General features: G+C 42.1%; 1 protein-coding gene, 1 long non-coding RNA gene and 1 pseudogene across 4 annotated transcripts; 1 reads left to right on the top strand and 2 right to left on the bottom strand.

Annotated features, from left to right (window-relative positions):
• Positions 1-28671: 28671 nt before the first annotated feature.
• LOC132351759 (peroxiredoxin-1-like) lies at positions 28672-29264 on the bottom strand (annotated as a pseudogene).
• Positions 29265-56102: 26838 nt separating this feature from the next.
• On the bottom strand, positions 56103-80316 carry OPRK1 (opioid receptor kappa 1). Of its 2 annotated transcripts, none has more exons than XM_059901513.1 (4): positions 80157-80316; positions 79535-79837; positions 64489-64841; positions 56103-59783 (listed from the first exon to the last, which is right to left on the bottom strand). In XM_059901513.1, exons 2-4 carry the CDS (start codon positions 79789-79791, stop codon positions 59251-59253), a joined length of 1143 nt encoding a protein of 380 aa, XP_059757496.1. In that variant the 5' UTR covers positions 79792-79837; positions 80157-80316; the 3' UTR covers positions 56103-59250. The 2 variants fall into 2 exon arrangements, with proteins under 2 accessions (XP_059757496.1, XP_059757497.1); XM_059901514.1 differs by lacking the exon at positions 80157-80316 and adding an exon at positions 75827-75882 and having other exon boundaries at positions 79535-79573.
• A 141-nt stretch (positions 80317-80457) lies between these two features.
• LOC132351818 (uncharacterized) lies at positions 80458-112281 on the top strand. Of its 2 annotated transcripts, XR_009498472.1 has the most exons (4): positions 80458-80594; positions 81237-81463; positions 91545-92865; positions 112147-112281. It is a non-coding gene; the product is annotated as an uncharacterized LOC132351818 (long non-coding RNA). The 2 variants fall into 2 exon arrangements; XR_009498471.1 differs by lacking the exon at positions 91545-92865.
• The last annotated feature ends 31898 nt before the right edge of the window (positions 112282-144179 follow it).

Raw genomic sequence — 144179 nt, 5'->3', positions numbered from 1 at the left:
TGGTAAACTTTCTTCTTTTGTGATCCCCAGAATATAAATTCCCTTGAATATCTCCTCCAAGAGGGCTCCTCTGATTCTCCGCAGTGATCTCTATATGCATTATTTCATATGCACTTCTGTGCCCACCAGATTTATTTGCTGGCTCATTGGGTGAGGGAGTAAAAAACCTAGCTTGTGAACAATTCTGGTTAATTATGTATCAATCCTCATAGCCCCATGTGGTTTCCCATTTCATATTCTCCCTCAGAATAAAGAATGGGAGGGCAGAGCTTTATTTACACCTATGAGCCACTATATTTTTTAATGGTCCATAAGGAAGAGATCTATTGTCCTCTCTGAACATCAGGAATGGCAAACGACTATCTAGCTATGCAGCCTAACCAGAGCTGCAATAGAGTTTTGTTGATCTAGTTAGCACTGGTGTCAACTCTAACTGCTAGAATGAAATTTTATATCAGGGCAGTGAGAAATGCCTATTTCTTGAGGCACAAATCAGTTATGTGGTGCTGGTTAATTGTTGTTTTAAAGTGTTTTATTTTGTGTGTTTGGTTTACAGTTTTCGCTTAAAGAATGAACGAGGGCACTCTGACGTCCACAAAGTTCCACGTGGCTTCGATCCCTTAAAGCTATTTTTCCCAACTGGTAAATCCTGGAAATACAGCTTAAACGGTTTAGAATTTTTCCGTGATGAAGCGAGCATTGGAATGAAAATCGCGAGGTCACTTTGAGTCTGGACTCTGCCACTAACCAGTTTTTTCTGCAAGTTGTTTGCACCCTGTGTGTCAGCATCAGTGTGAAGAGGGGGCGGGGTACACACTGATTGCCATGAGCTGCTCTACTCTCCAGAGTCTGTGATTCTATGGCATGCACCCGATTATATGGTCTGTTTTAGTACTTACTTTCTGATTTTTTTTGGTAGTGTAGATTTTGAGAGTCCTTGGTGGTAGACTGAAATGTTCTCAGAGCATGGATCCCATCTCTTTCTTGTACTTTATCGTTTAGTAAAGCACAATGCAGTTCTGGGCACAGAGTTGTGGCTCATAAGTATCTGTTGACTAAATGGGTTTGGAGAACTTAAACTATCAAAAAAAGCTAAGTGTCATTAGCACCCGAGAGTTACGTGGTTGTAGAAGTGACTTCCTTTAAGAAATCTATAGAGGGGCCGTCTAACCCCTGTGAGGTGTCCCACTGCCACCGGGAATCCAGATTGAGATTTTCATGAGCTCAGCGATTTCTCTCAAGCCTCAAACTCCCTCCATCTCTCTTCTTATGTACAAGGATATATTCTCTTTCTTACAGTCATGAGAATCTCAATTTAAATGTGCCTTTTTTGGTATACTGATCTTGGCCTAATTAAAATTAGAAGAAAATTGGGCTTCCCTGGTGGCGCAGTGGTTAAGAATCCACCTGCCATCGCAGGGTCATGGGTTCGAGCCCTGGGCCGGGAAGATCCCACATGCCGCGGAGCAACTAAGCCCGTGTGCCACAACTACTGAGCCTGCGCTCTAGAGCCCGCGAGCCACAACTACTGAGCCCGCATGCTGCAACTACTGAAGCCCACGTGCCTAGAGCCCGTGCTCCACAACAAGAGAAGCCGCCACAGTGAGAAGCCCGTGCACCGCAACAAAGAGTAGCCCCCACTCACCACAACTAGAGAAAACCCGCGCACAGCAACGAAGACCCAACACAGCCAAAAATAAAATAAATAAATTTTAATAAGAAGAATGATAAAAATAATTTTAAAATAAAATTAGAAGAAAACTAAGTTGGAAAGACAAATTTTATTTATTTTACTTTATTTTTTATTTTTTTGGCTGTGCTGCTGTTGCTGAAATATCAGCTTCCCTGGGCACCGAGGCCGAACAGAAATATGGAGACAGGGATTTTGGAGGAAGAGAGAGATGGCTTTATTCTTCTGCCAGGCAGCAGGGAAGACACAGCCGGCTAGCGCCTCAAGAACTGGGCCCACCCCCTCCTTGGGAATCAGAGAAGATTTTATACGTGGGGCCCGCAGTCCAGGGTATATGATAAAGATCAAAGCAGTGATCCAGAGCCTTGCATTCCTCCTTTCCTTTGTGTTATTTCAAAACAGTCAGAGGTGGCGCCAGGCCGCCCGGTAATTGGGGTCCGGCAGTCTGGTAATTGTGTCCTTTGCCTCTGGTTTATCCTCCCGTGACCTTGTTTCTGAAATGCAAAGACTATAGGGGGTGATTTGTTACGAGGGGCGTATAGAATGTAAGTGCTGGGGACATAATAAGGCTAAGGAGTGAGAGGCACAGGATGTAACTCACACAGAGTTAGGGGTGATAGGTGCCGAATGTAAATTACATAGTGTCAGGGAGTGAGGTTAGCTTTGTAAAGTACAAATCTAGTTACTACAAATTAGTGACAAAGTAAAACAAGGAGTGATTAACTCTTTCAGGCCAGGTTATGTTTCTTCTCTAGCCTGTTCACTGTTTCCTTTGTTTTCCTTGTTCTCAGGGGAGGGAAAACTTCATTTTTATTTTTGCTGCAACACCGCACGGCTTGCAGGATCTTAGTTCCCCAACCAGGGACTGAACCCGGGCCTCAGCAGTGAAAGCACCGAGTCCTTACCACTGGGCCGCCAGGGAACAGCTGAGAAATTTTTTTAAAGATAAATCTGGTGAATGGCAGAGCAAAAGTAGAGGGTTTTTCTAAATTTGGCTTTGGGGAAGAAGGAGGTAAAATTTGAATTGTGTTCTCCATGCATTAGAGAGGAAGGAGGGACTGAGAGTTTCTGGGGGTTTATGTCCAAGTCCTCTGGCACAAATGGGTCAAAGATGGAGCCGGGGAGGAATGTACTGGGAGGGGGCAGAGGAGAGGTTTATCCCCCTGGGACTCGGTGGTGTTTGTTAAATAAAAAGGACCCAAAGTTCCAGCCTTCTCACTCAAGTTATCGTGCATCCTTGGACTCACAGGGAGATTTGGAAAGTGGAAGTCGACAGCTGAGTCGTGATGCTTTAACGCACTCGATTGACAGTCAAGGACGTTCTTAGTGTTCCTGTTGTCTGCCTCCAGGTGACCCTCTGGGGACCAGTGATCCTTCAAATTTCTAATTAACAAGAGAAGGTCAGTGGAAATTAACTACACTGCATCCATCATTATTGTTTTCAAAGGTGCAAAATGCTGTTGATGTCCTTTTTGTCCCGTGTGTTGCATTTATCGCTTTGCCTCGTTTCTTACATCCACTTGAGGCTTATTTTTCCCCAAACCACTAATTCTCCTCCTATAGTGGTGATTTTTATGTTAAGTTTTCAGGAGTATAGATCTTACAGTTACCAAGGGAATGCAGTGTCCTTGTGGCTTATAAATGCCTATTATTATTACTATAATGATCATTATTTTCTCTTTGGCCGCTCAGCGCACCATGTGGGGTCTTAGTTCCCTGACCAGGGATGGAGCTCTGCAGTGGAAGTGCAGAGCCTTAACCACTGGACCGCCAGGGAAATCCCTTATAAATGCCTATTATTTCTGAAGTAAGTAGCCTAAACTCTGAGTGTCAGTTGCTTTCCTCCTGACGGCTGAAGGTAAGTGGAATACTTCTACAAGCTTTCTTGTCCTTGAAACATAATCTTCTGCCCACACCCAGGAGGAATCTGGGCTAGTTCCTGGTGGGCTCTTGACTTCCCACAGTTCTGGAACTTGCAAGCAGCTCAGTGACTTGTGGAAATCCTCAACTGAATCTGGTCTTCCTTGTTTACTCTAAAACTGGAATGCCAGATACAAAATGCTGATTTCACTGAAGGGAAGAGACTAAGGAACTCAGATTAATGGTGCATGCATGCCGTAAATTCCATGGTGCAACTACCACGAGAAGCACATAAGAGGTATTTGTACTGATGTGGCCTCCTTCCTCACAACCATCCGATGGGACGTCACCATTTAGAACTGAGGACAGGAGAATTGTTGGCCTGAGATACTTTAAAATGTTCAGGCTCTTGGCGTGTGCAATATCACAGTAGAGATGTTTTATCAGGCAACACTGGATGTGAGTCATAGATAATTAAGCGGACTGAGCCACCTTGGCTTATGGGTGGGCAGATAATTTGAATTGGAAAATTTAGTTCTCCCTGAATTTGCTACTGATTAGCAGGAAAATCAATCTGAATTTCAAGATCAGACACAACTGATACACCTAGAATCTCTTAGTTGTCCATTAAATACACAAATGGATAAACACATATTATACATTGTGGCTGTCATGAAATCATCAAATGTTAATTAAGACAGGAAGGGCCTTCGGAATATTCTGGTTAAGTTCCCTCATTGCTGCCAGGAGTGTGACTTGCCTGAGGTCATCTACTAGGTGATGGAGAAGGAGGATGAGGGCCTGTGTCTTATTATGGCACACCTCTGCCTTTTAAGTGACCAGGAAAAATTAACGGCAGAAACATTATAAAAAGGCGAGAATTTGTTTCATCTTTTTGTTATTTTATCTGTATAATGCAAATAATGGATATCTCAATTTTGTAATATGTTTTTGTTTTTAAGTGGCATTTCTGCTTCGCACTTTTAAAATCATATAATTATGACAGGCCAACAATAGGTTCCACTCAGACGGTAGCCTAGCAGGTGATTTAGAGCAGGGGACACTGATGGACGCAAAGGCGACTTCCGGCAGCCACGTGGTACAGCGAGGGTCTGGTTCCTGTTTTGCCTTTCCCACGCCTGGGGGCGAGCAGAGCACGCGTGAGCCTCCGGGCCCACGCTCTGGTCAGTGTCACCACTTGCTGAGGTCTGTTGTACAGATAGGTGGCTCTTTGCTGTACAGAGGCTGAGCGTGGTTTCTAGACCATCCTGGGGTCTCCCCTGGCGCTCCCACACCAGTGCCTCTGGACCGCAGCCGACAAGCACTCTCCACGCTGCCCGTGGCTGGCGGGGGCTTCGCTGAGCTGCTTCTCCATCTCCTTCTGGACGCTTAGAATAAGGACATGGTCTGAGGGCCACCCATAGGACCCTCCTTCCTGACAAAACCACTGGACCAAAAGGTGCTAACTTTCTAATCAACTCCCATTTTTGAAATGATCTTTCTAAATGGAAAAGCATTACAGGCAAGTACTCAACCAAAGCTCCAGGACATTGGTTTCCTGAGTTGGGAGAGACATGTGATAATAGGATTAAACTCGAGAACAATCTAATGCACATTTCTGAGCATATTCACACTTGCTGGAAAGAGTGATTGATAGCGACTTAAAGTAATAGAGGAAATGGTAATTATAAGACTATGGCACTGAGGAGCCATAGACCAGGAAAGAATTTTATGAGCTGAAAGCTGCTGTAGAATTGATCCAGACGTTGACTATACTAAGGTACTTATACTTCGCATAAAAATAGTCTTATACATCTATGTTTAATATTGTTTAATCAAGTAGTTGTTAATAAACCGAAAATTCTAAGAGGGTTATAGAGAACAAAGAATACACTTTTTCGCCTAGTATTATTCCACGGCAATTAGAAATAAACGTCCCATTTTATAATGAATTTTATTTCATAGCAAATAGGTCCTTTTAGACTTTGACCATTAGCACATTTTTTCATTTCTCAATATTTAGAAAAGTCTTGAAAGGCTTCTGTTTTAATTACATTATTTATCCTCTCTCTATGCCAGAGTAAAATTCACAGATTGTCCCAAGTTAAATCCTTGATTCTAATTGATTGGTAAAGATTGAAAGCCCTATAATACAAACCATATATTTATAACTAACTATTCAATACAATAATAAGTAGGATACTGTTGATGTTAGCAACAAAAACTATTAATTAACTAAAAATGCTCAATAATTTAATGGGGACTTTGTTTTTGTTTTGTTTAATTTTATTTATTTATTCTTTATACAGCAGATTCTTATTAGTTATCTATTTGATACATATTAGTGTATATATGTCAATCCCAATCTCCCAATTCATCCCATTTTTAAAATTTTTAAAAATTTAATTTTACCCATGAAAAATTAAATGCTATAGAACTTGCCTTCTGTCCACAAACAACTAGAAAACCATTCAAAAACTATCAAATAAGTGCTTCCGGACTTCGGACAAGAGGCTGCACAGAACGGAGAAAAGGGAAGCAAGCAAGGCAAGGCTGAGATGCTCCCGATTCCTGCCTGGGGGCAGCTTTCAGGCCTCCGTGCCTGGGGAGGAAACCCAGGCAGAGCCGGAGGTCTTAGCATTGAGGAGAAAGAGACCAGCGTTGAAAGAGGCTGAGGCAGCTAGACTTTGAGGGGAACAGCCTGGGGTGGGGGGAGGCTCTGAAAGCTGCAGACGGGCCCCCCCGAGTCTTTGGCAAGTATCGCAGGAACCACCCAATACTGACAGTCGGAGAGCACGCGGAGCTCACGCTGGACTGGACGTAGTTCATGTTCACACCAGCTACAGGGAATAAACTTTGTAAAACATGGGCACTGATCAGAATGCTCGGGTGTTCCCTTAGTCGATGAGTTAGCTCACGCTGCGTAACAAATACCGGAGATCCGGCGGCCTCAACAACAGAAATGAATATTCTCACAACTCCAGAGGCTGGGAGTCCGAGATCAAGACTTGACAAGGCCTGGCTTCTGGTGAGAGCTCTCTTCCTGGCTCACAGATGGTCACCTTCTTGCTGTGGCCTCACATGGCCTTTCCATAGCCAGGAACAACTTTCTCCCGTGCAGTGACCAGGGGCTCAGCCGCTCCCCAGACAGGTAGAAGGGGAAAAAGCGGGGGAGCACAGAAAGAAGAATCTTCTGGGCCACCATTAGAGTTTGCACACATTCCTTGAGGTCACAGTACAATACACAGAACGCAGTCACTGGACCATGTTTAACTGCAGAACTATTTGTGTGGCTTTTGGTGAGCAGCTAATGGTTTCCACTCCAGAGATCCCCCAATATCCATCACGCCTGCCACTGCACATATGTGAAACCCTCACCCTCCTCTGTAAGAGACAACTCAATTCCCATCCGACTACTGCACTCAGCTCAACTCTGGATCTCTGTGCCGTCTTCTTTGTTAGGTCCTGATGTAGTTTCCCATAGCCTGGCACTTATGAACTAAAAGGCAGGTTGTCTGTGCTCCACCTGCCATCCCACATCCCATAATATATGATGGTAGAGCAAGGACAAGATAAGTGAAGCAAAAACTCTATGCAGTAAAAGGACAAATAGTATCACAGGGCAGTCCCAGGTTCACAGCAGTAACGGGATTCTCCTGGGTGGGTGTCAGGACACTCCTGTGCCCTGGCTGGGGTCTGCTCTCTGGGGTAAATTATCTTGTCTAATGTGTCCCCTGGGTCCAGCCTCTGGGAAGTTCTTCCTTCTCCATCATCTTCCTTGGTCACGTCTGAAGTGGACATTCACTAAGAACAAGAGTTATGATACTAGAACTTGTTAAATCAAATATCCATGTTAAATGTTAAGGGTATCAATGATAGATACAGAAATATAGTTTATAACTCCCAAATCACAGGGGTAGGAGTAGGACTAGGAAAAATTTGATCAAGCCAATTAAAAGGAGTTAGTGCATGCTAAGTGGAAAACACAAACTAAAATGGTAGAAAAAAATCAGAATACATCTCTAAGTACACTAATGTAAAGAGATAAAACTAACTAAATAAAAGAGATTCTCATATTGGATAAATTGGAGAATCCAGCTATATACTTTTTACAAGAAAATCACACAAAACGTAATTACACAGAAAAGATGAAAGTAAAGGGATGGCAAATACTACATGTTCATTGTGACATCATTTGCAATTGTTCAAAATTAGAAATAATATACATGCCCATCAAGAGGGAAATGGATAAACAAATATAGTCATTGCATTTGGTGTGAATGTGCTAGATTTACTCTTATCAACATGTATGAATCTTAAAAACATAATATTATGTGAATAAAACTTAGTAATGCAAGGATGCACAGTCTGACACCAATTATTTAGAAAAATGTAAGGTGTATACAATATGAATATATATAAATATAGTACAAAGGTTTAAAAACATACATAAAAAAGATACAAACTAACTTTAGGATAGTGGTAAACTATAGGTAGGGAGAGGAAAGAGATATAGGGTTGGGATTTGATTATTTAGATATTATTTATATCTTAAAAATTGAAGTCAAATATGGTAAAATGTTAAGTCTGGGTGTGTATAATTTAATATATTATATTATATTTCTATATATCTGAAAAGTATACTACTAATAAAATAAATGTTTGGGCTCATGCCCAAACACTAAATCATCCAACATCATTATACCTTTCCCTCCTGCAAAACTTCCTAGTTAATATTTCCTTCATTCCAAGCTTCAATAAGTGCTTATTCCAGTTAGAAGTTAATAGATTCTTCCTTTTAATATGCACACTTAAATCCAAAACCCCTTTGTGTTTCTGTTCTCTGTCCCAAGGGAGATGAGGAGAGTGGTGGGTCTAGGTAAGAGTGATGAATTTGAAGCACCTGTTCACTAGAATAGAAAAGCCCTGGGAGAATTCTAAGAGATAAGTTTAGGAATTTCCCTGCTGGCACAATGGTTAAGAATCTGCCTGCCAATGCAGGGCACACGGGTTCAAGCCCTGGTCTGGGAAGATCCCACATGCCACAGAGCAACTAAGCCCGTGCACCACAACTACTGAGCCTGCGCTCTAGAGCCTGTGAGCCACAGCTACTGAGCCCACGTGCCTAAAGCCTGGGTTCCACAACAAAGAGAAGCCACCGCAATGAGAAGCCCACGCACCGCAAGGAAGAGTAGTCCCCTCCCTCGCCGCAACTAGAGAAACCCCGCGCACAGCAACGAAGACCCAACGCAGCCAAAAATAAATAAATAAATAAATTTATTAAAAAAGATAAGTTTAATAGTTGGGGGCATAGAGAAGTAGGTTTAGAAGAGAAAGAATATTTCAGGGAAGAGGTAATTTTGTTATTATTTTTGTTGGTGTTGTTGTTAAGCAAAATTATTTGGGTGAATTGATGACTCATCTTGATGTAATAGATCAGAGCAAAACAAGACCTAAATATCTCCGATTTTCAGTGCTTGAATTTTGACCATTAGACTGTAATTCTTATAAGTATGGAACATTTTAGATATTTCTTAATGACTAAATGTTTAAAAGCAGTGAATTCATTGCTTTGCAGAATGAATTAGAGTTAAGATCATTATCTAAAAATGGTTTTTCCACAAAAGTGGAAATTTACAGCTTACTTTAAGAATTTATTGAAAAAGCTCTTTTTGAACAACGTCAGAGAAAAAAATTTTATTCTGTGTCCTTCTCCTTTTACTGTATGTAGCATTTAATAAATTAGTATTTGAACATTTCAATGCAAGATATATAATACGTTCACATGCATTATTCAGATCTTCTTTTCAATTTATCAGTTTGTAAAATTGATATTTATACAGCATTTAAACATATTTTAGTTTGAAAGATCATCTTTCTGGAGTTGGCTCTCATCCCAACCAAGGTTGCTGTGAGGCTTTCTCTCAGATGGGTTAATAAATACACGGGGAGGAAAAAACTTTAAGACAGGGTAATTTCCGTGTCAGGACATGCTGGCTGGCATAGCATAAAACATTAAAATAAATATGAAAGCAGTAAAATATATTTAGATGTCAGGATTTTAGTCAATAAATATTTTCAGAATAGCATAAGAAAACTCCTGTTTTTCGATGCACACAAATCTGCTTGATAAATATACTGAAGGATTCAATTTTAAAATTCAAAGGAAAAATAATAAATTTTTAAAAATAATCAAGCCGAACAATGATCTTACGAACTTGAAACCTAGGGAAAAATTAATTCTTATATGATTAGAATGTGCGGGGGAAGAAAAGCTTTTTCCTTTTACCCTCCTAGGTTCTTCAGCCGGGGCCCTGCAAATCAGACTGACAAAAGACACTTTAATCAGAGAGAAGCAAACAGAAGTTTATTAACATGTGCAGCGTGCATACGTACAGGTGAGTGATCAGTAACTCAAAAGGGTGGTTAGAACTTGAGCTTCTATCTATAGCATCTAACCAAAGACCTATAAATTTGTAGAGAAGGGACAAGACAAAGGAAAAGGTTTTAGGCTTCCAAGGGTGGCAAACTGTGGGTAGATAAACATGGGGGAAATTACAGAGTAAAGTATGTTTGTGCAGGTGCATCTCTGTACCTAATCTGTCCTCAATTTGGCTATAAAAAAAAAAAAAATCCCTGTAGAGGGGATTTATGGCAGTCCTGATTTCTCAGAGGTTTCTGCTTTTGGTCGAATAAGGGAAGCTCAAAAAATGTATCTTTCTGCATCTATTGACTCTCAAATGTCTTCAGCTAAAAATACTCCTTATGCCAAAGTGGTGTATTTTGGGGTGGCATATTTTGATTTCATAAAAATGCATTTAAATTAGTTTGGACCCTAACATTGATCATAATACCTACCCTTAGCCTAACATTAATCCTAACTCTATGAAATGACATTTACCTATTATTATGCTTCCTTTCGTGTTTGCTTACTTTCCTATTTCTCCCCAGAGGTGAAGAAATGCCTTTATGTAGGGGGCATCTTAAAATTTTATGAAAAATACTTATTCAACCAAAAGAGCTTAAGAATAGAAGTACTCTACAATAACGTGTGGCTTACAAAATCTTCTGGCGTTACATCCTCCAAATGCTGCAGCCACGCTTGTGGTCAAGTACACATTCATTGGAAGGAGTTTTGGTACTCTGGTATAAAGGGTAGACATTTGAGGGAATTGAGACTTTTCACAATGCTCCAAAAATGTTTCTTCTCCACGTGTTCCTCCCGCTGCCCCTCAGGCACCGGCATGTACTGCAAAATACGTCAGTGTAGCCCTGCCCTCAGTTTCAGTGGGGTTTCAGCAGGTAGAGAGGGTACTTCCCTGCAAGAGAGGCCCGGCGAGGCAGAGAACTTTTAGGAGGACTGCTCAAATTATGCCACAGTTGTCACCTTCCCACTTTGCCCTTGAATATTGTTTGCAGAATGAACACGTTCTTTTTTGGAACACAAAATTTACCTCTCAAGAGGTGATTTGACAAGTCCCAGACAGAAGTAATAGTTTTCTCTCTTGGTTATTTATCTGAGGATCGACATTTCAAAGCCCTGACCCACAGATACTAGAATATTTTCAAGTAATGCTTTTACATGCGATCAATAGAAGTGCTTTTTCCTTGGAACTGAAGCTTCAGTGGCGCTTGGTGGTCTTTTATCATGAATTGCCGGTGATGGCTGTTGGTCTCTCACCAGGCACTCTGCCCAACTTGCCCGCCATCTACACAAGTAATTGTACTTTACTTGTGCTGGAAGCTGCCAGCTAAGTGAAGCCAGCTAGTTTCCCAAATAATTGGCCTAAAACATACTGCATTTTCACTCTGCATTGCATTTCATAGAAGTAAATCCCCCTTTCTGTGCACCACAAAAGACTTTTATTTTTGTCTCTATTATAGCATTGCTGTCATTCTATCTTAAATCATATCAATCTGTTTTCAGACCTACCTCACCATTAGACTATTAATTCCTCAAATGTAGCTATGTTTCTTATTCATTATTATATTTCTGACACCTAGAATATGGTACCTGGTATATATCAAATGTTGTTGAAATATTGTAAATGAAGTAACTTTCACCTTATGGTAGGGTAGGATAATTTGAGGGGCTCGTGTGTGCACGTGGTGTTATATGGAGATGTATTTAAAATTTCACGTGTTGTAAGAATAAAAGTAAAGGATGCCTCCAGATGAGAAAAAGGATTTGAGTGAGAGGAGCTGCCAGTGGCAAGCAAGGGAAAGACTTGTCTGCTTATTCCTTACTCTGGAAATGAACAAGTGCTGGAAACATTCCAGCAAGAGTATCTTAGTGGTGGCCCAGACAGAGCTGCTTTCAAAGCAGAAAGAAGGTTTTTCTCTGTTAGGTTCAGCTGAGCCTCCTTGAAGAGCTCTAGGTAGCAAGACCTCTGAGATCACTTCTACGCCCCCCTTTTAAGGGCAAGAGTCTACCTTGTAATAGGGACCTTGCTGAGCGCCCTCCATAATTAGACACTGCTGGCCTTCGCAGCGGCTAAGTCAGCAGCGCAGGGCAGGGGTTAGGGTGAGGCTTCCTGCAGAGAACCGTAGAGACTGCTAGGAGGGAGAGGGGTTGCCAGGACAACCTCAAAGCCAAGGAAGTTGGGGTTCTCTAGTGAGTTAAGTGCATGCACTTTGTTTGCAGTCAGATCTAGGTTGCATCTCATTCTACCACTCGGCAGATTTTGACCTGAAGCAAGTTAAGTAAGTCTTCCTTTCTTCATCCGGAAAGTGAGGATGATTCAAAGGATGGCACAAAGTCAGCACTACATACTTGATGTTATTATTTTTACGTTACTTTTATTACTGGAGTGGCGAGAGCTAGGCTAAAGAGAACAAAAAGTTTCCAGGACAGAAGAGCAAAACAGCCAGGAGCCCAGAGGGACAGCTAGTTTATCCACAACTAAAGATAAACCGATTCAGGAAGGGTCAAGGATTCCACTTGGTTTTAAGATGTTATTAGCTCAGACTCAAAGTTCGAATCAATTTAAACTGAAAGATAGTAGCTCAGCTCAGCCAGATAGTGTTGAGGAAAAGATAATAAGGGCTGTGTTCTCCACCTGCTCTGCCGTCCCAATTGCCTGTACTGTACAAACACGTCCATGTCTTTGCACTCATGGAATTTTATTCATTTTCCTTTGCTTACATTTTATTCATTTTCTTTGCTTTCCTTGCTTACATTTTATTCATTTCCTTTGCTTACATTTTATTCATTTTCCTTTGCTTACATTTGGAAAATGCTAATCTCATGGGAACAGAGGGTCTAGAGAAGCTTCATAACCCAGGGAGTAGACAGGGCCGAGCAGGAGTGAGCTCACAGGAGGGCAAGGTTGTTTTTCCCTCTCAGGCTCCTCTCCAAACCAGAAAGAAAGAACTGCTGAGGGACACGTGATCTGGGCTGCCTTGTGCACGTCCTGAGTGATAACAGACCCAGTCTTACTGAGTTAATATGAGTTGGCTTTTTAAATATCTTTTACCAACATATATTATTGTAAATAAATACCTGGTTGTGTCAGCTTTTAAACTTTTGTGGATAAGTGAAAATTTACTCTGTTAGAAGATATTTTCTTAGTCCCATACTGTAGATTTCATACACATTTAGCAGATGGAAAGGAGAAAAGTTTCAAAATGTTGGGTTGTATATATATATATATATATATATATATATATATATTTTTTTTTTTTTTTTTTTTTTGGCTGCGTTGGGTCTTCGTTGCTGTGCGCGGGCTTTCTCTAGTTGCGGCGAGTGGGGGCTACTCTTCGTTGCGGTGCACGGGCTTCTCTTGTTGCGGAGCTCAGGCTCTAGTCAGGTGGGCTTCAGTAGTTGTGGCACGTGGGCTCAGTAGTTGTGGCTCGCGGGCTCTAGAGCACAGGCTTCAGTAGTTGTGGCACACGGGCTCAGTAGTTGTGGCTCATGGGCTCTAGAGCGCAGGCTCAGTAGTTGTGGCGCACGGGCTTAGTTGCTCCGCGGCACATGGGATCTTCCCGGACCAGGGCTCGAACCCATGTCCTCTGCATTGACAGGCGGATTCTTAACCACTGCACCACCAAGGAAACCCACTGGGTTGTATTTGACAAAAGCTTTTTAAAAGCTTTAAATGTTACTTTAAATCCAGTTCTTTATCACCCTTTTCCATTTTCATAATATCTCACTTCCTTCCTGATGAGTGGGATGCTTTTCTACATTTGCCTGGGATGGAAAACTCAGCTTACAGCCTCGTGGGAACGCTGCGCTCTGGCAAGTGCAAGGTCAAGATGTTAAGAGGGCTTTGCTCTCAGTCTTTTTCCCTCCAATTAACCTGCTGTTCAAGGAAAAATCCCAAAGACCGTAGACAGCTTCTCCTTCTTTCCTTTCAAATCGACTGCATGACTGCTTGCAAATAACATTTGTTTTGCAAACTGGCTGCAGAATCTTTACGTGCAAATCATTATAAGCCCAACCTGGATCTCTCGGGGCTGATTTTCGACTCTTAGTTTTACATCTTGCTCTGAAATTGGATGAACCGGAAGCAGCACAAGAAAACTGTTGAAAAAGCTCTTGCTGGGGGAGGTTTCATGACTTATGGTTACAGAAGGGATCTCTCTGGAGCCCAGAGGTGGTTTCGTCAAAGATAAACAAAGCGGACGTTCGTTAAGGTGGTGAGAATACTTTATTGTCACTACGGACAGTTGGGAGAGTGGAGCCCCATTCTGATTTGTGCTGAGTGACTGGATATTTTAAAGGGAGGGTGAGGGAGTGAGAGGGGCAAGCAGGCCCTCAGCAGAGCCAGGGAAGGAAAAAACCACAAAGTCCTGGTCAGTGTAAATGCAGCCGGGCAGCTGTGTCTGCTGGCTGACAGCTAAGAAAGTTAGGATTTTATTCTCCCACAGAGACTGGAAGACAGAGGCCCTATCCTTCCTGAGTCTTTCAAAGAGTGGCTTTCAGGTCCTTGAGAAAGGCACTCCTGAGTTGTAGGAGATACATACACATCTCAAGGGCACAGAGGAAGGATTCACGATGGTAAACCCTTTTTTTTTAAAAAAAGCTTTCTACAGTATTGTAAATCTAAGCTCCTTATTTTTGAATGGCATGAATGCCCTTGAGTTACCTTGATATTGTCAACAATATCAAAATAAGCACAATTTGCATCTGTTTATTTGAATACTTCACGTATTACTTCTGAGAAAAGTATTTGATTAGAACCCATGAACTCAGGGGAAAGGCAGAAGGAAAGAGTATGTTTCGTCCAAGTTTGCACCCACTTCAGTTACATTTGCTTTCTATGAATAGTGATCAAAGTGTTGACTTAATATGTAAGGGTTCATCTTTTTTCCTAATTTCAATTTCTTAAAATTTACAGCTCATATACCACTGTTTCATTATACTCTTTTAAACCACCCTTTAAAATTATTCTTCTGTCTTATGATTTATGTTAACCCAGAATAGATTTTTAAACACTCCTTGATTAGTTCTGTAGAAAATCAATCGCCTCTGAAGTCAACTCAGCCCTTAACCCAATACGTCAAAATTATTTATTATTCAATTAAAGCGTTCTGAAACAAATGTAAATGGCTCCAGAATTTTAAAATATGTTGATGATAATGGCTCCCCATGAGGCAAGCTGTCAAAGAAATGACTGCCACCTAAAATAAATGTTTCCCCACGAGGGCTTCAAATCGCTAGGCTGAGGCAGTGCATTTCAGACTCTGACTATTCCGAAGTGCAATGTTTTGGAAAAGCAAGCTTCCTTTTCAGACAGCCAGAAGCTCCACAAAATTTTCAGAAGAGCCATGTTTTAGGGCACTGTTAATAACCTTTAAAAGCCCATTTGCAAGCACAGAAGGCAACAAATGACATTTATCTTGTAAACTAGCAAGATGATGCATGTGTGAATGTGACTGTGTGTGTGCACGTGTGTGTCGAGGATGAGAGAGACGGAGGCAGAGAGAAGAAGAAGGCAGGGAAAGCAGGAGGAGAAGCAGCAGAGACAAGGCGTGAAGGTGCGAACCCCTCCCCCTTCCGGAATGTCCTTCACTGGTCCCTGCAGATCCACTTTCCATCCCCCTGGACATTGTTCTGTAACCCAGGCGTTAACCTGAACTGCTCTGACTGGCTGTCAGCTGAGTCAGCCAGTGTCCAGCATTGATGGATTGGAGGTGCTGGAAGAGACATAACAGAGCCTCTATGGCCTGGCTCCTTCCCTGCTTGGATACGGATGGGCCAGCACCCACTGAGTGGTCCTCTCCTACTGCTTCACAGTTCCTCCCTCCGGGAAAGTTTCCTAGGACCGATTAATGGCAAGGAACATGCCTATCTCTGGCTGAATCGACCCCATATACTGGCCCCAGCCAGAAGGGCATCTCCATCTTTTTACGGCACCTGAAACGTGGCTCTGATAGGAAGTCATGACAGTGGGCAGAGCTTTGGGCAGAACATCTGGTTGGCCAGTCTAACGTGAAAGAGATGGTCTGTGGTATGGACCTACGTGATTTATGGACAGCGGCTGATGAGGTGCCCAGTTAAGAAAGGGAGTTACCTTCTTTGTCTACAGCACTATTAGTGAACTTACAGAGGGCCGTTGTTCTCAACATATCTCAGTCAAAATTGCCTCAGATCACATCATCTTCTTCTTTTTTATTTTTTGGAAAAGGGGTCATGCCCACAGAATTAACATATCTTATCCATCACCCAGAAGTAGCTGGCTGGATAGGATGGGAAAACTGCCAGTAGAGGGTTCAGTTATTTTATCATCGGGGACATGACACTGGGGAGTTTGGGACACTGTTTATAGGATGAACTGTGTGCCTTAAATCCAAGGCTAATCCATGGTTTCATCCCTCCGACAGCCAGAATACTCTGGTCTGAGAACCAAGGCAGGGAGGAAATGACAGTGGCCTCTATTGCCATTTTACCCAATAGCCTATGTAAGAAAATTTTGTTTTCTTTCCCCACTGGTTTCCATTAAGTAGGTTTGAAGGTTCAAATATCCAAGAAGGAACGCTTCCACCAGGAAACGCAATCCCGGCTCAGTTAAGCTGGAAGCTGAGACTGCTTCTTAGTTCTCGGGAGCTCTTCCTGCTGTGCAACCGAAGTGCACAGGCATTTTGATCCCAGTTACCTGCACAGGAAAGTGCATTGCCGCAGCAAAACAATGAAAGGCTAACTATATAAGGAATCCAGAGGATTCTCAGGGGTGCCTCTTGGGCAGTCCCTTGTCAAAGAATTATATTCAATAAAAACTGTGGTGACGCTGTAAAAACAGTACCTCTACGGACTCAGACCCACATGCGTAAAGGTTTGGGTCACCTCAGTAACTAAAGAACTCTTCAGCCGAGGTGCCGGCAGAGAGTAACAGGAAGATAAAATGAGCTGTGGAAAATGGCAGTCATGCTGGCGAGTTCAGATCTCGTGACCAACTACAAAACCAGGGACTAGAGCAGTAAAATCTTATGTCAATGGACTATTTTCTCCCTTCTCTCCGCCTTATATAGTGAACGTCATTAGTGGCTGTGGACGTCTTAGGTTTCAGAAGGGAGTATGACTGAATTGACGTCACCCCACGACAGTACTTCAGATGACATGGACCCCCGTGCTGGGGACACAGTTGTTTTTATCCATATAAAGCACTCTGGGCACCCATCCTAAAGACAAGAGTGACCACTGAGATACAAAGGAGTGGACTGTCCTGAATGTTCTGTTTGGCCATCCCCTATTTACTGACCACCATTCTGCATCTGTCTCTGCTCCTCTAGAAGTTCCCTGAACTACATCACTTGGAGTCCTTGCCTTCTGGCTCCTGGTTGGGTTTTGTCAATGGGAGGCACTAGTAGTCAGAGGTCAGAAGTGGAGAACCATCGAGGTGTTTGCTCTCCTGGTGCCTTCCCGCTGGTGGTGGTTTGGGGGTGACTGTCCCTACCCTGGAGGCCACGGGTCCTCTCCGGTGGACCAGAGCAGCTGCTGCAGCTCTCTCTTCAGCCACTGCTTGCCCCTCCCACAGCTGAAGCCCTCCCAGGGACGACAGCCTCCCAGGATTGCTCGCTTGCTTCCCTCGAGTCTGCTCTCTGAAGAGTCCCCTTCAGTCATCATGTTTGTCTGCTATTTATTTCCACTAACAAATTCCCACTTCCATAGACTCCCTCTTGTGGGGAAGCATACAAATACATCTATTCTAAAGGCTCCTGCATGGAGTTTGCCAATATAAAAGAAAAAAAATTAAGAGCTAGATTTATAACAACAGAAATACTTGTGAACTCCACATAAAATGTCAAACTCCTACCTACAAGACGTGACCAGTTTCCCATCCACAACGTCTCCTTGCTTGGCCCTTCTCCATGTGCCGTGCATGGAGTCACATTATAAAATCAGTCAATGTGGCAAGTACTCACCTGTGCAAGTCAGTGTAGAAAATACAAAAGTAGTGCAGTTACTCCATCTGCATGAGGGGTGACCAACACTGAGGTCACTGACAGTCCTCAGTCATGGAGGTTGTCAGTCAACCAAAAACATTTTTGAAGTTTGATATAAACCATCCATTTGCCATGACAAGTCTGTGGGGAAGTGATGTGACAACATACAGAAGACATTTTTGAACACAAAATTCACTTTTGAATTTGTTTAAAGGTGTGACTTATAGTACTCTAGGAATATTAAAATTATGAATGCATATCAGTGCGTATTATTATAATGCCTTATGACAAATGTCTTGCTTTTTTCTACTATTCATTTCTTCCCAAAGCAGCAATCCTGGTAACATTTAGTTTTAAGTAGATTGTTATTGATTATCAAAAGAAAGGCTTATTAAACCTCGTTGTTAGGTGGTGACACTGTCTATACAGCATAGAATAAAGAGAGTTAATTAAATATCCAGGAAATTAAAGTTGACAATAATATCTCATTCACTTTGTTTCTAAAATTCTGTATTGAAATCTAAATTAGCTGCGTTAATAAAACTGGTCAACTCATTTTTAACACCAAGACTGACCTCTTTCTAGCTTCTAAGAAACTATCCTTGCCTTGGAAATCTCACCCTCACCTGCAGCTTCTCTCTTCTGCCTGCATTCTCCACACCAGCGGTCCCCAATCTTTTTGGCACCAGGGACCGGTTTCGTGGAAGAGAATTTTTCCAGGGACTGGGGGTGGGTGGAGGGGATGGCTCAGGCGGTAATGCAAGTGATGGGGAGCGATGGGGAGCGGCAGATGAGGCTTCACTCGCTCGCCTGCCGCTCACCTCCTGCTGTGCGGCCCGGTTCCTAACAGGTCGCAGGACTGGTACCAGTCCGTGGCCTGGGGGCTGGCGACCCCTGCTGTACACCCTTCATGGCATCAGAGCCCACTTCCTCCAACACAGACTATTCTTGTTAGGGTCTTTTGTGCAGATTCATGGCTCTCTTACTGCACTTCTCCTTTGACCCTTGGATAATTTGTTTAGTGACCTTTTTTCTGGGCTCTCTTTACCAGACTAAGTGACAAATTCTTTAGAAGTCTAAAGACTCATGATTCCAATGTAGGTTCCAACAGGCACTCACCATAGAAAATGCTCAATAAATGTTTGTGATAATTTTTGAACGAGTAAACGGCTTTGTTCCCTAGTCTTCCGAGACATTTTTCCAACGAAGGCATACAGATGGCCAATAGGTACATGAAAAGATGCTCAACATTGCTAACCATCAGGGAAATGCAAATCAAAACCACAATTAGATATCACCTGTTAGAATGGCTATTGTCAAAAAGACAAGAGATAGCAAGTGTTAATGGAGATGTGAGTAGAAGGAAGGAGGTGCAGTTTGAGAGGAGCCTCTTCATTTTCTCTGGAACAGACACGAGCTTGCTAGGGGAGAATGAAGATGTCCCAAACTGAGCTCCCTTTCCTCACTGTGACAGGGAGCAGCCCTTTCCTCATTATGGAAAACCAGAATCATTTGCATTAGTGCTGCTACCCATCTGTGGTCCTGAGAACTGCGTGGCAGTTATTTGCAGCAGCAGCAAGATTGTGCACAAAGACAGAACACGCAGCCGCAATGGGCCTGCTTCATATCCAGGTGCCAGAGGGAGCTGGATAAAGATAAGGACAGAGAGAGGGAGAGACCGGCTATGGCAGCAGGACAGTGGACCAAGTGGTGCCACCAGAGCACAGCATCAGGCTTAGTGCTCCAAGGAGCTCTGGGGGCTGTTGTGACTGTACTGGTGTCTCATGTCGGTGGCCAGCACACCCACCCCCCTCAGCAGCCCATCCTCAACACAGGACGATCAGACATCCCATGGATGGGGCTCATGAACTACCAGCAGCTAAGCTGGTGAGGGCTTAATAGAGACGGCTGCCTTTCTTATCATTTCTGCATGACTCTGCTACCTCAGCTACCTGTGGTCTAGCAAACCCTGTCACAAACATGGCCTCAACTATCCTGTCATGGCAAGTTGATACAGAAACCTCTGACTCCAATTCCCATGAACTAGAATTTATTAAGTTTTTAGTTCCATAATATTAACTGAATTTATCCTGTTGACACTGCCGCCCCTTCCCCCGCAACACACACACACCTAGCTGTTTCTCTATATCTTCCTGTCTCTGGCAACTGTAGCATCATTATTCTAGGTACCTAGGCTCAAAACATAGGGTCATCTCTGAACGATCCCTGTTCAGCCCCTATATCCAAGCAGTCAGAAAGGTCTCCCGATACCTCCTCAGTCTTGTCTATTTCCAGTGTTATCATTTACCATAAAATAAACACTTAAATTGAATAAATAAATGTAATGCATAGAAATAAACAATTTAATTATTTAAAGTAATTACCTTATAACTTCATATTGGAAATCTCTCTCACTCTAATCTGATTTCTCCTTAAATATCTCTTTTGTCATGGAACTCATCCACTTGGAAACTTTCTTTGGGTCTCTATTTCTCAACAGAGTCTCTCTGATTTAGCTCAAGTCTACAATCTCATATTAAGGAGACAGATTCAAACCTTAGCTTCACCACTGACTATTTTTGTAGCCTTGAACTCATTACTTAACCTCTTTGGGTCTCCATATAACATTGTTCATAAAGGTGAACAATTCCTACCCTGTAACATCATAGTGAAGATTAAAGGCTCATCTAAATTTTACCCATATTCCAAGGCTCAAGTCAAATCTTACACCTGCTACTCTAGTCCTCAGTTAGCAGCCTGTTCTCTGAATTCAATAAATACACTCGTCTGATCCAGACAATTATATAATAGTTGACAATGTGTACTAATCATCTCAAATTTGTTGCTTTTGTGTCCTCAACTAGATTATAAGTAGCTTATTTAAAAAATTCCTCTGTACCCCTTATAAAAGGCTTGGAAAAGGCTTGGAAGAGTGATTATTCCAAAGTGGATTCAATCAATGCTTGCTGATTGACTAATTGAGCAATTTATTAAAATGAGACTCACCTTCATCTAATCTGTTGTTCTCATAACTGAACACTTACAAAATTCTTGTACTTCCCCCCACCCCCAAATGGCTACATGATTAAAAAAAGAACATGTTTCTTTTAGAAATTAAGATGTATTCATTTAACAAATATTTCTCACATGCCTACTACGTGCCAGGTATTTTTTTCTAGAAACTAAGATACATCATGAGGCAAAAAATGAATAATTCATATTTTTGCAGAGCTTACATTCTAGTAGAGGAAGAAAGAAAATAAACCTAATAGAGTCGCTAGCATATAAGACAGTGATAAATGCTAGGTGAAAATACAGGGCTCAGTAAGCGGACTCATGTGCGGACGGATGGAGCTGACAGATGGGGGGCCAGCAGTGGAGTGAGCCTCTCTAAGAAGATGGTACCAGAGGTAGGGGATGAAACATGAGGTTGAGGTAGAAAATAGGCAGGTTATAGAGATAATACCTAATAAACACTAATGGAGGATAGACTAAAAACCTCAAAAGCCTAACCTTCCAAATCAATGAATTAAACATCATTCATATTACAAAATTTACCTTATAAATATACCCATTGCAATGCAGAATTCCTTTAAATGCAGCCCCCCCCCCCCGTGCCTTTCTTTTTCTTTCTTTTTTCTTTCCTTTTCAATCTGTAGTTGATTATGAATTACTTGACATGGAATGTCAGGAATTTGGGCAAAAAAATGAAAACTTCAGCATAAACACCTCCAGCTAATTGAAGACATATAATCGTGTACAGTTTCTCTGAAACATAACGTAATATCATAGGGAGATAGAATTCACATTACAAGAATTAAATAAACAGGCGGCTTTTAGGGAATTAATAGCTGAACCCTGGCAAGAAACCCACCCGTTCACATTAACATGGGGACACAGAAAGGAGGATATGTTAGACCTAAAACATGATTATACAAGTTATTAATCTAAGTTATTGAGTTAAGCCTTTTTTGGCAAAATTTTTGACCAGAGTCATAGAAGAGATCACAAAAACCCAGAGAGGCGGTTGGAACCTAAGGTCACAGGAGCCAATGGCTCTGCAAAGTCCAACACTCATTATAAACCATGTGGCAATTTTTAGGGGAATAATTTTTTCTGGGAATTCCCAGGACCCTTTACGGTCACTCATCTGAAGACTGAGGGAGATTTTGAAGACTGTACAGAAATTTTGAGAGCAATTATTTTCTCAAATACCAGGTAAAGCATTTTCTCACTACTTATTCATTCATCATTTCTTTCAGTCAGTAAATATTTACTAATTTCCATGCTCGCGTGTAATTCGCAGATCAGTGCGGGAGATAGTAAATAAATAAACACATTATTTGATATATAATGAAAAATAGATGTAAATTTTGTATGAGAAAAGATGTCGGGACAGGTTATCAGGTATCAGAAAAGTCTTCAGGGAAGAAACGATACTTAGGTGAAATCTAAAGGATAATAAACCGCAGGAGGTAAACGGAACTCAGCCAAAGACAAAGCACTCTCTCTAATCTTCCTCCTCACCGCTAACTTAAAACGCCCTCAACTTGGCATGTTGTGTGAGCGAAATAACGGTGTGTCTTTGAACACATGGTCCCGTCGTCATGGCGTGATGCATCCTCGCTTGTGAATCGGGATTTTCGCTCTTTCTTCTCCAAAACCGCTGTTCTTGTGCTCGTGAAAGATCTTCCAGGACTCCTGCATTGTGCTCTCTGCAGAACGGCTCTGATTACATCAATGGAATTACATTGCTTTTTCCAGGAAAACCTGGCTTCCGAGTTACCTGATTTCTTTTTTCTTTGCTTCATATGGCTTCGCTATAACTCACCTTCGTAGTGACTAAGAAACACAGCCGTCCAGAGTCCTACCATGTAATGTACTCAGGAATGCAGACATGGTAGCCAAAAAGTCAGATTTTTCTTACTTTCATAACTTCACTCGGCAAAGAGCACTGAAGCATTTTCCAGTGATCTTATTTCTGATGTGGCTTTTCGTGCAATAATAATCCTGATTGAGGTTAACATGATTGTTGGCTTTCAAAAATTATTTTCTCATTATTATTTATGTTACCTATGCTCATTTTACAAAATGCTACCCTGTTGTCTAGCTTGTCCGAGTCACATTAACAAGCTAAGCTGTAGGAAGGAAGCAACCTTTCCTGCCCTCCGATCAGGCACACTGAGGTCTGAAAAGACCGTGTAATTGCTCAGCCCTCTGCACCCCAGGCTAGCCCAGGACAGGAGGCAAACACACAGAGGACCGCAGGCTGCTATGCTCCTGAGAGGGGGTCAGGTTCTGCTGGGAAAGGGAAGCAGAAAATCGAAGTCTTTAACCAGGTGACGTAGGGACAAAAACACGCTTTCAAAGCAACATTCAAGAGGATCCGAAGGCCACAGCCTGAGGCCTAATAGCAGAGTTCCAGACAACTGGACGGAGATTCTTCAAACCAGCTGCCCACTGATGAGATTGATGGAAGAACCGAATATTCGCCCTTTTAACCTTTCACGCTTTGTATTTTTCATAGCTCTGAGAGACAGGTGAAAATTATCTTGAGAGCCCCTACCAGATAGAAATACTTCCCATTATTTTTGCCACTGCTCTCTGAAGAGGAGAAATAACCAGGATGGAAAACTCGAAGCAAAACTACTTATAATTGGTTTGACTTCTTCAAATTGGCATGTATACCACCCGGGACTCCTAGCTCACTGCCAGTTCTAGCCTTTACTTTTTATCTTAGTGATTAGACGTTGATCACAAAAGTAGAGGACAGATACAGGAAAAAAACAAAACAAAAGGAGAAACCTAAGTTTTCCATTAAGTATCAAAGTAGTTCGGGTGAAAGTGGTTTGGTTTTATTTTATAGTTTTACTTGCACAGGTACTTTTGAATTTTCTAGAGTTGAGCTTTTCAAGAGTGTGATTGTAAATGTGTTTATATTTCACACGTCTATAAATCACACACACAGAATCTTGGAAAAGCTGACTGCTTTATGCTGGCAATGGCAAAGTGTCCTGGAAAGACTTCAGGTAGAGCTGGTGCTGATGGGACCTCACTGGGCAGCTCTCCAATCTCAGAGACACTGAGCTGCCCTGGAGATGAAACGCGCTCCTGACTCACTGAGGATCTGGCATCAAATTAGATTATTTTAAGGCAATCCTATTTTAAAGAAAACACATTTTGTTTATAGATGTTCTCACAAGATTACAGTCTCTCATTTGTGGAGAAAATGCAAACTCAAACCAGAAGACTCTGCTTTGTATCATATTATTACTTGAATCACTTTTGAGAATTGTCTTATTTTTTAAGTGGATGATGGTGGATTTGTTTATGGAGGAGAATAGATTGAGGGCCTCTAAGGGTCCCTCAGAGGGCCCTTTGGGTATCACAGGAAGAGATGAAGGCAGTGGCCACATCGGACCATGGCCATTTAGAGAATCGCAGAAGGAGGACAGTGTGGGGAGGACTCCCTGGTGGCGCAGTGGTTGAGAATCTGCCTGCCCATGCAGGGGACACGGGTTCAAGCCCTGGTCCGGGAAGATCCCACATGCCGCGGAGCAACTAAGCCCGTGCACCACAACTACTGAGCCTGCACTCTAGAGCCCGTGAGCCACAACTACTGAGCCCATGTGCCACAACTACGGAAGCCAGCGCACCTAGAGCCCGTGCTCCACAACAAGAGAAGCCACTGCAATGAGAAGCCCGCGCACCGCAACGAAGAGTAGCCCCCGCTTGCCGCAACTAGAGAAAGCCCGCGCGCAGCAACGAAGACCCAACACAGCCAAAAAAAAATTAATTAATTAATTAATAAAAAAAAAAGAAGGAGGAGGATGGGGTAGCATTGAGTAATTGAGAAGCTGGCGATGTGAAGTGGGTTGTGTTTTAGTAGAGATAAGATTGATTTGAGTTAGGTATCCATTTATTCATTTAGTTCTTTGTTAAGATAGATGCTTGCAGAGTATATTTTCAGTGCTTGGCACGTGCTCGGAGTTGGGGTTCTATCGGAGTTTTGACGGAGTTCCTGTTCTTGTCCGCTTTACAGTCTAATGGGACTGGGTTGGGCAACAAGAGCCAACAGAACTTCCACTGGAAGGTGACGTGTTATGACAGGGTTACTGCAGAGTGTAAGGGGCACAAGACCCGGGAAATTCAACAAATAAGAAGAAATAGATGCTGGCGGCATTTGAGGAGGGCAATCTCAGAGAAGAACTGTGAGAAAGATAGTATGTGACAGGATTCACTTTTCCTGAGTCAGGCTCATTTTCCCTTCTTTCCTTGGTTTTCCCCATAGAGATACTTAGATTCGGGTGCTTGCATACATCCCAAAGGAAAGCAGTCTTAAAAACTAATAAGCTCTTGGTGTCTCTGTGTTCTACAGTTCTCCTGTTTGCTTCCCGTACTTCAACCAAAACAACATATTGCTGCAGACAGAACAGTCGTTAAAGAGACTGGCATGAATGCAAAACAGTGCCTCTCTTTTTACTAATTTTTTTTTTGTTTTGGAAAAAGAGGTTTTTTTCTTAAAAAAATATATCATTTATGTTATCATGTAATGAATTTATTGTTATTTTAAAACAAATTAACAAATATTTTTAAGAGTCTCACTTTCCCTAATATGGTAAATATCAAGAGATATAATTCACATGAATAAAAGCTCTTTGGAGTTCTTGATCGTTTTTAATAATGTAAAGGGGTCTTGAGATCAAAATGGTTTGAGAACCACTGTTGTTACCAGAACAGCAGGGTTTGAATCCTTGTACAACCTGCTGGAAACATAGCCTTGGGCCAATTATTTAACATCTCAGAATCTCGATTTGCTCATCTGTAACCTGGGCATTTAAGATAGCTAGCTTTTTACAGTGTCATTGTGAGAATTCAGGAAAATGTCTTTGTAAATTACCTAGACAATACTTCATAAATACTATCTGCAGGAAAAATTCAGATCTGGGTAGCATGAACTTTCTGGCCACAAGTTCATTCTGTGATGAGATAAGCATCATTCACCATACTCTTTCCATGCCCTGAATGGACAAATCTTTAAGACAATCCCATTCTTTTTGCTCTATATTCTTGCCCATTTAGCACTCTTAGATAATAAATTCAGTTTCCCAACTATTCAAGGAAAGGAAGTGTCTTAGATAGTGGATAAGAGCCTCTGTATCTAACAACTGTAAGTTAATAACATTCATTCTTATTTATTCTTATTTATGCATCAATCTTTCATGAATTTGGGTGCCTCATAGTAATAATAAAACCCACACCTGAGCACATAGTCTCTGTGCTAAGGCCATGGAAGTAAGTCCCGAAAGCATTTTCAAACTGATCAAATTAAGTTTAGGACCTGAGAATTTAGGCAAAAATGTCGTGACAAAAAATGTAGTGACCTCTCCCCAACACTCCCCAGGTACACCACCATATGAAAAAGGCCCCTTCCCTCCAGGGTATTTCTACATATTTCTTCCTGCCCATTATGTAACCCTGGATAAATACAGCACCTTACCATTAGAGGCAAGATATTGCTCTTAATGTTTCAGAAAGTTCTTTTTATTCAGTTAACAGTTTTCTCTTGTGAAATCAAATTATGCTCATAAATTAGAAATTGTTTTCTTAAAACATCTTAAAATATTTCTGAGCAAATGTTTTATATATATATATATATATATATATATATATATATATGTATGTGTATATATATATATATATATATATATATATAGTACTTTCTAGGAGAATATTACTGTCAGTTTAAAAATATTTATTCTTCAAAACAAAGAAATTAGAAATTGTGGACTCTCTAACCACCCACCTGATATCTTAATTTTTATGCCAGTTAAGAAATTAGAATTTTATGAAGCACTGATTCTTCCCTCCTGTGCTGTTTTTAGTGTCTTTTGGGGAATAAATTTATGTGGAAAATGCAAGTCAAAAATTTTGTCTTAGTACTTTTAATATAATCACCAAGGCTGTTGTATTTTTCCCAAATAGTGCTCATTATAGCAACATATTACCTATCAAAGAAACTGAAGCAATTAGTCCAATAAAACTTTAGAATGATTTCTTACTTCAGTAAATATATACAAGAGGTGAATAATCTACTTTAAAAACAGCAGTAAAATTGAAGCCTACTTTACATAACGATTGAGGTTATAGTAGCTCACCTGGGATGCATTCCTGCATTTCTATCCCAGAAGTAAACACTAGAAATTGTATCTTCTGTACCTGTCCTCCTGCAAGCTGCATTTTTTACGCTATGTTTTTGGAGAATTATCCATATTGATATTTGTAGTTTGGGTTTGTTGATTTTAATTTCTGATGAGTATGTCAGTGAATGAATATTTATCCATTCTCCTGTTTGTGGACATTTAGGTTGTTTTGAAGTATTACAAACAGTGCTGCAATGCACACTTTTGTACAAGTATCCTTGACACGTGCCAGAGTTTCTCTTGAAAATGTGCCCAGACTTAGAATGACTGGGTCTTAGGACATATATGCACCCTAGAACACGGTTAATACCTAAGTGTTGGGAGTTTCCATTCTTTTACATACTCTTCAATGTTTGAGACTATCGGACTTTAAAAAATGTTTGTCAAAAAGATGCATGTCAATTGTTATTTCATTGAGGTTTACATTTGTATTTCCCTAAACTGCATTTTTTCCACAGGTTTATTGGCTGTTTGAGTTTTTTCTTCTATTCATTTTCTTAGTTTATTTTTATATTGATTTGCAAAAGTGCTTCAGATGTATACGCAGCGACCATTGTGTTTGTTGAAAATATTTTCTCAATATGAGCTTGTGTTTTCGCCTTTATTGTAAAGTCTTTTGTTGTATAGAAATTTAACGTTTTAATAATCTAACTTTTTCATGTTTTACTTTATTATTTGGCCTTTTTGTGTCTTGCTTAAGAAAGCCTGCCTCACTCTAACTTCATAAAGAGATTCTCCTATATTTTCTTCCAAAAGTTTTAAAGTTTTACTTTTTCCATTTAGAACTATAATCCATCTACAATGCTTCTATGTAGGTGTGGTTCATTGACTTGTAATTCCTCCTCCATCCTAGATCAAGTTTCCCGATATGGGCCTCTTTCTGTTTCTGTGGTTTGCAACGTTGATTATTTGTGTATCTTTGCACTGATACTGCACTATCCCAACAACTTTTACAGCAACATTAGTAGGGTCTGGCTATCGGGTAAGGCGAGCCTTTGTTATTATTCTTGTTGTTGTTGTTTCAATTCTCTTGACTTTTCTTAACCCTTTGATCTTCCATATTGTTCTGTAAACAATTATCACTTTCTACAAGAAATTTGTTGAAATTTTGATTGGTATTGTATGGGATTTATAGCTTAATTTTGGGAAAACTGACTGACTTACGATAGGTAGTTTTGTGATTTCCAGATTTATTGGTGTCAGGTATATCGGTCTAACTTTCTTGTACATCTTTGTTAGATTTGTTCTGTGCATTTTGTAGTTTAAATTACTTTTTTCTTTTTTCTTTTTTTTTTGTCTCAGCTCAAGTTTAATAAAACTACAAAAGACCAAAAGTGATACCCTACTACTATACACATCAGTCTGCCTGCCCCATAATACTGCTCAGGCCATTCCCTCCAGAGGAAGCAAGGCTGGCCGCCCCAATCCCTGCCGGAAAGGCCTGTCCTGTCCCACAGCACATCTTGGCTGAGTGTAAGGTCTTGTGTTTGAAGCATGACAGTGGTACAGAAGAGGTTTTGTTCTCATGGCCACCTACCGCAGCCTGGCCCTAAAATGGCCCAGCGCTCCCTTCTGCTTAGAGAAACATTCTTTGCTCTTCTGGACATCAGGCTTGATGGTATCACTGCCAGGCTTCCAGCCAGCTGGGCACACTTCCACATGTTTGTCAGTAGACTGGAAGGCCTGAACTAGTCTCAGTGTCTCATTCACAGAACGGCCAACAGGAAGGTCATTTACGGTGATCTGTCGAAGGATACCTTTACCATCAATAATAAAAAGGCCCCCGAATGAGATGCCTTCATCGGCCTTTAAGACCCCATGGTCCTGAGCAATGGTGCGCTTGGGGTCTGATATCAACGGAATGTTCTTGGGTCCCAGTCCTCCTTGTTTCTTGGGTGTGTTGATCTATGCCAGGTGACAGAAGTGCGAATCCACAGAGGCACCAGTCACTTGGCAGTTGAGTTTCTTAAGTTCCTCTGCCTCATCACTGAAAGCAATGATCTCCGTGGGGCACACAAAGGTGAAGTCAAGAGGGTAAAAGAAGAACACAACATATTTTCCTTTGTAGTCAGATAGGCTGATATCTTTGAACTGACCATCTGACATTACAGCAGTTGCTTTGAACTAGGGGGTACGGTGCCCAATTTTGGCATTTCCTGAAGACATATTGCTATCAGCAGTTCTCACAGACAAACCACAGAGGACAGTCAGGAAGGAGACACGCTAAATTACTTTTGTGATTGATATAATTCTTCTTGTTAGTATAGAATGACAAGTCAAGGATTACAAGTTGTTAGTATGTATGGAAATATATTATTTTTAGTATTCAACAATCTAGTTAAATCCTTTTATGATAACGTATAGATCTCTTGGAAAAAGTTAAATCTGGATACCTATTTCTAGTTTTATAGTTTTTTAAACTACTCTTTCTTGTCTTTTATATTGACAAGAGCTATCACTAAGCACAGAAAATGGGTAAACAGCCTTGAGTTATAGACGACGTTGTCATCAGGACAAAACTTCATTAAAGAGGCAGAACGTACTGTTTTCAAAATATTTCAGGCCTCTGCATGAAGTTCCGGAAATCTGGCCAGAGAACAAAGGAACAAAGTGACAGGAAAGGAGCTAGTCAGTCATCCATACTATTGTGATTAAGGAGTCTCATTTGTATTTGCGCTCCATTTTCCAATGCCTCTTTGGAACTCAAAGAGTGAGCAGCTGAGAAAGCAAACATTCTCTGTGTATCAGATAGGAATTGAAACATAATAGCTGGCATTACCTGCTATAGGATTCTTATGGGTTGAATTGTCTCCCTCATAAAGACAACTGGAAGTCCTAACCCCCAGGACTTAACAACGGGACCTTCTTTGGAAATAGAGTTTCTACAGAGGTAGATAAGTTAAAATAAGGTCATTAAGGTCGGCCCTAATTCAATATGACTGATGTCCTTATAAAAAGGGGAAATTTGATCACAGAGACAGGCATATAGGGAGAACCGTGTGAAGATTAGAGTTATGTTGTCACAAGCCAAGAAAAGCCTGGGGCTACCAGAAGCTGGAAGAGGCAAGAAAATATCCTTCCCTCACAGTTTCAGAGGGAGCAAGGCCCTGCCGCCAGCTTGATTTCAGACTTCTAGCCTCCAGAACCATGAGACAACAAGCTTCTGTTGTTTTAAGCCACACAGCTTTGTACAGCAGAACTAGGAAATTAATACAAGGATCTTCCTAAAGAAATCAGTTTAGTGCAGTCATTAAGAGGGTGGGCTTCAAAGTCAGTCATTCCTTCAACCAATGTTTTCTGACTTGGCTGCTTTAGGCGCTGAGAACTTGGGGACAATGAAGAGAGGCAGGGTCCAGCTTCCTTGGAGCTCACGTCCAGGCAGAGGAAGACAGAAAAATGAACAAGCAGACACACGCATAAAGTGAGCTCAGAGTTGGTAAATGCTACAAACAAACAAGTAGGACAATGGGTAATGTAGTAAAATGTGGGAGGGAGAATGGTAATTAGAGAAGCCAAGACATTGAGTAGATTGGACTTTAAATAGTGTCTGCCCACTGTAACAGAAGAGAAAGCAGAACATAATGGGCCCATAGGCAGACACCTCAAGAAGATTCACTTGGGATCAAATCTTGACTCCATCATTGAGCTAGATGGCCTTGAGAATATTACTTAATCTCTGTTTTATTTTTCTTACTTGTGAAATAGGAATAATAATATTTATCACCATCAATTTGCTATGAAGCATGCATGAGGTTTCACATGAAAATTTTTAGCAAAAGAGCTGATCCCTTATAAGCAGCAAATACATAATAATAATAATACCTATAGTAATGCATATGTAATAATAAACTTATACACCAGGCCAGGCCAAGTATACAGAAACGTGAGGACAAATATAGACATACCTTTGGTGTCTAGTAAAGTTGTTTAATTTGCAGTTTATATATCCATAAAGCCAAAGGGACCTGTCAAGATAAACACCTTTTTAAAGTCTTTCTTCAGCAAAAATATTTTTGGAGGTTTTTTGTTCAAAAAGTCTTTTTTTGGTGTTCACATCAGGGTAAAACACTTTGCTCTTACAGAAACTATGAGCAATCTGGAAAAGATGATGGGCTTGTTTCATACTTTCAGTTCCAGGAAAATTCAACTTCACTTAAAAATGGAAAGGTTTTGAGAGAGTCTGAGAACATGTTTTTTATTGTAGAGCGTTTGTAGAGAGTCTGAAAATCAATGTATTTTATTGCCTTTCCTTATTTTCTCTTTATTGATCATGTAGTTTAGACAGAGCCCTTATCAAAAGTTTTTACCAGATTGTAATGAGTTTTTTCCATCAATATGCAATGATTAACTGAGGAGGGGGGCTTCATGAGAACATACTGCCTATTAGTCCACAAGACTAAGATTTGTATCTACTAGTAAAACTTCCTTTGTTGGATATGCTAATAAATTGCCTACCAATTCCTTCTAAGGGAAGGCTCTACACTTAGGCTTGCTGAATGGACTTTCAGAAAGCTGTGGAACAGTGATTCTGCTTCCCTTGTCCATGGCAGGCATGTGTGTGTGTCTATTCCCATAGACTTGTTTTGCCTGTGTTTTGATATTCATAATATGGAATAATCCAATACATACTCTTTGTGTGGAACTCATTTTTTCACTCCACAGAATATTTTAAAAATTAATCCATATCACTTCTGGAATCTGCAGTCTATTCCTTTTTATTGCGTATTAGCTTATTTGAATATTTTTCTTTGGTGGAGTGAATTCTTAAGGCTTTTTTCATTTATTTTGTTGGGTCATTTGTCTTTTTACTGTTAATTTATAGGCATTGTTTACACATTTTGGACATAAACCGTTTATCAGATAGAAGCATTCTGAATATATTTTCACCATCAGTAGCCTGTGTATTCATTATCCTGATGGCATATTTTGATAACCACAAATTTTAAATTTTTATGAAGCCCAACTTATCAATTATTTCTTATATTATTAGTGCATTCAATTGGTGTAAATAATCTTTGTCTACTCTGAGGCAAAGAAGATGTTCTCTGTGATTTTTCTAGAAGCTGTATGGTTCTAATTTTTACCATTAAATCTATGATACATCTCAATTTTTATGAATGGAATAAAGCCAGGCTCAAGGTATATACATACTTAAATCAGATTTATTGAGGTATAATTTACATGCAATAAAATTCACCTTTATCAAGTGCACTTGACGAGTTTTAACAAATGCATATAATCACTTAACCTCTGCCACAATTGAGGTGCAGAACATATTTATCAACTCAAAGTTTTCTAGACCCCCTTTCCAGTGAACTCTTTCCCTTCCTCTTACCCTGAACCCCTGGCAACTGCTGATACTTTTTCTGTCCTTTTAGCTATACGCTTTCTAGAATGTCATATAAATGGAATCATGCAGCGTACAGTCTTTCCTGTCTGAATTCTTTTACAAAGCACCATACTTTGGACATTCATCCATATTTTAGCATGTATCAGCAGTTCATTCTTTTCACTGCTGATTAGAATTTGAATGCATGGATTTACTAAAGTCTGTTTATTCATTCACCAGTTGATGGACACTTATTTGGGGTGTTTCCAATTTGGGGCTAATAAAGCATCTATGAACATTTGTGTACCGGTATTTGTGTGGATATATGTATCCATTTCTATAGATGTGGAATTGAATCATATGGAAACTGTAAGTTTAAATTAATAAGAAACTGTCAGTCTGTTTTCCAAAAGTGACTGTATCATTTTGCCTTCCCACCAGCACTGTATGGGAGGGTTTGATTGCTCACAGCATCCCCAGTACTTGGTATTTTCCGTCTTTTTAAATTTAGGCCATTGTAATGGGTATGTAGTGATGTCTCATTGTGGCTGTAATTTGCATTTCCATGATGACTAATGACAATGAAAATCTTCTCATGTGTTTTTGGTTACTTAGATATCTCCTTTAGTGAAATCTTTGTACAATATTATTTTTTAAATTAAATTGAATTGTTTGTCTTCCTGTTTTTGAGTCATAAGAATTCTTTACATAATATGGACATGTCAAAAAAAAATGGACACGTCTTTTAGCAGTTATGTGTTTTGCAAATATTTTCTTCCAATCTGTATGTGTGTTATTATGAATGCATGTTGAAGTCTGTCAAATGCTTTTATGCATTTATTAAAATCATTTTATTGTTTTCCATTTATAACCTGCTGAAATGATAATTTATCTTGTTTGATTTTTTCATATTAAGCAAATTTTGAATTCCTGGGATAAACCTCACTTGATAATTATGTATTGCCTTTGCATATTGCTGGAATCTCTTTGCTAGAATTTTGATAAATATTTTTACATCTATGTCCATGATGGCTATTGGTCTGTAGTTTTTTTTCTTGTACAGTTTTTTTTCTGGTTTTGATATCAACATATGTTACCTTCATAAAATAATTTTGGAGGTATTCATTTCTGTTCTCTTTTCTGGAAGAGTTTGTGTAGGATTGGTATTATTTCCTCCTAAAAAGTTTGATAAAATTCATCAACAAAACCTTCTGGGCAGGAGTGTTTTTTGTATGTGTAAGTATGTTTATAATTATGAATTAAATTTCTTTAATAGTAATGGCTATTCGGGTTACTTATTTTTTCACAATGAATAAACTTTAGTACCTTGTGCCTTTCAAAATATGTATCCTTTGGACTTCCCTGGTGGCGCAGTGGTTAAGAACCTGCCTGCCAATGCAGGAGACACGGGTTCGAGCCCTGGGCTGGGAAGATCCCACATGCCACGGAACAACTAAGCCCGTGTGCCACAGCTACTGAGCCTGCGCTCTAGAGCCTGCACGCCACAACTACTGAGCCCCCATGCCACAACTACTGAAGCCTGCGTGCCTAGAGTCTGTGCTCCGCAACAACAGAAGCCACTGCAATGAGAAACCCATGCACCACAACGAAGAGTAGCCCTGGCTCGCTGCAACTAGAGAAAGCCTGCACGCAGCAACGAAGACCCAATGCAGCCAAAAAAAAAAAAAAAGGTATCCTTTTCATCTAAGCTATAGAATATATTGACATAAAGTTGTTCATAAGATTCCTTTATTATCTTTTTAGTGTTTACAGGATCTGAAGTCAGGTTTCTTCCTTCTACATATGGTAATTTGATTCTTTTCTCTTTCTTGTTGGCTAGAGGTTTACAATTTTATTGATCACTTCAAATAAACATTTTATCTTATTGATTTTCTTTTTTACTTTTCTATTTCACTTTTTTTTTTTTTTTTTTTTTTTTTCTATTTCACTTTTTATTTCCCCTCTTTTCTGCTTACTTTAATTTGCTCATTTTTTTCTAGTTTCTTAAGGCAATAGCGTAGGTCAGAGGTTGGCAAATTACAGCTCATGCCTACTTTTATACAGCCTCTGAGCTAAGAATGGTTTTTATATTTTAAAGTGTTGTAAAAAACCAAAATACATTCAACAGAGACCGTATATGATCCACATAGCCCAAAATGTTTACTATCTGGTCATTTATTTTTAAAGTTTACCAATTCCTGGCTTAGATCATTGATGTGAGATTTTTTTGGCCTTTTTAAATATGAGCACTTAAAGCTAAAAAATTCCCTTAAATCACTGCTTTAGTAGCGTCCCACAACTTTGTTACATTAAGTTTTCTTCTTCATTCAGACAAAAGTGTTTTCTAATTCAACTTGTGTTTTCTTCTTTGCTCTCTGGATTATTAATTGTTGCTGAATTTCTAAATGTTTATAGATATCCCCTCTCCACTTTTTGATTATTGATTTCTATCTAGTTAAATCCTGCCATGGTCAGAAAACATGTTTTATACAGTTTTAATCCTTTTAAGCTCATTGAGAGGTAAAGATCTAGAATAAAGATTATCCTGGTAAATAGTCCATTTACACTTGAAAATAATTTGTATGCTGTTGTCTTTGGGGGTTTTATATATGTCAATTGTGGAGGTTCTTTTCTCAATACAGATATCTGGGTTTTCAGCACCTTTTGTTAAAAAATACTTGTTGAAGAATATGCTCTTTTTGCCCATTTAATAGACAGAGTGCCTTGGCTAAACTTCAATCGACCGAGTATCTGTGGGTTATATACTGAACTCTCTAATCGGTTCCATTAATCTATTTTTCTATCTTTACGCCAGACGCACATTCTTTACTGTAGCAGCCATTGATATCAGGTAGTGTATGTTCTTCAAGTTTGTACTGCTGAAAAAAATTTGAGTCTTCTAGATTATCTGCATTTTCATATTTATTTTAGAAAAACTTGTCTATTTCTCCAGAATACCTGCTTAGAATTTGTTTGGCATTACATTGAATCTGTAGATCAATTTTGGAGGGAAAAATGTCTTCACATTGAACCTTTCAATCCATGAATGTGATATAATTAGGCTTTCTACAATTTCTCTCAAAAATATTTTACGGTTTTCATTTTAAAAATAGCAGCTAATAGGAATTATGCATTGCTTATAAAAGCATGTATTTTGCCCTTCTGGCTGTATTAAAACGTCTTTTTTCAAACTTTCAAGATCAATTTTTTTCAAACTGTAGAAATGGTAAGAATCTCTTGAGCATTCACCTCTTGCAATATGAGAGTCTTTTAGCAAAGAAAATGTCCTACAATTTCCTTTGAATGTTGTTATCAAATTTGACAGTAGTATCTACTCCAGTGACTTCAGTGGGAATTCTTTAAAACAACTGGAAGTATATCATAATGTCATTATTGTGAATAGAGAGATGAATAAGTTAAGTAGAAATGAAGATGATTCTAAAACTGAACAATTTCTGAAGCTTCAAAGCATAAGAGTTGAGTTGATATAGTTTTGATTTTTCAGTACTCCACTCGTCCTCTTTATTTTCCTATTTGCAGACAATATGATTGCTGTAGAGGCGACATTATAAGAATCTCATCTTGTATACTTTTAATCTGAATGAAATTATGAAAAAGGTTATTGAAGAAGAGCCTAAAGAAAGCCAAACTACTAATAATCTAGAATCATCAGAGATGTAGTCTTGCTTGAGAGTGTGTTTGATGCGAACAGATTAATTTGTGACTATTCAATGTCACAGCACAGTTTCCTTTCTTCCGCATCCAAAGTGAGTGATGGGTTCTTCATTCAAATAGGTTTTTAAGACAAAAAGTAGCATATTTACTTGATCTGATTAATATCAAAATTGGAATTCCAGAAAGATACTTTCCCAAATGACTATATCAACTGAGATGTGAAGTCTAATAGTTAATGTTGTAAGTAAATGACTTTAGCTTTAGAAACCTAATTAAAGCAGGACATGGAGATGACCTTCTAAATTAAGGTCCAGAGAGCCACGGGCTCAGAGCTGCATTGTCCAGGGCCCACGCTTTGGTCCTCTGTGGCATTGGTCTCATGTTTTACAGTGCAGTGAGCAAGGTATTTCCTTTCCAAGTCTACACCACACTTAACCAGAATGTGCAGGTATGTTGGATGCTCTGTTAAGTAGCGTTTGCAGAGTCCTGGTCTCAGACCTGACAGCAGCAAGACAATGCCACCCTACTTAGGAAGCACCTCCTGCTGGTACAAGATACTTTCCTTCTTTGTCACCAACCTTGAACAGAGCAAGAAAAATGTGCTGTTACCTCAACTAGAAAATCCAAATGTAATTAGCAACTATGTTTTTCTCTACATTATTTAAACGTTCACTGGTATCAGTGAGTTTTTCAAATATGAGTTCCAGTACTGTTGGAACATTTCCCATAATAATTAGCAGCCCTAGCAAAAGAGTGACATAGACAGATGTTAGGAGTAATCCTACATCTATTATAACTGTGAGGAATAAAGAATCTAAGGAAATGATGTTACTGGAAGATTTGTAAGCAAATGGCTCAGGAAAGTTTTTATAACTAAACATTCATATCTGAAAATTGAGGCTTTTTTTTTTTAACCAAAAAAGATAACTTCTCATACGCAAAATGATTTGAAGGGAAATCCACTCCACTGAAAACTGGTGACATATTTATAGAAGTAATATATACTTCCTTTATAAATAGGTACAAATGTAAACTAACAAAGAGATCTTTTCCTTGTTTATCTGGCAATTTTGAAGTATTATTATTAACCTTGTAGAGTATCTGCATTTATTAATTATGGCTTAGTAAAGAGGAGATATTGAAATAATTGATGTAAATAGATGGCTTATTTAGAACTAATTTGATCATAAACTTTCAACTTGAACAGCCATCTCACCATGTTCTAAAGAAAACTGTATTTCAGTGGAGATATTTGCAAGTGCCTGTAATTTTTCAGGGTTACAGACTTTGGGACAATTATTTTTATCATCATCATATATAAATATTTAGTGTGCAGCATTCACTTTGTTTGGCCCAGGCAAATTTTAATGAAGCATTACTCCAATATAATATATAACTTTCTACAAATTATTTCAAGATAATGCAAGTTGTTATAAACGTTTTCCCATGAAAAGATTTCTAAGTAACTACAAAAACACTAATTTCTTTTTTGTTTTTTTGGGGGGCAGGGGCACGCCATGCAGCATGCGGGCTAAGTGTGGAGTCTTAGCCACGGGACTTGCAGGCAAGTCCCCTAAACCCTAGATTTTAAAAGACCCTCAAAATAAAAAGGAAGGGAGTTCGTATTGTGCAAAGAGCATTGGATTTGGAAACAGATGATCCAGGCTTAAATCCTGGCTTTTGGGTCAAGGTGCTTAGGAAGTTATTCCGCTCACTCTCTGTCTGCACTCTCGATTCTCTGTCTGCCTCCGAGGTGTAATGCTAAGAGCTGCGTGGTCTGGGCGCACCTCTGAGGGTCCCACAGGATGCTGTTCACGGTGGAAGCATGGCTGTGCCTTCCAGCCTTCCTTCCTGCATCACCCCTCCCACCTGGTGATGGTCTCTCTCCATGGTACCTCTGCTGGAGGGTTTTTTTCTGAACTTCAGCCTCGCCTACTGGCTTTACTTTATTCCAGTCTGTTTTGAGGTTCAACCCTCTGAGCTTAATGTTATAGTTTCTATAGCTCTGTTCTCAAATTCAGTGATTTTATTCCTTCTGCAGCGTTGAATATGTTAACCTCGCCCAGTGATTATTTTATTTCATATATTCCATATTTTATTTCTAGAAGTTTCATTTATACACACGTACACATATCCTCAGTACGTTGGTGTTTCACCATAAATCCTTGAGCACATCTGTAAGATGTATAATTGCAGTTTAGAAGTTCTTGCCGGATACTTCCATCATTTCTGACTAATTTTCTTACTGCTTATGGATCATAATTTGCTGATTCTTTGCATGCCTAGTATTTTTTTGATTGGATGCCAGATGTTGTGTATGTTACACGGTTAAATGTTCAGATTTTGTAATTTTGCTTTAAAAATGTTAGTTTTCTTTGGGGACATCAAGTAAGTTTCCTCTGGATTGTGTTGATACTTTGGGGGATTATTTTAAAGCTTTGTTAGGGCAGTCCTGCCGTATCCTTATCTCTAGAGCTATTTTAGCCCTTTTAATATCTACTGATTTCCCCGAGTTTTCAACAAGTTCTTTATACTCTGCTGGACAGAATTCAAATGACTGTGTGAGCTGTAGGAATTTTTCCGCTCATAGCTCATGGCACTTGCTCTTTGCGTGGATGTGTAGAGTTTCACTTTTCACGTCAGAGGATTAACTTTCTGCCAGAGGCTGAAGGGGCCATCACAGCGAGTTTCTGGACCTCGTCCGCTGGTTTTACCTGATCGTTCCAGGCACATCCATCTCCCGGAGCTCCATCTGTCTCCTCGAATCAGCCCAGTGCCTGTGCTTCCTTGGGATTCCCCTCCTCATCCGTGGTCCAGACGTTTGCAGGAATCACCCATTGCAGGGCTCACCCCATTGGTCTCTCTCCTCTCAGGGGTCACAGTCCGGTGCTGCCTGCTTTCCCATGTCCTGAAATCATTGTTTCCCATATTTTGGCCAGGTTTCTAGTTATCTGTAGTGGAGAGAGAAATCTAGTCCCAGTCACTCTAGAAGAAGTTGAAGTTTAGGAATATTTGAAAGCCAGAATCAGCATTATTTCCTGATGGATGTAACGCACGAGAGAAAAAGAAGAGCAAGTATGTCACTTACAGTTGTATGCTGAGAAGCTAGAGGGATGCAGATATCCCCAACTGAGGGGAGTTTGTGGGAGAAGAAGGTTTGGTGGGGGGGGAATCTCATTTTGGATATGTTAATTATGACACATCTATACCTAGTCAAATGGAGATGTTGAGTAGGCAGTTAGATGTATATTCTCTGGGGTTCAGGTGAGAGGTCTGGGCTGAAGATATAATCAGGGGCTCCCGGTATATATGGTAGTAATGTACTCGACAGAACTCTGTGATCCCTGGGGGACCAGAGTAGAGAGAAAAGGGAGGAAGCCCAATGGAAGGGCCCAAGATGCTCCGTCATGGAAAAGGAATGTGGCCCTGGGGGCGCCCTGGCCGGAGGGGCGACCAGGTGTGGAGAAGATAGGTGGCCTGTGGTGGGCGCGTGGCCAGGCGGGGGCTGCAGCCAGGGTGGCAGAGCTGCCAGGCCTTCACGGTGAAGGATTTGGGGGCTCCGCTCTCTCCTCCGTGTTGTTGGTGGTTTGGCGGGACGTGATGGCCGACAGTGTCAGTCTCTCTCCAGGACCTGCCAAGGGGACCAGAGGCTCCGTGTGGGGCGTGTGGACCATCTCAGCGCTGGATGCTTGGATCCAGGGACAAGGGGACGAGCAGCACTGAAGAAGGGCAAGCCGTGTCCTGGCGCGGTAGGCAGAGCGGGGTACGCGGAGCAGAGGCCGGCGGAGTACAAGGCTCACGTCGTCCCCGGAACGTTCCAGAGCTGCCCGGGAGTGGCAGAGCAATCTGTTCAGTCTCCTCGTGCTTCATCGAGTGTCTGTTCCTGAGCTCCAGGCAGTGACCGCACGCGGTACTGGTGACCCATCGCTACGTGGAGACGTTTGGTCGCAGCTGGGACTCCTCCTTACATCAGTTTTCAGGGCTCATTGGAGGCTCCGCAGCTTAGCAAAGTCATCAGTGCCCTTTGCTTTCAGGACGCAGCCGACCTGGCATTTCAGGAATCCGGGAGGAGCTGCATTCCATCCTTGGTGTCAGCAAAAAATTGCTCACACGCTTTTCATCTGTTTGCTGCGGCCGCTTTGCTTCGCCCAGGGGACGTGGTAAGTGTCCTTCCCCCCACCTCGCTGGCCAGCTGCTGAGGCTTCTGCACGGGTCCCTCCCCACTCACTGCGCTGCTTCGAATGTCGCTGGCTCAATAAAGGAATCGAAGCGCGCCAGCGGTTGCCAGACGTACAAGGACTGGCCTTGCCGGCTCGGGCTGGATCGCCCTTGGCTTTCCTCACTCGGTGCAGTCCTCATTCACCAGCCCTGTCTCCTCTCCTTTGCGCACACCAGCTGAATGGGCAGCAAAGAGCCGCGCCTCTTCTCCTGGTGGCCTCCTGACGTAGCAGACGCCTCCCCAGGCCGGCTGCCTGCAGACGGTCCTGAGGGTTCAGCCTCCTCAGAGGGGACCCCTTCGCCGCATCCGTCCCTGCGAGCTGAGGGCTGAGGGCAGGGGTGGGACTGGAAAGACCCCGGGGCCGCTCTTAGCCCCCATTCACCTCCCCACCCGGGAGGCGGGACCCACTCCCGCCAAGGGCCCTCTGCATATTCCCTCCTCTCTGAGGAGCTGGGAGTTTTGTCTCTGGTGCAGGTAAGGCAGAATCTTCCCGAAACCAGGATGTGGGGTTTCAACTCCGATGAGACTGCAAGGACCAGAGGTTTCCCTGCAGCTGCTCCCCAGCATTTGCCAGCCCCCCTTCCTGGACGGACTTGATGCTTTGTTTTTCTCCCTGTGCCGTTGACCTTCTCGCCTCCTCCTCCCACTGCCCTCCACCACCCTTGGATGGATGGATTTTGTAGTTCTAGCTGTCCTGTTGTGTAGGTGTGTCAGGTTTGTTGTTCTTCTGTGAAGCACATACACTGGATGTTGGGGGTGAAGGAGTATCTCCGTGGCTTCTGGTGACTCCCGGCACCGCCCCGTCCTGTGCTGACTCGTCTGCAAGGCCTCCACTATCTGGTATCTCGTAACTCAGGTTGGATTATAGTCTCTTTTGCCCCACTGGGCGGGGCGGGCGTGGGGACGAACCAAACAGCTCAAAGAGATGAGACAGGAAGAAAGAAAGACCTCACAGACAGGTTGTTGGCTTTTGAGGAGTGATTTTCTCTCTTCTCCTTGAAGGAGAAAAAGCTTTTATCACTGGTACATTTAAAGTTCCCCATCTCAGGGGAGGTACCAGTTCTGGACAAGAGTCACTGCAACACAGGATCCTAAGAAAACCTGAACTTTTCCAACTGGAGATGGGAAATTTATTGTTGGCCACTGCCGGGTCTGTCTGGTATTTCAAAGGAATATTGCGTGCTGCAAATAGGAGCTGGAAGTAAATTATTAAACCCCAAATCTCTGATTGTTAGGCGCTTTTGTCATTTTAAGAGACTAAACATGGGGCCGGAAGATGCAGAGCTCAAAACAATTGTACAATTTAAAATGTCACAATTAAACGTGGGAGCTACTCTCCCTCCCCTGCCTCCACCAAGAAAGTGAGTCTGCCACTAATTAGCAATGTAACCCCTGGTAATTCACTTTATCTCTGTGTCTCAGATGCTTCATGGGTAAAACAAAGCAGGTGAACTGATAATATCTAAGATCTCTTTTAGCTTTGAAATTCTCTTCTACCTTTTCCACCTATACAGGCCATTGCAATCAGACAGAAAACTTAAATTTTAAGTTCCAAAGTCTTCCAATAACGTTCAATGCAGGGAATTTAAATAAAATAAGATACAGTAAAAACACATGTAAAACTGAATGGCTCTGAGATTTCAAGGTCGACTTCACTAATTGCTGGAAGAAAGTTACAGTGAAAAATAAAGAAGCAAAGATCAAGGCTAAAAAAGAAAAAAGAGTAGGTGGCAGAGTATATAATTGTACAGAAGGTTTGAGAATATGCAGACTAAAGAACAAGTTTAATATGAAAATGTCCAAAGAAAGAGTCTGAAAGGGGCAATTGAAGGTCCAGAGTAAGCCAGAGAACCTCCAACTGAAGAAGCCATAAATATACAGAACAGGAAGAAATATGGGGCATATAAATCCGTTAAAATGCTTATTTAAACAAATGAAGGCTATAAAACTTGAGATAACTAAAGAAGGAGTAAGGGAAATAATTAGCATTTACTGAATACCTATTACTTGTCAAGCGTGGGCCAGGCAGTTTATAGCCTATGTAATTTACAAGTTCATTGGAGAATTAAAAGAAACGAGGACCACCATGAATAATGACTGTCTATTATGCACAGGCATTGAGCATCCAAAGTCATCTCAGGTGGTGGTCTGAACTCGGTAGGGTTTCAGCACAACCTAGTCATCTGTATTTTGAACGCTCTCAGGTGACTTCCTTGCACAGCCAGTCTGGAAGATCGCTGATCTCAGGCACACCCTTTCCCTTGGGAAGTTTACGTTCCGTTGGTGAAACGATGCATTGCTGTAACTGTGCACAAGACAGGGAAGGCTGTGGAGATGTGGGGAGACCCCTGGAAGAGCTAGAAAACAGAAAGGAGAGGAGAGACAAAAGCAGTCCCGGGGCTGGACCAGACCTGGCCTGCCCAGGAAACCAGGCTAGACAGTGTGGATTTTAATTAGGATAAGACTAGAGAGGAAGATAACATCATAATAGACTGGTTTAACTACTGGTCAGGGTCATATCAGAATTGGAGCCAGAGGGTTTAAGGGTCTTCGGAGAGTCACCCTACAAGCAAGTTACAATAGGCCAAACGCTGCATCCAGGTGTGGTCCACGCGTCTACCAGGTGTGAGAGCAGGCGGCACGCAGGTACTGCAGCAGCTGGGCAGTGCAGGGCAGTTCTGAGGTGTGTGTCGGCGGGAGGAGAAGATATGCAAGTGACAATCAGGCCAGCCAACAGGTCCCGGTCGAGAGGGCGCGGTCCAGAACTCAGCGGCTCTCACAGTTTTTTGCGCCTACGTGGGCTCAGGGCCTCCTCGGAAGGGAAGGGCAGTGAGGTGGAGGGAAGCCGAGGTCTAGTAGCACACCCAGGGGTCCACACAGGACCCCAGGCCCCAGGCCACTCTTGGGTGACCTATCCTGATGGGAATCAAAATAATAGCATCGCCATAGCAGCACTATTTGCAATAGCCAAGACATGGAAGCAACCTACATGTCCATCGACAGATGAATGGATAAAGAAGATGGGGTCCATATATACAGTGGAATATTACTCAGCCATAAAAAGAATGAAATAATGCCATCTGCAGCAACATGGATGGACCTAGAGATTATCATACTAAGCAAAGTAAGTCAGACAGAAAAAGACAACTATCATATGATATCACTTACACGTGGAATCTAAAATATGATACAAATGAACTTATTTACAAAAAGGAAACGGACTCACAGACATAGAAAACAAGCTTATGGTCACCAAAGGGGAAAGGGGGGCGGAGAGGGATAAATTAGGAGTTTGGAATTAACAGATACACACTACCATATATGAAATAGATAATCAACAAGGTCCTACTGTATAGCACAGAGAACTATACTCAATAACTCGTAATAAACTATGATGGAAAAGAATTTTTAAAAAATGATAGTGTCTACCTCATAGGGCTTTTTTAGGACTCACAGGTAAGGTGTTTGTACCTATAACGAAGAAGTGCTCAGAGGGCTTAGAAGAGGCTCCGAAGGACTAACTTTGTTGTTGTTACCCTGAGCTGGAGATGAAGACTAGCCTGGCCGAGGATGGAGAATTATTTTTAAGGGAGGAGGGCAGGAGAGACGCAAGGTGAGACAGGAAACGAGACCTGGAACTGCAGGGAAGAAGGGAGAGAGGACCGCAGGTCACACAGCAGAGCACAGGCAAGTGGGTGCTGGGGACGGGCTGTGGAAGTTGCCCAGAGGGACCAAGGTCTCCAGCCGGGACAGCTGTGGAAACAAGGACACAAGGGGGAGGGGAAGGAGGGGGGAAGAGGAGTCAGAGATGCTGGGATTTGGAGCTAAAATGAGAGACGGGGTCAGCCCCCCAGGTGGAGCTTTGGGATCAAACAAGAAGAGTGAGAGAGAGGATGGGGTCATGGGGGAGCAGCGAGGGGGAAGGGCCGGGTGGGGAGGGGAGGGGAGAGACAGCAAGCGGGGGGCGCCCAGAGGGCTGGGGGGCCAGGGGAGGGACAAAGGGCAGCGCTATCCAGAGGCTAAGAAGGCGGCTGGAAGGGTTCCCACGTGGTAGGCGGGCGCCCAGGAGCTGATGGCGCCCCGCGCCCGGCGTGTGCGAAGGCAAGAGCCCCTGAGCTCTGAACTCTCCTCCTTGGTGAACAGAGGGTTGACAGGTGATGGATTTCTCAGGCCCTCTGCTCCTGTGAAAAGCCGTGCAGAATCAGAGAGGTAGGGCGGAAACCAGGCTGGGGAATTAAAGGCAATTTTAAAAGGAGACAGTGAGCGAAGAACACGGTGTTTTTCAGAATATTTAAGGTGAAAGGAATTTGTGTAACAGCGTCAAGGACTAGCAAAATCACAGAAAGGTGATCCCTAACCACAGGTAGTGGGAAAACAGAGCAGCCTAAGGCAACGGGCATGAGAGAGCAGAATTAGCAGAGGAAGACGATGGATGGACGATGGATGGACGAGGGGTCCTTTCCCTCAGGTGTCTCTGCGGGAAACGTTCTGCTTCTTAGAAACGGAGCTGAATCCACCAAAGCCAGAGAGGTCCGAGAGCCAGGACCCTGGGCGCCATGGAAACCAAGGGAGTCCTTTTTGGAGAGTATAAATATACATTTAAATATCTTGGGGATTTTGGTTAACTGCTTGTGACTTCCCATGGACTGGCCACAAAATTACACTCTCACGTCCATGTATTAACCTTGCACTTTACTCGTTCAGTTTGCTCCTCACTCTGAGGGGCCTGGTGTGCAACTGTTCCCATATGCGAAGTGCACTTGAGTCTCCATATTCAGGGAGCTTAGGAAAAATGAAGTTTAACTGAGCAAAAAAAAAAAAAAAAAAAAAGCCTGGAACGGTTGTGGTGTGTTGGCAGTGATCAAAATTCACCGTTTCATTATTTTCAGGATCTACTTCACTGAGAAATTTCTCCAGGCAAAACTGAGCTTCGTCTAAGGGCCCGGCAATTTATGGAAGCACATTTAAAGGACAACGTTTAGAAAAATCTCTCCGCAGATAATCATTCAGATCATTTAGTGGGCTTGGGCCTTTCACAACGAACAGAAAATTTCTCCAAAGAAAGCTTTCTCAGGAAAAGATAATTGCTTTTTCATGGATGATGGTGGTACTAACAAAATGTTTTGTGTTCAAGAATGAAAACCTTGGACTTAACAAAAACCCTTTGGATTCTAGCCCAGAAAGTCTGACTGCATTTTGATGGAACATTTACCGAGCATATCTGACCCACAGAGCTGGCCAGACATAGCTCAATATCATAGAGTTTCTGAATTTGCTTCTTCCCTTAGGTCACACAGACTTCAGTTTAAGCTTAGTTTCCATCCAAAAGGCAATAGCTGGCCCTAGGCAGACTCCTTCTTTCACTATAAAACAAAGGCAATAGGGAGTCTGAATTTTGGAACCCAGGAAAGTTTCTTGGCTGCGAACCAAGATCATTATTTCGTATGATAACCATTTTTGTACAGAGCTTGATCACTTACAAATCATTTCAATAGAAGTCATGTCTTCACCCCTTTCGAATCATCCAGAGAGGGAGTTATTACCCTCATTTTCTAGGTGAGAAAAACATGGCTAACATAAGGTTGTTCAATTAGCGAGTGATTCAGAATACAAGTGTACTGCTGCCACGGCGCAATGCGTTTTCCACGCCTCATAATTCATTCACTTGTCCATTCATTTATTCCACAGACGTTTGTGGAGTGCGAAAAAGGGGAATGCTAAAAGGCATGTCTTGACCACAACTATATGAGCTCCTTCCATATAAGGAGTTTGAATTTTCTTGGTCATAGCCCTCCAAAAGTGACCCCTCCCATCGCCAGCAAAATAAATGATAGCCTGTTAACAGTGGCAGGATAATTCCAGGGCTGGTTTACTAAGAAACAGAATGGAAATAAATACAGTCTATGCTATGTAATATTTTCTGGGTTTCTAAGGTGATTTAGGGTAGATGATGGAATCAAAAAGTCGCAGGGACTGAGAAATTTGTAGGGAAGAGAGCATGAAGGGAAAGGCAGGAGACGGGCTGGCAGAGAGAATCTAAAGCTCTGTGGTTTCACTGTGATTTTTTTTCTGCCTGGATCTATGTCTGGTCAGGAAAAGAGTGAGCACCTTCTCTGAATCTATAAAATTGATAACTAATCTGAAGTTTAAAATGGAGACCATCACGGAAATATTCAGGACACGTGGTTGACATAGACTTGTGGTCGACTCTCCAGAGCTGAATTAAACATTGAACCCGTGGACTTCTTTTTGGACAGACCTTTAGAAGTTCTCCACGGTCTTTAGACTCATGGGAATTAATATAATGAAGACTGTGATTTTAATATGTTTAGAATTAAAACCATGCTAATGGTCTACAAGAACTGTGGGTTCTCAAAATTTTCGTGTGCATTCTCCATACTACAATGATTGTAATAAGAACCACTCCATTTTATTCTGTTCGTTTAATTATTAGACAAGTCTTTTTTAAGCACCTGCTAAGTGTAAGACGCTTTGCCAGGTTTTATGGAGAAAATAAAAATGAAAATGACCTCAACTGTGGTTTGTGAACCCTGAAAATATAAATGTGACGTACTTGTGTAACACAGGACTTTTAATTGAAATTACTTGAGCATTTAGATTTCTGTACCTGATATTTGATGTATTCCTTAGGGCAAAGTAAGGACATTTAATACTCAAGCCACAGTGTTTAACATCTCAGTTCAACAAACAGTTGTGGCCCGAATTCGATGGTTTCCATACTATGCTAGTCCTTGAGGATAGCAGGTAAGTAAATCCTCCCTTTGTCATTAAGCTCATTGAGACCCAGATCCCTGGCTGTTAACACCAACCAAATTCCAGACTTTTCTGTGGTCCTTTAGAAATGCAAGGACCTTCCACTGCGCCCCTCCCTCAGTGCTGATTCTGGACAGGTCTTGGTATCCAATATTTTTTGTGGCCAAACTTCAAAGTTTGTGAAGAGCCATTCTCTATTCCAAGTCCTTGCAGGTCCCTGCATTCAGGGCACAAATGAGCAACGTAGCGTGACTCTGCTTTATTTCCAGAGACTTCCGGTTTCTGGTCTGACATGTGACGAGCTCAGAAGTGATCACTCCCCACCTCACAACAAGAAAAAGACGGAGGAAAACTGAGAACCAATGGCTTTTTGGGATCCATCAGAGAACTGAGGTCACAGGGCAGACTACCAGCCTGAAAGCTGAAGAGGGGGGAACAGGGAACCAGAGCTTGCTGGAGCCGAAGCTGCAGCTGGCGGGAACAATGGAAGGAGAAGTGACTAATTCCTGTGAGCTGAGTGTGGACCAGCTAGAGAGAAAACCAACACCCCTGTGGGCCCAGTCTTGGCGGGGGCGGGGGCACATTTGTGTGAGTTTTTTCCCTCAGGAACCCCACCAGGCTCTCAAGATGAAGATCAGGGAATAATCCATGCTTGCTTCAAGCCGGAGGAGGGGAAAGTAACCATTCTGAAATATACCCAGAACATCTGCTCTCATTAACAGAGGCCTGCCATCAGAGGAAACTATTTCACCAGAGCCTAACCAGCTTGGGTTTTACCAGAGTCTAGTCAACAACAGGGAAAGGAAACACCCAACTTCAGCGCCTCTAGTCTTCTTATCCCACCAAAGAGGGTGAAAAACAGCTGAAAGGCACCTGTGAAGGTCAGAGCCCAAGGACATGGGCTGATACTTCATGTAGGAATATGGAATGGCTCTCCCTCCCCCAGTTTACCACTCTAGCAAAGATTCCTTTGTGATAACAGAGGATTACAGCTGAAAAGAACTGCACGGCTCAGACTCTATTTTAGGCTCTCCAAGAAAACCCTGAAGACAGCAGGGGAGACAAAACTAGGATAGGTCACAGGAGGAAATGTTGGTCTCTGATGCCTACAGCTGAGCAGGTAGTAAACACAGCCTAACTCCCAGCCAGATCAACATCAAGCCTCACCCTGAAAGCACATTCACCTTAGCTCTTCTCACCCAGTACATCATGTGTGGCTTTCAACAACAACAGCAAAATCCAAGGCTAAAAAGCAAAAAGCACAGACCAGATAGGAAACCAAGTACCCGAACCAGACTCAGATAGGCCAGAGGTTTTGGAATTGTCCGACCAGGAATTTAAAATAACTATGAATGATATGCTAAGCGGACAGAAAAACAGAAGAGTGGACAAAAAGCAAGAATAGATGGGTAGTGTAAGCAGAGAGATGGAAACTCTAAGAAAAAAATCAAAAGGAAATGCTAGAAACAGAAGTACTATAATGGAAATGAAGAATGTCCTTAGTGGGTGGACACAGCGAAGGGGTAAACAATCAGTGAACTTTAAGGCACACCAAAAGACACTTCCCAAACCACGAAGAAAAGAGAAAAAACAATGGGGGAAAAAACCATAACTGAATATGCAAGAACAGTGAAGGGATTCTTATTTTTTTAAATAGACTTTATTTTTTAGGACACATTTAGATTTACAGTAAAATTGAGAAGATAGTACACACCATACCTCCTGTCATCAAGTTTGCAATCTAGCACTAAAAGATCACACATATACATTGTGTATATATGAAAGTTTTTGGTAACTACCAGAAGGGTATGTGTGCACAATGTTATTGAGAGAAAGAAGTCACTTCTGGACAGAGGCCACCTGGATGTCTCATTCTTAATAGGCAACAGTTTAAAGATACCTCATTATATAGAGAGTAGTAGATCTTAATTGTTCTCACCACAAAAAAAAGTGATAATTATGGAATATGATGGAGGTGTTAGCTAACACCACAGTGGCAATAATATCGCAATATATGTAACACTTGCACACCTTAAAGTTATACGTTGTTATATGTCATTACATCTCAATAAAATTGCAAAAAAATGAAGACCCTATGTTGAAAAGAAACCTAATGAAATTTGTAATTTTCCAGAAGTCCCTCAGTTTGATTGTCTAGTCTTGTTCCTAATTAAATTCTAATTAAAGGGTGCTGTCTACAAGTTAAATGTTTTGAGATCTATTATGTAGAATTAGTTTGCTAGGGCAGCCATAACAAAGTACCACGGATTGAGTGGCTTAAACAACAGAAATTTATTTTCTCACAATTTTGCAGGCTAGAAGTCCGAGATCAGGTGTCACCAGAGTTGGCTGTCTCCTTGGCTTGCAGATCGCCACCTTCTCCCTGTGTCCTCACTTGGTCTTTCCTCTGTGTGTGTCTGTGTCCTAATCTCTTTTTATAAGGATACTAGTTCCATTGGATTAAGACCCACCCTAATGACTTCATTTTAACTCGAATACCTCTTTAAAGGCCTTATCCCCAAATACAGTCATATCCTGAAGTTCTGGGGGCTAGGACTTCACCATATGAACTTTTGGGGGGGACACAGTTTAGCTCATAATATGTGCGTTAATATTTTACTCTCAATTTTCAAATTAACATTTATCACGGGGCTTCCCTGGTGGCGCCGTGGTTGAGAATCTGCCTGCCGATGCAGGGGACACGGGTTCGAGCCCTGGTCTGGGAAGATCCCACATGCCGCGGAGCAACTAGGCCCGTGAGCCACAACTACTGAGCCTGCGCGTCTGGAGCCTGTGCTCCGCAACAAGAGAGGCCGCGATAGTGAGAGGCCCGCGCACCGCGATGAAGAGTGGCCCCCACTTGCCACAACTAGAGAAAGCCCTCGCACAGAAACGAAGACCCAACACAGCCAAAAATAAATAAATAATTAATTGATTAATTTTAAAAATGAATATCTGCTTATAAAAAAAAAAGAATCACTCATCTATAGTTTCTTAAAAAAAAAACATTTATCACAAATTCAGTATAGGCCATACACAGGAGTGAAGGAGAAAAGCTTCATAAAAAAAAAGTAACTCTCAGGAGATGATTTTTTTTTTTAAGAAAGCACTCAGAAGGGCCCAGCAGGACAACCACCATTTCTCCCAATCAAGGCCGAAACACCATTTCCTGCTGCACCATTTTCAGCTAAGCTTTGGAGTGACAAACATACCTGTTATCATGAGGACTAATGCCTCAAGGAGAAACCCTTTCATGACGACCCTTCTTTCTCCCCGCTGCCCTTCAACACCCCCTACACCCAACCAACTTGGTCACAGTAAATCCGACAGGAATGAAGTTAGAGGCAAGGATTAGGCTTACTCACAGAATAAAATATTTGTGACTTCTGTTCACACCTTCTTGTTTACAGTGGAAATTAAGAGCTTTGGAAGGTAAGACAAGGATACACAGCTAGTTAACATCAGAGCCCAGGGTTCCAAGTTCCTAATTTAAGATCATTGCATACTGTTCAGGATTCTGTAGCTTATATGTAGAAAATGGAAACATTTACACATCTGTTCCAGATACTTAGTTGATCTTACCATATACAAAGCACTGTGCTAGCCTCTGAGGACATACAAATTACCTGTAAGATTCTGCAGCTGGATTCAGAGAGCTTGTAGCTGTTTGGAGGTGGCTGATGGGAAGGGGATTGGGACATGTTCCCAAATGTTTCTAAAAGAGGACAGTTTAAGATCAGCATCATATGAATGGATAAAGCAGATGTGGCACATGTATACAATGGAATATTACTCAGCCATAAAAAGAAATGAAATTGAGTTATTTGTAGTGAGGGGGATGGACCTAGAGTCTGTCATACAGAGTGAAGTAAGTCAGAAAGAGAAAAACAAAGGACCTTGAGAGGGTCATCTTATCACAGTTTGTTCATGTAAGCAGAACTCAAAAATGAAAACAGGCTACGGAAAAAAAAATATTTTAGTTTACAAAAAAAGAAGTCAGCACTAAAAAAAAAAACCAATTCAGTATTTATTGGTGCATTATTCCTCAAATTATCTCAGAATACAAATACTCTTAATTTTCAGTCAAATGGAAACATGCTCCAGCTGGCATGTGTCACAGTTTTGCGTGCAGTTACAGGAAGAATGGCAGAGCCCTCTTCTCTGGATACTGATGGAAAACACATCATTTTATGAATTTTCCCCCCACTGTGCCTGTATCATAATCTCTTCTCCATGGCAATGTAATACCTGGCTCCATCCTCCTTGAAATGATGTCTCATTTAGACCTGATAATTGCAGGATAAACGTAAGTATAAATAGCCACCATATGACAAAGTGTCATCTTTATGGAAGATATGAAAAGTTGTAAGACACGGAAGGTGTGGCAGGTGCAAGAAAGCATTAATTTAGTCGGCAGTGATAAGCAACTGTACACCATGTTCTGTATTAGCAGTGCCATTTTTAGTGTTATTCCAACATCTGAAAATATTAATTTTTTTCCTAACAAATGTCACTTTGTATTATTTATAAAATAATGTCAGTGTTAGAACTCTTCAAAAGTATTAATTGTTCTGTGGCTTATGTGCTAAATTTTACTTACTAATTTTAAGAATACCCTATTCTATTTTATTAATCCAAAATTTGTAAACTTGAATACTAATTGCTATTAACACTCAGGAATATAAATATTTTTAGTGTGGGTTTTCTTCTTGGTTAACCATAAATCCGGAACCCAGCTCTCAGAACAGAAGGAGAGAAGTGAGGTAGTTTGTCGGAGTGCCATGTCCCTGGATCCTGTGGTATATACTATACCCCTGGACTATACTGCTGCTCTCCACCTGCAGATACCTTTTACAGGTACATTCCTTTCAAAGCTGCTTTCTCCATTTTTCTCTTCCCACCAGTTTCTTCCCCTTTCTTCCTGTAGAGCCCTTGAGGAAAGGGCGAAAGTTTGACCAGATGGATACACTGGTGGATAGCTGTTGTATTTCTCTTCCCAGGGTCCATTTCCTGTCTCTGGTAATAGATTCCTCCTTCTAATGGAAATCCACTCTCTGAGGTTCAAGGCAAGCTACCCTTCCCCAGCTCCTCCCTGCTAGTACACACATGGGGCTGGATGGGGGGGGGCACATAAACGAGGTCTGGCCAGCTGGAGTATTGCATCCCCCGGTAACAGTGATTGATGCAGGGATGGGGCAGTTGGAATCCCTTCCTCGGATGTGCAGGTGCTGGAAAAGAGAGGGTCCCTCTGTTCCTTGGGTATCATGAGCGATAAGGACCATGTGAGCCTGGAGGTGCCAGTACCACAGAGAGAGATTTCCCGAAAATGAAGGCAACACGGAAGAACAAAGATATGAGGAGCAAAACAAAGCCCTGACATCATCATTTGAGCGTTGAATCCATTCATGTCTATCATCTGAGACACTCAGCATCCCTGAGCTACATGGCAAACAAAGCCCCCTGTGCCTTATGCACCAGCTGCGGTGGTCCCTTCAGGTTAGAAAGTAACCAGGTCAGTCCTTTCCTGTTCCCAGTACAAACCCTCACTTACAGGAGGGATCAACCAATGAGGATAAGGCAGTTCGTTTCTCAGGAATGAATACCTTCTAAGTTTGGAGAAGGAAACAAAGCCCTTGGACCGGGCCTCTCGTGATGCTGGAAGACAAAGCCCTGTTTTCATCATGCTGGAATACTCAGACCCCTTCCCAGGACATAGTTGTGTCCATGTTTTATTTTGCAACGACTGATGGGAAGGAGGTGACAGTAGATGTGAGTCGTGTCCTCACTACCTGCTAGATACCACGTGTCCAGATTTGTCACGTGGTGATGTGATGCAGCCCATGGGGATCTCAGAGTTGTACGACATTAGAATTGGAAGAAACCATAGAAATAATGGAATACAATGTGTTTGCAGTGAAGCTAACGGAGAATAATAATTATTATATTAACTAACACTTGTTGAGTATTGACTGTAGTATTGTATGAGCCCAATAATTCCAGGTGGTAGATATTCTTTTTGTCAATGTCTTACAGAGGATGCTGCAGTGCAGAAAAGATAATATCTTGCCCAAGACCACACAAATCTCACCTGGAGCTGGGATTTAAAGCCAGGCAATCCAATTCCCAAGTCTGTACTAGTTTTTATCCTCCCACTTGCCTCTGTTGCAACTTACCAACCTCCCGTGAACTCTGACCCTAAAAGAGCCCATCGCTTTGCATGTAATAATCACATTTTTTCCCACCTCTGCCACTTACTAACATGTGACATTGGCAAATTTTCATGACATCTCTGTTTCACACAACTAACTCATAGGCTTGTTGAGAGTATTAACTCAGGACCTGTAAAGCACTTAGTATAGCAAAAAATGTAAGGTTTTATAATGATTAATACTATATATTGACATAGAAGCATTGTTCTTTTTAAATCAAAAATTAACTGATATTTTCCTTTAGTAACTCTCAGGCTTTTTTTTTTTTTGACACGAAGCTTGTAGGATCTTAGCTCCCTGACCAGGGATGAAACCCCGGCAGTGAAAGCGCCACTACCACTGGACCGCCAGGGAATTCCCCGTATCTCAGGCTTAAACTGCATATTTTTAGCCTGAATTTCAGGTTGAGGTGCGTTACGCCATAGAAATATCAAGTTTTATTGGTAATTTCAAGAATATAGGAAATCTACAACTTTGATAGAGAGAGAGCTGAGACTTCAGTGTGCTTCCCTGGTCCTTCTTTTTACATCAGATGTGGACTCTCTTCCCCTAAATAATATTATTACTTAGATCACCTCGAACAGCATGGAAAGTGTATAAATTATGAAACATATCCATTTTATACCCCACCCCAAACCATAAACCTATAGATTATAGGTTTATTCCAAGTAATCCTCTAGCCAGGGACATCCTGCTAAGGGCATTCTGTACATAAGGTCTCTTCCACGGAGCAAAAATCATTAGTTAGCAGAGGTCCAGAGGTCCCACTGAGAAGAAGGACATTAGGCAGTCACCTGGCTTCATTCTCCCCACCCCCTCCGCATGGGCAGTGAATTGATTGCAGACCAGCTATTTCAACTCTGTACTCTCCAGTTCCACTAAAGATATTAAAAGCAACTACATTAGACCCTGTAGTTTGGTCTGTGTTTTATACACATCTTTATAGCATACCTCATAATTATCAACGTCTCATCCTCTGGTATAATCCCAAGACTATATTGTTCCTAAATTATTTGATTTCCAACATATTGGCTTCCTTGACTATTTGAAACTCAAATAAGTCACATATTATTTAGTAGTTGCCATGTTAGTTATCTCCAATTATTGGAATACTGTTATTTTAAAATTTCTAATTGTTTTAAGTGTAGCATAAAGACATGGATAGAGCAATTTAAAAAATACATCTAGGTTGACGGATAGATAGACTTTTCAGAATAGGCTACATTCCACTAATTTGTGCCTCCAGTGCAATACATCATGATTAATTCTTTAGCTGCTTGTTTTTCTTAGACTGTAAGCCTCAAAAGTGTATCTGTTTTGTTTACCTGTCTATCCAGAATCTAATATGACTCCTGGCATAAATCTGAATGAACATCCTTTCAAGCACCAGTTATTGAAAAAAATTAATTATAATGTTCATTTGTTATTGTTATCGCTAGTTTCCACAAACGTGGACACTGTCTGCTAAAATGTGTTTTGCTGTAAATTAATTACTGAGAGGAAAAGATGTCATAATGCCTACAACTTGCTGCATATTGAGTTTTCCCTCCAGTCAAGTATATTAGCAATTTCCTTTAAAAATAAATTTCTAATCATGTTCAGCATATTCCAACATTTTTACAACCAAATATATAGCATCCAGCCCACGGAAAGGACCTTGTTTCAAATGAAAAACTATTTGCTTCCTTAGACTTTTTCCAATTCTACTTGGAAGGATCCACCAAAAATGGAATCTTATAACATACTTGAGCTCCAATCACTAATGAAAAATTGAGTTAGCAATTAAAGATAAATAGTAGTAAGAAATTTGAAGTTTTAAATGAGAATAGGACTTGCTAGTGTGTTCTCCCCAATTAGTAAAAGGAGTTCCCCTTTTCACTTCCCTTTCCTAAGTTTTTGTTTTTATTTACAAAAAATCTTTCTTTTGTCAAGATACTGATTTTTAAATTGTTCTATGTGTGTTCAAATACCCTGAGGTTTAGGAACAATTCATGTCAGTGATGTGGTTGTATTTTATTGGGAGCAGGGCGGAAGGCTGCTTGTGTTTCCAGAAGAGTTTGATTTTTTCATATTTTTATTGGTGGGACAGTTTGATTTTGAATTTCGCATATTTTTAATAGTGAAAAAGTGGCTTTTCATAGGGAAGGCAGTATGTACCATTGATTCTGGGATCTTGGTAGCATTACTCTGGAAACAAGTGCATTTTCCTAAGTGATTGATAGGTTTGGGAATTTAAATCATACACGGTTTAGATTCCTACATGTTCCGTTCCTTTCCATTAATCATCTACAACATTGTCGTGGATGGAAAATTAAAGCAACGGTTTATATATATATATATATATATTTTTTTTTAATTTATTTATTTTATTTTTATGGCTGTGTTTGGTCTTCGTTTCTGTGCGAGGGCTTTCTCTAGTTGCGGCAAGTGGGGGCCACTCTTCATCGTGGTGCGCGGGCCTCTCACTATCGCGGCCTCTCTTGTTGCGAGGCACAGGCTCCAGACGCGCAGGCTCAGTAGTTGTGGCTCACGGGCCCAGTTGCTCCGCAGCATGTGGGATCTTCCCAGACCAGGGCTCGAACCCGTGTCCCCTGCACTGGCAGGCAGATTCTCAACCACTGCACCACCAGGGAAGCCCCGGTTTATATTTTTGAGAAACAGTGAACATCATTCTTGCCGAAGTGCGGCATCACCGAAGCCATTAAAGAATAAATGACTGATTGAGCACAGTAATGGACTGATGTGATTTTAGGTACAGTTTTTATTTTGTTGCAAGGCACACAATCATATATACAATGCATAATTATCACCTTCTAAGTACAAGATATAAAGAATATACATTAAAGTAAAGACTATATGGATATGCTTCTGTTTCAGAGAAGAAAACTGCCTTAGGGCAAGCAGGTTCATGCCCTTTTGGGAAGAGATTTTCATATTTATGCTGAATCTTCCAGGCAGCTCTTGCTTAGAAAATAAATCTCACTGAATGGACATATAATCTTGTCACAGTTTTCTCCTTAAAAAGCTCTAATTTAAAGCCAGCCAATGTATTCCTTTTATTCCAGTTATTCTTCTTATGTCCCAGTACTAGATGAAACACCTATAAATTGCCTGATAACAGGTATACAGATTTAAGAACTTTATTTCTCAGTAATGCATCATAGAATGAAACCATTTTCTTAAGACTTGTGTGAATTTTTCTTGATTTTTTCAAAACTATCTTTCCAAACTATGCTTCCTTTTTAGTATTAAGCCTGGAGTTTCGACTTAAACTCTGCATAGGGGATGCATCCACATTCATAAGGGTAATACAAGACGCCAACGGTGGTTCTACTCTTCTTCCAGTCGGAATTATGGTGTTTCATCCTCATTGCCGCCTCCTGCACAGTTTTATTTCTCTGCATTTTTCTGACCCCTCACTAGGTCCTGTCTTCCAGTTCTTGCCAGGGAGGGGAGAAGGGGCTCATGGAGGAAGCTGAATTCAAGGTTAGATACGTGCAGTTCTGGTCCCAAAGAGACACAGTGGACAGTACACTCCTTGCTGTGATTGGAGAACAGGAACATGACGAGATGGGACACAGGCACAAACTCTCACACACTGTGCATGCACACAGTATCCACACACGCACACATACACAATGCGCACGCACACATACACTCAACTCTCACACACACCTTTGACAAAGAAATATATTTGTGTAAGAGAGATTTTTCCTAACATACATGATTCACTTTAACATCCTATAAAGTACTGCCCTAAAATAACCCTAAAATGCCATAGCCATCCTCTCCTCTTCTGGTTTGGGGACTCTGGTGCTTCCAACAATGGAGAAGCTTGGAGCACCATGGCCTCACGGGCACTGAGAGCTGCTTCTCTCTCTCCTGGGGCTGCAAACTTAGACACCAAGAGATGCAGGATGCTCAGGCTAACCTTTAGACTGCAGTAATGGCAAGATGCTATGAGGGCATGTGGAGTGTGAATTTAAAGAGATTGTCATATTTCCCACATCAGCAGGGTTTGTTCCTGGAACCCTCCATTTAAATACCCCTCCCGTATGATGGCCAAAATTTTTAACCATGGGGTGAACGTCAACCAGTATTTAAGCCATTCCTATGTACTTTTAGTTATAAGAATACAAGGACACCTAAGAAAATCAATGAAATGTAAGAAATGCTCAAAAGAGCACTTCATTTTCATCAGGGAAAGCCTTGCCCCACTGCCTTCACTCAGCTGTGCTAGGTGCCATGAAAATCTGCAAAGTAGACAGACATTGTCACAGTAAAATTCTGAAACCACGTACAAACTCTTCCATGCAAGGTATGTTTCCAAAAGGAGAGAGTACACACACAAGAGAGAATCACTGAACAGAACTTATCGATGTAGTGATGTCGGTAGCTATATAGTCTATACATTTGATTTTCCTATAAATTCCACAGGATGCTGCCCTAATAACATACAGGCTTAAAGAAGAGATGGGTGTTATTTCTAAATTAGCCCTTTCTTCTGCCCAGGCAAATTGCAGAAAAAGCCATTACCTTGAAACCATACGTTTCAGGGGAAAGAAAGAGGAATTTATATGTCATCTGGAAGTTTTAGCAAAATTACCCTAAATGTGCTGCCCGTTGGCATTATCCTCAGCAGGTGTGCTCCTCATGCAACATGGTGCCAGGTATGCCCAAGCACCGCGAGCGACATGATGTCCTCATTCAGCCCACAATTAGGATCCATTTTACTTGTCGCTGAAAGCCACAAAATAGTACCTCAAGATTTACATGAGCAAGACGTCCTCCTTCCATGAATACAGAGAATCTGGTAACAGCGATATATTCATAAAGAGATGCTGCTTATAAGCTAGATTCTGCCAAGGCTACAACCTGGGAGCGAGTTAAATATTTCCTGATTCATTAACACATGAGTTCTGGGCTCAGAACACCCATTACAGGGCTAACGGGCGCTCAGGGAGTCATGGCGCCGTGACTGATTCCCAGACAGAAGCTTCTGCAGCAGCAAAATATCTCGGCATCAACCCTGAACGACTTGGGATCTCATCAGCGTGCCCTCGGGAAACCACTTGGCGGGGAGGCAAGCCCATTCCTTATTTGTACGTACACTATTATTTACAGATGAAACTATATGTATAGTTGGTGGTATTTAAACCACTTTGTGTCTCTTGACATCAGGACATGCTTTATCATGAGGTTATTTATCTGAATAGCATGCTACAAACAAACAAACCATAGTTTTCAAGAGGTTAGACGACAACCACCCTTTGCAGGTTTAAATGACTTTGTAAACATCAGGACAATTTTCTACTACACGTGAACAGCAGACACCCCGGGTGTGGGTGTCTTAAGCCGAACTCCTCACCACGCAGCCACAGGAGATACGTGTCCACATGGCGTTAAGCGAGCTGGGCACGGGCCCTGGACACGGTTTTCCTTCTTAATGAGGTTGCTGCAGTCAGTGTTGTGTCTGGATTGGGTGCCCGCCAAGCTCTGAAACCACTTTATTTTTCTTTTCTTTTTTCCTAAACAGAACTTTTGACACCACGTTGCATAGGAAGGTCACAGCAGATGGGTCCTGAACTAAATCTAGGCAACCAGAAGGAAAAGGCTCGTTTCTCTGTCCCTCAAAGGAACTGGGAGTCAGCCTCGCTTCCCCTCCCTGGACAGGGGCTGCATCTGCTCGCTCAGACCTCCTGCGCTCTGTCCCCACAGCCTTGACGTCTCCACTGACCTGGGTCGCTAATGCAGCCTGCATCTCACCACCTCGGACCATGAGATTTCTAAAAGTTTGTTACAACTGCTGCCCTTCCATCTCAGACTGCAGTAGAAATCTGAGTTAAACCTAGATCGTTGAACTCCTCTCTACCTGGAGAACTACAGGAAGACATCTCCACGACTAGTCATACTGGTTTATTTACCCCATCAGCATCCCTCAGGTGAGCGGGATCCTGAACGGTATTTCTGACTCTGTCAGTGTTCTGGCGCTCCATCCTCATCTTAATTGGAAAGCAGAAGTCCCTGAAACAGCGCTTGAAGTTTTCATCGAGAAAGGCATAGAGAATGGGGTTCAGGCTGCTGTTGGTGTAGCCTAAGGCGATACAGAAGTAATAGCTGGAGAGCGCCGCCGTGCTGTAGGAGCTGCTCCCCAGAGCCTCCACAAGGATGAAAATGTGGATGGGGGTCCAGCAGATGACGAAGACCGCCACCACCACCAGGACAAGCCTGGTGATGCGACGGAGGTTGCGGTCTTTCTCTCGGGAGCCGGAAAGAAGCCGGACGCTTTTTAAGCGCAGGATCATGAGGGTGTAGCAGACGATGATGATGAGGACGGGGATCACAAAGGCAAAGACGAAGACACAGATCTTCATGAAGAGGTCCCACCAGGAGTAGTCGTCGTCTGGGAACTGCAAGGAGCACTCGACGACATCCATGTCTGGAGGAGGTGACAAAGCAAAACCACAAAAGCAACAACAATCGTTAGCGCTGTGGCTGCCAAGGGTTTTAAATATGTGAGTTTTAATGCCTTCGGTTGCAAAGGTCCAATTATGGTGAGACGCTATTACCTGAAGCAGATCACCACTTAGGAATGAATGCCATGCATATTAACCATGCTATCTTTGCACATAGAACAAAGGGTCACCATTCACTGCTAACAAACACAATGCTACAGAATAAATACGATTAGCCAGCGATACGAATTATCTCGTTGTGGAATGGTTTGACGCAGATGATTTTGACACGGATGATTTTCAGAAGAGCTAACTGTTCATTTATAGCATGAGTACTTATTTGCATTTCCATACATTAACAATTCTCCCAGATCAAAGGCTCTGACAATAAAAGCTAGTATCTATTTGTAATAGATGATTAAATATTTCAAATCTAGCCATTCAATTTAACAAAAGCCAACTTGTCCAAAAAACATTAAGTGGTTTACAAGAAATCACTATGTGGGTCGATAAAAATTTAAACAAAATTTGTCTAAATATGACCCAGCTGTTGTGATTTAATGGAACCGATGGTGGTCATTGTGACTGAGAGCATTGTTGAAACATGAGTAAACTTTTGAAGAAGAAAGAGAAGGAGGAGGACGAAAAGGAGGAGAAGAGAATAGAAGAGGGGGGGAGGGAAAGGAGGAAGAGAATCACCGTCATCGTCATCATCAAGGAAATTCATAAATCAGACACATTTTTTACTTTTGCCAACATTGACTATGTAACAGGTAAAACGACTATGTTTATAGGATTACTTAGAAAATGGCTTTATTTGCTCTGCTTCTCTTTGCTGGACAGTATTCTCTTTGGAGTGACCATAATATTAGAAAGAGCAGAGACCCAGGATGAGAACATTTTATAATACAGAACTTCCACTGGGGACCCGCTCACCACTCCCAGGCTCCCTTTTCCCCAAGCATCAGCCACTGAGCACAGAGCAGGCTAAATTCTCTTTGTCCTGATTCTTCTTTACAGGTAAAGGAATCAGGAACAATACTAAGTTATAATTTTTAGAATGAAAATATTTTCTTCTGACACTGGAAAATCCGCTTCAAAAATAGTATAAGAATATTTTTCAAATAGTGAAACAGCTCTATTAGTAGTGTTTTCTAAAACATCTTCATGTGCCCTTAATCATATATCCCTTAGTAAAACAAAATCTTAGAATTTCGATTAGATATACTTTAAAACACAAAGAGTATAATCATTTTGGCCAATTAATAGAGATGACTATCTTAGAGTCATTTCCTATCAACTAAATACCATATCAAACCTTTCAATAGTAAATGAAAGCTCCCAGAATAACTTGTAATTTTTGATTCCCTAAAAAAGCCATTGTCCAAAGTACCATTACTAGGAAGATTCCAAGAAACAAACAAGCATCTCTCTTATTTTTTGCTTTAGTGTTTATGGAAATAAGACCACTAGACAGAAACCAGACAGAAGCTCTTCTGTAATAATGTGTTGCCTTTCCTAACGTTTTTCTCTCCATCCAGAATGTAAACTACCTTAGGGTAGGTACCCAATCCACCTTGAATAATATTCAGTCCCTGCCACATAGGGAGGCAGGAATATATGGTGTTTGAGGAGAATAATTTGCTAAATAAACAAATTAATACCACAAGGAAACCCTTGAAAATATGGACTCAGTACAGTAGTTATTATGGAAGAGTAACCTGTTAAGATAAGCAAGGCAATGTAAGGGCTGATGTTTATAATTTGGAGACATCTTTTAACTCTGAGGATCAACTTCCTCTTGCATGTAGTAGGAGCTCAAAAAACGTTAAATGAATGGGTGAAATAATCAACTACAAGACTTTTACAAGACTTTAGAAAACATCCAGTGATAGAGTTGTAAATATCCTCGGGAATGTCCATGAAGCTGAACGCTTCCCTACAAGGGGAAAGGAGAGTACTGAGGCAACCACCAAGGAAATCCAAGTCCAAGCACCCATTTTTATTAAATGTTTGATTTCAGGAAAAAGAGCGCATCTTTATCTTTAAAGACATATATAGGCTGAAAGTGACGGGACATAAAAAGATATTCAGTGAAAATGGAAACCAAAAGAGAGCAGGAGTAGCTAGCTATACTTACATCAGACAAAACAGACTTTGAGTTAAAAGCTGTCACAAGAGGCGATTTTATATAATGATAAAAGGGTCAACTCATCAAGAGGATAAACAATTGTAAATATATATGCACCCAACATTTGAGCACCTAAATATATAAAGTATATATAAACAGAACTGAAGGGAAGCATAGACAGCAATACAATAATAGTAGGGGACTACAATATCCCACTTTCAACAACGGGTAGATTATCCACACAGAAAATCAGTAAAGAAATGGCAGACTTGAAAACATTAAAAATAAAATGAACTCAACAGATATACACAAAACATTTCACTCGAGAGCAGCAGAACAGGGGCTTCCCTGGTGGCGCAGTGGTTAAGAATTCACCTGCCAGTGCAGGGGACACGGGTTCAAGCCCTGGTCCAGGAAGATCCCACATGCTGTGGAGCAACTAAGCCCGTGCGCCACAACTGCTGAGCCCGTGAGCCACAACTACTGAGCCAGTGCGCCTAGAGCCCGTGCTCCACAACAAGAGAAGCCACCACGATGAGAAGCCCACTCACCGCAATGCTGCAACTGGAGAAAGCCCGCGCGCAGCAATGAAGACCCAAGACAGCCAAAAAAAAAAAAATGCCAATGCCAATCAGCTCTGATACAGTGTGTGGAGATCACCTAAAGTTCTCTTCTTGGTCACCCAGGGGTCTTGACATGCAGTGTGAAGCACGCTCCAAATTGAGCACGCTAGCCGGTCTGGAGACAATCTTTCATCACATAAACAAAGCATGCTCCACAAAATAAAAGACACACAGAAAGGATGGAGCCCTCCTACAAGACTACTCTTCTCTCATTTCTTCCTCTATTAGTTTTGCCACACACACTAATCTTCTGCTGACACTGGGGAATCTTTTCTTCCATTGCATCTGCACTCGTCCATCTCCAGCACCTCCTTCCTGGAAAACCCACATCTATCTTCATTTCCTTTCAAAAACCTAACTGAAATCCATTTCTTCTAGAATGTCATTTTCTGACAATGATTACAGGAGTAGTGGTTACGTCGACAAGTATAACTGTTCACAAGTATAACTGTAAAAATCAATTCTTTGTTTGCCCTGGGAAAAAATCATCCATCTTCTTTTGTTATTTAGCCCATTGTTCTCACCCTCACAGTACATACGCGGCATCTCCTCTTGAACCTAAGTTATTACGCACCAACCCCTAGGGCTCAGAAGAGTTTCCTGCAATTTTATTTCATGTGTGGTGTGTATGAAGAAACAAAATCCTGTGTGTAATTAATCATATTTTAGAGTGCTTCTCTGGTAAAGTTTGGCTTTTCTTAAAATGTACCAAGTATTATAGCTTAACACTTGCAGTGCTTATGCTGTAAACTCATTTTGTAGTTTAAGAGGAAAAAGATTATGCTTCATTTAAAAATGTGTACCATGCAGGATAAGCTATGATTTTAGCACCTGCCTTTTCACTGCGACCTGGAAAGTCCCTACTTATCTGTACTCACAGGTGTCCTGAACCTCCAAAATAAACTGGAGCATTTAGACAACGGCTAAAGCAATAAATAGCATTTATAAAGTCTGAAGTGATTGTTCTGCTCCCCTACCCCCAATGAATTTCTACTAAGACCAAAGATATTTTCACAGCTTTATCTTCTACAAGTAAGCTAAGCTCCTAGAGCAGTAGTTCTCACCTTGGCTACAGGTCAGAGTCACCTGGGGAGATCTTAAAAATCTTGACACCCCAACTGTGCCTCAGGTCAATTAAACCGGACCCTCTAGAGTGGGACCAGGCGGCAGTATTTTCTAACGTACCCAGGTGATTCCAACACACGTCCCAGGGTCAGAACGACTGTCCTAGAAATACAGGGAAAACATCAAATGTCCTGTTTGCATGGGGTAAAAGGTAACGAGTCCAAAATCTGATGGTTTTGCTTCTCTGTACTACCATCCATCTGTGAACCTAATTTTGAATGGGCTACACCCAAATGAAGCTGCCAGGATAGTGGCCTGGAGATTAACCCCTAAGGAAAAAGAGTAAATAGCCAGCATGACTCTAATGACTTAGGGTGCTTTTTAGGGAGAAAGGAGAGGAGCGAGGAGGTGTATCTTAGAATTGCCAGGACGCAACAAATTGTATTTTAAAATTCCACACGACTGTGGTTCCGTATTTCATCCCCACCCCTCCGGATTCCAATAAGCACTTTCTGAATAGGGGATAGGTTGGGTGTCTGTGTTCCAGTCATGCCATTATCCCACCCTGTGTTTAGATGTGGAAAGGAACACAAAACTGTTTTATTTCTCATCTTCCGTGGATTTAGCATTATATTTCAATTGGCATTTGTCTTTTCTTCTAGATATGTGTCCTACTCACTCCCAAATTAAGAGTTTGTGTAATTAGAAGTTACATTCTAAAAAGTGAAATGATTTAACCGAATCACTTTGCTGAACACCTGAAACTGACACAACATTGTAAATCAACTCTACTTCAATAAAAAATTATTTCTCTTATGAACAATGATAAAATAAACATTTTTTTAATGAAATTTAAAAAGCTGCCCTTACCTTCCCTGACTTTGGTTCCTCCAAGGACTATGGCAGAGATGCCAACAGATGAAGACAGGATCCAAATACAGATGTTGATGATCTTTGCCTTCAGGGGCGTGCGGAAGTCGAGAGCCTTGACCGGGTGGCACACAGCGATGTATCGGTCCACGCTCATCATGGTCAAGGTGAAGATGCTGGTGAACATGTTGTAGTAGTCGATGGAGATGACGATCTTGCACAGCACATCCCCAAAGGGCCAGGAGTTCATCAGATAGACCGTGCTCTGGAAGGGCATGGTCGTGGTAACCAAAGCATCTGCCAAAGCCAGGTTAAATATATAGATGTTGGTTGCTGTCTTCATCTTTGTGTATCTAAAAGGCAAGAAACAAGATTATTTCTCTCCATCGTCACGTCATACCCATGATGTAAATGTGCTGCTGGGTTATTGAATTTGTTTTTCATTCACTTATTCTTTACGTATTTATCATCTAATATGTAAAAGGACTGTTCTAGACATTAGGGGTAGTAGAAAAATGGGCAAACATTTCTGACTTTATTTAGCTTTTATTCTAGTGCTTTGTTCCAAAATCTATTTAATTTTAAAAGGGTAAAGAAACGAGTATAGACAGACAGATGAACATACATATAGATCTTTTCAACAAACTTGCGTGTGATACAGGTCTTTATTTTGTGACTGACAATTCATTTTAATCCTACCCAGGACTGCTTGGCTTTGTTCATTTTTTAATGCTTTATTTTTTTTTCATTGTGTAAAACAAAGATAAAACCTACCCAACTTTTCCTCGAGGAAGGTTTACCCAACTTTACTTTGAGAAATCACTCTTTGTAATTATGTCTTTTAAAATGGTTTTTAGTTTTAAATACATTCAATTTCAATGACTACAACACAACTAAGTGTTGATTTTTGTCTACCAGTGTCCCACTAGATTTTCATTTTAAATGCATTATGTAAAGAAAGCAGGCTGAGTTCTTCCCTTATACACAGTATAGCATAAAACATAATCTGGTATGGTAGGTGAGAAAGAAATCTGTTTTCCTTTTTTTCATCTTGAGAGATTTATAAAGCACACAATATGTTTCATTTTCCAACTGAGGGAACAGAAAATTTCAAAATAGATCAGAAATATTGCCTTTAAGCCCAAATTATTTCTTTCAGTTTTAACATGAAGCTTAGAACAATTCCATTTTCTACTAAAACTGAATTAAGAAGATAAAGAAGATTGTTTTACTAAGAGAACGCTTCCTTAGAGATCTACAGGGCATGAAATGTACCAAACTACATCAGCGGGTTTTCTGAGGCCAAATGCTAAAATATGTTGGGAAAATCCATATATTAATTACTTTCTACACACCTCACATTTGTGAACCTAATCACAATTAATTCAGCCATGTCCCATGTACCTACAAGGAGCCAGACTTCAATGTTAGGGCCTTGACTTTAATTAAAGGTTCTTTGTAAGGAGCCAGTTATGGAAAACTACTTCTACTTTGGCTATAAAGTCAGTATCAGTGGTATTTATTGATCACTGTGTGCTGTTCAATACATAAACTTCCACATGACACTTCTGTGACAGGTGGTGACAGAACAGCCTTGTCTCCCCTTTTGCAGGCACTGCGGTCTGCAGTCAGACAGTCCTGAGTCTGAACTCAGTGTACGACTTTTCTGAGTTTCAGGTCCCATGAAACAAGGACAATAAAACCGAACTGACAGGACACGAGATAAAGGCAGGAGACAACCTGACTCAAAATACCCGACACACAGGATCACTCTGCACTCAGGGTCCCACCCCGGCACCAGTCTCCTTGCCTGTTTCCTCTTCCTGCCTGTGCTTGGATGAAGTCATTGTGAACACTTGTACCCAAGTCAGTTATCTCTTGGCCTCTGTTTTGATGCTCTGTTAACTAAACAGTGCTTTAATCTGGAGAGCGAGGAGTTTATTCTAAAATATGTTTTGCTTTTACATTTTTTACTCAAATATTATTAAATGGCCCATAAGTTTTAGAAAGTGATTGAATGTATATGCCCAAGACTCTGAGCACAGGCTTTTAAAGGCACAGATAACTAAGCAAGTGCATTTCCTGAGACAGAGCCAAATGTTTCTGTTTTTTTTAAACCATGTTTTAAATTGAAGTATAGTTAATTTACAATATTGTCTTAGTTTCAGGTGTACAGCAAAGTGATTCAGTTACACCTATATATCAATACACATATATATATGTATTCTTTTTCAGATTCTTTGCCATTATAGGTTATTACAAAATATTGAGTATAGTTCTCTGTGCTATACAGTAGGTCCTTGTTGATTACCTATTTTATATACAGTAGTGTGTATCTGTTAATCCCAAACTCCTAATTTATCCCTCCTCCCACTTCCCCTTTGGTAACCATACATTTGTTTTCTATGTCTGTGACTCTATTTCTGTTTTGTAAATAAGTTTGTTTATATCATTTTTTTTAGATTCCACATATAAGTGATATCATATGATATATGTCTTTCTCTTTCTGACTTACTCTGCTTAGTATGATAATCTCTAGGTCCATCCGTGTTGCTGTAAATGGCGTTATTTCATTTTTTTTAACATCTTTATTGGAGTATAGTTGCTTTACAATGGTGCGTTAGTTTCTGCTGTATCGCAAAGTAAATCAGCTATACGTATACATATATCCCCATATCCCCTCCCTCTTGCGTCTCCCTCCCACCCTCCCTATCCCACCCCTCTAAGTGGTCACAAAGCACAGAGTTGATCTCCCCGTGCTATGCGGCTGCTTCCCACTAGCTATCTATTTTACATTTGGTAGTGTATGTAAGTCCATGCCACTCTCTCACTTTGGCATTATTTCATTTTTTTTATGGCTGGGTAAATTCCATTGTATATATACACCACATCTTCTTTATCCATTCATCTGTCAATGGACACTTAGGTTGCTTCCATGTCCTGGTTATTGTAAATAGCGTTGCTATGAACATTACGGTGAATGTATCTTTTCAAATTAGAGTTTCCTCTGGATATACGTCCAGGAGTGGGATTGCTGGGTCATATGGTAGTTCTATTTTTAGTTTTTTAAGGAAACTCCATACTGTTCTCCATAGTGGCTGCACCAATTTACATTCCCACCAATGGTGTAGGAGGGTAGAGTCAAATGTTTCTAATGAATAAATGCTAACTGTTCAAATATCGTCTTCTTAAAAATATGGTTTTATGTTTGAAAAATGCACCTAACAAGCCAGGCTCCTACTCTATCAATCCCTGACACTAGCAAAGACTTGAGTTGGCAACAGCTTTGACTTCTGCTCTCGTGTTTTGTGACCTGATATTCTCCTCTTTCTTTACGAAGTTAGGCTGATGATGTTCTCTGCCTCATACATTTAGGTGGACCTGGGTTCTAATCCTTAGTTTTCCCTCCAACTGACAGACTTTGGAGAGATCACTGAAAACCCAGAGCTTCCGTTTCCCAACTATAGAATAGGAAACATAACACTTACCTCATGGAGTTCCTGAGACAACTAAGGGAAAGCACCTGATTTGGAGACTAGGTGTAATTTACTTCATGTTTCCAACTCCTGTCCCCTGCTCTTGTGTGGGTGGAAGCCACCAGTTACCACAGGAAGCAGAGGGGAACATAGTTTCTAGTTAACACCCCTGGTTGTATTTACCCATTTCAGCTTGAATATCAAAGATAATAGTAAAAATGAAGCTTGGGACCTTAACTGCTAGAAGACCATGAATGGAATATACATGAGTTACAATAAAACAGAATATGCATCTTTTAAGTAGCAATAAAACGCTGAATAATAACTTGCTCTGAGCTTTTCAAAAATATTTTTAATAATTAGATGTGTGAAACTGCTTCAGGCCTGAACTTATAAAGAGTTCAAATCTTGTCATCAGATCTCAGAAAAAGAGAGATGACTAGCTACAACAGAGATGTCTACGAATTACACAGATTATAATTATACCAATTGTAGCAAAAGTCCATGCTCCCCGAGAAACAAGCTCTGCCCAGATTCTTCATGCTGGAGCTACCGCTGTTACCACCCCAAGGGCTACAGGCATCTGCCAGAGACGTAGAGAGATGCCTGCACCGTCCTCCTGTACCCCTTGCATCCACCAACATCCAACGTCACAGCACTGAGGTGGATCGCGTTAATGACAATAATGGTAATAACCATTTACTTCAAAACACTCCCTGTGTCAGACTCTGCTGTACATTCCACGTGCTTTATCCCACGTAGTCCTCACGGTGACTCTGTGTGGTGGGTACCAGCATTTCTACTCTAGAAATGAGGCCACTGAGAATCGCTGGAGTTCTGTACTTTTCTCAAAGTAATACGGTTATAAAAGGGACTGCAGGAATTCAAACCCAGGGGTTTCATTTCATCCCTGCATTTTTACATCTCCCCAGCACTTGCTAATTTACAAAGCCCCGAATTTTGACTTCCACGTATCCTATTTGATTCTCACAACAACTGCCCTTCGAGTTGCCCAGGAGATTTAGGCCTTTTCTCTAATATCGCTGAAGAAAGTAGACTCAGGTGAGTAAAGCGATTTTTCCAGTGTCAGCAGAGGCAGGGACTCAGTGGGAGGATGTGGAGGAGGCAGCAAGGCACGGCCCTCCTCCAGGGTTCTGGAAGACACATGCTTCCAAGCCTACAACACTGAAAGGGAGAACTAAACAGGTATAATTAAAAGTAGCAGACAATGGGCTCCCCGCATAGCTATTGACAGTCTTTTATGCGCTACACTGGACTGCATCCAGTGGCCACGGGATTAAAAGACCCCACCCCCAAAGACAGTCTGGTTGAGCTCCCCTGGGTATTGTTTGCATTGAACCAAAGCAAAATAGCAGTGAGTTCTTTCAGTCACTGTGTGTCTGCTGGTGAAAACAAACAAGTAAGCTTTCTCACTGCGATCAGATAGGAAATTATTCCCCGTTCCATCCACACTGCTTTCTAAGAAGTTGCAAGTATTTCAAGTAAAATGGCCCCATGTGAGTGGGAATTCTTGGCTTGTGTGCAGCGGCTGGAGGTGGGCTGGCGGCGTGTGGCCGCACTTTTCAGCGACCAGGCCCCAGGAGCACGTGGCATTAAAAGAGCAAAGTCTGCGCGCTGTCCCCGCTGAACTTGTCAATGTTGCAAGCCTGCAAACGACGGTGGGAGGTGGAGAGCCGGCCAGGAAGAGGGCTCAGCAGGGAGCTCAGGGCGCCAGCCGTGAGGACGTCATCGTGGGGCAACGTCACGGATGGTGTCCCCGCGAGCGGACAGCGCTCCCCATCGCACGCTGACTCAAGACCTTCCTAGCGTGGTTCTCTTCACAGGGACTTGGGGGTGGCGTGGCTTCTGAATTGGCAGCCGTACACGCTCATGTGACAGCGAGGGGAACAAAGTTACCTGCAGGGCTCTTGGGAACCAGCGTCACCAGGTGGAGATTCTGGGACAGCGTGACACTTGCACGAGAGAAGTGAGGCGACGGCAGGAGGAGCATTGACCCTGTGACCCTGCAGCCGAAACTGCTGGGCGCAGACAATGCAGATGGAGATGGCACTCTTGGATCATTACCGTCCCTTGCTACTGGGGTGCATTCCCCAGTGTTTCTCTTTTAATTTAAATGAAGCTTCTTTAATCAGGAGCTGCTTTTTAGCTTCGGGGCAGCATAATAAAGCCATAATCTTGACGGCTAATCACCATACATCTTTAAACACAGAGGCGGTTCGGTTCTGCGGATTCCGGTTAGTTGCGGCTCTTACCCGCCCTGGTCCACCAGGCTGACATCCTCTCCCCCTCTTCAGTCACGCTCCTGCGCCTTCCCCAGACTCATCTTGTCATTTCCGCACGTCTCAATGCCTGCCCCATACACAGCAATACACTGGGCACTGAGCCCACTGAACAAGAAGTTTATACAGACCCTGCCCCCAGGGTCTTTCAAACTAATCGAGCCAAAGTCATGATGTGAACTAGAGAAGTAGACAGAGGGGAAGTTCGCTGTGTAGTGAAGAGATCAGGACACATTTCAAGGAAGGCAGAAGCTGGATAGGCTCGTGCACTTTGAGAAGGATTTGGACACGGAGGTTTGCTGGCTGGAGTCTCATTCAGGGCCACGGGTCCTGCTGGGGGTGATGGGAGGCTGTTTGGGATGGGAAAAGGGGGGGTCAGGCCACAGAGAACCTTGAACACCAGGAAGAAAAACCATTTTAAGTATTGCCTGAGGACTCACGTGACAGACACTGTTTTAGGAACTTTATGTCATCTGGCAATAATGTCACGATGATTACCTTACCCGGTGCCTCAAATTACTCAGCACAGGACCTGGTACCTGATAACCACGTAGTGGGCGCCAGCCCTCCTGGCCATCATCCTGCTGCCGCCCCTCTTATTATGTTGTTGGTGTTACCGTTAATCACCTACCGCAGTCCTAGTAACTGTACTGCAATCCTGCAAGATACAGCAGCCCCACTCTTTCTGAAGAGGAAGCAGCCTTAGAGATGATTCTCAGTGCTTCTCAGAATCCATCCCTAATACGTAAAGGAATTCAGGACCATAGTCCAAAGATTCTTAAGGAGTCAGAAATTTTATCAGAGGACTAATGGGATTCTGTGAATTCTGCTACTTCTAGCAGCTAAAGGTTGAAAAACATGCTGATAAGTGTGGTTTAGTGTGAATCATGAGGGCAGAAAACATGTGACGTGATGAAACGGGGCCTGGTCCAGGGAATGCAAATATAAAATATTAGCATTTTACTCCTCGACGGACAAATGCCGTCAGCACGTCATGGTGTTTCAGGTTTTCCATAAGCAATACCCATTTTTTTTCAGGTGAGGAAACTCAGTGAAGAGGATGTAAGTGATTTCCTCAAATTTGAGAGACAGTGGGAAGTAAAATCTGAGCCTTCTGAGTAGTCATCAAACTACTGCTCCAACATAACGAAAAAACAAACACCCTACTGGCCATTTTTCTGAAGAGACTCCTTTAATACAGCAAATAGCGAACGGCCAATAGAAAGCTCCTGAACAAACACTGGTCTGGTGAAAAAAACGAGTGTGATCGAAGGCTCCCGCCCCACGGGAACCTGGCCACTACCCCACAAGCCTGGAGCTGCACCAGGAGTCTGAAGGCCCCAAACACCAAACTCAGGAGGAGGACGGTTCTACAGCACCTGGGAAGATGCAACCCTTTTTACCCAGCGGTGGGAGAACAGCACAGTGAGGGATGGGTTTCGGCACTCTTTTCCCTGCACGATTTATTCATACTCCTGGGCACGCTTTCCAGACACACAGCATTCTAGATTTTACGTTTAAAATAACCAGACATGATGGCTGTACTGATGTGAATTCTCAGGAGAGCTTATTTGAAAACATAGTAAGTTTGCTTCATTAAATTCTCCAGATATTTCCAGTTCATCTCAATGAAATGAATTTGCTATACATCTTTTTAGATTATTTACTACTGAAATTATGGTTCTTTACTCAAGGGCAGTAGCTTATTAATTTTTTTTTTTTTAAAGAAGGGAAATTCAGCCATTGTTTCTCCAGTGATCTGACTTTGAAATTGCCTCAATCTATAGTATTTTAAAGGAGTCATGTTCACGTAGGTATCAGGTCCCTGATACTCTCCTACATGCAAAGAGCAAAAGCTTTCATGAGAACAGAGGAGTGGGGCGTGTCTCCCAGTCCTGACCCTTCTGACTGCAGGTACCAGGCTGGTAGTGATGGACAGCCAGAAGGGCGGACAGGCATCTCACCGGGTCCTGGCAGGTGGTCCTTGCAGGGTAGCAGGAGAAGGGGCGGGAGGCGCATGCAGAAGCAATGCTTCCGCTGCAATAGCCAGGGCCCCAGAAGCTACTCATTCTCCCTGCACTCACGGCCCTGAGACCCAGAAGAAATGTTCTAGTGCGTTCGGTGGTGCACGCTGGGTGAGTGTTTACCACGCCCAACCACACCTGGTAGAAAACTACAAATCTCAAATGACTGACATGTTGCTTCCTAGTGTGCAACTAGCTGCATACCTAGAAGTGCACAGAATTCTTAAGTTATTTTTCCGTTTTTATACAGAAAACTGACCTAGCTAAGGTGGACCACAGGGTGCCACAGAGAGGTGACACGGTTACCCTCCTGCCCTCTCTTTCACGGGAAGGAAGTGCCCCTACAGTAGGTGGAAAGCAACACAGTGAAGCAGAGACAGTTTAGAGTTGCGTTGTGAAGTTAAAAGAGTTAATACTCAACAGAACCTTGGAAAATCGCTCCTATTGCTACAGCCGATCGTTAAAGCCTCATAACTCCAGCCATTCTTAGTCTGAAGGCTGCCCTGCTCAACTCCAGACCAGTTCCTTTGGGATATCTCAGTTCATCACGTTTTATGTTTTTCTCATTTTTCATTTAATTTCTGACTTGCTTGGCCAGTGAAGTGGGTTAAAAAAAAAAAACCAAGACATAAGCCTTTTATAATATTAGCCTCACTCCTAAAACCTATTCTTCTTACATTAGTCTTCCTTATCTAAGACAAAAGCCAACATCCCCTCCAAAGAAAGAAAGAAAGAAACAAAAAACCATTGGCTGATTTTCTGTTAAGGAATAAATGAATGTTATTCTGAAACTATCTTTTGTTAACATAGTATCTTGTTAAGCCTGTAAAACTTGCACCACTGAAACCATGTTAAGCCAAATCTTAGAAAGGAAACCGTCCTGCAGACGTAGAATTTTAGGGTTTCAGCTGAGCACAGAGCACCCCGTCACCCTCCCACCCTCAACCCCCCAACCCCTGGCAGCAACAACTGAGGGTGTCCACAGGTTAATCTGGAGTAAAGGAGGCGTCTACTGCCCAGTTCTCCCGAAGACACTGCTGGCTGCCCCAGAGACACAGCTGGAGACACGGTAAATGGAGAGGTGCTACCTTCTCCCAGCGAGAAGTCAGTCCCTCCTGAAACTAACTCTAAGACAGGCACTGGGAAAAACTGTAAAGGCAACACAATCCAAAAGGGATGTTGAAGACTACAATTTTGCCCAAGTCTTTTAAAGCTTAAGAGCTCTATACCTGATCACCACCTTGGTTTTTTTTTTTCTCTTTCTTTCCTTTTCTTTTTTCCTGTTTTGTTTTTTCTTTCTTTCTTTCTTTCTTTTTAAGCAGCCGTTTAGTCTCTGCTCTGAAACAGCTCCGTGAGGATTTGGACTTCTGTGATCAGATGTCCCACAGCAAAGAAAATAATTCCATTTAGCTAATCCATATAAACAGTTGCAGTGAAGCCAATTCTCTTTTTTTTTTTTTAATTTTATTGCATTTTTATTTATTTATTTTTATATTTATTTTTGGCTGTGTTGGGTCTTCGTCTCTGTGCGAGGGCTTTCTCTAGTTGCGGCAAGCGGGGGCCACTCTTCATCGCAGTGCGCGGGCCTCTCACTATCGCGGCCTCTCTTGTTGCGGAGCACAGGCTCCAGATGCGCAGGCTCAGTAGTTGTGGCTCACGGGCCCAGTTGCTCCGCGGCATGTGGGATCCTCCCAGACCAGGGCTCGAACCCGTGTCCCCTGCATTGGCAGGCAGACTCTCAACCACTGTGCCACCGGGGAAGCCCCAATTCTCTCTTTTAAGAGCTTGTCAAACAGTAAAATTACATCCAGAAATTCATGACAGGCTCTTCTGAAAATAATTTCTGAAGTTATTTTACTATGCTTGCTTTAATGGAAATGTTGGGTGTTGATTCAAAGAGAGGATTCAGGATAAATTACAACATATTTTTTTTAACCCAAAGCCTAAGGTAAGACTGCTGTTGGCCAGCCGCACACCTCGCCTTCCCTCCCACACCTCCCGAGGTGACACTTGGTGACACTGTCTAAGGTCGGCTCCCGTGACATTTGAGAGAACCTGGGACACGTTGCACACACACCTGCAGTGATTACAGCAACACTTGCAGCAGGAGGACTGGGTCACCTGGCATGGAGAAGAGGCAGGCAGCGTAGCAGACACTGTGACTGGCTCACCCCATCCCCCCCCCATCCTTCCCCGAATTGGTTATGCCACACAGCTTTGGCGGGACAGGCATAAGCTCACGCATGGGGTCCCCACTGACGCAGAGGTGGCCTGAGTGAGTCAGATGGTCTCAGCAGAGTGGAGCGTGGGACTTCCGTCATGCCTGGGGAGGAAACACCCTGCCCCCTAATTTATGAGCCAGAGAACAGGTACCTTGGTGAGGAACAACTTCCAGGCCCAGCAAGCTTGGGTGGGTTAGCTGCCTTTGGAGAAGAAATCTGAGTTCAGGAAATGGAACAATTTCCAGAGTATTTCTGTGGTTCTGTTTTTTTCTAAGCCCCTTACAAAGTGACCTCTTTTGGCAAATTCCAACACCGCCCAAGCTGAATTATAGGGAAGCCAAAGTCTTCTACTCCAAGGGCAAAGTCAGCAGAACGCTGATCCCTAGAGGTCTTTATTATGGTAGCAAAGTATTAATGAAAACTAATGAGAAAAGGAAAAGGCAAACCTTAAGACCAAGGACCAAATAATTTTCCGATTTCTGTTATTTTTTTCCTAATAATTTTTCCTTGTTTATCCCTACACTCAATTTAAAAAGAAACATACCTTTATAAGAGTAAAGCTTTTCTTTAAATTAAACAAAAGAAAAAATATATATACGTAACTTCATAAAGACTGAAGCTAGAAGAGTGTTTTCTTAAAGAGAACAGAAAATGGATAAGCGGTGTTTAGAGCTGAATTGTGTCCCTCCAATTCATATGTTCAAGTTCTACCCGCCCAGTACTTCAGAATGTGACTGTATTTGGAAGTAGGGTCTTTAAAGAGGTGAAATGAGGTAAACTTAAGGTAAAATGGGGTCATTAGAGTGGGCTCTAATCCAACATGACTGGTGTCCTTATAAGAAGAGGACATTAGGACACAGAGAGTAGGGATGTCGTCCACACAGACGACCACGTGAGGACACAGGGAGAAGGCAGCCGTCTGCAAGCCAAGGAGAGAGGCCTCAGGAGAAACCAAACCTGCCAACACCTTGATCTTGAACTTCCAGCTTCTAGAACTGTGAGAAAACACATTTTTGTTGTTTAAGCCACCCGGTCTGTGATTACTTTGTTACGGCAGCCCTAGCAAACTAATACAGGCAGATGTCTAGAAATCTGAGCTACCTGCGAGATAATCGCATAGAGCCATCCAGAAGGAAGGAGGCCAGCTGAGTCTGCAGCTGGGGATGAGTAAGTGGGAGAGAGATACACAGACCTAGGACCGGTCAGAATTTCCCTGACAGTTACGGCCACAAGAATGGACGACACCACTGAGAGTGATGGTCAGTTTGACAAGCCAACTTGGCCAGGCTACAGTCTCTGAATACTCAGTCACTTACCAAGGTGCTGCTGTGAAGGTGTTTGTAGATGTGGTTAAAGTCCATAATCAGTTGACCTTAAGCAAAGAAGATGACCCTAAATGATCTGGTGGGCCTGGTCCAATCAGTTGAAAGGCCTTAAGTACAGGGCTGCGGCTTCCCTGAGAAAGAAGAGATTCTGCCTGGGGAGGGTAGCCTGCCTCTCCTGACGCCTGCGCTCGGGGCTGCAGACCTGTCTAGCCAGCCCCACGATCACGTACGCCAATTCCTTGGAATAAACCCTCAACACACACATCCCCTACTGGTTCTGCTCCTCTGGTTGAATCCTGACTAACACGGAGGGTGTGCAAAGTGAGGACAAAGAGAGCTGAGAAGGTTCTGGAAAAGAGGAGCATTTAGGGAACATCAGGAAGAGGGGGCTGTGATGGAGGCTGAAACCCAGCAGATGTGGAAGGAAGTCAAGGAGAAGGTGAGACTGGTCCAGCATGCCGAATGCCCATGGGAGTCAAGGGACATCCAGGCCGAAACGAGCATCCGGACTGTGGGAGCTTCAGCTCCGGGAGAGGAGTGTCACACCATGGGCACCCCCAAGGTGCTGGTAGGACTAAGGACATGGATCAAGGTCTGAGTTAAGAACTTCCTACACCAGGACCACAAACCCCAAAGCCCTGCGTGTCATATCACGGGCACCCCCAAGGTGTTGGTAGGACCCAAGGACATGGATCAAGGGCTGAGGTAAGAACATTCTACGCCAGGACCACAAACCCCAAAGCCTGGAGAGGGAGGCTGGAGTGCTTAAATTTTAAGGTTTTCAAAGTGAAAGGTTAAAGTACCCTAACATTAGGCAATTATAGCAGTTGCTACACATTAAATGATGAAAATCCTTGAAATACTAGATTATCTTCAGAAGATGCTGGACAGCATTCCAGGTGTTCAGGGTGGGAAAAGCTATGTGTAAGGCAGGTCTAAAAACAGTCAAAGCTTTTTCCACAACCCTCACTTTCTCCCCAGGTCTGAGCTGGCCATCCCAGACCTGCACCTGCCCTGCCATCCAAGCGTCCAAATTCCATCTCCAGAGTGACTTCCTAGAGAACTCAACCAGGACTCTTTTGCATGTACAATATTTTAAAATAACGTCCTTCTTGACACGGGGAGGGGGAAGGGTAAGCTGAGACAAAGTGAGAGAGTGGCACTGACCTATATACACTACCAAATGTAAAACAGATAGCTAGTGGGAAGCAGCCGCATAGCACGGGGAGATCAGCTCGGTGCTTTGTGACCACCTAGAGGAGTGGGATAGGGAGGGTAGGAGGGAGACGTAAGGGGGAGGGGATATGGGGATGTAGGTATACGTATAGCTGATTCACTTTGTTATACAGCAGAAGCTAACACAACATTGTAAAGCAATTATACTCCAATAAAGACGTTAAGAAAAATAATGTCCCTCTCAAAAGTGATCCCCCATCTTTTCAAGTGATGCTGGTCAGCCCTCGACGTCAATCACAGAAGCTGCACTTGAATTCCACACTCTGGTTCTGTTCTGAGTTCTGATGAGCAAACCACCGCCTGCTGCAAACCATCTTCAGCCCTTTTTTCTCCTGAGCAAAATAAACCCAAGTCCATCAAGTTTCCTTCTGAGGTTTCATTTTTCAATTCTTTGACCCTGTATCAGCTTGAACAAAATGCTCCGTAATGCTCTCAGCCATAGATTTAAGCCAACTATTGTTTCAGTAGGTTGGCTTTCCAGGATGAGATTAGAACTCTTCCGTCTTCATTTACTATCAAGTGGGGTGGGAGGATGGATGATGTTATGTGAACTCTCTAACTCCTATTGTATTTTTAGCTGAATTTATCCCCTTCACACAAATTTTAATCTTGGATATCTTTGGAATAGATATATTCAATTTATAATTATACTTTTTTATATTTATCATTAAAAATCCTAGTCAATCTACAATGATTCTTTCTGACATGTCTAATGCTCCCCGTGGAGTTCTCTTTGCATATATTTTAAGATTCTTTATTCTTTTTAATCCTAGACTGCAGGGCTATATAAAAAGTTGTAGAGCCACTAAGAAGTCCTTCTCAAACTCAAAGCTTCAAGTTCTCATGCAAGTGACAATAAGATGTATCTGTTTCACTCAAGCACTTAAATATGAGAGGAGAAGGAACAGAGTGGGTTTGTTCTTAGCACTCTCTTTTTCTGTAACAATGTTTTATTATAAGACAACGGCCGCTGTAGCAAAGATCTTCTAAAAAATTTTATTATAGTCTAGAATACAGCTGTCTTTTCTTTTCCTTTGGTTACTATAATCTTCCCTCTAATGGAGAGCAGCCCTAAAATTACTAATGACTTAGGAAAACAATGTGCTTTTAAAATATTCCTCCTTCTGTATCTTGTACTAATCACTGACAGAAGTCCTGTAAAATGCAATAAGCAATTATGAAAAGCAAGGTTACCAAGCTAGAGACGCTAACTGTAGGTGAAAAGAGCTTTATAATATGTATTCGGAAGCTTAAATGATGGTTTTCAGTTCCAGAGCACAGATGAGGATAAAAGACCCGACATTTCCAATAGAGAGAGAGAGAGAGAGAGAGAGAGAGAGAGGGAGGGAGGGAGGGAGAGAGAGAGAGAGGCGGAGAGAAAGGGGTGTTTGAAAGATTCATGCTACTGCAGATATTGTTCTTAAAGTTCATAATAAAGAGAAATTAGTTCTTCACCCTTTCAATGTCCCTAAACAGCGTGACTTGCAGCCTTCCTTTATTTCACAGGAACTTCTCAAAGGAATCTCAGCTTCATAGTCACTCTCAAAGGTGCAACTGCAGAGCATTAAGTCTGCCAGAAAGGGAAACTTCTCAAAGAGCATCCAGACAATGTTAGGATTTTTTTTTTTTTTCTCTTGTTTCCTTTGTTGCAAGAGGCCAAAAGAGAAATCACTTCACTTACCAGAAAATTAGCATATACGCAGATATTTGGATATTTATTACTGGAAGTTGACGTCAATGTATCCACAAAAGAACAATAAAATCAAACCTTCAGTTCTCACCGTGGGAGATAAAAAGCAAAACAATTTTTGGAAACCTCCAGCAGCTGTACTTTAACAGATAAATACTAGGTGGCTTATGTACAAAAGTCACTGGTATTCGAAACAAATAAGATGGCATATCAGTACTAAAAATGCTCGTGTATGGTACCAGCAACCCTGAATAGTATGCTGGCTTTGCTTCATAAACCATACCACCAGTCTGACGAGCCACAGGAAATTCTGAATTATCTCCAGTGCATTAGGTGGGCATGAATTTTAACTAAAGAAACATTTGCAAAGGGGAAAACGAAGTGCTCCAAACGGGCGCAGGCAACCAGGCAAAAGGCCAGGCAGATGGACCAGTTTCGTTCCCACGAGACACTGGCTTTGCCCCTTGCAGGGACACCCCCTGCACTCTCCCTGTCCGTAGGGTTTTCAGTAGGGGTTTGGGGGGCAGGGAGGGTCACTCCTAAATCCTCAAGACACCTCCGGCTGCTCGGATTCGCCCTCCGCGAACCTCGAAGTCCCGCACCAAAAACTCTCCCAGGAAATCTCACTTCTAGGAGGCCACGCTCTGAGACTTCGCGGAGCCCGACGGAACGGGGTCCCCGTTACCGGACGGGAGTCCCTCCGCGCGCCCTGGTGGCCGGCCCGACCTTCCCTCCCTGCTGCGGCCACTGCGGCGCCCGGACCCCGCGCTCACCGGACGATGACGAACATGACCAGCGAGTTGCCCACCAGGCCCACGACGAACACCACGGAATAGACCGCCGTGATGATGACCGGGATGACCGGCGAGATGTGCTCGGGCTCCGGCGGCGCGTCCTCGGCGCCCGCGCTGCTGTTGCGGTCCGGCTCGGCCCAGCCCGGGACCCCGCCGCTGCCGTTGGGGGGCAGGCAGGTGCTCGGGGCGCAGGTGGAGCCCGGCTCGCCGCGGAAGATCTGGACCGGGGGCTCCATGTCGGGCGGCTGCAGCTGCGGGGCGAGGACAGGCGACACCTGCGGGCTGCGGGGGCGAGAGAACCGGCTGGGCCCCGCAGGCAAACTTTGGCCGCGCCCGAGCCAGCGCGCGAGGCCGGCGGCGCCGAGGGCCCAGGGCCCGCTGATGCCCGCCCCGGGGGACGGGCCTCTGGCTGCCGCCCGCGCCGGCAGACGCGCCGCGGGTGCCGGGAGGGGCGGAGAGCACGCCCGCCTTTCCCCCGGTTCCCGAAATCCGCCCCCCTTGGAACCGTCCCCGGACTGCGGCCCGGAGCCTCCAGGGACACGAGATCCCAGGAGCACCGTCCTCGCTCCCAAGCACGGCGCCTCGAACGCCCGGAGCTCACCTCTGGGCCCGGAGACGCGCGGGGCGATGCAGTGATGCCGGCCCGCGCGGGTCCTCGCGTCCCCGGGTCCGCTCGGCCCTCGGGTCGCCGCGCTCACGCAGCCCCGCGCTCCGGCCGCGGACGCCTCCCCCCGAGCGCGTCCCCGCCGCTCCGCGCGCGGCTCCCACGAGCGGAGGCGGCTGAGCCCCCGGGACGCCGCGAGGACGCGCGGGCGCCAGGGACCCCGCCCCGGCCGGCCGGCCCGCCCACCTGGGCCCGCGGCGCCTCCGGGCCCGCGCGCAGCCTCGCTCCGACGGCCCCCGCCGCCTGACCGCCGCCTGACCTGAGCCGCTGGGCGTCGGGAAGGGCGCGCCGGTCCAGCACGAGTCCGCCGCTGGGGAACTCGCCGTGTGTCTAGGGCTGCTGCCGGCCCAGCTCTCAGGACACGTCTGCCTTCAGGTGAGGGGGAAATCGTAATTCTATTCGAGTGGCCCGTCCAAATACAGTAGCGAAATTATCCAGTTGGAATAAGACCAAATCACAACATTTAAATGACTGAATATACAGAAATAGAATATTCCGTCCCTTTCAGTCTCCTCTGTCGGAGACCACGCACAGAATGCACCTTAAGGCAGCACCTGTGTTTCGTGGTGCTACCTGCGGAAAAGCAAGACGCCCGCCTTACCCAGGCCTCGGTGTAGGTGCAGGTAGGTGACCGTGTCTCTTTCTCCCGCGTTAATTAATCTCTGCAGCCCTCACGGTCCCTCACTACGGCACCTTTTCTCTAAAATCTCCGAGGGCCTGAGCCCCGCAAGGAAATTCGATCAGCCTTCTTCCTTCGGCTAACTCTGCCAGTGCCAGGAGCAGGTTCTGCTGGTGAAAGAAGCCCTCAGCACAGCGACCAAAAGGTAGAAAAGCCGAGGTCAGCTGGAGGAAGGGAGCAGAACCCAGCCACTGAGATGAGGTCCTCAAGGAGCCTGGGGAGGTTCCCCTTTCCCAGTTGGGTATTGGAGGCAAGATGCCTGAGTTTCCTGAGTGGTCTCCTGTCTAAGACTGACTGACTTTTTGAGACAAACAGGGGCCCTCCCTTGCTTCCCACAGATCACATCGGTGCCCACACCTGGGCACCATCATGGTCCATACAGTCATTCCATCCGCTGGCTGATAGCAGAAGGGAACCCCCTACCTCTTCCAAGGCACTGTGATCCCCCAAAGAGGGACGTGCCCACCAGCGTCTTACCCCAGCCTGGAAATGTGCGGCTCTTCTGAGAAGTGTGATATGAGTCCAGCAGCATCCCTTCAACCCTGGTGCCCTAGGAGTCTTGAAAGTAAGTTTTGATAAATCTTATATTTCTTTTAAGTCTGACTGTAGATTTTCATTAGAAGATGACATCTGCTTTCACAAAACATCGGAATGCTGTGACCTCCATGGGTCTGAGGGTCCCTGTCTGTCAGGAAGATGGCAGACAAATGTCGAATCTTCTGCAGATGTCTGGGGGCTCACTTCTTGATGGTGGGATCCCAGGCTGCCACCAGAGAAGCCCAGCAAGACGTTTGTTTGAAGGTCACAAAAACTGAGCAGTATCCAAGTCAGAAAGAAAGTCGAAATAATACATTAAAGGAAAATAACTGAGAAGGGCATGATTATCTATCTATCAACCTACTACCTATCTGTCTATTTATCTGTGAATTCAGCACTGAGATACAGCTGCCTCTGTGCTGCACGCTTTTGAAAGGATGTTGACAATTTCTATCCTCCTCTTGCACTTATTTATCACATAGGGGTTTTGTTTGTTTGTTTGTTTTGTTTTTGTTTTTTGTGCACACAGGTGGCTTGCACAGCTGGTAATGTTAGAGCTGGGTTCAAACACAGGTGTTTCTGTCTCTTGCCACATGTTGATTGAACAGAATGATTTCATGTAAAGGAACAAAAGCAGAGCATCTCTTCCCCAAAAGACAAAACAATATAGGCGGGGATATTTAGCAAGAGCAAAAAAGAAGAAAGGGAAGGGCATTACTTGAAAAGATTTAAGGAAAGTTTTAAAGTGAAAAACTTGAAAGAAGTGTCCAAAAGTTGGTACAATTCCAATAATTCAAATTCTTGATCGCCCTTTCCCATATATATACACACACTATATATATAGTGTGTGTGTTAGGAGGGATTTTGCTGGAAAAATACCTCTCTAATGGAAACAGAATGCAGGACTCAGACCCTTCTGTCTTTGGTGAAGGAAGCCTATGAGCTCTTGCAGGTGTACACGCTGCACGTATCTTTTAGACTGCAAAATGATGTTCTAATTCTGATCGTCGGTAAGAAACCTCTACTAGTTGGGACAGTCTTTGAAGGCAAAAAATTACTAATTATGATAAAAGTAGTTTTGTTTCATCTGAGTACTCCTATTTTTTACCAAATTAATGGCCAAAATAAAGTGAAGCCAAAATGGGCAGAGCATTAAGAAGCCTTTAGGCAGCTCTGGTTGCCAGGAGAATCTGGCCTGTGTCTCTGGACACAGAGAGGAAAGCTACCTACGTGGAGTCAGGTTGTCATGAAATGTTATCATGCTATTGGAGTAAAGCTTATAAAATAGGAAGGAAAAATAAGCTGTTGACATTCTGTACACTGTTATACACTGATGTAAAACAGGTTGTTAAACTTACTAGCACTTTATCCCCACCTGCCATTCTGCTCAATGCAAACACTACGCTTATAACTACAAGTAAAGCTCTTGTAAAGCTGAGCATGTGTTCAGTGATTTTTATTGATTAGTGCTACGAGCATCTTGGGTGATGGGTGCTTTGGCATTTCTGTCACATAGACTAGAGAACCAACCAGCAAACTGTCAGCTTGCTTTCTCATGTCTCCAGCAGTAGACAGAAACCTGCAGTGGGTGTAGAGCTGAAGGGAGCAGTTTCATTTGCGTAGACCCTGGGTGCGGCCAGTGCAGCCTCGAGAAAGCCAGAAGGCAGCCCCCCCAGATCACTTCACTCCTCAGACGTTGCTCAATGTCCCCAAGCGGAAGATGAAGAGGCAGGATTTTGAGGGTCCAAAAATAAACAAGGCAAAGGCAGTCCCTTCCCAAAGAGAATGTGCAATCTGGTGTGAGAGACAGATCTAATTTTTTTACCTTTACAAGTAATTAATTAATAAACACAGCTAACCCTGGTAAGTGTTATAGAGGAAAAGTGTTTAATAAAACAGACAAGCCAACAGCCAAGGCAGCAAGTTTGTGCGAGATGGAAAATGGTGCCCCTTCTTCCAGACACTTTACTAATTAATGTCTGTCAGCAAATTGCCATGTTAAAGATTCAAGTCCCCTTCTGTCTTTGGCGTGAAGGAAGCCTGTGAGCTATTGCAGGTGTACACACTGCACTTGTCTGTAGGGGCCCTGAAGACCAGGCGTCAGGGACCCCGACTCAGTACGAAGTGGCATTGAAGCTGACATTTGAAGACTGTGTGGGAGTTCTCCAGGTGAAGAGGAAGAAAGGGACCGTCCTCAGCAGGAACCACACGTGACGGCCGTGATGGGCAGGAGAGGACACATACGTGGGCCTGGGGGAGGTCGGGGAACCTGAGTCTGGGGACCGGGGAGGTGTGACACCAGATAAAGGGGCAGCCGAGGCCCAGATCACGCTGGGCTCTCACAAACGCTTGGATTTCAGCCTAAGAGCAACAGACACTGGAGGATATCAGGCGGGGGGTGGTGGCATACTCAGATCTGGGAGTTTTGAGACATCACTCATCTTTAATGAGTAGAATGCATTGGAGAGACAAGAGCAGACGTGGGAGCTTCACACTGAATCAGCATCACACACTGTTATAAACAAAGGGCATCTTAATGCGCCCCATACCTGCGTCTTATGCAAGTGAGGACTTTCCCGTGGTCACAGGGCAGGGACTTAAACCTGAAACTTCCTGCACTGAAATTCTTTTTTTTTTTTTTTTTTTTCACACACACACACTGTATTTTATTTTTACAAGAGATAAATCGACTGACACCAAGCATTGTACGTGGATGACCACAACAAAAGCAACAATGATTGCAATTACGAAACATGAAACACACTCATACTATGTCATAATATTGACATTCAGTCCAGTAATCCTCCACTGTAACAGCTCCTTTACTTGTGCACTGAAATTCTTGATCAAACTGAATACATGGATTTGTAAATTCAGTGCCACTCCCATGTCAGGCCCTAGGTTATGGAGTGAGAGAAAGTACGGCAACACAAAGCAACACATGGCATAAAAGACTGATTAGTCCAAAGGACTAATTGGACAGAATTAGTGCAAAGGAGTCAGGATTATCTCCGGTCGTAGAGGAAAAGTGGGCGTCCAGGTAGGGACCGGCGTTTGAACAAGATTTACCGGGAAGAAAAGGCACGGAAGCACTTGTGCAGAGGTGTGAAAGCTGAGCCGAGGTGCTCGTGTGTCTGCAGTGTTACCAGGGCGATGGTGCTGAGGTGAGAACTGGGGGAGGTTGGAGGGAGACGGACGCAAAGAGGCCGCTGGTGCCCGGACGGCGGGGCGGGGCTGGGGCTTGAGTGGCCTGCAGGATGGAGATGGGTGGGACCCGGGGGGGGGGGCATGTTGGGGGAGAGAGCAGTGCTAGAGTTGTCGTCATGGTCTAGGTGAGGGATGATCCAACCCGAAAGCAAGGCGATTGCTGAGAGAGCAGCGAGGAGATGATCGTTTTGAGGACCATTTAGGAGATTAGATTGGCAAGACTTGTGGTTTGAATAAACATGGAAGCTAAGGAGGAGGATGAGCCTAGAAGTACTTTAGGCTTGTGCTTGGGTGACCAGGTGCAGGGCGGTTCCATTAACTGAAATAGGAACTACAGGAGCGATCACAGCAACGTGGGGAGAACGTAATGAGCTCAGGTTCTGCGAGGCTGTGTTTGAGGCGCCGGTGAGGCGTGTGTGTGTGTGTGTGTGTGTGTGTGTGTGTGTGTGGTGTAGGACCCTCTGCTGCTGGGAGTGCCCGTGTTGGAGAGATAAGGGGCAGGTAGAGCCAGGGGCGGGAATAAGGGCACCAAGATGAGCATGGGAGAACACCAAGCTAATGAGAAGACGCTGCAGAAACCACACCATTTAATAGGGGCTCAGCAAAGGGGACTGATGACAGGCATAGAGGAAGGAGGAGAAGGAGAATCAGACTCAGAGAAATCAAGAGAACAGAGAATCTAGGAAGGAGAGGTAATCAACAGTGTCCACATGGCACAGAATGTGAAATAGGATATTTGACAAGGAGAACGTCACTGGGGTCCGGGCGTTATATAGGATTAAGATCGTGATTTATAGTTGAACATCAGAACTGAAATAAACAGGTAATACAGCATCACGAAAGTTGATACTGAGTTCTCTGTTGAAGGACATCTTACCCGGGAGACAGGGCTGTGTCAGGTGGCTGGTGGCAAGGCTATGTCTCACATTTTATTTTACTTTATTTTATTTCACTTCATTTCATTTCATTTTTTGGCTGTGCCAGGTGGCATGCGGGATCTTAGTTCCCCCACCAGGGATCCAACTCGTGCCCCCTGCATTGGAAGTCCAAAGTCTTAACCACTGCACCCCAGGGAAGTCCCTTTGTATAGCACTGCAGGGAACAGAGAGGCCCACCCGTCTGGGCCGGCTGCTGGGTGGGAGACGTGCGCGCTCTGAAGGTGAGGGTCCATCTGTACTAGCCAAGGTCCCAGGCTTTCAGCTCCTGTGATGTTTGAAGGTAAAGGACTCAGCCCAGGGGCACAAGGACACCAGCTTTCCGGTCTTCCTACCCCACGTGGATGCTCTCTGTTTCCCCATGCACGTCACTCTCCACCCGCTCTGAGTAGGGAGAGTTCGGCTGGGTCCAGGTCTGGAAGGCACCTGGGAGAGATCGGAGGGCAGGTGGAGAGTGAGGTCCCGATGTTACCCAGCGCTCTCCAGCCTGGGCACCGCGGTCGGCCTGCAACCCCCGCCAAAGGGGCAGCTCCCGCCCAGGCCCTCTCTGTGCGGCCGTCCTCCCAGAATGACAGAGCTCCCTCCTCCCTCTTCCCTTCAGGTCAAGGGGTGACAGAACCCCTCTCTCCTGCGTCCCTCACTGCGGTACTGAACTCATCCTTTGCTGGTTCACTCAGCTCTCCCCACACCTTATCGACAGACTTTTACTAAATCTCTCAGTTCCGGAGTTCAAGGTGCTGGTCTGTCTCGTCTCAGGACCCCCATGCCTGATCCACGCGGGGTCTCTGCTAGGTGAGCTCAGCCGGCTGCAAGGCGGCTCTGGGCAGGACCTGCTCTTCTGTCCCCCGGGTCGCGTTTAACCCGCATCCACACAGAAGGAAGGCGGTTGTTACTTCCTTTAAGCTCATTTTGGAAGATGACGCGTTTGGGTTTGATCCCTTGTCTTCCCAGCGCCTGGATTGAACCTGAAAAGTTGCTGTCTTGCCTGGCCTTGGTGTCCAAGGGAAGAGCTTGCCTGTGGGATGTCCTGGTGAAACATTAGTGCCTAGAACAATATCCACACGCAGGCACCCCAAGCAGAGGGCCTGCTCCCTTTCGATCATCACCCTTAGGAGGTTTCCAGTGAGGTTAAAACAAACAACTCCACACACCGGAGGTCATGACTAGACCGGATAGTGTCCAAGGCGTGTCCTCACTGGCTGTGGGGAGAAACGGCCGGCGGACCCAATCCTGCCGGTCCGGGGGGTCACACACACCACACGCATTGTGTCTCAGCCCATGAGAGAGGAGAGTCAAAACCTTCCACGCGGTTCCTAGTGGTATCGTAGCTCGCGTAATTGCATTTGTCGAAAGTCTTTTGCAGAGACATATGAAAATGTCAAGGGATTCTTTTATTTATTTTTTTCTTTCTTTCTGTCTGGTTTGTTTTCTGTCCAACCAGTGGGGTCTCAGACGTTCAATGCCTTACATCTTCATCGCTACTAAGATGGAGTCTCTGGGAACTTTCGTCTCTCCCCCAGTGTTTGTATCCTCCTCGCGTGGCTTAGCAAAGGCACAGTAAGAAGGGGATCCCCCTGGGGATCCGTTTCATAGACATTTTCTAAACCCATCCCTCCGTCTCTGAGACGCTGCAGCCCGAGTGGGTCTTGGGGAGAGGAACGTGCCTCTCTCCACGCCTGTCTTTGCTCCTTGAAGACACTGGCTTGGAGCGAAGCGGAAGGACGGCAGATCCCCAGCCTCTGAGAACTGCATCGGAAAAGCCATTTTAAAAACATGAGGACGTGTGAAGTATTGCTTAGAGTTCACAGGATTTCACTTTATGTATAAAAGCATGAGTTTCAACGGAGAACGAAAAAGCCAGGAGCTTTTAATCCTCAGGAATAACCATGACCACTGATGCACAACTTAGCGCGCAAGGACATTTAGGGCAGGTTTACAAAGGCACTGTCCATTGAGGAATTGATGGACTCCTGGTTTGGGGGATAACTGGTTTCCCAGGGACTGAGGGACTCCTGGTCCCTGAATGGCTTTCTGCCTTGTCCTCAAATGGCCCAGAAGAGGCCGTGCAGGACCCCAGAGTGTGGCCAGGGCCTCTCACAGACACAAACCCCTGTCACCCCCTCACTCACTCACTCGACCTCACCAAAGGCACCCTCCTGTGTGCAAAGAGTGAAAAGCATTTTGACTTAATAAATATAATGACATTACTGCTGATATTCCCCATATAGTATCCAGCATCTACAACACATATATTGGCTGAATGAATTAAGAATACGGCACATTTCACAGTAAAGAAGCAGATGCGAACGGGCGGGCTTGGGACCAGAAAAGATGCTGATAGAATGTTAGCATGTGTTTGAAAGGTAGCATTGACTTGAGACAGTAGTTATATTTGATATATCGACTTTAAAAGCATTTTCTTTCCCTTTAATCTCACATACTTCTTAAAGCAAAATTATGAGCAAAGTGACAGCACTCAAGGTATAATAAATCTAGAGCTGGCGGATTCCTTTGAATACTACGTAGCACCGTGCACTTTTAAGATCAATATAGTCACTGAGTTTAACAAAACTTAGCAGTTCATGGTTCCAAAGAGTTCAGACTCAGAACAAGCTTTGGATTTGGAGGCAGTGCTTGCCAAAAATGTTTCTTGTTTTGCAATAAATTTCATGATTATTCAGTTAGCACTCAGAGTCTAGAAACAAACATCCCCTGAGTGGAGAAGCCACAATACATCCTGAATCTAGTACCACCATCTCTGACTGACTCCTTTGTTTTATAAGACTTCCTTCAATTTCTGGCGTTTTTAAAGCATGTGCCATTAAAATGAAAAGCTTTTAGACTGCACCAAAGAGTGAGGTTTTAAAAGAACATCAAAGCCTAGTTCTATAAACTACCCAAAAAAATACAGAATGATTGAATAATCTACCCTTAGAAATAGATAATTTCAATACAAGAATATTTCAGGAGGCACAGAGGTGAATCCTCTTTGATTTTATTCCTGACCCCTACCCCTCACCCCCCAGTTTAACAGAATATGAAAACCAGGACAGTTGAACAGCAGAGGGAGTAGGTAAAGAGATAAAAGTGAATAAAATTAGAACCGACACACAAATATTTTCAATAAAACAGCAAAGTTTGAAACCAGCTTCATTTCGAAGGTACAGTTTTTCTTCTGATTTCAAAATCTATGCAGCATGTTAAAAGATCGCTTTGTGCTGATGGCAATAATGTAAAAATGTGCACGAGCCTTTGATTTTGTCAAAGTACTTCCTACGATAACATCTCATTTGGTCACGTTAACTTCCTTGTGCTTTATGCAGAATAACCCTATCTCTACTTTATAATTAAAAACAGGCTTTGAGGGGTTAAGTTGCATAACCATGATCATTTAATAAGTGGAGGAGCTAGGAATAGAATTGTTCCTTTGAATCCTACCCAGTGATCTTCTCACCTTCCCAGTTTGCACAAAAACTGTAGCTTGAATGAAAGCAGAGGTGAGTCACACAAGTAAAGTTAAAATGTGAGAAGAATGTCAAGTGTTCTCTTTGACGCTGAAGCGTGAGCCGTGGCTTCATTGTCTACTGTGCAAGAGGTGGTTAATCTATTTTATGAAACAGAGACAAATGCAGTGGCAATTATTTTGAAAAATTACGTCAATGTTAGTATGTTAAACTCCCCTATAAAGGTGGTATGTTCAGACAACTAAAGCAAGAAGGGAAGACAGATCAATTCTACAGTCAAGTCAAAGAAAGATATTAAATAAGTGAATACTGAAAATATGTTAATTCTGGGAAAAATAATTGATATGAACACGATTATATAGCACATGTGAAAGTAATATAGTACAATTTATCAAGTTTAGTTGGTAAACATTAAGAAAATATCATTTATAGTTCAAAATGGACAATGATTTCTTTTCATTGGTTTAAAAAGATTGTTACTTGCTCATACATTCACATGGGCCAAAAATCAGAACTATTTACAAAGGTATTGTAAGTAGCCTTATCTCTGTTTTCCACATCCAACCCCCATCTCATATAAGAAAACTATTTTTTTAGTTTCCTTTGTATTTGGGGTGTTTTTTTTTTTTTAATTTTATTTATTTATTTATTTATTTTTGGCTGTGTTGGGTGTTCGTTGCTGTGCACAGGCCTTCTCTAGTTGCAGCGAGCGGGAGCTACTCTTCATTGTGGTGCGCGGGCTTCTCTTTGCGGTAGCTTCTCTTGTTGTGGAGCACGGGCTCTAGGTGCACGGGCTTCAGTACTTGTGGCATGTGGGCTTCAGTAGTTGCGGCATGAGGGCTCAGTAGTTGTGGCTCGTGGGCTGTAGGGCACAGGCTCAGTAGTTGTGGCTCATGGGCTTAGTTGCTCCGCGGCATGTGGGATCTTCCTGGACCAGGGCTCGAACCCTTGTCCCCTGCATTGGCAGGTGGATTCTTAACCACTGCGCCACCAGGGAAGTCCCTGGGGGGTGTTTCTTTATGGAAATACAATTAAATTGCTTTATCTACATTTTTACACAAAAATATTCATTGTTCTGCATTATGTGTTTTTCATGTAACAATGACTACTGGAGATAGTTCTATATCAATACATAGTTTTCTCATTCTCTTTAAAATAATTAAACTTCTTCAGAGCATTTCATTTTGTGGAAATATCAGAGTTTATGTAACCAGTCCTTCTCAAATAGAAATGTGGATTGTTTTAATCTCCTGCTATCACAAACAATGCTGCAACTGTGTTTACATGTCCTCGGGCATGTGTGCAGGTACATCTGTAGGATAAGTTCCCAGAGGTGGGACAATTTGATCAGAGAGTAGGTAGAATGGTGTACTGAGATCAGCTGTTAGAATCTGGGGAATCTTTTGACCAGCTGTTAAAAACAGATACTACTAAAAGTTAAATTACATAAACTTACAATTAAATAATTATATTATAAATAAAGGTAATAAATACTTAAAAATGAATCCCTGCCACTTACTGTACTATGTTTTACTATAACCTCTGCTTTGGAGGTTGTGACTGTTGCATCGGTGTGGAGGAATCACGTAACGGGTTAGTAGCTGAAATCAGTACTGATGGGGTATCTACACCTCTGCAACTGGCAAATGCCTCAAACCAGGCTTTTGTTCTGTTTTTTCCAGAGAGCCAGTTGTGGAACATTTACTGGCATACCACTCATTGATGACTTTAAGCTATTTATAATCCATAACAGTGCTGTAGACTTTATTTTGATGAACTGAAATTAAATATTTTTAACTGATACGGGATTCTCACTTCCCAAGAATTCACTTCTTTTATTGAGTCTCTTAACCTTTCATGGCAATACAGTTATTTGCATAAGTTCAATAAGAATTTGGCCTTATTTTTACCAGGATATAATTGGAAAAATTAGTGTCTTCTCACGTGTCAGTTTTGGTAAACTGTACTTTCCTATAATTTCTCATTTTGCTCCTTACGATTTCTTATCTTTTATATTTGAAATTTCTCCCCTCTTCAAAAATAGGTTAGCAAGTGTTTTACCTACTTTAATATTTATCGTTATTGTTTTGCAATATGAACTTGAATTCACTCTATTGTTTTTTCTTTTTTAATTCCATAATTTTGGCTTTTAACTTTACTAATTCCTTTTGTTTTGTTTCAGTTAACCCGTTTTTCTTCTTACTTTTCCGTTTGGTGGATAATTTATTTCTTCCCTTTTTTAAATAAGTAAGAGTATTTAGGGCTATAAATTTTCCTCTGAGCGCCCTTTTCTCTTTATTCCAAATGATCTTAAATAAAATGTTTTCGTTATTGTGCTTTCAGGAGATTCTCTAATTTTGATTCATATTTTCTCTTTGATAGAAGAGTTGTTTAAATGAGATTGATTTTTCTTAAATGTTCATATGAAAAAATCTTTTTTGTTTTCTGATTTTTAAAATTAATTTCTATTCCTGTGACATTGAGATCAAAATCTTGCCTGCAGGAGTGACCAAAATGATAACAAAGAAGGCTAATGAACTTCTCTCCTATGGATGCACCAATTCTATCAATACAACTACACACAGAGAAATTCCCTTTGAAAGAAATCGAGAAACTAAGTGACTCCACACATCAGGTGAAAGAGAAAATGCCCATGTTGAAACAGACAGGAAACGCTGAGACACACTCACCGTGCCCCCCACTCCCAGCACAGCTCCTTACAATTGGAAGGAGACTCCTAATTCCAGCTTCTCCCTGAGGACTGAAGCATTTAGAAGACACAGCTAGCACCCCAACCACCAAGACTCCCTCCTGAGGGACGGGCCCCCAAAACACCTAGCCCTAAAAGCCAACAGGCTTGCGTCCATGAGACCCACAAGACCGCAGCAAACAAAGAAGCATTTCTTAACGGACACACGAGCACTCACTGAGAATGTCCCCCCAGGGCTCAGTGTGGAAGGAACAGGCAAAAATGCCCATCTGCCCATCTTTCGCGCAAAGGGGTCTAACTGCTCCTACAAGATGCTGCCTGATCATCCAGCCTCTAACGTTAGCATGCATCTCAGGGCTGCCTGCAACCGTCCCTGGAGACCGGGGAAGCCTGCAGACACCTTCCCCATCTTCCCCTCTGGTCTGCTCCAACAGTAAAGCCAAGGCACCAGTATCTCCTGGAACAAGCTCCTACGTACATCTGACGGCCCAGCTTTTGCGGCTGCTGACCAAGGATAAACACCTAAATCACCTGGCTCTAATAGCCAGTGGGGTTTGCGTTCATGAATCCCACAGGTCTATAGCAAATAAAGAAGCAGTTTTTAAACGGACGCAGAAGCACTCTGCCATGGCGGTACATCTGGGCTCAGCACACAGGGAGCAAAAACGTTCATCTCCCAGGTTCTCCCCGGAAAGGGTTCAACTAAATACTTTCCCAGCTGCTGCCTGAGGGTCCAGCTTCTAATCAGCCTACAACTAGGTGCTGACTGCGATCCACCCCTTTGGAACACTGATAGATCTTGGCACCATCTCGGACACTGAGAGCCACTAAGCACAAAGAAGATGGGTTGGATTGTCACAGAGGTTTGAGAGCAGCTCGGAGCTGGGCTGGGCAGGTTTATCTGCTAAATGAGACAACTCTGTAAAGACTGGGAGAGGCAGTTGTTTTATTTAACGTGCAGAAACCAACACAGAAAGTCAAGGAAAATGAAGAAACAGAGTAATATATTCTAAAACAAAAGAACAAGAGAAATCTCCAGAGACATCTTAATGACCAATCCTTTACAAACTCTTCCAAAAATACAAGAAGAAAGAAAACCAAACCATTCTATGAGGTCAGTATTAACTAATATCAAAGTAGTTAAAGATATCACAGGAAAATAAAACTACAAACCAATATCTCTTATGAATGTAGATATAATTTGTAACATAAAACCGCCTCTTACCATAAGCCCAAATTTTATAATTATAGGCCCACAACCCCACATATCAAGCCCTTGGGCTCTCACGTACTTTAGAATTGAACATTTTTCACATTTTCAAAAAATTATCTGGGGACTTCCCTGGTGGTCCAGTGGGTAAGACTCCGTGCTCCCGATGCAGGGGCCCCGGTTCGAACCCTGGTTGGGGAACTAGATCCTGCATGCCGCAACTAAGTGTCCGTATGCCGCAACTGAGAAGTCCGCATGGCACAACTAAAGGATCCCATGTGCCGCAGCTAAGACCCAGCACAGCCTAAATAAATAAATTAAATAAATATTTTTTAAAAATTATCTGGTATATACACCATGTTTTACATAACTTCTTCAGTAGGTCTGAGGCAGCCCTCTTGTAATCAAACATTAATATCTCTGAAGTGAAACAGAGTGGGATAAAGACCACAAGACGTCTCACTTCACTTCAGACCATATTTTGCCTCCCTACGCATTTGCTGCTAATTTCTGGGGGAAAAAATTGATTTTCAGAGCTTTTTGCATTTTAGAATCACAATTAAGTGATCCTACACTTGCAATCTATATGACGAGGGCACTTCCAGAGAATAACTAATTTGTCATGTGACAAATGTAACCAAAGAAATGAAAAAAAGATGCAGTCCTTCAAGTCTAATAAGAAATCATACTTAATTCCCTTATCTTCTCACCATCCTCATCTACCCTCACAGAAACCAGAATCAAGCAGGGTTTCATACTTTAGAGATGCCATTTAGCTACACAGTATCATGACTCTAATATATTTAAAATACAATGAATGTTAGGATTAAGTCCACTTTTCTCTCTCTTCTTTCTCTCTCTGAGCACTTTATCACTAGTGTTGACTGTGACCAGCCTTATGTGAGGTCCAGAAGTAAGAGAGGATGACCAGAAAAGGGATTCGGAGACACACACAACTCCAGTTGTATTGTGAACTGATATACAAATAAATATATTGTAAGCGTTAAATTTCATTGATATATATGCTAGAAAACAGATTTTCTAAAGCTCTCCCCTAGGACAGAGTTTGGAGAAAATTATTTCAAATCAGAATTCAGGGATTTCTTCCATGAAAGTAGCACCATTTAGCTCTGAAGCAAAAGATTACATTTTAGTTTGTTTACACCATACGGTGGGTGCACAGGTAATAAACCAAGTCAACAGTTGGTTGGTTTTACATTTTTATAGAAATTATAAACAATACTATATCAAATTTTGATCTGATGATTAGTTTCTCTGGGGAAGAAAAGTATTACATTGCTCGTTCCAGCATTCGATGTCAGGAACGGTATGGCATGTAAGTGAGTGCTTCTCTCACAAGTGATTCAGTGAGACTGTCACTCTCTGGCCTTTGAGAAGCCTGTTGTACAAAAGTTCCAAAGGAGTCTCGTCGGAGACAAGGCACCAGTCCTGCTATGAAACACATTCAGCTCCTATTCTGAGAGTCAAATGACTGACGCTCATTTTAGGCACATTTGCTTATGATCTTGGCTTTTTTTTTTTTTTCCTGGCACTAATATAAATTTAGTTATAGAATAACTTTAGTTTCTCTTTTAAATATGCAAAATTTCTCGAGTTATGCTTGTTTGATGAGAAGATAGAATGTGCTGTACAGAATTAATTCCATATATACAGCTCTTAGAATGAAGCAAAAGTATGAAATTGATTCCCAATATGCAATATAAAAGTGTGATAGATATATAGTTTATAGGGTGATACTGAAATTTCCTACCTCTCTTCATTTCTCTGTCTAGAATTGCTGACAAGTCAACTTTTTAAATTATCATACGCATACAGGTATCTAATCACAGACCGTACTATTTTGGATCTGTGAGGCAAAAGTGAGTTGCTATAACCTTAAAGTCATTGATCTAAGAAAGAAAAAAAAGGAAGTAAGGAGGAAAGAAAGAGGGAAGGAGGAAGGAAGAAAGAATACATAGATACGGAGAAGGATTATGCTTATACCAACAAAATAGCTATTTCTCAAAAAATATTAGAATATTGTTCCTTTTATAATTTCATTCAGAAACTTTGTACATGTAAACATCATGGATTTTTAAGAATTTAAATGTTCTTTTGGTATTTGGAAATAAATCACTTTTAGGCTTGTACAGGCATACCTTGAAGATATTGCAGGTTTTGTTCCAGACCACCACAATAAAGCGAATATCACAGTACAGCAAGTCACACAAATTTTTTCATTTCCTAGTGCATATAAAGTTATGTAGTCTATTAAGTGTGCAATAGCATTATATCCAAGAAACAATGTGTGTGTATATATATATATTAATTAAAAGATACTTTATTGCTAAGAAATGCTAACCATCATCAGAACCTTCAGTGAGTTGTAATCTTTTTGCTGGTGGAGGGTCTGAAATATTGTGATGATTACCAAAATGTGACACAGAGACAGGAAGAGAGAAATGCTCTCGGGAAAATGGTCCTGATAGACTTGCTTGATGCAAGGTTGCCACAAACTTTCAGTTTGTAAAAAAAACAAACAAACAAACACAATATCTGCAAAGTGCGATAAAATGAGGTATGCCTGTGTAGTGAATCAAGTTAATCAGACTGTTGTTTTGGATGGTTCTTGAAATGTGTTATGAGATGACATTTATAAAAGATGAGTCAAAAAATGCTTTTAGCAATGGCAACACTTGGCAATACATGTTTGGATCAGTCAGAGTCCGGTCAAAAAACAGACACCACTCTAGGTATTTCAAACGGGAACATTTAATCCAGGAAACTTATTACATTGAGGATAGAAGAGCTGAAGAGAGAAACAGGATACAGACAGAAAGGGGGCCAGAGAACAGAGGGATCTGTACCAGCTCCAGGGCTGGAAGACTCTGGGGAAACGGTCTGGGAACATACATATATATGGCAAGAGATGAAACCACAGGAAGAGCTGCCCTGAAGCAGTTCAGACCCCAGAGGGAAGGGCTGCTCAAAGGAGCTGGGGCGACAGGGAGGTGTAGGTACTGCCAGAGATGCCACTCAAAACAGGGAGGCGGGGAAAGGGATGTCTTGTCCTCTTCACCCCTCTCGAACCCAGACGTGTCCAGGACGCCCTGTTGGTTGAACTGCCTGGGAACTAGAAAGTGGTGAAGCATGGAAAGGCCTTCCTTGCAACTTGGAGGAGGAGAGAGTGTAGAATGCGGCTGAGAACAGAGCAGCACAGGTTTGCCACCCCTTTGGGTAGAACTTTGAAAACAAGACTTATTTCGATGCTTCTGCATGTCTGTTCATTTGTTCCCCAGAGAACTGAGCACAAACACGTGACAGCCTCATTCTTTCAAGGAACAGGAAGGAGGAAGTAGCTGGAGTGATTGCAGTGAATGAAGGAGATGAAGGATGAGTGGTGAGGCTGGAGAGAAAGCAGGGGCCTGAGGACCCAGGGACTCAGAGGTCTTGTTAAGGAATCTTATCTGAAGTAGAATGAGAAACCCCAACACAGTGTAAACCGAGGAGTGGCATGATCTGACTTTTATTCCAAAGATATTACTCTTACTGCTGTATTTGCAAAATACTAAGGGGGTGGGGGGCAAGAAGGAATGCAGGAAAGCCAGTTGAGAATACATTTATGTCGTCAAGGCAGAGATGACAGTGTTAATAGAAATACATGAATTTTAACATGATTTAGAAGTTAACAAAAAATGCTGGTGGAATGAATGTGGGGAATGAAGGAAAGGAAGAAATCAAGGGTAGCCTCCAGATCTTTGTTTCGAGTAACTGGGAAGATGGGGGTCCCATTTACTAAGATGAGGAGGGTGGGATCTTTTAAAGCTTCAGAGCTGAAACATCATGATGCTTTGGCCATGTTAACTTGTAGGTTATTCTTCAGCTTCCAAATGAAAGTATTTTATTCGGTTGGAAATAGAGTCCTGTTAACAGAGGAGGGAGCTAGAACCAGAGAGATAAGTCTGGGAGTCATTGATGTTTAAATAGTCATGTAAAGCCGTAGACTAGACAAAAGAGAAAATGTAGAGACTGTGTCACTCTGACAGGAGCATGACTGGCTTACAAGGAAAATTCAGCATAAAAACTTTTTGGTTGAGGGATTCATGGAGCACCTCTTGGGACAGATACTCCCATATCTGAGGTCCTCTCCGTGGGCACATTGCGGAGCACTAATTGAAGGGCACATTGAGCTTTTGTCACATGAAAAACTACACTCAAAACTTGCTGCTTAGACACTCCTTCTGTCCTATTTTCAGATCTTTCTGTCTTTCTCGAGATTTTCATTAGATTTGGAAATGTTTCATCCATTATTTCTTCAAATTCACTTCTCCTCCATTTCCCCTCCCTCTCCTTCTAGAACTCCAATGACACGTAGGTTACATCTTTTGACCATATCCCACTATATCTCTTGCACACTCTGTCCTGTTTTTTGGTTTTTTTGGGTTTTTCCCTTTGGATATATTCAATACATCTGTCCTTGTTTACTAGCACTATCCTCTGCTCTGTTCAGTATGATGTTATGAAACCATTCACTATGTTCTTATTTAAGATATTTTCTAAGTGCTATAATGCTCATTTGATTCTTTTAATAGATTCTAATTCTTTGTTGAAATATTCCTTTTTAATTCATTTTTGTCCAGCCTTTTCTCTACTTTCTTTAACATGGAAATGACAGTTATATTAGAGCCTCATCTATTATTTCAAAGATCTGAATCATCTTTGGTGTTCTACTAACCAAATTGTCTTTTGATTATTGATCACATTTTCCTGTTTATTTAAATATCTGGTCATCAAATGCTGGGTGGTGTGGGTGTTACCTTCTGAAGCTGTGGATTATGTGATCCTCTCCTAAAGAGTGTTGGCCTTTGTTCCGACAGGTAGACAAATTGCTGGCAGATCACCTCTACCCTGTCAGGCTAAGGCAGTTCAAATGTGCTTTTGTGTTTCTTCCTAAGGCACAGCCCTTACTCCTACTGTGTGATCCTTTCTGCTAAGGTGTGGCCTTTCTAGGGTTTCAACTGAAGGTATGGGATATCTCCCCATCACATCTCTTCACGCTAAGCTTGAATTTGAACGTCTCCCTGGAAATGTATGCTCTCCAGAATCTCCACTTAGCGCTCAGCCTCCTAGCAGCTGCTTTCTGCTCTATGCTCACACGGCTATGAGCCACCCAAGGACCCGAGATGAGTTTCCACTCACATTTTGAGGTCCCTTCTCTGTGGCTCACCCTCTCTGTCAATCTGGCCCCCAAATCTCAGTCCCCTTAGTACCTTGGACTCTCTTCTGTCTCTTCTACCCAGCAAGACCTCTGCACTCACATTCCCTGAGCAATGGCCTGGACGCACATCCCCAGGGTGAAGCCTGGGTGAATTTGGGGCTCACCTTGTGTGCTCCTATGTTTCCAGCATTGCAAGTCTGTACTGGTTGCTTTCCAGTGCCCACAAACCATTGTTTTTTTAAATATATTTTTCCAGATTTTATAGTTGTTTGTGACAGGATGGTAAGTCTGATTTCATCTTCTTTCTTATGGCTAACAACCTAGTTATGGTTTTATAATTTATTTCCAACTTAATCTACTTTGATTTCATAATTCAGTCTCTCTGATATCAAACCTTTGAAATTTTCTGAAAGTTTTTTTAAGATTTAGTACGTAGTCAGTTTTTATAGGTAGCCATGTGTGCTAGAAAATACGTGTTCTTAAGTGAATATAGGATTCTACATGTACCAATGATATGAAGCTCCCTAATTGTGCTGTTCTTATCTTCAGTATCATTGCAAAGTTTTTGTTTGCTTAATCTATCAATTACTGAGTCACGTTAAATTTGTCATTTTCTCTTTGAGCTTCTGTTCATCTTCACTTTATGTCTTTTGAGGTAATACTGTACATTTATACAAGTTTATTTTTTTAAAATATTAATTAATTAATTAATTAATTTGGCTGTGCCAGGTGTTAGTTGTGGCACGCAGGATCTTTTGTTGTGGCATGCGGGCTCTTAGTTGCAGCATGCATGTGGGATCTAGTTCCCCAACCAGGGATCGAACCCAGGCCCCTGCATTGGGAGCGCGGAGTCTTACCCACTGGACCACCAGGGAAGTCACTATACAAGTTTAGAATTGTTTTCTTACCCCATGTATTTGATCCCTTAATTATTCTTACTTAGTGACTCTTTGTATCCCCAATAATACTTTCTGACTGAAAGCCCACTCTGTCTTTTAATAATTTAGCAATGCCATCTTTCTTTTTTTAATCCTTTTACTTTAAACATTTTTGTGAGCTTTCATTTTAGGTGCATGCCTTGTACGGACATATTAAGAGGTGGATTTTGTTTTTCGATCCAAATGACATTCTGTGTCTTCTCACTGTTTACCATTTATATTTTGTGGTTATTGATATGTTTGAATTTATTTCTATCATTTTCTTTTTCTTTCTATATTTCCAGCGTTGTTTGTACTTCTCCTTCCTTTCTTCTTTTAGATTAACTTGGAGTTTAAAATTTCATTCCTCAGCCTCTACCCTTTCACAAATTATACACTCTTTTCTTATTTACTGAGTAGGTGTCCTCAGTGTTAACATGCTGTATAAGTCAGGGTGCTCTCAGGAAATTAACTGCTCAAGTGAGAACATTTTAATAAGGGATTTTTCCTGAGGTATAGTCAGGGTTTAGCAGAGGAACAGTGAGTGGTCATTAGCACATGGAGGCTTTAAAGGGCAAGGTAGGGAGAGTGGTTTCCAAGCCCAGAAAGAACACAGGTGGCTCTAGGAGCTTTGAAAGAGGGCTGTCCAATCAATGCTGTCTTTGGAAAAGGGAAGCAGCCCACCTGTGGCGACCCAGCTTGGGGGGGGAGCCAGGGAATAGGTACCTCTATTCACTCTTCTTCCCCTTCTGTGCCTCTCACAAGCAAGCCAACGGAAATCTAAAGGGCAAGGAGGGCGTGGAGCAGCGCCCAGGGGTCACGCCCAGAGTCGGGTGATGGAGAGAGAGCTCAGCGGAAGATGTCTAGCACACAAACACGTTTGCATTCCAAAGTAAACCCACATCTTTACTCTCTCAGATGAGACAGGGACCCTGGAGCACATTCAATACAACCACTGTAACTTATGCAGTAGGTCTGCATTCTAGGTGTATTTTAGTCCCTCCAAATAAACATTGTTTCTTTCTTACTCTGCTGTTGGTTTTAAAGGTATATTTTTGCACCCAGACCTTCTCTTGTGAACCACTGTCTTTTTTCCTCAAGTTCCTTCCAAAGTTCTTTCACTGAGAGCCTGATGGTTAAGAGTAGCCTCAGTTTTTGTTTGTCTGACAACGTCTTCATTTTGTAATTATTTGTAATGAGAGACTGACTACATCATTTTCGAGTGACCTTTCTTTTCCCTGAGCCCCTGTGGATGTTATCACGCTTGTTTCTGGGTTCCATCATCTTTGAATCACATCAGCTATTGGTCCAAGTATCATTGCTTTGTAGGAATCTGTCTTTGCTCTTCATCTGCTTTTAAGATCTTGGTCTTTTCCTCTTTCAGCTCTTTAACTACAATTATCTAAGGCTTTTTTTTTTTTTTTTGGAAAAAAAAGTATCCTGCTGAGAATATCGTGTTCCTCTTGACTATGAGTTTGTATGTCTTCCAACAGTTTTTTAACTTCTCAGCCATTCTTTCCTTAAATATTCCATCTTCACTTTCTGTATTCTTTCCTTCTCAAACGCTGAGTGTCTATTAGACCATCATTCTCTAGGTCTCTTAACTTCTCTGACATATTTTCCATTTCCTCATCTCTTAGTGCTGTATTGTAGGTACTTTCAAGCCATTTTTCTGGTTTACTAATTTCCTCTAACATGTGTCTAATCTGCTGTTTGAATGATCCACTGAGTATTTAATTTCAAAGATTATGTTTTTCGTTTTTCAAGCTTCTATTCTATCATATTTCAAATCTGCCTTTTCTTATTTGATAATATCTTGTTTCTTGCTAATATTTTAAATTCCTCCTTCATTTCATTAAAGATTTTAAGTACTGCTTTTTTTTTAAGTTCTCTATCTGGCTATTCCAATGTCTGTGTTCCTCAGAGTCTCACTCAGCCATTGTCTCCACTGCAGGTGTTTAGTAATTTTGACTGTGAGGCCACGCCCAGCAGAACCTTACTGAGGGTAATTCTGAAGGAGGCTGAATTGAGAGTATTTCACTGTGTCATTTATTTTTCCACAAGAACCCAGGACACTCTTATTGTGAGGGTATTTTCATTTAATCCTTAGCTTGTAATTGGACTACAAAGGTAACATAATTTAAATTCTAAACCTATATAAGGGCTTGTTCAGGGTTACAAATTCTCTAGAGAAAGAAGTATCTTTCCATCTAGAGCCGTGGGCTGGACGGGCAAGTTGTTCCGTCCGTTCCTTTGCCAGACGGCAGGTTTCTTCGGACCCAAGGGCCGCCCTCTGCCTCCACCCTGAGGACTGATATCGTTTCTGGAAGACAGCGGTTCTGCTGGGAAGCGGGGCTGAGTGAGTGCACAGGGGCTGAGCGATCCGGCTGCTCTGGCTTTGTGTCCCAACCCGTCACCCCGTCAGGGTCCCTTGGCCCTTCTCCTCTCTGTTCTGTGACCCGGGCTCTCTCCCGGTGACACCCCCGCCCCCCGGCTACACTCTCCTCTCCTACCCAGTCCCACCCACATCAGTGTTCCAGAGATGAAAGTCTCTTTCTGTCTTTCCCGTGAAAAACGCCTCTTTTTGAGCAAAGCTTGTATCTACTTTCTGCAAAACAAGAATTGTTTCTATAGTTTTGTTTAGAGAGGGAAGACCAGCTGACGCTCAGTTTACCTTCTTGCAGCTAAAAGAATATTGAACATAACTGATAAATTATGTTTAGTGTACTCTGCTTTAAAAGTCTAGGAAATCATGTATGCATTTAGTCATGATTAGGAGGAAAATATGGGGGGAAATGTAGTATGGAAGGAAATAAAAGTCTTGGGTGGAAAAAATACTGAACTGCAGTCATGAAACCTGAGTTCTACTCTTTGTCCAGTCACTGATCAACAGTGTGCCATTGTCAAGGTGATTTAGTCTGCGTTGGCGTCAGTTCACCCAACTGAAAAGGAGAATCTCATTAGATGTTCTCGAGTACGACATTCCTTTCTAAAATTCTGTAAAGTTTTGTTACTTGGAAAACTTACGTATGTACACTAGATACTTCCCCGAGGATGCCGAATAAATGAGAAAGCACACACTACCAAACTCTTCATTATAGAGACCAATATAAGAGCTTGAATACCTCTTACTAAATCTCTTTTGATCTAAAGGAGATAAAGGGTAAAGTTCTTAGACTCTGTTCAACATTGTTTCAAAGGTTTTCATCATGCTTGCCCAAATACGACAGATGATTCTTGGTGGCAATATATGTGGGAAAACACAACGGGGCATAAAGCCAATAAATATTGAATTCCCAGTTATGAGTTTGCCAATCAAGCAAGAAAGAATGAAGGTCTTATGTCAGGTAGTTATTAAGAATGGAAAAGGCAAAGCTACTATGATTTACTTCTTATCTGATACCATCCCGGCCCACGGCTTTGCTCTGGCCCCTGCTCTGGCAAGAGGTGTAGCCTGAGAGCACATTAACCGCGTGGCTCTTGCTTTCTGCTCTAATGCTTTAGCTGCTGTTACATGGGGTCCTGCAGGAGTCGCTCAGCTATTCCAGCACAAGCACAGATCTACAAGTGCGAGGGAGTGAACATCCCTGGAGCAACCCTTGTCCGCCGGGGAATGAAGCCAATCCATAAGGGCTCCATTTTCCATGTCGGAGATGCACGCTTTTGTGCATTCTGCAAAGTTCTCTAGGGGGTTCTCAACAAGAGCCCCGGTTGCCCAGAGCAGCGGCCAGCTCGTTGTGAACTAATGCTTCAGTTGGCTCCCTCCTCCTCTCCATCTGATTCTTCCCAGTCCTCCCAACCCCACCTTTGTCCTTGTGATCACTTTCGTGCAAGCTGCAATGGATGTCGGGGCTCTCTGCCCAGCCCACCCGAGAGAAAGAAGGCCCTCAGGTTCCAGGGCTGCAGTTACTGTCTGTTGCTGACTCTGATAATTGCTTGTGACTGAGGCGCCACATTACTCGAGGGTATACTACTTTCTTGGGGCCAGTTATTACTCAATGACTGGCCAGTCCTGGAGTATGAAGGCAGTTTGGAACCACTTTGCAAGGCCATCTCAGACTCAGAGCTCACTGAGGGACTGATGTTTCCTCTGCTGCAAATGCATTACAGCTCAACTCCTACGTTTGTCCGAAGCCATTTCTTCCCTCCCTTACACAGTGATACGGAGACCAACCTACTGTTAAACCTGCTCACCTCAAATCTACATCCAAACTCTGAATCCAAGTTTCCAAAGATGCAGCTCTTGGCCCACCCTTTGTTTGGGGAGGTAACCAAGCTAAGACAATTGCCTTGAGCTCTCATTCTCTTTCTCTCTCTCTCTCCCACTCCATGGGGGTGTGTGTGGGGGTCTGTGTGTGTGTGTGTGTGTTGGTGGGGAGTTGATGATCACTTACTTTCGGCAGTATTTTCTTAAGGTTTTAATTACAGCCTTTGCCATAAGAATCAATCGTAACAAAAGAGAGAATATTTTTTAAGAGGGAAATCAGGACTAATAACTAAAGCATCCCAATTTGTTATTGGGTAGATGAAGGGCAGTGGCAAGGACACATGTCTCAGTAGGTGGGGTTTTTTCTTTCTTATTAGTAAATTATAGTTATCATTATTTGGTGACATTACAATGAACAAAGTAAATTTATATTTTTTTCTTCAATTTTTCTAAGCAGTGGAGATCTATAATTAATTTGCACCTTTTTATGCTGTATAAACTTTTTTCTCTCTGGACATGCCTAGAAATTCTTGGCACTTCTGCATTTTAGCTGCTCTCAACTCTGTTGTTCCACTGCCAATCGACTATCCTTTGTAATTGCAGTTTTAATATTAGCAGGTAATATACCGCTTTTTCAAGATAACCAGTAAATCGATAGGGATGTTAAATTCAAGTCTAGAGCTGATTCCTGCAGGGCCATTCATCTTCGGCACTTAATACCACCTGTATATGCAGGAAATTAAGTACTGTCCTTTCCTTGACTATGAACGTTTTCTTTTAGTGGTGGTATAAATCAAGTAATTGCAGAGAAAAAGTAAATTACAAAGAAAAGAAAAATGGGATTAAATGTGTAGCTCTTTGTGACTACACTGCTTTTTTCAACCAGGCATGATGAAATGAAGGATTAAGCAATAATGTAATGATTTTTATTCAAACGGGCAATCAATCTGCAGCTCTCAGTTTCTGAGACATTGCTTTTTTTCTTTAATGGAAATAAACTTAAACTGTAGAATTTATTACTTCCAGTAGTCATTTCATTTTGCTTTCATTAATCTGGTTGGTGTCAAAGAAAAATAAGAAAATGCTTTGGCTTTTATTTTCCTTAGACCTTTTACATTTCATGTGAATCATCAACATCACATTTCATAGTGATGAATATCAAGTCATTTAAACGATGCTTCTGGATTGAAGCAGCAGTGTTAACTACTTGGGTTTTTGGAGAACACAAACATGCATGGAGCTTGTTGACAAGCAAACACCTTGTTTGTCACTGTACTGCTCTAATGTGCAGAGATGATCACTTTTGTTAAGTGAGAATACAAGGGAACAAGGTCAGATTTAGTTAAAATTCCAATACGAATTGTGAATTCCTTTTCCTATATGTTCCTCTCCCCATGATCATAGCTGCACAGACACATACCTAGGGCAGGTGGCCCAGGGCATCCTAAAGCTCTCTATACTCTAATTATTCTACCCCTTCCCTTACTCTCGTCCTCAATTCATCGATATTGCTTTCCAAGCACTCAGCCAAGACTCATCTCAAAAGTTAGATGGATATGCAAGTCTATAGGACATAATTTGATGGGCACCTGCTTTCAAACTCTGACTTGTCATAATAAAGAGCATCTTATGGTTAGGACTCCATTCTTGTTAGCTGCATAGGGGTTTCAGGCTTGAAGGATCCCCTAGTAAAATCCATAGACCTCTGAGATGGTAACAACAGCTAACATCATTACCAGCACTTTAAGCGTGATCCTAGCTGAGCAAGGCTATCAATGGGAGAACTGGAGAGATACCTGGGCTAGGAAGAGACGGGCACTGCGGCCAGTCCCTGGGATACCTCAAACCCCCAACGTGTGCAGGAGTGCATGGCACATGGCAGGAACTCTGGACAGCAAGTGGAATTGTAGCCTGACAACGTGAAGGGGCAGGTGCCTAAGTTAGGCTTGATCAACTTCACAGTGTGCTGTGAGGCTTTGTTCTTGAGGTGTTGTTCGATGACCAACAAGTCAGTCTCATAACAAATGTCACTTAACGTATGATATTAATAAAAAATTTTCAGAAATACTCCTCTAAAGCACACCACACTCACAGACACACACACACACACACACACACGCACACACACAAAGGCTCACACGTTCCATGGCTTCATGCACATGCATCTATTATAGCCTTTCTCACACGGCGTCTTTACTGACTTGGGCTGCCTTTTTTCTCCTTCAACTTGACTGCATGTCTCAGACTCAAGTGCTGACAAGGTCCCACAAGCAGCATGAATGTCTAGACCAGGTGGAAGTAGCTGAGAGTCTGCAGCTTCTAAAGGAGCGGCATTGCCCAGCCGACAGTTGTCATATGTAATATGGGCTCAGTGTTGCTGTATATCTGTTTTTTTAATGCTGGATAGTATACATTAGCTTAATGTAATGGAGTGAAATGGAATAGCAGCATTTGCTGCCATTTAGAATTTGGGAGACCAACTCTGTATGGGCTAAACATATTGTTCATCTTAAGGCCAAATTGGACCACAGGCTGCTAACTTTATTGCCTCTGAACTAGAACACGATGTTCTGGAAAGAGTATCTGGGTCTTTTTCCTCGCTCTTTAGAGCTTAGTTTATGTGGGGCTGAGTTTGAACATATGGCTCAATGTTCCCAGGTGAGTCTAATGTTGAGAACAATCGTAATAAATCTGTGAACCGCTGCTGTGGCCCTGGGAAATGATTATCTAGAGATTGTCTTTTCTCCTCTAAGAAGAAAATTTCTATTTTTACAGGCTCTTTTTTTACCACAAGATATTAAAAATATAAAAGAAGACGTAAAAGTCATTCAAGGCAATATTATCAAAGATCTCAAAGTAAAAAGCTTTATTAAAATAACAGATCTTTGATATTTTATTATGTCAGGTTGGACTATGAAAACAAAATTCAATAAAATATGCCTGGAATGTTCCAAGTCCTCTGGATCTTGTTCTTCTGGCCACAAATGGTGATTTCCATGCATGGATTCTCACCCACATTCATGTTTGTGGTGCCCTATGTGTTCGTAAAGTTGCTGCCCGGGAAATTGTCAGAAAGAAAAATTTGGGCCTGAGAAAGTGTCCTGAAGAGAGTGAAGAATCACTTGATTTTATGAGCTAATCCTTTGCCAAGAGAATTAAAATGAACCTCTATCTACACCACCAAAGTGCGGTAGGGAGTTGAAGAAATTATACTCAGCTCAGACTGAAAGAAGAGTTTAGCCCAAGTGATCAAAAAACAATAATCTATTTAGTTCAAGTTCATCACCTGCTCTGGTTTTTTGCTTGTTAAGACAGCCTAAGTTTAATCTCCTTACTTCAGGCTAATGTTGGCTCCATCTGTAAAAAGGAGCTCTGTGTTTTTGGTCAGGCATCATAGTGTTTGAACCCAGGTGCATACATGAGCTTCAGGGGCTCCATGAAATCCTTCCCCTTAAATTGTGTGCAAAGTATTTTCTGTATGTATTTTCCTTCTGAGAAGAGAGTGCAGAGCTTCCATTAAATTGTCAAAGGAACTAAGAAAATGTTCATCATCACTGACCTAGACGACCCTCCACTTCCCTTCTAACACTGACATTTCTGTGATTATTTCAGGAAGTCGTGCAAAGTGGATATGACTGTGGGAATAACTAAAATTTGTGTAAATATTTTATTGGAATAATAAATTAGTCAACGTAAAAATAAGTGGAAAATGTCTGGGCTTCTTAATGTTTGGATTCTGTATCTTTGAGATTGTTCCCTATCATTACAAAATGCAAAGCCAATCTCCATACACAGAGCTCTAACAAATTCACAGATGTGAATGAACTACTCAATACAAAAAAAAAAGAGTAAATAACATTTCCACTCCTAGCACCAACCCTGATGTGTTATATAGAAATATAACAGGAATATATTTATTCTAATGAGCTGTATCCAGTTATCTGTCACTATATAAGAAACCACCCCAAAACTAAGTGGCTTAATACAATAATAGTTTATTATAATGGATCGTGCATCTGTGGGTCGGCTAGAGGCTGGTGGAAATTACCTGCAGTTACGTGTCTGCAGGGACTGTAGATTATTCTTTGCTGGGATTGGCTGGGGCAGCTTAGCCTCTGCTCCATTTTCCTGCTGGGACCAGTGGGCAAACACCAGTGGGTCCTGCTCACGGCGATGGCAAACGGGCAAAGCCAAGCAGGAGCTTTGAGGACTCCTAGGATCTAGGTTGGAAGAACCCCACCGTCACCTCTGCCTCATTCTAGTGCCCAAAGCAAGCCATGCGGGCAAAGGATGGAGAGAGACAGTCCAAATCTACAATGGAAAGAATGGAAAGTCACAGGGAAAAGAGCAAGAAGGGCGGTGGGGAAGGGAATTGAGGCCATTGATTCGATCTATCGCGTGGGTCAAACTTTTGAAGAGTCCAGACAGGAAGCAGTTTTATTTTTCTCCCAATATTACCTTAAAATATGTTCTGTGGAATCTCCGTCCTCCTGTCCCTTCCCGTATCTCTACTTTTAGTTCTACCTACGTCTCATTTGGGTAATGAAGTCTCACTTTCAGGCAAGACTCTGTTCTGAACAACCACAGGCAAACTTCGGTCTCATACCCGGTTCAGAGGTACCCCGTTGTCAGGGTTCTCGGTCCCGAGACCTGCAGGGAAGCCGGGATGGGGGGACGCGCTGCCCAGCTGCGGGGTGTGGGCAGCAGGGGGCCGCCCGGGGCCTCGCCCTTCCGGAGGCCACTGGTCAACCCAGGGCGTGGAGGCCCAGCGGCCCCAAACCCGGCCGGCGCCAGCGGGATCTCCCCTCAGGTGGGCAGAGCCTTCCCTGGGCCGGTCTCGAGCTCTGCCTGGAGCTGCTTCTCCTCTTTTCAGAGCGGACGATTCCCCCCAAAAAGCCTGCCTCCCATGCTCCATCTCAGCGTCTGCTTCCAGAAAACCCAGCCTGTGACACGTTTGTCCTTTAACTCTTCCCTTTTTCCCTCTGCTTCTGCTTTCTCCAGGGGATGCTTTGGGGAATGGGAGATTAAAGGCAGTGGGAAAGTATTTTTTTTTAACTTTTCATTTTATGTTGGAATAGAGCCGATTACCAACGTTGTGATAGTTTCAGGTGCACAGCAAAGAGACCCGGCCATACTTATACCTGTATCCATTCTCCCAAGGCGGTGGGAGGGTATCAGTCATTGGTGTTGTCGCAATTGGTGTGGAAGGCATCTATCTAGCTGTACCTATCTATGCATATCTATAAATACATCTCTGTATCTATCTATACGTATCTTTATCGATATCTATCCATCTTTACGTAACCACACATCAATTCATAGCTCTACCTGTATATACGTGTCCATGTTCATCTACCTATACACACCTCTGTCTCTTCATCCATCTGCCTGTCTCCCAGGTGCCTGCCTGCTCATTACGCCTCAGTGTACCCTCCTCCCTCCTTGGCATCCCTTTGACGTTTGGGGAAACAGAGGAAGATTATCTCATGTCCACTGAGTCTCTCCCTGTGGTAGCTTCTCTGCCCTCTTCTTCCCGCTGCCTTGAGCCTCTGGTCCTGTAGAGAGCAGCCTGGACAGTGGGAGTAATCCTTCCCCCTTCCCCATCTGGCTGCCCCATCCCGGGTCTTACAGAGGCTCCAGCAGGGAGGCCACACCTTCCTTTATGTACCTGTGCTCAAAGCTCTGTGACCCCCTGCCTGTGTAAGAGAACAGATTTTACTGGAGTTTCAGAGACATCTATGGAGAATTGCAATGTAAAATAAAACTTTTAAACCAGATGCCTAATACGACCGAGTGCTGAGTTCAAGGGAAAGACAAAGAAAACTTACATCCTTCTCGCGGGATCTGCATTAAGGGTGAACTTGACTGTTAGCTTTATTCTCCTGAACTGGGGTATTTCCTCCTCTCCACCCCTCCTAAATCCACCCTCCACCCCTCAGATCTCCATACAACCTCTTAAATCTCCTTTTGCCCTGGGATTTGTCACTTCACCCACCAGGAAAATCTCTGGAACGCACCTGTCCCTGATGTCTAAATTATGCACAAAAGCAGCACCTTTGAGGACAGTTTGCCAGTGCAGACTGGATTTGAAAACTCTTTTTTCTCTTTGAGGTATCTTTGCCATTGTGAAATGAAAATGCACTCGGCTTTTGCTCTGGCCTCTTGTGCAGGATACAGAATACCTTCATCACCCTTAACCGTCACCTTACAACCCACCCCCAAGGATATATCTACACAAGTTAGGTCTCACTCAACCAAAGAAAGCATGGCATTCCAAAAACTCCTACTGGCTGTCCCTTCTGTTTCGAAGCACTGGACAAAGTTACACACTGATTTTTCACAACTATGGTGATGACATCCTTTTGTAGTACTGCCCGGTCCTCAGTGCCCATGGTTTCCGCATACGTGAATCCGCAGATCTGGGGATGCAGAACCGGAGGGTACAGAGGGCCAGACTACACTACACCCTTTTACATAAGGGACGTGAGCGTCTGTGGATTTTGGTATCCGCTGGAATTCCTGGAACAAATCTCCCGTGGATACCAAGGGATGACTGTATACCAAATTCCAGGTGACAAAGGCAAAGTAACATAGGAAGTTAGCCAAAGATGTTCAGAAAGTCCAGAACATGGAGCATGCTTTATCGAGAAGCCAGTATTTTTATAGGACCTGGAGATAATAACTGAATTTTTTATGAAGTTGACCTTCATTCCAGTTGCTAGGCTCTGATAATAGATAGAACCTCTGCATGTGTGATCCCAAGGCAAGGCTCACCCATTATAACCTGTGGCTTAGTCCACCTGGCTGGACAGCCTATAGGCATACAAAATGCCACAAAGAACTTCTCTAAGCTCAGTATTTCTTCCCCTAGAGACAAAAATGTCTCTGGAAATAATGGCAGTATTTATAGGAGGAAACATTGAAATTACTGACCATAACTAATTAAAAAATGAAAAATAATAATGTTGACTTTATCCAAGTTCTTTGCTAAGTGAAAGGTATCATAATAAGGGAATTTTTAAAGTTACAATACCATAAACTCCACCAAAGGAAACAAAGATGATTTAAAGGAAATGAAATTTCAAAATTGTATAGGATTCTCTAATAAATATTTAAAGGCATTTCATTTTAACACGTCTCTAGGGAGAACGCCACCACAGAAAAAGCACAAGATGAGAAGATGAATTACTTGGAAATGAAAACAAACTTGACAAGTTGACATTTTACCCCAAACAAACCACAGCGCCAGTAGTTTATCCAGTTCTGCATTAAAATGTGCCTGAGTATATACACACACACACAAAATCATTCTTTATATGATGTATTGAACACTGGGATTTTTTTTCTAAGCTTTTTTCTCCCATTTGACTTCTTCCATTTTTATTTCAGTTTTGAGTAACCTGACACTTTAACAAATTAACATTCCCCAGTCTGGTTTCCAGTGTGTTCTCTTTTTCAGTTTTATTGTCTCCTATTTTTGCCCAAATTAAATAAAATTCCTAAGTCCTTTTCTTCTGTAGAACTGATCATTTACATAAGTAGTAAGCAATAAAGTTGGTATAAAATCAAAAGGGGCTTCCATTTTTTATTATTACTTTCAGAGAGTCTCAATTCTGTGCACTTTTTCCTACATCTGTATACATTCTACAGGTGCCATCTACATATTGTTTGTGATTTTTTTTTTTACCTCGGTGGTTCAACTGCTCATCAAATTGACTTTTGTAGTTCTTAAAAAGAACATTTTGTTTAACTTGAAACAGTGTCAATGTAATGAAGACCGATGGACCTTGTAAAGCTGAGGCATCTAAAGCCATAGAAGACATAAATCCCTTAGAATGGGCGGAACAGCACCACCCTACTTGAGTGCAAAGGCAGCGCTCTGTGATTTGCTTCTTCTGCTTTTAGAAATGAAGTTACTGATGGAAATAAGTCAATGGAAAAATTTAACGATGTGTGACATTAACGATACATAAACAACAGTTCTAAGTAAAAATTGCTTATTTTAACAACTAAAATGGATGTCCACCTAGTACAAAACCACCAGGATCAGGGGCAGCGAGTGCGATTTTAATTAAATAGTTTCTAGTAGGAACGCTGTGGAAAGAGAAGCCTAGTGAGAACCTTGGACTGAGAGCGCGGGAAAGGGTACCCAGGACGGTGCCGACCCCGCCCACCTCACCCCACCCCTCGGGTTCGCTTGTATTTTTGGTCAAGTCCCTGTTTGCTATAATTTAAGGATGAATATAAAATGAGCTACAAGTTTACCCTAATTTTTGCAAGAATGTGGCACCAGAATAAAATATAACCCTGAAAGTTTGAGTGTGTGAACTTCTCTAAAATGTTTTAAAACAATCTACCTTAAAATAAACCCTAAAAATTTTACTCAAATCCCATGCTGTTCTATCAAAGTGCAGTGTGTGTGTGTGTGTGTGTGTGTGTGTACGTGTGTGTGCGTGTGCGCGTGCAGATGTGTGCTGTGTACAGGTGGAGAAGTGAAGGCCTAGGACAGGGAAAAGATGAGTCTTCTTAAAGCACCGTGAGTTTAATTCTTTAAATTCCAAATTAACTGCAAAGAGATGAAAAACCAGCTTTGGCTACAGGGGGATGAATAGGGAAGAATGGAGTGTAACATAGAAAGGAAGCATTTTGTGATTTGCTTTGATTTTTAAATCTTCATTTTACAGAACACCATAAACCAATGGCCATATTTGAAGACAGATTCTATATTTAAGGAAGTAATCACTCTCATTGAATCAGTTCCCAGTGTGATATTTTCAGACCTGAACTGTCTGATCTGACTGCTTAATACTGTGAAGACCGACTTCACTCTCTTTTAATTACAGGCTAAAACTCCACTATGGACCCCAAACTGCCCTCTTGACTCCACATGTTGGTCAAGTTGAATGATAGCCATCCTTCTTCCTCCTGACCTTTCAGGTAATTAACAATACGAAGGTCACACAGTTTGTGTGTTGGAGAAGCCAAATAAATGCTATTTGAAATGCAACTACCATAACTCAGGTAGTGTCCCTTCATTTCTAGACTCTAACTACAGAAAGTGTGTTTCCAGTTCCCATTTACACCCAAGTGTACCATCCAAGAATCAGAGTGTGATCGCAAGTCCGTGTGCCCGATGCACGGCGAGGCCAAACAAACCGGAACGTCAGAGTTTGAAGCAGAGAAAGGTTTATTGCAAGCCCATGCAGGGAGATGGGTGGCTCATGCCCTAAAAAGCCCTGAGCTCCCCGAAGCGTTTCGGCAAAGCACTTTTAAAAGCCAGGTGAGGGAGGGAGTGTCGCAGGGTACGAGATCAGCTTGTGCACAGTTCTCTGATTGGCTGATGGTGAGGTCACAGGGTGATGTCACAGGCTTTAACGTTATCAGTCCTTAGGCTCCAGGAGGCCTGGGGCTATGTGCTCATGGTCGTCAAGTAATTAACGTCTTCCATTTGCTGGGGGGTTTTGATACTTGTAAAACAACTCAGGAAATGTGCATGAGATACTGTTATCCAGGTACTTCAGAGAGGTGTTACAGCAGAAGGGGTCTGTCCCTGGAAGGCCCCATAGGGTCCTGCTTGGTTAGAAGAGGGAGTAATTTGTAGTGTTTGGGGGGAAAAAAAAGACACAATATATTAAGAATATATTAACCCGCAGAATAAATCTGCAGGTTCTGTCTAGACATTTTTCTCAAAACATGATTTATTATAGAGAATATAACATCTTTTGAGTGAAATAGATAGAAGTAGGTGATTTGGATAACAAATAGAGCAGGAAAAATCTCAGTGTTCTCAAGACAAGCCTTCATTCTTTCAGGTCATTTGTGCTATCTTGACTCAAACCATCCAGGTCAAAGTTGGCATGGTCTCCTCCTGGTTGTCAAAGCAAACCGGAAGTCAAAGGTATAGAAAAGTCCAGCTAGTGAGGAACCCCTGAGCAGGTCGTACTTGCCAGGCACTGGAATAAAGGCTGAAAATGTCAACTAGGAGCACGTCATCATCTCTACTCTTGACTCAGTGCTCAGAGTAGAGAGAGACCCCAAGGTGGGAACTGATAAGAGGCTTAAACAGTGTGAACAGAGGGCTATGAACACACAACAGAGAGAGATCAAGTTCACCAGGTGGTCCAGGAAGCCTTCCTGGACTAAGTCACATTTGAGGTGGACCTTGAAAGAAGTCTGCAGGGCCAAAAAGAGGAGCTCAAACCACGTTCAAAGCCAAGGTTATGAACACGGGGTGTGTCCGGGAAGAGCAAACGCTGGTCAGTGTAGCGGCGGTCCTCCTGTTCTTCTGCAGCACCTCTAGGAGCGCCGAAGCTGGGCCAGGGTGCTCGGGCCACATTATCCTAGAGCTGCTCCCACTGGAGTCTGATGGGCTTAGCGTTTGGTTACAATCCCACGCTGGATGGCAGCTGAGCTCTTCTCAGAGAGGGAGCAATGAAAACGCTTTGCAGTCGAACAGTCTTTTTTAACTTTTAAAAACTGCTTTTAAATCCATGTTCTCTTTCTAGCATGTGTCTAGAGTGGCTGAGTTGAGCTCTTGATTTGCGTTCATGAAAACAAATGAAGGAGAGAAAAGGCAAATTGTCTGTATCGCTCAGGTAAAAGAATCTTTATGCTATTTTCTGCAAAGTGTAGGCAAGAGATTATTTGGTTGTTTAAATTGCTCTATTACCACCTCCAAAAAATTCATCTCTCTCTTCCATGTACCTCTGCTCAGTAGATCTGTCCTACTTCCAACCTCCCCCAACTTGGATCCCTGCCCTCCACCTACTCACAAGTTCTCATACATGTACATGCTCCCTAGTGAATGGACACAACTTTTAAATAAACCTTTGCGCATTTCAGCATGTATGAGAAGTAAGTATTTTATCCAAGTCTCTGTGAAGTGTGTGTTTTAAATGCCTTAAGAACTCCTATAATAAATACAACTGCAAAGCTTTGACACTTGAAAGCAACCAGACCGGGACTTCCCTGGTGGCGCAGTGGTTTAGAATCCACCTGCTAATGCAGGGGACATGGGTTCAAGCCCTGGTCCGGATGATCCCACATGCCACAGAGCAACTAAGCCCGTGCGCCACAACTACTAAGCCTGTGCTCTAGAGCCCGCGAGCCACAACTACTGAGCCTGTGTGCTGCAGCTACTGAAGCCCAGGTGCCTAGAGCCTGTGCTCCACAACAAGAGAAGCCACCGCAGTGAGAAGCCCACACACCGCAACCAAGAGTAGCCCCCGCTCACCACAACTAGAGAAAGCCCACGCACAGCAATGAAGACCCAACACAGCCAAAAATAAATAAATAAATGAAAGAAAGCAACCAGACCTCCCCTGGTTGAATTAACGATAACCAAGACTTTACCCTTCCTTTGAGACAGTGAAGTCTGATTATTTAGCACACCTTAAAAACAGTTTTTCCTCACTACTGTAGCATGTTTCTCATGAAAGAGACAGTGTCTTTCTTCATCTTATGGACCTGCTCGTGATTTCTATGAATCTCCCAATTAAACAAAACAGACACATTAAAAAGCCATCCCCCTGCTACCTTCTAAGACGGGGAAAGCATCTTTCCAACAGTGTTGCCATTTCTTACTTTACAGATGTCCCCATAACATTCACGTGCCAGCTAATTCCAACAGTTTACACATATACATCCATAGTTCATATTGTAACATAAAATATTTTAAGGCACAAGATATTTTGTACATGCTTCCACGTACACGTAAGACATCTAACAGAGGACCGTGAGTCTGTCTCCATTTTCCCATCCACTTACCCACCCACCACGTGCTGCCCACCCAGCGTCCCGCCGGTTAACAGTCCCAGGCCACTGAGCTGAACCTCGCTGTGTGCGTAGGGGAATGTAGCTGGAGGGACATGAGCCTTGAACTTTACTAGGAAGCCAGTATATTCTCTCATGTATCACATGGAAATCCTAGCTCTGTCTAGATTCCTCTCAATTCCCTCGGTTGTGCTCTTTGGTTTTTCAAGCTTATTTTGTGTCCAATACATTTATCAATCGCTACCACATACAAGCACTACAAGCTCCTGAAATCTCTCTTAATCCTTGAGTGTTTCTGACCCCAGTCTTGCCTCGCTGGCATCTTTTCCCTGGTGAGTAGATCTCCATTTTTTATTGTAATGCAAGAGAATAAACAAGGATTGGTCTTTGGCAAGAATGATGCCAAGATGCTAAAATGACAACTTAAACTGAAAATCAAATTTGTTTTACTGTAATGACACCACTTACTTTCCAAAAGCAACAGAACAGAAGGCATTTCCATCAGCCTCTTGGCAACCAGGTCGGAGACACTATTCCATCACTCATTAGCAGGAAAGAAGAAAAGCGATTTAAGGATTAAAAAAAAGCATATTTCTCTCTCTCATTCCGTGTGCGCACATAGAGACATACAAGAATACTGATTTATTCACAACATTTTAGTTAGAAACATTCAATACACACTGCTATAGCTCACACAACTTCCTGGCCTCAGAGAACCCAGGCTTTAGATAAAGAGCAGTGCTCCAAGCTGCCCCCTTTAACAAGAGTGTATTGGGCTGTCCACGGTGATGCTGCCACAGAAACAACACTGCGGCGATGAGCTTGGGGGCAGGGGGCACAGGTGTCACGCAGGCAGCTCGCTGCAGGAAAGACATGGGCATGAAAGCCACGGTGCACCCAGGAGAGGAGGGAGGGCTCTGGGATGCAAACAGTCTGCTAGGCAACTAGAGGAAGTGGCAGGCAGACGCTGTCGCCTTTGTGCAAATCAGAGGCGTAGAGAGGCATCTCTGATTCGTGGAAAATCATAAATAGATCATCATAGCCCATCCACTGCAGTAGGATAAACGTGTCTTGGAAAATAGGGCATGTGGCATAAGAGAAATGTCTTTAAATCATCCCTGTTTGCATTGCTGAAGTTCCTCTCTTCCTGAGATTTAGGGCCCAGCGGGTATCTGAAAAACACTCCATCCTGCTCCTGAAAAATCATGGCTCAAGGCAGAGTCTTCCAATGCTTACCGGCATTATTGATTCACATTATTCAGTATTTATTCGCAAGATTGTTCATCCCAGGCATTCACCTACTATGTGCCAGATGCTATGCTGCTTCGTGGCAAAAAATCAACATGTAGTGGGGAAATAAACCCGTTACCTAATGAAGACCATGCATCAAAATGCAGGAACGCAAGAGGGTCCCCAGGACCTAAGGGGAAAAGTTCGTCCTGCTGTGTCGGGAGGGGGTTAGGAGGAGGGAAGGGCGGAGACCTCAGAGAGGAGTTGATACTCAGGCCGCGTCTGAAAGGGCGAGGGGAGCTTTACCAGTGGAAATTCAGGGGACAGAGTTGCAGGGAGACCAAGCAACATGGCGGGTTCGGGGAGCAGGAGTTTACTGTAGAAGGCAGGCAGAGGGGCAGGTGGTAATCGGGGGGCAGGGGTGGCTATGAGCATCCCCCGCTGAGTGGGACCTGAGTCCTGACACCACCACTGACTGCCAGCGCAACCTCTACCCGCAGTTTGCTCCTCTTAAAATGAGGTCATCAGAGCCCTTGTGGGCAACAGGACTGCGGGCCCCGTTTGAGCTACGCGGCTCAATAAATGTTAGTTCTGCCCGGAGGTTCAGTGCTCCCCAGGGTATGTCTTCTGTACATTACTTCTCAATAGGCTGTTTGCTTTGGGTTTCGTTTTAGGTGATGTCGAGCCCATCCAAACAAAAGGGGAGGCCAGAAAAAAGGAGTTTATTAGGAAATGGCCAGAAGGTCAAGCTGAGCCACCGAGGGGTGAGGTCTGGGGAGAGACTTACGTTCACATCTTGGTCAGAAACCAAGGCCACCCTGTCTGCTCCCTTTGGAGCCAGAGTAAAACCGAATCCGGCCTCTGTTCCCCCAACCCTGAATTAATTCTTGGAGACAGAGTTTTGGGTGAAGTAGAAAAGAATAGCTTTATTGCTTTGCCAGGTAAAGAGGGCTCAGTAAGCTAATGCCCTCAAAACTGTGTGTCCTGCCTGGAGCGGGTAGTGAGGAGTTTTATAGTCACGGTTCAAAGGGGGCGTGGTCAGCTCGTGGGCGTTCTTCTGATTGGTTGGTGGTGAGGTAAGTGGGCGTCGGCATCACCAACCTGGCTCCCGCTGGTCTGGGTCTGCGGGCTTGCGGGCAGCACACGGCTAACTTCTCCCACCCGGTGGAGGTTTCAGGATCTGCAGAACAGCTCAAAGGTACTGGGATGTGTATCCCTCGAGGGGGGGCCGGGCCCCTGCCCCCCCCCCCGGCTGCGCTCTTGTTTCCTGACGGCCCCTCCCTTGTCTCCGCACCCCCTCCCTTCCCTGATTAGCAACTGTTTGAACCTGCCCATGGGAACTCAGGGAAGGTCGTGGAGGCTGAATGAAGCCTATTTCCTGTAATCAGGAAACGGGGGACACAGAAAGGCTTTTGTGCCCAGAAGGCCTACAGGGTCCTGTTTGGTATCAAGAGGACCAACCATCTGCCATTTTCCCTGGGTTTTCTCCTGTATATTCTCCCTGTGAACCTGACTATCTGGCCCCTCAAATCCATCCTCCACAAAACCAAAGTGTCTTCTCCAAAATGAGAATCTGAACACGACAAGCCACTTCTTCACATCCTTCAGTCACCCCTCACTGCCTACAAGATTGGGTCCAAAAGATATTTTCCCATCAGATCCCTTGCACACAACTTCTGTATCTTCCATGTACCATTTTCATTGGATGTGGAGTGTTTTGTTTATGGATCAATTTCCCCCACTATTCTAAAGACTGTTTCAAGGCAAGAATTGGACATAATCACCTTTGTATTCTTAGTGACCAGCTCAGTGAATGGCACAGGTAGCTTTTAAGTAACGGTTGCTTATCTGAACCATCCTAGACATTTGGGGCTGCCGTAAGCTTAGGGAGAAGCATGGTCATATTTCTATTTGGGGGTGCGAATGGAATATTTCCTGCCATAGCAGTGAACAAAGGACTTCACAATCATCAGCGATTATGGTGAACTGGTGAGCCTTGAGGGAACTCAGGAAGGAAACAAAGAATACCTGCCATCTAGCAACCATCAGACTGCAGCCACTCCCCGCAGTGAGCCCTGAGGGAACTCAGGATGTGAAAACCCTAAGGAAAGGATGTGAAAACATGGGAGGGATACTGGCCCCAGATAGCTGAGGTGCATATCAAAGGAATGATTTCAGTGAGCCCAGAATCTTGCATCTTCCCAGGTATGGTAAGGCATTAAATACCTTAACTTGGGATATCTGGTTTCCTTTAGTTAACAATACTCTTTTGATGTTCAGACTACCTGCCCTTTGTTGCAAAACTCCTATATAACCAGGCTCCCCCCTCGCCTCCTGGGAGCAGTTTTCTCAGGGTTACTCGAGATGCTGCCTCCTGGGCTTGAGGTCCTAAAAATTCCCGCTGAATAAAACATAACTCTCAACTTCTATGCTGTGAATATATTTTTTATAGTCCACAGGGGATAATAACTTTGACCACAAGGAAGAGAACAGATTAAAACAAGAAAGTAGTCACAAAAAGGTCAGTTAGAAGACTTTCAACTTGTCCAAAATCACACAGCTAACATAAGGTAAAGAATTTAGAAGATAGTCATAGGTTTAAAAACTCAATAAACCCTGGAGTTAAATGAGAGAAAAAAGTCAAGGTGTCTAATTTGTATGGTTGGATGATAAGATTTTTTAAATTCCAGGTATATAGGAAGAGGGGCAGATTGGGGAGGAAAATTCTGGGCATTAAGGTAACATTCTTGCACAGTAGCTGGCATGGAGTTTAGGTTTCTAATCAAACCATTCAGATATAAATACTTGTTTGAAATACACAAATAATAGCTGCAAAGGTGGCTTATGAAAATGAAACATTCATGAAGTGTTTTCAAGTCTCTGCTTCATCCTATGTCTAACATATAGAAGGTCTGACTGTTTCTTTGCTGTAATAAATGCCCTGCCTTTTCTACGACAACAGACACAATTCCACCAAGTATAGGAGCCAAGTGTTTAGTTTACTAGTACAACTGTGATTCTATTCAGAATCTATTCTCAAAAATAAAATTCTGAAAAAGATAACACCTGCATGCAATAAAGGAAATTTTCAAAAGCTTTATGTTTATCAGCTAAATATCAAAAAGTAATATAAGGAAAATAGCTATTCCTGTGTTATGTTCAGGTGTGTCCATCAGTTTCTTGGTATCATCTGCCTGTAACACTGTGTCTCTGGTATTTTTTCAGCATGCTCCTAATATTTTTACCTTTTTCATAAAATTAACTGCAATTTTTAAGGTTATATTTCAGTTAATGAATTTCTCATCATTGATACCATCTCTCCTCTGTTTGTAAACCAGAACTTTTTTTTTTTAATTTATTTTTTATTTTTTTAATTTATTTTGGCTTGTTGGGTCTTCGTTGCTGTGCATGGGCTTTCTCTAGTTGTGGTGATCGGCGGCTACTCTTGGTTGAGGTGCGCAGGCTTCTCACTACAGTGGCTTCTCTTGCTGTGGAGCACGGGCTCTAGGCGCGCGGGCTTCAGTAGTTGTGGCACGTGGGCTCAGTAGTTGTGGCTCACAGCTCTAAAGCGCAAGCTCAGTAGTTATGGCGCACGGACTTAGTTGCTCCACAGCATGTGGGATCTTCCCGGACCAGGGCTCGAACCCGTATGCCCTGCATTGGCAGGTGGATTCTTAACCACTGCGCTACCAGGGAAGCCCCAGAACATTTTTAAATGAGAAAATACTCTTTACCAAGGAGTAGAGGTACATGCGAGGCTCAGAGCAAAGTCTGTTAAAAAAAGAAAGTTTCAGGCTTTCCAGGTGGCACAGTGGTTAAGACTCCGCCTGCCAATGCAGGGGACACGGGTTCGAGACCTGGTCCGGGAAGATCCCACATGCCACGGAGCAACTAAGCCCGTGCGCCACAACTACTGAGCCCGACTGCCACAACTACAGAAGCCCGCACACCTAGAGCCTCTGCTCCTCAACAAGAGAAGCCACCACAATGAAAAGCCCGCGCACCGCAACAAAGAGTAGCCCCCGCTCGCTACAACTAGAGAAAGCCCATGTGCAGCAACGAAGACCCAACACAGCCAAAGATAAATAAATAAAATAAATAAATAAAAAATTTAAAAACTTTCTAATTTTATTTCTTTCTTGTTGAAAAGTAAAAATATTTCAGCCCAGTAATTTTCATAGGTGCTGCCTTTTTACTTCCATTCAGAGTGACTTACTTTGACAAAAAAAGTTTTGTAAGACTAAACATTTCAAATAGTTTTCTCTACTTATGATCCTTTTCAATATTCTGACGATTTTAGATGCTGTGAAAGTGTAAGACTTCTTAATTTCATTTCACTCTGGCAGAGCTTATAAGCTTATCCAATTAGAAATAAAAGTTAAATCAAAATTTTTTTCTTGCCACAAGCTAAAATATTAAGCACAAATTATAGGACTCCAAGTTAATTTTGTATACATTTGAGGACTCATTGTTTAATTTTTAAAATTCTTCCCTTGCTTTTGTACAGAAAATACATAATCTCTTCCTGTTTGCAGGTTTTGTTTTCAATAATTGCAAATTGCTAAAAGCCTCAAAGGCTTAGTTTTTGGTGCTCCATGAGTTGAACACGTTGATTAAAATTTTTGTGACGTTTTGAAAAATATTATAACCATAATTTATAGGACTCACTCACAATAAATTCACTTTTCCAGTAAGACATATTGCAGGACATCCTTGTAAATGTACAAAGTAGTATTCCAGTGACTCACTTTCCTAAACTATGACTGATCAAGGGCAGCGAAGCGGGAAAACCCATAGCGCCAACCTGAAGTGTTACCTGTGTTCAACATTAGCTGGGTCATCACAGTGTTGTGGCTGGATTGCTTGCTGCTCATACAAAATAGTTATAATCTTAGACAACTACAATATCTTTTGTAGTAGGTAGACTATCTCATATTTTATGAATACAATTATACATTATATGTTCACCGCTATCAATTCTAAGTATAATTTCCGTTCCACAGGTCTTAATCCAGTAAGGATATTGCTTTACCATGAAGTTGTGCTTCACCAAAATTTGTCTTTATGTTATCATGACAAGAACTAGTTGTGTTGAAATTCTAAACTGAATTTATAACAGCTCTCTCTCACAAAAAAAGTCACATTTTTAACCTTCACTAGAGTGAATTTCCAAGTGCTCTACTCTGATTTCATTAATAGGATGAAACAAATCCAACCTTACTAGAATTAACTGACTTTCTTTGCAAGGCTTCTTACAACACTGATACAAAACTAGCTTCATTTGACTCTTGCAAAGTTCTTCTCCAGCTAACGGAGCCAACACGTTAACAGCTTGTGTTGCACTTTTGTACATTCATTAAAAAATGCTTGAAATAGACAATAAATGAAATTGACTTAGAACACATGCATCTAAATGAATCTTGCTTTTACGGCGTGCTATGTCAGCTTGCCTTCTGCAGCTGCACATGTTACCTCCTTCCTAAGTGGCGCACTGAGCTTTGGGACAGCGCCTCCTCTGTGATGTGTACCTTCTGGTTTCCATGTGGTCTGTGACACCACCCCACCATAGGGGAAGGTAAAGCAGTTATGCAGTTTGAATGTCTCACATGCTCACTACCTTCCATATTCATTGTTTCATTTTTCCTTCAACATGGATTTTTATTAGTATTTTTTAGCCCATTACTACCAAGAGAGCTTACTTAAACATTTAAAAGCATGGCTGAACAATTAAATAAATTGTAGATTTACATACCATGGTGAGAGTGTCAAGCATTATTCAGACTGTTGAGGGCTGTTTAGTCTCTACGTTCCTGCCATATTTCATGTACAATTACCCTATAATGTCCTACAGTTTCCACTGACCCCACTAACTGGTGGCCTGGTGACATTGGTACCTCTCAGGCAGGTATACCAGGTAGCCAGCAAAGAAGCAACATCAAATATTTCCCTGTGGCTCAAAGTGTGCTCTGTGGAACCAGCAGCAAAGGCATCACCCAGGGATAGCTGGAAATGAAGAATCTCAGCTCCCACCTCAGACATACTGAACTGGTGGAGATCAGCTAAGCCCAACCCTACTTCCACCTGTGTGTGTGTTTGTGTGACATGTGTGCCTGTGTGTGTGTGTCTGTGTGTCCATTAAACATCAGTACAAGTCAGATTCATGAAGAAAAGACCCCTAGAAATGGAAGGTGAGTTAATTCGGGGAACACACAAGCTGAAATACTCAAGCAGTGATATCATTAAGAGGAAATTACTGTGCCTTTTCATTGGCTTGAAATACAGAGCAGCTCTTGAATGAATACATAAAGATTTTAAGCAATCTTCCCTAACGAACATGTACTATTAACAGAAATTGCAAAGTTCCGTTAACATTTAAAACAGATTTTTAACTTGCCTCTCCCATTTTCCTCCTTTACAAGGATATGTGTTAGATCAAGCAAGAAACAGAGCCGGATTAAAGAATGCCACAATCAAAAATCGTAAGTGAGGGAGGTTGCCTAGGGCTCCTAAGGGGGCAGGGGGATTATTTTCCTTTGGAGGAATTTGTTGCTACTTCTGAAGACTTTTTGATGACTTATAAGTAGCTTAAATCTAATATGTTGTTTTCTAAACTCATTATTTTAAAATCAAGGGTCTCTAATATTTTAAATGAATATTATTAAATTTTATGAATATTTGAATTCTTCCTCTAAGAAAAGCAGTTTAAAGTACTGCAATCACTTTCTCGGGTCTTTCTGAAATTCTTGATGTAGATTGCTTCAGTGACACTAATTATCAATACTATCATTATCAGAACTATATATGTATGTATTATCAATACTATCATTATCAGAACTATATATGTATGTATGTATATATACATAAATTATATATTTCAGGTCTAGTCGGTTTATAGTGTCATTTAAATCATATAAAGATATAATATTATGTTATAACTACATAAATAGTGAGAGGAAGATATATGTTATCATAAACAGAGAGTGAGATGCATGCTTGCCAGATAAGTTGGTATCACTTCCAATAGGTTGTTCCAAATTTAGAATGTTAAATGTAATCCCAATGCTAACCACAAATAAAATACCTTTAAAAGAGTTACAAAAGAAAATGGGAAAGGAATAAAAATGGTCCACTGCAAAAAAGTTAACTAAACATAAAAGAGACAGTAATGGAAAAAAATGAGAGGTACAAATATGTAAGACATCTAGAAAGCAAATAGTTAAATGGTAGAAGTAAATCCTTCTAAGTAATTATCTTCAAATTTAAATTACTTAAACACTTTAATCAAAAGACAGAGATTGGCAGAATGGATTTTTTAAGAAGGAATCAATTATGTGCTTTTTACGAGAGACTCACTTTAGATCCAAAGACACAAATAGATTAAAATTGAAAGGATGGGAAAAGACAGTCTATACAAGGAGTAGCAAAAGGAGAGCTGGGGTGGCTATACTAATATCAGACAAATTGTAAATCAAAAGACACTAAAAGAGACAAAGAAGGACATTATATATTAATAAAGAGATCAGTTCATCAAGAAGATATAACATCTGTAAATGTATATACACCAAACAACAGAACCACAAAATATACGAAGCAAGTATTGAAAGAATTAGGAGAAATAGACAATTCTACAATAGTCAGAGTTTGCAATACACCACTTTCAATAATGGGTAGAATATATAGGCAGAAGATCAGGAAGGGAATTGAGGACTTGAATAAATTACATATATTTTCAGGCTGTGTGTCCAAATCATATATTTATATTCATTTGCATATTTGTGTTTTAAATCTTATTGGAAATAAAAAGTGGCATAAAAAACCAAAAATACAACGTTTGATTTTACATTTGCCCATGTATTTACCTTTAACAGAGACTTTTATTTTTTTTACCACTTTGTTACAGTTCACTGTCCTTTTATTTAAACCTGAAGGACTTCCCTCAGCATTTCTCACAGGGCAGCTCTAGTGGTAACAAACTCCCCCTGCTTTTGCTTACCACGGAATGTCTTAATTTACCCCTCATTTTTGAAGGACAGTTTTGCTATGTCATCCCACCATCTTCTGGCCTACAAGGTCTCTGATAAGAAATTTTCTGTTAATCTTACTGAGGATCCATTGTATTCACTCTTGCTGCTTTCAAGTTTTTCTCTTTGTCTTTGGTTTTTAACAGCTTGATTATAATATGTCTCTATGTTGTTCTCTCTGAGTTTAACCTGCTCAAAGTTTGTTGAGCCTTTGGAATTGTAGGTTCATGTCTTTAATCAAATTAGGGAAGATTTTGGCCATTATTTCTTCAAATATTCCAACTGCATCTTTCTCTCTCTCTTCTCCTTCTGAGGCTCTCACAATGCTTATGTTGGTCTACTTAATGGTGTCTCGCAGGTCACTTAGGCCTGTTTACTTTCTTCATTCTTCTTTCTTTCCATTCTTCAGATTCAATAATTTTAATTTTCCTGTCTTCAAGTTGACTGATTGATTCTTTCTTTTGCCTGCTCAAATCTGATATTGAACCCTCTAGAGTAAATTTTTTATTCCTGTTATTGTAATTTTCAGCTCCAGAATTTCTGTTGGAAATTTCCTTTGCATAATTTCTGTCTCTTCAGTGATATTCTCATTTTGTTCATACATTGTTTTCCTGATTTCCTTCATTTGTTATTTGTCTGTTTTTCCATTAGCTCTTAGAGCATATTTAAGAGAGTAGTTTTAAAGTCTTTGTCTGGTAAGTCCAATGTCTGGCCTCCCTCAGGGATAGTGTCTGTCATCTTATCTTGTTCCTTTGACTGAGCCATTCTTTCCGGTTTTTTGTTTTTTTGTGCTTTGTTTTTGTTTTTTATTTTTTTATCTTTTTTAAACTGGACATTTGACCACTTGACTATTATAATGTGGTGAATCTGGAAATCAGATTCTCCCCTTCCCCAGAGTTTGCCTTTTTGTTGTTGCTGTTGAAAGCTGTGGTAGTCCAATTGTTTAGTAACTTTCCCAAACTATTATTGAAAATACTGTATCCCATATTGATGTGGTCGATGAAGTATCTATTCTTTCAATTTTGTTCAGCTTATGTTTTGACAGGAGCTCTCCCAGTCTTTGCAAATTGTCTCTGTGCCTGGGCCCTCCTTCAGTTCAGCCAGGATTGCTCTGTGCCTTGGCCCTCCTTCAATTCAGCCAGGATTGCACTGTGCCTAGGGATCATACATGGACTGAGAATTCCAAAATTTATGTCTTTAAACCAGACCACTCTCTAAAACTCCAGTCTCATCTGTCCAAGTAGACCTGCCCTCGGGTGTTTAACAGCAATCTCAAACTTATGATTTCAAGATGAACACTGATCTTTCTCCCAAGTCCTACTCCAGCCCATTCCAGTCGATGACAACTCTATTCTGCCAGTTGCAGCTGAAACTCGGGCATCATCCTAGATCCCACACTTTCTTTCACACTCCACATCTGCTACTTCAGCAAATCCCTCGGCTCTACCTCTGAAGGACATCCAGATCTGATTCCGCCCACCCATCCATGGTGATCACTCCTCTGATTCAAGCCACCGCCACCTCTAGGCTGAATAACTGAAATCAACTCCTAACCTCACTTCCCTACACAGCACCCAGAGTAATCCCTTTGCAGGATGTCCTATCACATTACCGCTCTGTTCAGGATCCCCCAGTTTCCTTTAGAACACAAGAGAGAGTTCTCACTATTGTCTACAAAACCCGACAGTGTCAGGTCTGCCATCACCTCTCTGACTTCATCTACTCCTGCCCTCTGGATCATTGCAGTTCAACCACATTGCCTCCTTGCTGTTCCTGGAATAAGTCGGATAATCCCACCTTAGGGCATCTTCACTGGCTCTTTCTTCTGTCTGAATATCCTTTCTCCAGATATTTGAAGGTCCAACTCCCTTGCGTCCTTCAAGTCTTTGTATTTAACCTGCTCAATGAGGCCTACTGTGACCACTCTTTTTTTTTTCTTTTGCCCTGCTGCACAGCTTGTGGGATCTTCGTTCCCTGACCAGGGATCAAACCCAGGCCCCCTACAGTGGAAGCATGGAGTCCTAACCACTGGACCGCCAGGGAATTCCCAACCGCTCTTTTTAAAATTGCAACCTGGCTTCCTCCTTCCCATAGCATCCACAATTTCCATACACCTTTGGTATTTTTTTGGTTTGTTCCATGATTTTGATCATTTTCTAAGTGACACATATAATTTATTTGTTGTATTATATTGCCTGTTTATTGCCTTTCTCTCTGCCACGAGAATATTAGCGTCATGAGGAAAATTTTTATTTTCATGAGATTTTTATTTGTTCACTGATATTTCCCAAGCCCATAGAACAGTACTTGGGTGCATGTTAGCTACTCAATAAATATTTGATATAGAAGTAATAAATTATTCTATAACTTTGATGGAACATTTTGGCAAAAAATGCTGTTTATGTTTTCAACTCCACAAGCTGTAAATTGGAAGAAATAGAATCAACCACATTTTCTGAAAAACTTCACTCATATGACCCTAGAGATTTAGTACTTACTAGTAAAGCTGTAGGGTTGCTTGAAGTAGTTTTGAATTAGAATATACAATATGTTCACCTGTAACACAACTCACATGTATCTACATAAATGACTTCCAACTATTTATGAAGAAGTGGTACTTGAATTAATATAACAACAAAATAGCCTGAAAATAGTCTTAACAGTTATGCAAGAGAGTGTAATTAGTGGACAGAGCTGTAAAATCTATGGCTACAAAGAAATGTAAGATTCCAAAATAAGATAGGTTCTTAGTAGTTACTTCAACATATTTTCCTAGCATGTTACCTTCAGATTAAACCCTTTGAAGAAAGCAATCAATTGAAATAAAATTTATAAAATTAATTACAGTATGTAAATTACACAGCCATTGAATTACATAGGCTCTTCAGGATTAGCACTTCAGTGGCATCAGAATATGCAAGGCTTTGGAAACTCAGGATGAAACAAATTTGTAGTGTCGGTCAGAGGCTAGAACTGGATATAAAGTTAAAATGAGTTATCCTAGAGGTGCAAACATGGGAATGTGAGTACAATTCTCTATTTCATGCCTGCAATCAGAAGATCAATTAATGAGGTAAAGATACCTGATTCTAGGACACAAGACACTTGGTCAAACAAAGAGAGGTCAGGGGCTAGGTGAAGACCCAAGCAGCACACAATAAAGCAGCAGAGATTAAAGAGTAATGCAATGCAAGACTTAGAAATCTATCATAAAATAACATGCACGTAAGGGCTTTAAGTCAATTGGAAGGTTGGCAAGAAGGAAGGAAGCAATCTTGAAACATAGGAGCAGGGAGTTGGAACTCCTTTTACTGGGCACTTGGAGTCCAGGAAAGGAATTCTGTCAAAGGACCAGAGAACAATAGAAAAAAAAAACACTGGAAGATGGTTACCAGGATCAGATATTCTTGAGGTGAACCAGCAATAATCTTTCTTTGTGTTTTCTGTAGAGTCCCCTGGACCAGGGGAAACATTGTTTTTCCTATGAGAGGCAGAATTGAATCACATAAGTGGTAACTGAGAGACCCCCAACTGAGAGATTAAAACTCTACAAAACACAAATAATATGAAAAAGCATATGACTCAGATGGTTTCGGGGAATATCAACCAAATCTGCAAGGATCAGCTAATCCCATTGCTACTTTTGTACTGGGTAGTTCCAGGAAACATTTCAGCACTCAGAACAACGGCCGGCAGCCTAGGACTGCCTGGTACCTTAAAGTTCCTAAAAACGACAATTTTTCCACTGGGAATTCAATGTTTTTTGAACAGCTGTTATCTGGTCATGCAACTACTGCAAAAGAAGCTTCAATACTGTGAAACTCATGGGGTGAAACTGAGTAACAGCACTGCCTTCAAGTAATGGGAGATACTTAATCTTTGCCATCCTAAGCTAATGGTACTCCAAATGCTTCAATTGTTTCTCATATGACATGGTTTAAGGACTCCTAATTATTTGTAAATGTTTTCATTAAGATATGATTCACATACCATCAAACTCATCCTTTTAAAAAAGTCACTCCCTATTTCCTCTCTAATACCCCTGTCCCCTGCAACCACTAATCTACTGTCTCTGTGAATTATTTCCCTGCTCTGGACATTTCATGTAAATGGAATCATACAATATGTGGTCTTGTGACTAACTTTTTTCGCTTAGTTCTCAAGGTCTAGCCATGTATCCATGTTTATTGCTGAATAATATTATTCAACATTATAGTAATAGCAATATTCCATTGCTTGGATATTCCACATTTTGCTTATTTATTCATCAGTTCACAAGCACTGGATTGTTTCCACCTTTTGGCTATTATGAATAATGCTACTATAAGCATTTCTGTACCAGTTTTTGTGTGGATGTACGTTTTCAATTCCCTTGGGTATATACTTAGGAGTGGAGGTTCTGGGTCATATGGTAATGCTATATTTAACTTTTGAGGAATTGTCAAATTCTTTTCCACAATAGCTGTACCATTTTACATTTCCACCAGCAATATGTAAGGATTCCAATTTCTCTACATCTTCACCAACAAGTGTTGATTATAGCCATCTTAGTGGCTGATTCTAGCCATCCTAGTGAGTGTGGATTAATATCCTATGGTTTTGATTTGCACTTTCTTAACGACTACTGATGTTGAGCATCTTTTCATGTGCTTATTGGCAATTTGTATATCTTCTTTGGAAAAATACCTATTCAAATTTTTTTCCATTTTTTAATTGGGCTGTTTGATTTTTTATTGTTAAACACTTTTTAAAATTCTACTTCTTTTTTTTTTTTTTTAAGTTATTTATTTATTTATTTATGGCTGTGTTGGGTCTTCGTTTCTGTGCGAGGGCTTTCTCTAGTTGTGGCAAGCGGGGGCCAGTCTTCATCGCGGTGCGCGGGCCTCTCACTATTGCGGCCTCTCTTGTTGCGGAGCACAGGCTCCAGACACGCAGGCTCAGCAATTGTGGCTCACGGGCTTAAGTTGCTCCGCGGCATGTGGGATTTTCCCAGACCAGGGCTCGAACCCGTGTCCCCTGCATTGGCAGGCAGATTCTTAACCACTGCACCACCAGGGAAGCCCTAAAATTCTACTTCTTTAAGTCCACTTTAATTTGTCTAAATCTTACTGCTTACTATGTATCTGATTATGGAAAACAGTAATTCTTTGCATCTTTGTTTCTCCACCCATCAAAATGAGATAAAGTTACCACCAAAACGAGTTAATATTACCAACAAAATGAGACAACATCACAGAGTTTGTGTGAGGGTTAAGCACATACAAAGCATTTATCACAGCAATTGAACCATTATAGGTGTTCAGGAAATGAGACTCAAATCTGAAAGGACTCGTTGATGGTAGAAAGTAACCATGGTGCAATTAGGACTCTGTATTTGGGGATTTGGGAGAGCATTTACAGAAATGAAAGATAACAATAATTGTGCTTTAAGTCTTGTCAAAACGAGTTATGAAATTTAAAAAATCAAAATAGTATTAAATATCCCCAGAAGACACATCAAGTTGTGGGATAATTACATAAATACAATAACAAGTATAACCCCGTCATTAGGTAGAAAGATTTACAAAAGAATTACAAGACAAGACATGTTTAAATAGTACAAAGAATAATCATTTGACATACACCATGATCAAGTGGGGTTTATCCCAGGAATGCAAGGATTCTTCAATATATGCAAATCAATCAGTGTGATACACCATATTAACAAATTGAAGGAGAAAAACCATATGATCATCTCAATAGATGCAGAGAAACCTTTCGACAAAATTCAACACCATTTATGATAAAAACCCTCCAGAAAGTAGGCATAGAGGGAACCTACCTCAATATAATAAAGGCCATAAATGACAAACCCACAGCCAACACCATCCTCAATGGTGAAAAACTGAAACCATTTCCACTAAGGTCAGGAGCAAGGCAAGGTTGCCCACTCTCACCACTATTATTCAACATAGTTTTGGAAGTTTTAGTCACAGCAATCAGAGAAGAAAAAGAAATAAAAGGAATCCAAATCGGAAAAGAAGAAATAAAACTGTTACTGTTTGCAGATGACATGATACTATACATAGAGAATCCTAAAGATGCTACCAGAAAACTACTAGAGCTAATCAATGAATTTGGTAAAGTAGCAGGATACAAAATTAATGCACAGAAATCTCTTGCATTCCTATACACTAATGATGAAAAATCTGAAAGTGAAATTAAGAAAACACTCCCATTTACCATTGCAACAAAAAGAATAAAATATCTAGGAATAAACCTACCTAAGGAGACAAAAGACCTGTATGCAGAAAATTATAAGACACTGATGAAAGAAATTAAAGATGATACCAACAGATGGAGAGATATACCATGTTCTTGGATTAGAAGAATCAACATTGTGAAAATGACTATACTACCCAAAGCAATCTACAGATTCAACACAATCCCTATCAAACTACCACTGGCATTTTTCACAGAACTATAACAAAAAATTTCACAATTTGTATGGAAACACAAAAGACCCCGATAGCCAAAGCAATCTTAATAAAGAAAAATGGAGCTGGAGGAATCAGGCTCCCTGACTTCAGACTATACTACAAAGGTACAGTAATCAAGACAATATGGTACTGGCACAAAAACAGAAACATAGATCAATGGAATAAGATAGAAAGCCCAGAGATAAACCCACACACATATGGTCACCTTATCTTTGATAAAAGAGGCAAGAATATACAGTGGAGAAAAGACAGTCTCTTCAATAAGTGGTGCTGGGAAAACTGGACAGCTACATGTAAAAGAATGAAATTAGAACACTCCCTAACACCATACACAAAATTAAACTCCAAATGGATTAAAGACCTAAATGTAAAGCCAGACACTATCAAACTCTTAGAGGAAAACATAGGCAGAGCACTCTATGACATAAATCACAGCAAGATCCTTTGTGACCCACCTCCTAGAGAAATGGAAATAAAAAGAAAAATAAACAAATGGGACCTAATGAAACTTAAAAGCTTTTGCACAGCAAAGGAAACCATAAACAAGATGAAAAGACAACCCTCAGAATGGGAGAAAATATTTGCAAATGAAGCAACTGACAAAGGATTAATCTCCAAAATTTACAAGCAGCTCATGCAGCTCAATATCAAAAAAGCAAACAACCCAATCCAAAAATGGGCAGAAGACCGAAACAGACATTTCTCCAAAGAAGATATACAGATTGCCAACAAACACATGAAAGGATGCTCAACATCATTAATCATTAGAGAAATGCAAATCAAAACTACAATGAGATATCATCTCACACTGGTCAGAATGGTCATCATCAAAAAATCTACAAACAATAAATGCTGGAGAGGGTGTGGAGAAAAGGGAACCCTCCTGCACTGTTGGTGGGAACGTAAATCGATACAGCCATTATGGAGAACAGTATGGAGGTTCCTTAAAAAACTTAAAACAGAACTACCATACGACCCAGCAATCCCACTACTGGGCATATACCCTGAGAAAACCATCATTCAAAAAGAGTCATGTACCACAATGTTCATTGCAGCTCTATTTACAACAGCAAGGACATGGAAGCAACCTAAGTGTCCATAAACAGATGAATGGATAAAGAAGATGTGGCACATATATACAATGGAATATTACTCAGCCATAAAAAGAAACGAAATTGAGTTACTTGTGGTGAGGTGGATGGACCTAGAGTCTGTCATACAGAGTGAAGTAAGTCAGAAAGAGAAAAACAAATACCGTATGCTAACACATATATATGGAATCTAAAAAACAAAAAAAAAAATGGTCATGAAGAACCTAGGGGCAAGACAGGAATAAAGACGCAGACCTACTAGAGAATGGACTTGAGGATACGGGGAGGGGGAAGGGTAAGCTGGCACAAAGTAAGAGAGTGGCATGGACATATATACACTACCAAATGTAAAATAGATAGCTAGTGGGAAGCAGCTGCATAGCACAGGGAGATCAGCTCGGTGCTTTATGACCACCTAGAGGGGTGGGATAGGGAGGGTGGGAGGGAGGGAGATGCAAGAGGGAAGAGATATGGGGATATATGTATATGTATAACTGGTTCACTTTGTTATAAAGCAGAAACTAACACACCATTGTAAAGCAATTATACTCCAATAAAGATGTTTAAAAAAAAAAAGATTAGAGATCAATAAATAAAGAATAGAGCACAAAAGACTCAGTGAAACCAGAAGTTGGTTCTTTGAAAAAAAAAATCACCGAAGTTGGCAAACCATTAGCTAGACTGATAAACGAAAAAAGAGAAAAGATGCAAATAACTAAAAATCAGAAAAGAAACTGGGGACGTTACTATTACTGACCTTTCAGAAATAAAGAGTATTATTAGAGAATACTACGAACACCTAGAAGACTGACCATAATCAGGAAGAATAAGGAGGAGAAAGGGGAGGAGAAGGAGGAGGGGGAGGGAAGAGGAAAAGGCGGTGAAGGGGAAGATTAACATTAACACTAAAGAAGGTTTTCCTTTTCACGCCCCAATTGTTAAGTCTGCAATCATCCAGTTATGTAAAAGGCCAATAGTTAAAAAGACACAAGGGAAATCTAAGTAAACCTATATCATTTATATTCACAGGAGAAAAACATCTGGCAGCTATGGCTTATAGCTAGAAAATTAAAGCACCAAAGAGAAACTGGCAAATGCTTTTGTCCTTGGGAACTGGCATTTTTGAAGCCAATTTAAGAAGCAAAGTTAAACAACTAACTCTTCCCATTTTATTAGACATCATCCAACCTGACAAAACATAAAGAACTTCAATGTATGAATCATGCAATAAAACCACGGTTAGTGTCAAAAAGTGTTTTCATTTAAATAATCAATCCATATATAAAATGTTCCATGTATTCAAATTTATTTCTCAATTTCACATTTTATCTTCTTGAAATTAAATCATTTATCTGCAACAGGAGACACAGCAAGCTAAAGAGTCCCTGTTAACATCTTCTATCATTTACTCCAATTTTGTTTGTGGTGCAGGGAGTCTTGCTTCTCCTTAGTCTTCAATTTTCCTGCCTGCCCGCCTTCTTCTGGGTTTCAACAGCAGAGGTTATGAGACTGGCAAGAAAGTCACAGTGAATAGCATCATTACTAACTGTTAAGCTGACGAAAGAACATGGTTATGGTGTGAACCCGATGTGGGGTGATAAGGCCACTTCCTGGGGCAGGTACCCAGCCCAGTGTCACCTGGACACTGTGACTTGATACCAATAATCCACAAAAGTCTTCGTGACAAATACTGGGCTTCGTTGAAGGTTAGCAGATGTATAGGAAAACGCATTTCTCTCCCTTCCCGTCACCCCACTGAAACCCACATCTGAGTGCTTCCGTCGGGGGTCCTCAGGGACAGTCACGTGAGCCGCCACTTTGCAAGCTCGGAGCCGCGCATGTCTGTGTGTGTGAGCGCGTGTGTTTCCACAGTTCACCTGCGGGTGAGGGCTCAGGCTGTGAGAAGTGGAAACAGAGAAGATGGCCCAGTGAACAAGAAGGAAAATTACGTGGAGCAGACCGGGAAATAGACTTATTTTTTAAATGACTTCTAGAGTCTCTTTCACTCACTTCAATGTTTATGATAAATTATTTTTAATAACAATTCAATAATAATTGAAAACGAATGTTCTAAAAGTAAAAGTAAAACAAAAACAAAGTTTGAATAAAACTCCCAGTCACCCGTCCCACATCAAAACAAGACAAACGAGCATGAAATGATAATAATCATAACTCAGGTATTAAACCCTATCAACACAGGAAAATTTTAAGTTCCTCTTTTTAAATTATGTGATGCCTTCTTAGGATGATGAACCATTAGGCTAATTCAAAACCAAATGGCTATATATTTCAAAGCAGTCTCCATAAAAGACAAATAACTGATTTATTACCCGTTGGTTGGGAAGTTATAGACACATACACATACAGATATTTGTCAGCTATGACAGTTTAAATGGCATTTCCCTTTGGAAGATAGAATTCAACTGTAAGTTATTTTCCACGTACATTTTTAGATTCTGAATTCAAAAGAAAACAAGTGAGGGCCTAAGCTTAATTTTAGATCATCAGGTGTACAGCTGTGAAATAAACACCTTTCACCAATACGTGAAGATTAAAACTGCGTCTCATGGGTTTTCCAGCCACAAAATCGCACTTTTTTCCTTGCACCTCAAATTTTCAGATGGTGTCCATTTTTGGAGGAAAGACGGTCATCTAAATGGTGTGCTTTTGTAGTTCCTCTTCCATGGTCCCAAATCAAACCCCGTCTCCACAATGGAGTCGGAAATTCCAACTGAGAAAGGCGTTACTCTGGTTATGAGTTCTACACCATCAGTCATTTTTTGTTTAAAATAATTGAGGAATTCTGATGCAAGAATCTTTTTGCAAATCAGGAAAGGAAGGGGCATGATATGGCTGGGCCAAGTCCCACAACTCCTGATGGGCAAAAACAAGAATCCTATTCCCTTCCTGTTTATCCAGTGCTCCAGCCTTCAGGCACTGAGAATTGTAACAAGTTTTTCAAAAGAGAGTGAGTCAGTCATGCAGAATTGCTACAATGGGAGGCAAGTCAGCACAAGTAAGGTGTTTTGGTTTTGGTTTTGTTTTGTTGATGGAATGAAAGGCAGGGCATATGGGGAGAGGATGCAGCTGGTAAAGGAAACCCAGCACCTTAAGAGTGGAGGGAGTCTTGAAGAACAGAGGGATATTGAGGCCCGGGAGGGCGGGCAAGGGAGGCCCCAAAACTCAGAGGAACAACAGGAAAGAATAGATGGAGGTATTCCGCACACACACCATGTTTTTGCCAACATTTTAAGAACACAGACCCTGTTTCTCCTGCTCACTGATTCTTTGCTCATTGATTTAGATACAGACTTACTTCCATGTTTTCATAATCCAAACTAATTATTTGTTCCTGGATTACAGCCAATAGTTGCTTGATTTTGGAGGGGTCTTATCATCTGCTCACAGTACTGTGGTCTCACAAATATCATAATTTCCTATAGGACCAAGCCTGGGTCTCTGTAACTCATGACCTGCAGATCACCTTTTAAATACTATGTGCAGGAAATTTATAGTAATTGCTAACTTTTGGTATATTAGCAGCTTTGGATATTGAGGAGTATCTAACATTTCAGCTTGATTTCTTCTTTAAGTCTGAGCCCTAACACAAACCAGCCATATGGTTTTGGACAAGCTAGTCATTTGTCAGAGGCAATGTTCTCATCTATAAAATGAGGGCATTGTAAAGAGTATATAAAGTTAAAATTGTTTTCCTACTCTAAATTCTATGATTTTATATAGGACATAAATAAAGTGAATGGTATTATAAAGACTGCAGTTTCCACGCTAAGATAGTTAATTGAACATATGCACACAATTTTGCTTCCTCCTGAAACCCCTTTAAACTACATTCACACACAACTTAGGACATGTATGAAGGTGGGGAGGACACAGTAAGAGCCAGTAGCAACAGAGAGATAGACACACAGCAACTGGCTTAGCAGCCCGAGAGAACTTAATGCAAGCTCTCCAGATCTAATCCAATTTATGTATCAGAATCCTGAAAAGATACAGGAATTGATGACTTGTGCTGACTTGCTCCCTCTGGAACTAGGATAAGGAGTAGGGGTGCAGCTCTCTGGGGCTAGGTGGTCCAGACAGCCCCCGGATTGCCTAGCACTCAGTGCCTGTGGAGACCACCCTAACCTCACCCAAGCAAGGTTGTAGAGCTTCATTCCCTAGCGAGGGTTAAACCAAGAATATCTGACATGGTGAAGCTTCACAAATACAAGGGGTTGAGTCTAACAGATGAAACAAGGAGATTAAAGGATCATCTGTGTATTGAAAGCTGAATTAAAATGCCCAGTTCTCTTCCCTCTTCGGTTCCTAGGACACTAGGCTTTTAGGCTTTAGACACCAGAGTTGAAGAGTCTTTTCTGCAGACTCTTAACAGGAAAGATCTAGCCAATGGCCCACCCAAATTGCCTTGTAATCAGCTCAAAATTAGTAAGTCACTGCCATACAGGCAAAGCTGCTGGTGAGTTTTCAGTTCCCTCTTAGTCACGAGCAGAAAGGCAAAAGCTACCAAATTCATGAGAAAAAAAACCTTATTACATGAAAAATGGAGATGGAAACAAGCAGAGAAAAGCAGCTGGGTGAAATAGAGAGGGTGCAGGGGAAAGAAAACACCACCAAGAATGACGAATATCGGGGCTTCCCTGGTGGTGCAGTGGTTAGGAATCTGCCTGCCAATGCAGGGGACATGGGTTCGAGCCCTGGTCCGGGAACATCCCACATGCCACGGAGCAACTAAGCCCGTACGCCACAACTACCGAGCCTGCACTCTAGGGCCTGTGAGCCACAACTACTGAGCCCACGTGCCACAGCTACTGAAGCCCGTGTGCCTAGAGCCCGTGCTCCGCAACAAGAGAAGCCACCGCAATGAGAAGCCCGCACACCGCAACCAAGAGTAGCCCCCGCTCGCCGCAACTAGAGAAAGCCTGCACACAGCAACGAGGACCCAACGCAGCCAAAAATAAATAAAAATAAATTAATTAATTAAAAAAAAGAAAAGAATGATGATATCCTCAGAGATGCAAAATAAGATAGAGCACTCATGACCAGGATATTATACAGAGAACTGTTCAGAGACCAGTAAAGAGCATTTTGAAAAACACTTGAAAAGTAAAAGCACGAAATGAAAAGGCAATAAAAGAGTTGGAGGATAAAGGTGAAGTACTCTCCCATAAAGTAGAACAAAGAGATGAAAAATTGAAAAAAAAGAAAAAAACGAGAAAACCAGAGGACCAGATCAGGCAGTCCAATGTTCAAACACAAGGTGTTCCAGAAAGAGAGAACAGAGACTATACACTGGAAGAAATCATGGATGAAATAATTCAAGAAATTTTTCTGTAACTGAAAGGGCCAACCAAATGTCCAGCAAAATGGGTAAAGCAAGCACATAGAAACATTATCATGAAATTTCAGAATATTGGAGCCAAGTAGAAAATTCTTCAATTTTCCAGCAGCGGTTGGGGGAACAACTTATACAGAAAGAATGAGGAGTTAGAATTCCTTTGGATTCCCCAACAGCACGCCTGGAAACAAGAAGATAGTGGAGCGATCCATCAAAACACTGAAGGAGAACAGATTCTAGCCAAGAAATCCACATCCAAACTATCAATGAAGTGTAAGGATTGAATAGAGACATTTTCAAACCTGCGAGCCCTCGAACATTTCCTCACCTTTGGACCTTCTCTTGAAAAGAGGATGTGGTTCAACAAAATGGGAGCAAAAACCAAGAGAGAAAGATGTGGGATGGAGGAAACCGGAGACTGAACACAGGAGAGAAGCCAAGGCATCTGCAGGAGGACGGGGAGGAAGTCCGGAATGGGAGCTTGTGCCCGACGTGGAGTCCACCCAGCCTGATGGAGGCTGGGGTGCCAGGGTGCACGCGTGCTCTGCCATCACGCCCGGCTGCCGGGGCACCTGCCGGCCCTCCCTCTACTTGCCCAGGCTCTGCTGTGATGGCACCAGATCGGTGGAGGAGGCCACGACGAGCAGGACACACCCAGCAGCCCCCCCCCTCGGCGTCCTGCCCGCTCCCCGTCCCCGCAGTGGGCGCGCTGTTCCACTGCAGGAGCCCAGAGCTCCCAGGACACACCTAGGATCTGCCCGCGGGCTTCCTGGGCCAGATCCCTCTCACCCTCCAGACACGGAGGTCCTGTGGCCCCACGTGCTGCATCCCTCTCACCCTCCAGACACGGAGGTCCTGTGGCCCCACGTGCTGCATCCCTCTCACCCTCCAGACACGGAGGTCCTGTGGCCCCACGTGCTGCATCCCTCTCACCCTCCAGACACGGAGGTCCTGTGGCCCCACGTGCTTGCCGCAGTTCATTTCTCCTCCCACTGGCATCTGATCCTGGCCAAACTGCCTCTTGCTTACAAAGCCAGATTTGTGATGATTACAAACATGTTGTTTGGAGATCATACATAGGGTTTAAAATGTTTTTTAAAAAGCAAGGGATTCATTAAAACCAGAGACAGGTAGTGGTTAACGTGCCGGGGGGCCAGATGCGAATGCAGTGAGGAGGAACCCAGGGGAGATTTCTGAGCCACTGGTGCTGCCACATCTACCCTGGGCAGTGGGCACCCAGGTGTTGGCTTTATTTCAGTTTATAAACTCTTCTTTATTGTGACATATTTGGCAATTTAAATTTTTTTTAAAACTGCGTGCTCTGTACTTCCTTCAGGTAGTGAAATTGGCATCTAATAATCAATTAGGTACTCACCAAATGGAAGTCAGAACTGAGCACCGCTCCAGGGGTCATTTCCAGGTGGTTTCTTCCGGTACGTCTACAGGAAAACAAAATCCCGTTAGGATTCTGCACTGAAACGATGTTCTACTTTGAGGGCATCCTTAAGAACCTGACTGGCCTGCTTTTCCCCCTGAAGTGTTCCATACAGCTCATCCACTTAATTACTGTAAAACGAACTCAAAACAAACAAACAAACAAGCTCTCAGCAAAGGTTTGTATTAGGTAATGGCATTTGCTAAATATGAAGAGATTTGCAGAAAGATTGAGTGGAAGGGATCATAGTGCAAGGAAAACTATCTAGTTAATTTACGGCCCTTAATTTGTTTATAATGGCAATGCAACTAATGTCCATTTGTAATGCTGATTTTTCATCCACAAAGAAACATTAGTGAACTTTTTATCTTCTTCAGATAGCTTGTGTCATTAAAGAAAGATTGCCAAAATCAGTTCTATATTACGCTCCCCTGTCAATAGCGTGCCTTTTAAAATAATTCATAATAACATCAATATATAGTATATAATGTAGATATATATAATGCAGGTATATATATAGTGTAAATATATATTCATATATATTATATGTATATATCTGCATTATAGATATATATATTCATATATAATGCAATACATTTGGAGAGGTATAACCAAAGCTAGCGGTGGGTGTAGACATTTCAACAGCACCCAGCCATCTGACTTCCTGCCAGGGCCTGCACAGATCAACCTCGTACTTGACCATGGTCACCTCCCGTCAAGGGTTTTGGGCCTTTGAAGATGGATGAGAATTTGTTTTGCATTTAAAGTGCCGGCTTGAAGACAATCCTTGTGCTTCGATGTCATGGAAAAATGAAAGAAATGTTCAAAGGTAAAAATCCCCGCCCTGAGGAGGCCACAGGAGGAAGGCCCGTGTGCCCAGAAGTCCCTAGAGAGCGCTTTTCTGGGACCAGCAGGAACCCGCACAGGGGATGCAGAGACATCAGCGGCAGCCGTGGTCCCTTCTCTCCGCAGGCTCCGCGCTTAGCTCTTTTATTTTCTCCCAAATGTCAGGAGGGGTTGGAGATAAGTTTGTTTTCTCCAACTCTGTCAGTCCTCCTGCGCCTTTTTTACATGTCGTGGCTCTTGCACAACAGTTCCGAAGCCCAAGCCAGCTCACCCAAAGCAGATCGGCATTTTCTCAGCTACACTCTGTGGTTTCTCAAGAGACTTTCTTCTATGCCTTGGACAGTTCATGCCTGCTATTTGTAAGTTTCCCTTATCCGTTTAAATAGGACCACAAAATTCCCCGCACATCAGTCTGTTTTTCCTTCGTCTGCGTGATGGAGTCTGTACCCAAGCAGGCTGACCAAGCATCAGGTGGAGGGTGGGCGCAGGGTTGAATACACTCAGGTGGGTGCTGTGTGCAGATTCGGTGGTTTGAACAAGTTGCAGAAGTGAGCAAGAACTGAAAATATGGGCAGTGCAGGTTAGGAGCCTGGGGAGGGAAGAGCAAAGTGTGCCATGGTCAACACGCACAAGCTAAGAGTGGGCAGTGCGGTGGAGAGACAGCAAGCCAGGACGGCACTGCATGGTTAAAAAAAAAAAGGCAGAAATCCTGCACATTCCCAGGAGGCAGAGAGTGAAGTTCTTGGCTCCACAGGAAGGTGGAAAGAATTTGGGATGGGGCGTCGGAATCATGGTTAGTGGCATCTGCCCCAGGATCTGTCCCTCACTGCTGTCTCCTCTGCCACAGCTGGGCGGGTCCCTCAGTTAACACTGGAAGTTCTTTATAAGCAATATCAAATGCTTAATATTCACTATAATTACAGAAGTATATGATCATGACAGAAAACTTAGTAAACATAAGCATTATGAAGAAAATGAAAATCATCTCTAGCCTCATAAAGATGACCATCCTGAACATTTTCTGAGTTCTGTGTTAGCACAGAATATGACAGGTCCCCACGTCATATTCTTTGAAAACATGCTTATTTGTGCACATTGTATTGCTCTGTGTGTATATGCCAGGATTTATTTAACTACTACTATGTGGATATTTAAATGACTTCAGTTTTTCCCTCAGTGTTTTCACACATACTGCTGATACGTCACACATCTTATTTTGTGTATTATCCACATGATTTCTGTTCCAGTTATAAGGCTCCAATTTATTCTTGATAAATTTTGTTCTGTTCAGATACTTCCAGACTGTCCCACATTTAAAATGGGCAAGAAAAGAAAGGAATATTATATCTATCTGTTCACAATTATTTCTGGGGAAGTGGGGTTTGGGAACATGTTTCAGAGTTTAGGGCCTCTTCTGGGACCATGCTGCTTCCTGCTCATCTTCTTAACTCCACCTGGTGATAAGCCCTTCTGAAAGTAACACACACACACACACACAGACACACACACACACACGGCTGAACCATCTTGAAGGCAACAGAAACAAATTTACAAAATATATATCATTAGGGTAAAATTATATTCAGGTAAGCGGTTACAAGTACAGAAAGCATATTCAGAACTTAACAGTTTGTACATCTAACCAGGTTAGTGTGTAAGTCTGAGCTATTTCCCAACTTGCTTTTCCAAGAACACTACATTAGCTTTTTAGTTCAAATAGTAACTGTTCTTAATCAAAACTGACCAAGAAGTTTACATCTTCTGATCTTCGTGATTTCCATCTATTTCCACCTATACTAAAACTGCTGCCCCTTTTTTCTGATGTCAGTCTCCTCTCTGCCTAGAGCCTTTGGTCTTATTTTTCTCTTCAACTCATGACCAGAGAAGTTTTTTTCCAGAGAATGCAGAGAGTTATGTCTCGTTTCCTCATAAACAACAAACTGCTCACACACCTCAACAGAGACAGTGAACATGGTGGCGAAGACTTTGCAACACAATCAGACAGGTGCAATAAGTCTTTAAACCGCAACAAAAAAGATTGATCAACACCAGCAATAAGAAAATGTCCATGATAAATGTTGGGTCAAGTCGATACAAGAAAATATGAAATTCTTTGAAACTAAGATAGTTTCCTAATACTTCGTTTTAGATTCTTTTGGAATGAAGTGCTCATCATGAGGAAGGAGGAGCTCTTTCTCAAAGGTTATACTGATACTTACGATCATTTGTTGCTATTTTTAAATGCACATTTTGTTATTTGTTAAAGATAAGCAGAATTGTTTGGTATTAAACAAACACGGGTATAGCTTTAAAATAAATGAAGAAAGTAACGGAGTTAAATGTGAACATTAATTTTCAGAAATCACCGTCACAAATACAAAAGAAGAGAAAAATAAAAAGAATGGAAAGAGGGAGAAATCTTCTTATAGAAATAATCAAATCATTCTACCGAATGTATTTAATTAGCTCAAAATGTAAATCATTCCATTTTCAAGTTCTTTTAAGAAACTCAGTCCTGGGCTTCTGATTTCAGAAATGGCAATGTAAGTAATTAGGATGAACCCTCCCACTGGAAACAACAAAAAATGATTAATGAAGTATGAAAAATGTTCTTAAAATCATCAGAAGACTAACAAGATAGTGAGGAATTAATCTGCGAAATCGAAGAGTAGGTGAGAACCCACAAAGTTGAGCCCAGCTGTCTTAGGCAGTTTTGCCCTAGGAGAATTTGCCAATTTGACGAAGCCATTAGGAAACTGAACCACAATTTTAGTGGCTTCATTAGATAAGGGGATAAAAGCCAAAGGCTGGCTTTTGCCAAAGATAAAGATGCTAATAAAGCAATCTGCGTTTAAACAGGAATCCTGAGGGAGGGGCTACATCTTCATAGGAGGATAAACTGTGGATTTGGGGGGCAGCGTGTCAACTCTTTTGTGGTCTAGAAAATCTCAAGCCTTAAATTTGGAATCTCACATAGTAGCACCTCTAATGCATGGCAGAGCAAATTAAATAATTTCAGGAAGAAGATACTACAATCCTGACCTAAAATTGTCCCTACAACATTTTAAAATTACAAGGACCAGCCCACAGTCAAAGACAACCAGGTCCAGAAATAAACAAGGCACCGTGAACCATAATAGCTGCAACAAGAGACAAAAGCACATCCACGATACTTGAAATATGGAGTTACCATACACAGACTAAAAAACAGATACGCCAAAATGTTAAAAGAAAAACTTTAAAAACAGAACATTTAACATGGCACCAGAAACTAAAAAGTGACACACTAGATTTTGAAAAGAAAAACACTAAAATTGAAAAATACAACAAACAAAATGTAGAATTCAGTGAATGAGTTCAACCAGAGATGAGACTCCCCTAAATAAGGAAATGATTAATTGAAATTAGATCTCCATGGCACACGGGAGAGCTAGGAATGGATTATTCCAAGCCAATGACACAATTCTTAGCTCACCGAGTGTAAATTAATTTCCTCATGTTGAGGAGCAAAGAGGGTCACGTATGGAACATAAGATGATAATCCAGGCTTGTACTTAGTGCCGTCCTGAGGCCACAGAAGGTAACAGTTTGTAGGTAATTTGGGGGATGGGGGAGATATACTTTTCCCTATTTGACCAGTTACGTATAGTAAAAACAGAAAAGGGTTATATTAAATTCACTTTGGCAGTGTGGAGATAGCACCAGATTAGGACTTGATTTTAAACGCTAAGAATGTGAAATGGATACACTTGATTTCCATCCTAAGAAATACGGTCTGTTCCCATATAGGCCATTACAGAGTATTGAGTAGAGTTCCCTGTGCTATACGGTAGGTCCTTATTAGTTATCTATTTTGTATATAGTAGTGTGTATATGTCAATCCCAATCTCCCAATTTGGGGAAAGACTCTAAAAAAGTGGATATATGTGTATGTATAACTGATTCACTTTGCTGTACACCTGAAACTAATACAACGTTGTAAATCAACTATACCCCAATAAAAATTGAAAAAAAGGAAAAAGAAAAAGAAAGAAACACGGTCTGTGACCTCTAACCTGAGCAGCCTGGGTGCTGAATTCTAGCTCTGCTCTAATGCAGCCTCGAGCTCTCCTCCCAGGGGGAGGTTTGGCCCTCCCTCCCCTAACAAGCTAAGTGACTTAGGGAAAGGCATTTAAATTCCTATTGCTGGCTTCAGCGTAAAGGGAGGCATCTGGGAAAAATGAACTCTCACAAACTGTACTGTTTCAGCAAACAGTGTGGAAAATGAGACCTTCCTTTCGCTACAAGCCTAAGGTTCTTTGTTAGCTAACTTTCTCTGGGGACCTCCATGAGAATTAATAGTTTCTCCGCTCCTCTCCAGTGGGCTGTGAAGGTGGGAGGGATGGCTAGAGACAGAAACAGTGTCCCTCTGTTCTATCCATTCCTTCTGCCAGTGAGTGAGCCAGTCACTCAGATTCATGGATCTGCATCCATTTACACCCACGGTGAAACAAGACAGCACTTAGTCCTGAGGGTACAAAACACCAAAAAAGGCATGTTTCTGCCCTGGGGTTTTCACATTCAAATACCTCTGAATCCAGGGTCTGGGTAGGGAACACCAGTCAGAATGGCCATCATCAAAAACTCCACAAACAATAAATGCTGGA

The sequence above is a fragment of the Balaenoptera ricei genome, chromosome 17, assembly GCF_028023285.1.
Source record: "Balaenoptera ricei isolate mBalRic1 chromosome 17, mBalRic1.hap2, whole genome shotgun sequence".
In the NCBI taxonomy this organism is placed as follows: Eukaryota; Metazoa; Chordata; class Mammalia; order Artiodactyla; family Balaenopteridae; genus Balaenoptera; species Balaenoptera ricei.
The sequence above is the reverse complement of the archived record's forward strand: the minus strand, read 5'-3'. Positions and strand labels throughout refer to the sequence as shown.

What these genes read in the sequence shown, in the direction of transcription:
- OPRK1 (XM_059901513.1), bottom strand. Translation starts at nt 79,791, where the DNA reads ATGGAGCCCCCGGTCCAGATCTTCCGCGGCGAGCCGGGCTCCACCTGC. An exon ending in GTCATGTTCGTCATCGTCCG is followed by an intron (nt 64,842 to 79,534) that starts GTGAGCGCGGGG and finishes CTTGCCTTTTAG; the next exon opens with ATACACAAAGATGAAGACAG. An exon ending in AGGAACCAAAGTCAGGGAAG is followed by an intron (nt 59,784 to 64,488) that starts GTAAGGGCAGCT and finishes CACCTCCTCCAG; the next exon opens with ACATGGATGTCGTCGAGTGC.